Below are 144,179 nucleotides of genomic sequence, written 5' to 3' on the forward strand. Positions count from 1 at the left end.
CTGGAAGCCCCCTGTCCCCACGGGAGCCAGCGGCTCACGGAGAGTCAGTATCCCGTGGTTGTAGCACCAGGCGGCAGCCATGGCCACCGGGCTTCTCGCTGCCATCGCCGCCAGCATCCGCCCGACGGTGAGACAAGGACGTGACGGTGAGGCGGCTGGGGTGGCGCTGGGGTGGACGAGGATGGGTGGGGGGTGAGGCTTGCCGTGGGGCGGCCCACCGTGACCTCACCCACATCCCCTCCCCGCAGCCCAAGTAACCCTGCAGCAGCCTGAAAGATGGTAGGTGGAGTAGGGGGGGGATGGTGGGGCCGGGGTCTCCCCCTGAAAGCAGGGGGGGTCCCAGGGTCGGTGCTCTCTCTCCCCACAGCAGCTGCACATCGTGGCCTTCCTGACGCTGCCTGACCTGCCGAGACTGGGCCAGGCCTGCCGCTCCCTCCCCGAGGTGTGCGACAGCGAGGCCGCCTGGTGCCACCTCGGCACCCCTCTCCCCCCCGCCGCCGCCAGCGCCCGGCCCTGCGAGAGGGCCGCCATCCTCAACTGCGAGTCCCTGCCGTTGCCGACAGGGGTGGCGGCGCTTTGTCCCCCAGCCTCGTTTTGATTGAGAGTCCAAGGCTTTGATTCTGGAGTTGAAAGCCTTCCTTTTAGGCCCCAAAGCCTCATTTTTAGGGTACAAACCCTCATTTATGTGTTCCAACCCTCCCTTTTAAGGTTCAAAGACTCATTTTAAGGGCCCGGAACGTCATTTTTAAGGCCCAAAGTCTGCTTTTGAAGGTCCAAAGCTTCAGTTTTAGAGGCCAGAGCCTTATCCGTAGGGTCCAAGGCCTCGGTTTTAGCTTCCAAAGCCTGGATTTCAGGAACCGAAGCCTCGGTTTTAGGACTCGGCACGCAACGCGGGTGGCCCAAAGCCTCGTTTTGAGCCACCAAAGACCCATTTTTAGGGCACAGAGCCTTGGTGTTTGGTACCGAAACATCACTTGAGGGCACAAAACCTAATTTCAGAGTTCAAAGCCTCAATTTCATTGCCAAAGGGTTGTTTTTAAAGCTCAAAGCCCCATTTTTAAGGCTCAAACCCTCCTTTTGAGGATCCAAACTCTCATTATTAGGGTCTAAACCCCTTTTTTACAGCTGTAAGCCTGCATTGGAGTGTCCAGAGCCCTCTTTTAGGGACCAAAGCTTCATTTCTTGGGCCATAGAGGAACCAAGATGTTGCCCTTTTTTGCTGGTTCAAAAGCCTCATTTGTAGCACCTTGCTGTGAGAGACTGAAAGAGTTAATGTCTCCAATATTGTGGTGGGGCACGTTCTGCTTAAAGACAAACCCTGCTCAGCAAGTAAAGAAGGTGAAAAGCCCATCAGCTCAGTCATGAGCAACAGGAGGGGGAGGGTGTGCTGGAGGGTGCGAAGCTTCCTGTTCTGATAAACTGTTCTGATACAAAGATCAAACAATGGCAGTGTCTTCAGGGAAGGAGAAGTTACTCCACAAAGGACCCCCAAGCCCAAAGGCTCACAAACTGCTCATTAACCTGACGAGTTTGGGTGCCCACCCGAAGGACGGGCAAAGATGATAAAAAGACACAAACTGAAGCCCCGGGTGCGCAAGCCCACTGGGACTGGACCCCTCGGCTGACTGGACACCTCTGCTGACTGAACCAATGCTGGACCCAGGACCGGTGAAATCTTTCTCTCTTCCTTTTTCTCTCTCTTTCTTCTTCTCTCTTTCCTTTTCCTTTTCCACAATCCCTACACCTCATCTGTTTCAAGATACAAACCATTGACCAAGTCTGAGACTAAGAGTGGATCCAGCCACCCCTAGACCCTTCTCTGAGGAGGAGTCTGGAAAGCAAGGGGGTCGGCTCTGAACCTCGTGACTCAACGGGAGGGATCTCCTTATTCCCTGACTTGATGTATATGGTTACACGGTTTACAGAAGTAGTCTTATGCCAATTCTTGTTGTGAGAAACCCTGCTGCCTACTACCACACCTCCTCAGTTCAGTTTGCTTCTGTCATGAATAAAATCTTTAACTGATCATGTGTCGTTTCACCTTAATTTAGCCCAAGGGAATTTTGAATTAAACATGACTCCCTGGTCTGTCCAGTCTGGGTCGTGACACTTGCCCATCCTTTTTGGTGCCCAATGCCTTATGTTTAGGGCTGAAATCCTCATTTCTAGGGTTCCAACCTGTCTTTTATTACCCATAGCCTTTTTTTAGGGCCCACAGTTTCATTTTGAGGGTCTAAACCCTCATTTTTCAGGCAGAAAGCCTCTTTTTAGGCTCCAAAGCTACATTTATAGTGTCCAAAGCCTCATTTTTCCTTTCCAAAGGCTTATTTTTGTGTTCCAAAGCCTCATTTTTGGCTCCAAAGCCTCATTTTTATGGTCCAAACTGTTACGGATTTAGGCACACCAGCCACGGTAAGAGAGTTCAACCCTAGGATACTGCTGAGAATGCAAAGTCCAAGGGAAGGTTTCTAATTACTCTTCTATTAGTTCTCAGGTTAAAGGTCAAGCTGGGTGCCATTGGAGAGAGACCCCTACCCCAAATCATGCCTCTCAATTATACCCTGTTGTGGTTTAAACCCAGACAGCAACTAAGCACCACGCAGCCGCTCACTCACTTTCAGCTTTCCTTTTAGCCCTTTCATAAACTCTCCAGCAACAGAAAGCTGTTAAGCTCATAGTAATGCAGATGACTGCAGGGTATGTTAATGATTAATTAAATTCACTGGAAAGGTTTGAAAAATAATGCAAATAACTCCAAAGCATGCAACATATTTATTCCAAGATATTGCACCCCTTGTTTTTAGTCTCATAGCTCCTTTATCTGGAAGGGTGTTCTGTTTCTGTTATTATTCCTCATCTGTATTGTAATAGGAGGCCACTGGACTCATCTGAGATCAGGACCATGGTGATAGGAGTTGGGTAAATAGGGAAATTTAGGGTAATGGAAAAACATAACTCTTGTCAATTCAGCAGCTTGACTTGTTAACAAGTTAATTAACAATTAATTAAAGCTCCTAAATCTTGCAAATTTTGAACAGAAATAATACAGGTATGTTCTTTATCTTAACTAAATCCAACATGTGAAGTTCACTCTACAGTTAACTTCAGTGGTTTTGGTTCTAGGCATGATGCTTATCTGATGTTACAATATATTTTCCTTTTCAAGTGCAGTATGAAGATAATTTACCAAATCTTGTGACAAGTTACTCCAGAGATCCTCTAAATCTGAAGTTAAAATCACAGCATTTAAACATAGGTAAGCCCTTGACAACATGCACATTCATTGTGTTAAAGAAATTAGGAATCAGTACATGAGCAGTAGGGAGCAGGAATAAGAGCGTAGAACCCCTCTACTGCCATGTAGCTGGCTTAAGTGGCCTCAGTGGAAGATTAAAGTCAATGTTTTTCACTAAGTTTCAATATCAGAGACAGTCTGCTTCCTAGCTCTAAGTAACAGACTCAGATCATAGAAAATATACTAGTTCACTCATGTAAAGACAGTTTTAAGGATACCTAATACAAACAGAATTATTAGCTCAAAAATCTGCTTACCAGTGTAGATTTGCTGATAAGACTGCAATTTCAGCCTTCTAATGGTGGTTTATTCCCAGGCAACTGAATTAAGACCAGTGTCTGCTGTCCTCATTGTAGATACAATAGTACATATCGGCATTCCTACTGTGGTGGATAGTCCATAATGGGATGTCTGCCCTTTAGTGTAGTTTCTATAGCTTCACCTCTTGTAAGGATAGCTTATCTGAAAATAATTAACTACATATTAGTTGAAGTACACATACATACATACCATGTAGCATAAAACACTACTTTCTTTGTATATTCACAGCAAGGCCATGGACAGGATATTTTTTTGCTTACAATCTTTACCATATATATCTGGATGCTCCTTTTTTGGAATCCTATCTGATTAACAATAAAAATAGCTTTTCAAATCCTAGAGTCTAGACATTTTGTCCTATAGCTTGTAAATACTGTTTGCTTAATATTTTCAGATCCTGGACTTGAACCACTGAAAGGAAATCTGGTAGAAGATTTTTTACATACAGACCTTGCGAAAGCAAATGGGATCCACAGATGCTACTACCAAAGAATCCCTGGCCACCTAAATTATCCCTGGCCACCACCGTTAGTCAGATTAAAAGACAACTTCCCAATTTTTCTGCATCAAAATATTTTAAAACTATTATTATTGTTGTTGTTGTTGTTATTTCCGAATTACATTGATTTCAGGGTGGTTTGAATCACGCAATAGCTGAATTTGAGGGGACAGCTGGCATGTCCTAAGGGAAGTGTCACTGTATGGGAGATCTAGGGACATGGGCCACTGACTTTAGCTTTTCAAGAATATAATTCTGTTTCCAGCTCTTGTTGACTTTGGTGGAGTCTGGAAAGATAATCTCCTAGGGAACACGTTCTTATTTCAGCCTTTAGAGGAAAATTATACAGCACTGCACATGGCAATTCATTTGTAGGAATTAAGATGTCCATATTAGACTGTTCAAAGACACAGACTATTTCAGAATATGCAGGTACTGGGTGGATGCTTTGATGGTTTCTATATATATGCCAAACACTTAAATGTAGAGATCTCCAAAAAGAGAATGTCTCTATTTTCATTATAAAACAGCTCCCATTAATATTACTGAAGATTAACAAACAGTGGGTTGAGGGGAAAATAAATTGTTTAGGGAACTAGTGTAGGTGATGACAGATTCCGAGTTGTGAACATAACTCTGCTGAATGGCAACAAGTCAATATGCACATCTGTAAAACACATGAATTGGCTGAACACAAATGTCTCTAGGCATTTCAACATGATGTGCTGTGATTCAAGTCTGAAACATGTCTGAGAATGAGTTCTTTGATGAACCTGTCAAAGATCATTCTTATGACAGCTCCTCCTGTTTCATTTTGTAGCTCTGATGTACCTCTACTTCTCTGCTCTCGGAGGCACAGACAGCGGCATGGTGCTCACACTGTGTTCTTGGATCATGTGGATGAAAATCTGTGCCAACTGCAGCAGGGAGAGGCAGGCAGAGATGAGAGTGTTTGTTCTGCTAGAGTAGGGGCACTGGATCTAGTCTCATCAGAGAGCAAACATGATTTTGCTCTCCTGTGGTCTTAGATGAGAAAGGATTGATGGCTGCTGGCAGAAGCCATAATTCCATTGGTTTGGGAGGGTCAGGAGGACACTGACACCCAATTAAACTGAATAGACCCAAGCCTTTCTTTGAGTCCAGAGCAAAAAGTGCAGATAGCTTGGCTGGCCTTCCCTCATGCTGGCTTGCACTAGGGAAAGGTTACTAGCAATGAAAATGTGCTGGTCACGACACTGACCTTTGCTGGAATAGCTTGTGCTTCTTGGAAAAATACACTTGTCTGAGCAGAGTCCTCTGCTGCTCTAGCCAGGATGCTCTGTATTTCTGCTTGTTAAATCTCTTGAATGAGATTACTCTTGGGGAGTAAACCCCACTCAAAGCAGGACCGTGTTGGGTAGCTTTCTAAGGCAGGTGGAAAGTAGAACTGCTTTTTAATGTGTTAGGAGACAATTTTTTAGCTTCCAACGCATCTGTCCTTCAATGTTCCCAGGCTACTGACACTTTACAGTGCCCTCCAACACAGTCCCCCTGCCTGGCTGCCAGAGTCCCAGGAGGAAGAGAAAAATATCCACAAAATACACCATTTTTTGTTTCCATCTTGTCTAGACAAACTTCTCATGGGGGAAAAATCTTGATCATCTCACTGATGAAACCAATTTGCTGTAAAAGTGCATTTTCTCCCATCATGTTTGATACTAGCCCAATGTTACCTTATAGGGTGACGACTGTATTTAAATGACCATGTCTTTCTTTTCACAGGAACCCCAGCCTAAACAGCATGGTGCTAGGAGGAAGCAGTGTGATAGGGACTCCACACCATTATCCACGCTAATGAACCAAACTTCTGGTCCCAAGAAATATGTTCACCTGCACATGCTATGGAAGACACTAGTGGTCCTGAGCTGTGTCTTGTGTATATCCTGTGAGGTCAAGTATGAGCTCTCTGAGAGCCCTGGCCCACTGTAACAAAGCAGGCCTATGTCCTTCGAACAGTACAAAACCTGGCCCCTTTTATCAATGATGTTCAAATATTTTAGCAAAATATCTGGGGTTTACTGTAAATACCAGCATGGAACAGAAACACACTAAATGCACTTTGTCTGGTTTATTAGTGAGTATTTGAACTCATTCCCTTAGGTCCTGATTTCTGAAATAACATAGAAGGCAGCATTATTATCTCTTTCTACTTAACAAATTCCTCGCACTGTATTGCTAAAAATTACTTCCCAAGTCTTCCAATTCATTAATTCTTCTCTCTAACCAGTCCCTTAATCATCTGGAAGTAAAAGATATGGCACAGCCCATCAGACTCCTAAGAACTATAGAGGCTGAGTGCCATCATGAGCTTCCTTTGGAAACTCCCTATCCTCTCCACCCAAGAGCTGGTGATCAGCAGACTGTGCCAAAATGAACCCTCCGACTCTTCCTCTTCCTTTGATAGGAACAGCTGCTTTGTAGAGCAAAGAGAGAGAAAGTTCAACAACGTCAGGTAGTTTCGATTCCTTTTTTAAACGGGGGGGGGGGGTAGTGTAACAAGGGAAACACTCTTTAGTCATAGTCTGCACTGCTGAGGGCTTTGGAGGCATATCCAGAGCTAGATTTGGACTCGAATCTCTAGGTTTAAAATGTAAGTAAGCTGCACAGTAAATGCACCCCAGGCAGTGATTTAGCTTAAGAAAATGGCATATTGGATTGTTTTGCCCTTTCCAAAAGACAGTGAGCTACACACCACTGTGGAAAGCTTGCGACACTAGTAAGAAACCCTTAAGCAATGATCTCATGGCTCTGTGTGCATTGTTGTGGAGTTCAGTGTTTCTCCAGGATTTCCCAGATGCAACTCTTAGTGAAAATAAAAATTGTGTAAGGTGTTAAGACTAAAAAAGGGCATATTTTTTGTTAAAGAGAGCTTCCTACCAGTCAGGGAGCAATTGCATTGCATCTCCAGACACTTGTTTGAAATTTGGGGTTCCTCAAATTTGGGTTTGGAAAGAATAAAGTCCTCAGTCTGCCTGGAAATTCCCTATTTTCTGAATGCCAGCCAAACCCAGCCCAGCGAATGGTGCTTTCTCTTTGCATGGCAAATGAAAGACTTAGGACAAATTCAATTTCAGAGATTGTTAGGATCTGGACCTCTTGTTGGTAGACATAATATAATAGCATTGTATCTATGCTAATCATGGATAATTATAAAATTTTAGCTGGGCCTCCCCATAGTAATAGGGGTGACAGTGTAATGAAGTGGGGCACAGAGCAGTCGTCCTTCAAAGGAATGCTATTGACTTGGTCTTTTTACAGATGGGAAAAAGGAGGCACAAAGCAGGTAAATTAATTGCCCCAAAAGCATGAGGGAAGAATCAGTTTCAGGCAAACTCTCTCAGGTAAACTTAATCTCTTACAGTGCATATGGAGATAATTCCAGTGTTTCTGAGGAAAAGGGGTATGAACTTGCCCTTATCCTCCACGCATGACACCTCAACTTTAAAAATGTATATGACAGAGATATATCTTCATTCTGACCAACAAGATGGGGGTAGCCCCTTGTGCTTGCTTGCAGTGGGGAGTGAGATACATGGACAAGTTACAGACACTCATTTCCTGGTTTGCGCAACTTCACTCTTTCATTAGGGGAGCCAGGAAAAAAACACAGGGCTGCTCAGCAGTGAGGAGAGTGCCAGTTGCTAGAGCCTCTGGTGTGCAAAGGCTATTAAGGAAACTACAGTACCTGCAATAAATCTGTGCATGGATAATGCACTTTACTGCCAAATCTACTAGAAGAGATACACTAAATATCAAAACTGAGAGTTGTAAACCTAAGAGTTCCTTGAAAAGCTGGCTTAGTTTGTTCACCTACTTTGATGTAATTATTACATATACTATATACATTTACCATATGCAAAGTATATAAGTAAAAAAATACCAACTGTTCCTTTAAGAACACTATGAAGAAGTATAAAGTTTTCTTTTTCTCCAACACCACATCCTTGCTAGAAAGCAGCTTAAAGAGCATTATTGCTACTGACAGGACAGATACATTGCTTTCAAATTCCCACCGGGGTGTGACACCCAGCTGTAGCTTTTGTGAAAGGCAGATGTAGTGCCGCCAGCCAGCTGTGCAGCTGTGCAGGGGCTGCTGGCCCTGATACCTCACCAAGCTTACCAGTACAATGCAGTGGCTTGGTCTGAAGAAGCTGGCAATACTGCCATACAACATGGAGATTTAGGCGCTCTCTGGAGAGTGGTTCTTGCCTTGGCTGCAATGTCAGCTTGGTGCGCTCCAGCATCCAACAGAGCCCAGCAGCAGTGCAGTGTCACCAGCCTTTTGCTGAGTCTCTACGCACCATTGCCCATTGTAATGGTTCATAGGCACACAGGGAAGAAGCACTTAGCCGAGCAGAGTTCTGTGGCAACTCTTCACACTAGCCCCAACTTAGCATCTCCTTGTCCCTCTGTTGCACACCCAAGTTCTTTCAGAGCCCAAAGAGGGCCTGAGATTCCCCCTCAGAGATATGTGCCATTCAGGCTGATCTCCATCTCCCCTGACATGCTTCACAAAGCTCTTAAACCTCAGAGAAAGTGGAGAGTAGTTTTTGTATCAAGTACTGGCTAAAGTGGTGTTCTCATGCCTCAGCAGTTGGAGATACATGCAAAATCTCTTTATCCTTTTTACTTTTGCATTCCCATTGTGGGGGTGCAAATGCACTGTAAATCTTGCTGACAGCTATGTCAGCCATTTAGGCACACAGTCAACTGTGGTGTGGGCACCCCTTAGCCCTGCGTATGAGAAATGACCAGTATCCTTTACCAAAAATGTTGCTGATCTAAAATCTGTTCTGGTCAGTCAGTATTTTTCCATTGACTTCGGTGTACTTTGGAACAGGCTTATAGAGGTGAATTCTTTTGTTTTAGACAACACTATTGGATTGTTCCTTTAGAATTGCTTTATAAAAACCTCTACAGCTTATATAAATACAGAGAGTGAATTTGGATGCTTTCTGAAATACTAAAAGGAAGAAGCAGACTTACAGGTTAACTGTTAATACCGTAAGCTCATAAATGATCAGAAGAAGCAAGTGTTACACAAAAGCATGTTCAGATCTGCCACCCACCCATACTGACTCTATAAAGACAAATCAGGAGATTTTGTAAGTTATTAATACTAATATTTTTTGTGTGTATAGAACTTACCCTACACATCTTTATTATAAAACAAACAGAAAGATTTCAAGGTCTCTGTTCAGGACATCATCTGTCCCCCCACCCCCCCATATACTTAAAATTCAATGTTATCTCTAAAGCTGTTGTACTTTGGGATAGATTTAGCCATGTGTCCTGTGATTTCTTGAACTGAGATCCTACTCATGTGAATGAGTACCATGCAGATTAAAATCAGTGTTTGAATTATACACAGGACTCCTAATTCTAATCTAAGCTCTGTCAACATTTCTATAACTTTGTTTATATTTTATTTGCCATGAATTTATGGCCAAGTTCAACTAAAGACACTTCTCCATATTCTCCCTCCATCACAAACACGTACACTTGAAAAATTAAGCACACACATATGGAGTACTCAGGTGGTCAGCAAATTTTAGGTACTGTAAATGGTTCCAGGATCACGCTGGTCGTGCTGAAAGTGTTAATATCCTTGTCACACTAAGCCTTTGAAATACCAAATTTTATGCCTTTCCTGTGGAACAAAATCTTAAAAAGGCATGAAACAACCTGACTAACAATAGACAAACAATCTAAAGTTTAAAGAATTATTACTAATTTATTAAGATCTTTCTGAGACCTGATTTACAAAAACTGGTAAACATAGCAGATTTGTTTGCAATAAAAAAATTTCGTATTGACCACAATTAAAATTAACACACTGGAAAAAATGTAAAGAATAATTTTCTGCCAGATACTCCTCTGCTCCATTAAACATTTCTTTGAGCATTGCATTACATCTTATGTTGCAGTGATAGCAGTAGGGTAATTTTATTACCTTAGTAACATAATTACAGTTAGCTAACACTATACAGATGTGCTGTTTAGTTCATATAAGGAAGAAAAATATTAATTTGTTTTAAATAAGGGACTGTTTTTAAAAAGGCACAAACTGCATCCAAAAAGACAGATAGGAGAGCTGTGCAATACTAAATAAAGGAGTGAAGCCTAAATGAAAATGTTCTGGGATGCCTCTCTTCATTTAGATAAGACTAATACCCTCTTTTACTTTGCCACCAACCGCTGTAACAGCTCGAGAAGTGCTGGGAATGGTCTGGCTGAATTTTGCATGCACTGTAGCGAAGGGCAACAAGCAGAGAGGGGACCGGAGAGAAGGGGGTAGGGAGCCATGAGGAGAGGGCCTCGGAGAACGCAGCGGGATGCACGCAGCCAGAAGGGCTGCTGTCGCTGCAGGATGCCTGCCCATAGTTCTTTTAATAAAGAGCCAGTTTAATTTTAGTACCATGGGATTTCCTCAAGTTACAAACCAACAGGCAGCGTGTGAAACACACAAGGTCTGTTCTGTAACTGTTTAAAACATAAAGCTTTATAAACAGTGTGCTACTTTTCCTCCACAGACGCCTTTTCTTAGTTGGAAAAATAAAACAAGGAAGCGCCTGTCATGTATGTTGTACCAAAATTATCCTTAGCACAATAAACTTATCCGTAATAGCATGTTCCTCAGCTGACTCTTTACCTATCATCTTTTACTTTGTAAAGAGAAACAGTTTATTTTCACTTGCTTCCTACACAGTTGAAGAAGATAGTAACTAAGCAGTGGTGATATTCCTTGAATGTTCACCTCAAGAGATGGACAGGAAAACAGCAATCACCTGGCAGCCAGTGGAAAGTCAAAACACGAAGCCATAAACAGATGCGCTCCCGTACGTGTTTTCCTGAGAGGATAATTGTTCTTGTTGATGGTTATGTACCTTTGAAAGTAAATAACAAATTTTTACTTGTGAAAATAACTAGAAACAGAGAAAGTCCAAGGGCACCAAAGGGTTTTTTCTTTTCCCAACAGAGGAAATTTTCTGGCCTTGTGGAAAGGGCAAGGAAGGAAAAGGAATATAATGGCCTGGTGTATTTTAAAATAATGTACCAATATGCACCCTTCCCTCTGATTATGTTTCTAAAAGCTGGCTGGCATGCCCCATGTGAAACATGACCCCAAGCACACAGGGGCTGTGCAATCACATAATGTTGGCTACCTTGCACTGAGTAAGGAAAAAATTTGTCTTGAGTCCAGGAAGAGTTGGGCAAAACCTTAAGTGACTTCCAGATCTGGAATTTCAAGCACACAGTCCATGTACATAGTGCTGTGTTACTGTGTCGCTGTGTCATTGAAGAAAAAAAGCACGAAATTTATCAAATTTATTCACTGACTTTATTGATCTGGGTTTTTTTTGTCTGGTTTTTGTTTGGTTGTTTTTTTCTAGCACTACACACTTGATCACAGTTCTACAACATCGTATGTCCCGTAAGAGTGGGCATCCCCCAGTCTTTTGTGGTGCTGTTCAGGATTTTATTTTTAAAAGTAGAAATTTGAGAAATGTACTCCCAGAAGTGATATATATATAAAGCAAGGAAAGGGGAATGGTTGGGATAGAGATAACATTTATGTTTGGCTTCTGGACAGATCTAGTCAAGAAAGCTCAGGAGCAGAGCATGGAAACCTGGGACAGGAGAGTGCCAGAGACCTCAGAGCATTGCACCAGGATGGTGGGATGGGATTTACCTTAGCAGGATAAACTGCAGACCAAGGGAAAAGAGGTACCTAAACTACTGATCTGGAGGAGGAGCTAAAGGGTGCTTCGTAGCTGTTCAACTGTTTTATTCTGGAAGGAGTGAATGCTGTAGTTCTGTTTGGGAGCACAAGTATATAACAGTATTATTGACATGAAGGAAATGAGGGGATGATAAATATTGGAGATGTTAGCTCTTTTTTTTTTACAGTTGGAGGATTAATTTATTCTGGGAACTAAACCTAATGCTAGCTAGGATTGTAAATAATCTGTACATTTCTCTGTCTCACATCAGTTATGCATTTTACCTCACACTTTATTTTACCTGGTATCTGCCCATTGTCAGTGGACAATCAAATTGTAAGATGAGTCAGGAGAACAGGGTCTGCAAAGATAATACACTTGTGTCCCTGAGGACATGCCTTCTCTAGAGTAATAGGCTCCTTAAAACAAGACATTAAGAAAATGTTTTGATTCCCATAAGATTAATTTTTGCCTTGGAGTCTAGGGCTCAGAGAGTTGCATGATTTGCTAATTTGACTTGAGTTGATATGAAATGTGTGTTCTTTAGACTTTCTCATGAAAAAGACTTGTTCCTGATGAGTGGCAAAAAACCCTAACAAAATATCACTCTGTGTCTTTCTTTGTCACTTAGATTTATGAAATCAACTTTGAAATAAATGTTATGTTGACAGTACAACTGTTAATGTCAAGGCATCTCCATGCTTTCTATGCATAGTACTAATCAGAAAACAGAGAGATTGGGTCCTTTTCCAGTAAGTATGTCTCAGACTCTTGAAACAGGAATCAGTCCCAAGCTTTGATTTAAAATAGATCTTACTGTAGATCTCTTGAGTAACATCAAAACCCCATCTTGAACATGTGTTACCAAAAGATAACTATTTTAGAAGCTGCCTCCAGCAGGTTTGCAGATCTCAGCAGCTTTTTAGAGAATTAGTATACTTTCAATATTTCAGAGAAAAGGAAGAATGTAATTTTAAAAATCTGATGACTCTGATGTAGAAACAAATTTATGGGTGCCTTTGCTCTCCTTCAGATAGCTTTGCTTTTAGTTCTGCTAAACTCACTGGGCAGATCCCCAAAAATGTCAGTGATCTTAGAAACTACTCACCTAATTTGGGAAGGCTGATGAAGGAAACTTTCCTACCCTCTTCAAACCGAAGCAATGCTGAGAGTATTAATTTTAAAACACTGTGACAGGACTCTTGTTAGTGATCTTAGTGTTTTGTGCTGGTATAATTGAAATTGGCTAATACATAAAAACTGACACACAGTGACAAAATTAATAATTCTCAAATGTGTTATTCTCAGAGTTTGAAACCACCTTAGCCTTTCATTAGTTGAAGTATAACAATACACTTGTGCTTTAAGAAAACAAGTGGGAGGCATAAATACTCTGCTATATGAGCTTGATAAGAACTGGATGTTTTGAACAATCTAGAAAATGTTTATTTTCCCAGGTTGGTGTACCAAATTCAAGAAACCTTCAAAGAGACTTTTCTTCAGAGAGTCATAAACCAGAAAGTCTTCCCCTTCTTTCCCACATTTCCCTCCGCTTCTTTTCTGTTTCAGATATTTGAGAGATTTAAGTAAGTGTCCAGGGTCAGTGAATTAAAAACTGAAAAAATTGTTAGAAGGTGTTTCAAATTTTATGTGAAGGTCAATGAATGTTTCGAAAAAAATAGTTTCAATACAGGGTTTCCAAATCCAGAGTAAGTTCATATGTGAGATTTGATGAAAAGTGTAATTTTAAGTACTCAGCTCAATACTTGCAGATATCTATTAATGAGGAGCTACTCTGTATTTAAAAAGCAGCCATACCACTACAGTGATCCGTGTTACTCTGAAAATGTAAAGAAGCTTAAATCCTATTTTTATTCATAGCTAAATTAATTTTACAACTTTTTTTCCTGGAATAGAGAATCTGGCCTACTCCATGGATATCTACGATTAAAAGCAGCTACAATGAATAAGTTTATTCCTCCTCTGAGAATTCAGAGGCACTACTTGCTAAACGGGGGTCGGAGATGCACACACTTTGCTTTTCACACACACTGCCTTTAAATGTGTAAAGGCATTGACATATTATCTTCATTCAAGAGAAAAAGCTATCTCAGAATAACTTTATTTCAAAATACACCTGCAGTTAGAATCTTGGCAAAAATATCCTTTCCTTACGATCTTAGTTTAATGCTTCACAGAGATTGTTCCTTTTTATATCAAATTTAGTAACCCTCTCGGATGAATTTGTATCAAGGTATTAATGAAGGAAACATTTACCATTTGAAGAATGCAATGAAATAAATTAAACTGAAATCCTACCTCAGTTTAGATAACTACCAGCAGTTTTGCTTTTTACCACTTTTCTACAGATCTGATTGCTCCCCCTTTCCCCTTTGTGAGTAGATGTCTAGAAGAGCCACTGGTTTAGGGAGAAGGATGTTTTCCCCAGGTGCTCTCCACTCCCCTGCTTGCCATATCCAATACTTAAGCACTCCTTCCACAGATTTAAGGATATCTTGTTGGAGACTTGATCTATGAGCTTAACAGATGTTGCATATTTAATTAATGGGTCCAGAAGATGATTGTGCTTTCTTCAAATTGTTGCTGATTTCTTGTGTTTGGGCAAACCTCTTTTCCTCAGTTTTACTTAGATGCTTTTAATTTTAATTATTGCACTGATGATAAATGGGAATGTGGCAGTTTTCTTGTCCCTCTTGTCCAAATATTCAAAAATAACTTAAACCATCATCAAAACCTCTATGCTGCAACATACAAATAAGAAACTTCAATTATCACTTCTTGATACTCAAAAGATGTCTGAAATTACAGTCACACAAAAATTACACTATTTTGAAATTGAAAATGGATAAACACCACTCTTTGACAATTACAGAATGTCAGTCCATGCAGACAAATTCTGTAACTACCTCATACATAGCCCTTTTAGGCTATATATTTGAACTTTACACAAGAAAGAAAGAAAGAAATCAGGGTTAATTCCCTACTGCCTTCCATCCTCTGTAATGTAAAGTGATGTCACTTCATCTTTTGTAATGGAAAAAAAGTCACCAATCTGACACCTTGCCACTTCCACTTATGCAAAATAAATGGATGAGCTGGAGCAATCAGCTGATACTGGCTTGTGCCTTAGGACAAGGTATAACCTTTAGTGCACCATGTGAATGACATGAATGGAACCAACCATTTTTCATGGGGTGCCTTGTTTCACAAAACAGTGTGCAGTTGAATCCCAACAATACTGTGGAAGTTGATAAAAGAGAGTGAAAGAGGTTTTGCAACAATAATCAAAGCTATCAACTGATATAAAGTAGCCTTGTTTTAATTAAAACTTGCTGAGTGATAATTTTGGCCAATACCTCTGAATCTTCCTTAATAAAGAATGGCCTTTCCATTTTTCTATTCCCAACCAAGATACGCTGATTCATTGAAAACCTGAACTTGAAGTCTTTGCAAAGAGCTGGAAATTTTCCCCATCAAACTCGACACCACTATATCTAAATATAAGGAAGCAAACTTAAGGATCAGTGGGATGATTTTGGTGAAACTTACTAGGCCACATATCCATGCAGAACAGCATGATCTACTCATGTGGTAGACCAAATGAGCGGGAAATGTGGACAGGCTGATAAATCATAGATAGCCAAGGTGGGTAAAATGATGAGTCTGAGAATGTTTTTCTGAATCTTGACTACTCCCATGACCATGCAATGAAATGCCATGTCATATAAACATAAAGGAGGCCTTCTGTCTCTTGAAAGATAGGGGATATCTGAAGGAGTGCTTCAATTCCCTCTCTCTGACTCCTTGAGATATAATACATCGTGCCTTGGGATGAACATATAATCAGAATTTCTTGATTAAACATTTATGCTGGTAATTGAATATTTCAGGGGAAGAACATAAGAGGGACATGCAGGGAGCTATAACATACTTAATAATTAACACTTCACTTCTCACTAGCCCAGTGTCAAAAATATTTTCCTAGATTCTCTGACTGAAGCCCACATTCGGATTGCTTCCTCTGCATGCCCTACTTAGGCAGCACCTTGCTGAAGAATGAATTTTGAGAGTCCTCAGCTGCTGGGCATGCGGTGTCCTTACCTGCACAGCTGACGGTGGTGGGTGCCACTGAAGAATTACTCGTTGCCTGTGCAGAGAGCACAGACACTGCCATAGAGAGTGAGTGAGTGCTCACGCCAGCAGAGCAGGGCGTAGATAGGGGCCAGCCAGTTGCGAAGTGGAGCACATAGCATAGCTGTGATCCTACCCTTTCTATGCCTTAGATACCTGCCTCAAAGCTACACACTAAGGCCCTTTATTTGCTCTGGACTTGGAGGATTAAAACCAGACTCCTCTCTTGACTATAAAGGAGGACTTACTACTTTTATGTCAGGGGACTGGCTGAGATTCTGCATACCTTTCCTCTGGCAGCCTCATGACCCAAACTTTGCCAGTAAGGAGGAAAGCTAGGTTTCAGTCTTTCTTCAGCATGTTCTGTCTTTGCTGAAGCCTCTCCTGTTGAAGGTGGGCTACCGAACAGGATGGTTTGAGGGATGACAAGAGAATGGAGAGAATTAGCAAGTGGTAACATAATTCTGTAGCCTGGTTTTCATAGCTTGGCTTTTAAAGCTGTATGGTCTGATTCTCCTTCTGCTCATACAGTATCAGTGATTTTATTTTTTTTTTAGAAGTATATTGGAAATAAGAATTTAGCTCAGATCTGTGAACTGACTTACTGTATTTGCGGTAAATCTGAAGTAACTATTGATTCATAATTCAGCAACAGAACAGATGAGAACAGGGGTTGACTTCTGCAACTGTTTAGACAAGAGTGTGCTTTTGACACACATAATCTGTGTACAGCAAACTTTTTAATGTGAAACTGGAGGAGAAACTAAACATCTGTAATCTCATTGTTGAGGTAGGGTCACAGAGTTCAGGAGAGTATTTGGTATATGTGGCAAAGAAGAAATAAACATTGTAGAAGGAAACACTCATGACATTTGAAAATATTCTCTCCTCACATTCCCTTTTCGTTCCTTCCATTGTTAGTTCCTGGAACTGTATGCAATTCAATGCCAGGTATCAGCCTTGTAGAAAGACTTAAACCTTAAACAATCCATACTGAAAGTTATTCCTATTGGGAAAAATGCTGAGGCTCAGTTTCTGGAAGCCCTTTTGGGTTCCTTATATATATATCACCTGGAAACACCACCTTGTTTTGTTTCAATCCTTGTCTCTGATGGGGACAAAAATCAGAACTCAGTACATTGCATTCTGGTTTTTCATATGTGTATGCACACTCGCACCCTGCATATATGCAGTATAAGACAACAATACTTTAAGGGAAAAAGATCCCTTAATCAATATAACGAAAGACTTTGGAAGTAAATTAGCCAAATTAAATGGCAAAGTTTTTCATAAGTCCTCGAATTCTCTGTGTCATACCAAAGCTTTAAACTCAATACATTTGAATCTCTGCTGCTTTAAGCCTAGGAGAGGAGCAGGAACACCTTCTGACACTCCTGTGTGACCTATCAGGACTTGGAAAAAAAGCAGGCATTTAAAGGTGGCCATACCTCAAACAGTGCAGTCAAGCAGGTAGAAATCTACATCTTTACTCCATGACTGTGTTCCTGGTCTGCAACAGCACCCAATTGCTATATCCAACCTCCTCCTGAGGAAAGGGTGTGAGGCAAAATTATTTCCCTTTGTTACTCCAAAGCTAAAACGGGACTAGGCCTTTGCCATCCTTCTGAGAAAGCCATAGTTTATCGGCAAAGAATGACCTTTAGGAAATCAGAACGTAATTCTTTGAAATGTTAAGGTAGTCTGAAATTCCATTACAGTGCAATTTCTAATGAGTATAGTAATTACAATTTGATCTAGGACTTCTGAGTCACAAAACCAATGTTGTTTTGTAGTCCTCTCCACTTCAATTACTACATCAAACAACATGCAAAAGCATATTAAAAGTAATTTTAAATATTGTTTCTGAATGTACAAATCCTAGGATACTTCTCATTTTTTTCTCCAAAATTTCACTTTTGAATACCTGCATGTTAGAAAGCTTTTGATTATTTAAAATGTTATGAAAATCTGTGTAATGTTAACAATGCCAGTGCTTATTTTTGCTACAAAAAATAGATGGAAGTGGATCAAGACAAAAGACAGTACAACATTCATAAGTAGTGAGATTGCAAAAGCAAGATTTTGCAAACAGACAAAAATTCATGTGGAAGAGTACAAACAAATATCCTGGCACTTATAATAAAAACTTCAGCCCAAGGTTTTCTTTGCTAGCAGCCAGTAAATGATTACATAGTACGTAATCCTAGTAAGACAAATTTGGGCATGAGGAAACTCTGCCATCAGTACTAACATCCTTTGTGTCTGAGTAGTGCCACAGACTCTGAGACAAAACAATTAAACTGTTCTTGTGTCTTTAACCTTTGTCCATTTGTGTGTGATACTGGGCACGGTCAATGCTGAACAAATAGCATTAGTGTGCATCGCATGACAGCAAGGAGGATTACAGCTGAGAGTAGTATTTGGTCTGTCAACTGAAAATATAAAGCTAGAATAAGGAGATAGAAATTTGACCAAGTGGCCTGTGCAATCTGTGCACAAACAATCTTAGCTTGGCAAGACAGGCAGAACAGGTAGAAGCCATGAGGCTGCGTAATACCAGGCTGGTTTGACCTCATTTATGGGCAAAACCCAGCACACTTCCAAAGTGAGTGCAACTTGCCAACTTCAGAAGAAATAGTAAATTCATACAGTTATAGAGTATGTACTAAGTTCTACCCACACTGACTAAAGCTAATGCACAAGAATGCAAAAAGGCATGCAATGAGAAGAAAAACTGGTTGGTGTAATTAAGTAACTGAAAGTGAAAAGAAGAACAACTGGCATAGATGGAAAGGTAAATCCGAGAAACCACTTATGAATATTTTGAAACATCTGATACCACATTGAAACTGGAACTGCTGGAATTTTTTTGGCTGTTCTTCCTAAAGTTTTTTTTTCTTCTTCACATGGTGAACAGTCTGGAGAAAAGTATTTCATCTGGGAGGCATAGTGCTTTATCAAGCAGGCTCAGCCTCACCGAGTCCTCAGCCCTGGCAGAATGAGGGGTAAAATGCTTGACCGTGAACTGGTAAGGGTGAGCTGTAACATGTTCAGCTGGACTTTAGACAAAGCAGAGCACCCACAGGTTCCTTTTTTAAACAGTGGGGATAGTGCTTAGGGTGCCTGTACGCCTCTGTCTGGCAAGCTGATGACAGGATGTTCACCAAAATGGGGGGTGGTAGTAGCTACATATTGTGTAGCAGCATCTTTCCCTCAATAGCTAAACTGTACACCAGACAGTATAAAAAGAAGGCAGGTAAGATAGTTAAAAGGATTTGTTAGATGTGCTTTTTTAAACTTTTTGCCAGGGAAGATGCTCTCCAGCTGCTCTGTTGCATTTAGCAGCGTCTCTCCCTCCTTACTGAGGTAGCCCCGATCCACCCGCAGGCGGATACTTGCACTCTGCTTGTATTAACTTGCTAAACCAAACTAGTGGGGAAATCACCAGCCTCGGTTGATCGAGGTGGATAAGATAATGGACCTAAACACAACCCTCTCTGAAATGACAGCTTGAGCTGTACCTATCTGTGTCCTATCCAGATTAATCTATCTCCTAGCAGTATCAGATGAAAGCAGTGATTTGCTATAATTTGCATGTTGTAATGACTGCCAGGATAACTGAAGTACCAACCATTTGTAAAGGACAAGTAGGAAGTGGGTTTAACCCTTTGGGGTTGTTGTTGCATGGTGTTGGAAAAACACCAGCACAATGCTTTCCATTTTCTGAGAAAGGGAAATTTATAAAAATTCTGGACTTCATCTGGAATCTTAAAAACAAAACAAAACAAAACAACCCAAGATTTTCCCCCCTACAACAAGATTCCTGGCCATATTGGACAAAAAAGTGAAATTACTCGACAGAGAATGAGACCTGTGCTCTGCCATTCCATTCGGGGGGGGGGGGGGGGGGGGGAAGAGCCCAGCAGCAAGTGCAAGCTATAAAAACTCTTCGTATTCTGATACCAGCAGCTTACAAAAACAAGGCAGATGTGATAACTGTATAAGCAAAATGCACAACATGGTAACACCCATCGCTACTGGGTTAGGCCGGTTGTGCTTTGCTTTCCTGACTTTTTAATTTTTTCTTCCCATTTCAGAATCGAGAAAAATTGTCCGTTCGCAGCAAGGGAGGCTGATTTTTTTACAACACCTCTGCGGCGGCTTTGGGGCGGGGCACAGAAAGAAAAGGTATGCCGGCTGAGTTTTGTAGGCCCTGTTCAAAACTAACAAATAAACAGCAACTCAACCAGCCCGCCCCGGGGCCGCCCGCCGCAGCCGGCGAGGGGAGGCGCGGCTCACCCCGCCGCCCCGCGGGCGCCCGCCCGCCGCTCCCCTCACCGCGGTCCGCACCCCGGCGGCCGCCGGGCGGGGCTGGCCCCGCTCCGCCCGGGGGGCCGGGCCGAGCCCTATAAAGGCGGCGCGGCGGGGGGCGGCCGCCGCCGCCTCTTCGCTCGCCCCTGCTCGCTATGGCTCTCGGCCGGACGCCGCCGGCCTTCGCCGAGGCCGGGCAGCGGAGCGGGCTGCAGGTGTGGCGGGTCGAGCGGCTGGAGCTGGTGCCGGTGCCCCCCAGCCGCCACGGCGACTTCTTCGTGGGGGACGCCTACCTGGTGCTGCGCACCGTCCGCCGCGGCGCCGCCGCCGCCTACCGCCTCCACTACTGGCTCGGTAGGCGGCGGGGCGGCGGCGGCGGCGGCGGGGGTCTTGGGGCCGGGGGGCAGCGCCAGGCGGCGGGGCGCGCCCTGGCTTTTCGCTGAAGGCTCTTGCGGCTTCGCCGGGCTCCGGGGGGTCGGGAGGTGGAACTCTCGCCCTCCCTCTTCAGGAGGCCTGCGGGCGTGAAGCTTCCAAGTTGAGGCGCTTAATAACAGAAGTAGGGCGGCAGCCAAGGGTCTGGGCGATGCCAAGCCTCAGGGCTTCTGATGCGGCCGTGCTCAGGGGCTCTGGGGGTGAGAAAGCGGGGTTGTGGCGGAAAGGTGGACGCTTGCTTGCTTTGTGAGGTTGCTTTGGAGAGGCGGCGAAGGGTGGAGGTCAAGTCTTGGCTGCATCCAACCAGGATTCGCAAGCGAACTCCTCCATTCAGATGAAGAGTGTTCTTGCCTTTGTTTCCACTAGGACCAAAATTTTCACCTCGTTGTTGCACTGCTTTGTGTCCCGGTGGTGCCTTTTTCAGCTAGACTAATTGCGCTTTCTGATGATATGGAGATTGGAGGCAAAGTCTCCAGGTTTTCTGTAAAACGTCCTGGCTTCGGTTATCAGTCTGACAGCCTAGTAAAGCCCCTCCCGAAGCAACTGGGAACACTGGAATTGGGCTGTTGTCTTTTGCCTTCAACCTTGACTAACAGCGTGTTTACAGCAAAACAGAAGTCGGACATAGGATGCGTTTTAGGTGACTTCCTCATCTTCTGGAGGTTTCTTGAGACTTCCTTGTCTGGTCACCAAGTCATCCGACCACTGTGGTTGCTGTGTAGCTGCCTGAGATCTATTACTTTGTTCTTGTTTCACCATCACAAGGTTTGTGTTTGTAGGCAATCATCTCAGTGAATGCACATAAAGACAGGTCAATGTGTATTAACACTAATGTGTTTGAGTTGCTGTGATTCTCATTGTACTTTTGGATTCGTTGAAAAAGAATAGCAGATAAAGCTGGGATTGTTTCTGCATAAATGTTTGAAGCTTGTTAGTTTTGCATGTGCTATGAGTTATCCAGCTGGCATGCAGGATAGTGTCTGTCTCTGATGAGAGTATAATCATAGATGGCAGTGTAAATGAATTTCTGGCAGATGTTCTTGTGTCAGCAGCACTGCTAGTTAATAGCAGGGTTTGGCTGGTTAGACCTTTGTTAATGAAGTTAGAACTACTTATGTAGTAGTTAAGGTATAGTAGACACTTCCCAGGGAAAGAGGGAAGGACTCTTTGCAACTGGAAGTGAAATCAGAAAGTCAGGCTTTGGGATGGAAAGAACTCTAGTGAAATTAGATTGGTGGAAACCCTACAGGCTTTGGGCTTAGATACTTATAAGGGCCTTGCCACTTGGTGACATGGTCCTACTCCTGCATGTCATCTGTGGTATGTGTTATTGCATGGGCCTCATGTGGTGGCTTTGAGTCTGAATGGATTCTGACTTCACCATAAGACACCAAATTCAGAATAAAAGTAGAGCTTTTGAATTTTAATAAATATAATATAATATTAATATTAATTTTTTAAAATGTTAATATTGTATAGTGGCAAACTTCCTGCTAATACCTTGCTTGGCCATACCCAAGGGGTTAGAAGGAGGTCTAGAGCATGGGAGGATGGTCTTGTGACCTTGATGTGCTGACAGTCTTGTGCTGTGACTGGTAATCTAGGGTTAAAGTGACCAAGCAGTTGTTCTATTGGCCTGAAGCTTCCTATGTGAAAGCCACTGTTTTACCAAATACCTCACATATGCTGAAGTGCTGTCCAGGTTGGATAATTTCTGAAGAAGCAACTCAGGTGCTGCAATGATGTTGGCATGGCCAGGCAATTAATGTGGATCTGTGTTGTGGTAGCTGTATCCATTTTAAACTTTGCTTGGAGATCCTGGCTTGGTTGTCTGCACTGGCACTTCAGGGATGTCTTAGTAGCTAAACTGCTAATCCTAAGGGAGCTGTCTCAACTTGAAACTATCACTAGTGGAAACAGCTTCTACTATGCCAATATAAGGCTACTTGTAGGAGTAAGACTGGCTATGCCCCACTTACTATGTTTAATAAAATCATGCATGGTGTTTTTCAACTATTTTTTAACCCTTGTCCCCAGAGAGTAAGTGATAAAACATATCCATGTGAACCAGGATCTATTCTGGTAAAAAATTTTGTCCTTTTTCCTATATACTCTGGCTTATTTATAGCTGTTTGTGCCTCGGACTGTAAGGTAAACTTTGTTTTCATACAAGCTTGAATAACCTACACTTGGATTGATGCTTATTTGTTTCTTTTAAACAGGGTTTCACTGAGTATTTTATTGCATAGCAGCTGTGAGACCAAGCCTGGTAGTGGTTCTTATCTCTAACACTGTTATAAAACCAGTTTTCTTTGACCCTGAACCCTGTTGTGTAATTGCAAGCAATAAATCTGAAGGATCTACTCCTAATAGACATGAATAACTCCAAGAAAAAAAAAAAACAAACCAAAACAAACCCCAAAATCAACGAACCAAAATTTTACTTCCAACTTTAAGGTGGTACCCAGGTCTGAGAAAGAAGAACTTGCTGTGTGGCAATATGCTATCACTGAGGGATAGGGCTCACCCCCCGAGGTTTTTGTGTTATGTCCTGCTTTCAGTAATTATTTTTTTTAACTTGTTTGGGCAGACCTCATGCTCTTTTCTTCCCTATGCCTCCATTATTCTTTGGATCCTTTCCCTATTTCATCCTTGCTGCTTTCTGGAGGCTTCCATTGCACCTGTGTCCCCACAAAAGCTGTGGTGGTGGCAGTGGTGACACTGCTTCTGGAAGAAGCCCAGTTGTTGGTGGGCAGAGGGGAGCTGTCTTGTGGCATTTGCACAGCTGGGCCATGAATGGGGCACTCATTTTCCCTAAGAGAGGAGCTAGGTTGGTGATCCCCTTAGGCATCCCTGTCCTCCCTCTCCCATGCTTTATTCTTTCCTGATACCTTACCGGCATGCTTCTGGTGACACCAATGACTCGCTACACCGTGAGGTGATGCCAACACCTCACTACACACTTCCCCTTCTCCCATAGCCTGAGAGGTATCTCTGTCCACACTGCCTGGGGCTTTACACTATTCTTCCACTCAGTCACCTAGAAGCAAGGAAATGGTTAATGTAAGTGAGAAGCTGTTCTTGAGAACTGTTGCTTGTATACCAGCATCTTCCTCTTATTTAGAAAGAAAAAATAAAAACTAAATGGAAAACCTCATTTTTCCTTACTCTTCAAAAGTTCTTGAGAAGCCTATTTTTTGAGACTTCATCCTACTTGCACTCTTCTTGAAACAATCAGCTACTGAAAATGTTCATCAGAAATGTATGGGCCCATGTTAAAAGTTTTATTTTAATATACTGCCTGCTTTGCAGTGTGATTAGGCCATCAACACACTAGGTTAAGAGGCCATTTTGTCACAGTCTTGGGAAGAGGCTAATCTCTGAAAGGTACAAAATGAAGTGTGAGCTCATGAAGCAAATATCTGAGCCCCAAAGCTGCTTTTCTTTCTCCCAGCTGTACCAGAGAATCTAATAAAAGATGCTAAGCAAAATACCCTTGCTTGCATTGTAGTGTCAAGAGGACTGGTTTTGAATTATTTTAACGTTATGGCTTGGCAAGTTGTTCTTAGTGTAAATACATGGTTTTTCAGTCCTCTGACGTGACCTTCCTTTGTCTTTGCACTTCAACTCAAGGTCCAAAAATCATTACGGCAGACACTTGCCGTGCGAAACTCACTGAATTAAAATATCTTGTTCAAAGAGGCTGAGTGAAGACAAACTTGGCTATTTTTAACTTTTTTTTTTGCTTTTGAAGACAGTTCTGCAAATAGTTAAATGGTCTGGATTGTCATACATTTGGTGGTGAACAAGGTTATGATGTAGTGCTTTATTGTGATTTATACATGAGCTGTACAGCCTGCTGAAGGCAGTGTCCATTTGTCACAAACAATTTCTCCAACAGAATTCAAAGTTATATTGGTGCTTTATAGATATAATATTTCATCTTATTTCAGGGAAAGAATGTACCCAGGATGAAAGCACAGCTGCAGCTATCTTTGCTGTTCAAATGGATGACTATTTAGGAGGAAAGCCCGTGCAAAGTAGAGAAATTCAAGGAAATGAGTCTACTGAGTTTGTGGGCTACTTCAAAGGAGGAATTAAATACAAGGTAAAGAACCAGCTATCAAAATGTATTATAAAAATATATATAAATTTTCCCCCAAGTAAAATAAAATATTTTGCTTTATAAATGGAAGGTTTAAGAGTTGTTTTGTAATGCTTAGTGGTTTTAGACCTGAACTACCTTTCTTAAACTATAGGAGTCCCAGTACTTGTACAGAAAACAGCATCTTGTTTACCAGTGCCTCTTCTGATGTGTGCAAACCTTTCCCAATTATTTTTCTCCCCTAAAATCAAGCTATCCTGAAATTTCAAAATTGTGTGTCTAAGGGAGCTTCACAGTAGGGACTCTCTGTGTTTGGGATGTAGTAAGTGTCACAGAAACTATTTCTATGCTGTAGACTGAATAATTTTGTTCAAATGCAGAACACAATGTGCTTAAGTGATTAAAAACATGAACAGAGTGGAAAAGACCAAAACCTCACTTTAGTCTAAAAATGGTGCTTTTGCAGTCCTACTGCAGTTTTTTTTTTTAAGGTAGATGAAAAACTCCCAAATACTTTTCATGAAAATTTTATATTTTAAAAAGCTATAGTCTCAGCCTCCTTCTTGTGTCACTTCCAGAAGCCACATCTTTGGAAGAAATTTTTTTTTGCAACATCTCTGTGTTTTTAAGAATAAAGTAATGCATCTCCTGAGAATCTCCCCATAGTAGGAGCTCTGGGAGCCATTGCTCAGTCAGCATTTTTTCCCATTATGGAGATTTGTAACTTTTCATGGTCTACGCAACCAGTTTGAAGCTTCTAACTCTGCTTGTGTAAGAGAGCTTGGCAGTGACCTGCCCATTCTTTTGTTTTTTTCTTTATAATTTCAAGAGCCAGTTTCTATACCAGCCCAAGCTCTGGGTCTTCTGGAGGAGTGAAGAATACTGCCTCACAGACGCAGACAGCCACGTCAGTTTACAGGAATAAGTTATGCTTAAACTTACACTCTATGGATTGCAAATCAACAGTTTGGTCTCACTTACCCCAGTTTGGTGCTCCTTGCTAGGTTACCTCCTAAGTTGCAAATATTCCTTTCAGAAAATTACAGAGCTGCTGTGGAATTACCTTTCCCTCTGCACATAACCAGGCACTAAAACCATCCAGACATCTGAGATTTAAGGAAGTTGGGAAAACTTATGCAGGAGCTGCATGTTCTGCTTTTCCTCAGTCCTTATTTGACAACCTACTGACTTTTGTCTTAACAGTGTGGTTCAGTATTAACTCATCTTCTGGATGATGCAGGAGAGTGCTGTAAATCCTGTTCTTGTGCTTTCCCTTTCCCCATTCATCTGAAATCCTTTTGAAGCAGGGTGACATTTGCTCCCTCAGATAAAGGTTCACACCTGAGAGTTCAGCAGCAGCGTTTCCCATGTTTGTCTGCTCTGTGGTCAGCACTGTTAAACAGTATATTATTTTGGCTTGCCTCTTACTGCATAAACTATTTTTCCCCCCTGCTAGCTCCTCATCTATAGCAAAAAGGTGAGTCTGCAGAAATCAAGCTGAAATAAACCTTGCTGCTTTGTTTTGTTTTATTCAGGCAGGTGGTGTTGCCTCTGGATTTAATCATGTTGTTACTAATGATCTGAGTGCCCAGAGGCTTCTGCATATCAAGGGCCGGAGAGTTGTAAGAGCCACAGAAGTCCCCCTGGCTTGGGCCAGCTTCAACAAAGGAGATTGTTTCATTATTGACCTTGGAACTGTAAGTCTTTCCTAGAGCAAAACACACTGAAAAGTAAGAGATGCCGTATCACTTCTAAGGTCTGAATCATCCCCTAAAATGCACAACTAATTTTGTCACTCACCCAAACTGACAGAAAGAATGATTTAGAAAATCAGTTTTAGTGTCCCAACACTTTGAAGGTTCAAAACTGCACTAAATGTTTTCTGAAGTATTCACAGATTATCCTTCAGGAAACAGTTCTCTTTTCTACTCAAGGCATTGGAATTTTTTACTGCTGATGTTTGAACCTTAAGCTGTTCACAGTAAGTCCTGTCTGACACTGTCTACCAGCTGAATGGGATCAGTGCGAGGGTTCAGAGCAGAACATAGATGGGAGCTTTCTCTTAAGAGCATTTCTTCATATTCATAAAACTTTGATCATGACAATTCATCCTGAAGAAGTAGCTGCAAAAGCAGTTGTCATAATAAGCTTGTCATGCAATGTGTTATAAAACTACTTGAGTATTTTGAGAGATCACTTGAGAAGCAATCCCGTACTTCAAGGCTTTCTGATGAAAGCAAGTAGAGAGACAGAGCAGAATCATATGGACAGATAAGATAATTTTGCTTGCTTCAGATGACTTAAAGTATAGTACTGTTACCTTAGTATCAAAAAGTCTTAAAATGAATTCTAAGGATTTATGTAGTAGTCCACACTAGTTAGATGCTACTTATAAGTTTGAAATTATTACCATGCCTGATATGCTGACACATGTAAAATTAAGAGTGCATGAAAGAAAATAGTTTATCTGCAAGACAGCATCTGCAGTTGATCTTAACTGTAGTGCTTCACAAGGAAGTGGTCAGCTATTTCAGCAAGATTTCAGAAAATATTTCCCTGACCTATTAAAAAAAGAGCTCTTCTGAACTCATGTTATGGGTTTGGCTGTTTCTTCTGAAAAGCATCCTTTGGTGTGATAATTGAAGATATTGGTATCAAGTAGATATATTGATTATGTCTGTTAGAATTTTATCATGTTTAGCAGCCTTCAGGTAGAATGACTAGAGTTTTCTTAACATCCCATTCCTCCTATGGCACTGTGGTCTAATCAGCTGAAACAGCCAAGTGGTCAGTATCCAAACAGCACTCTCTCAATGTCACTTTGTATTAAAGATGCATAGAAGACTCAAATCATCTATTCCCTTTCAGGCTTAACCCATGAGAGATGGGAAAGTTGAAACTGAACATAGATAGAAAATGCTGCTTTTGCAGTCAGGCTGTCACAGGACTTGAGTTTTCTGGTTTGGAGATAACCTCTCATGGACACCTTGTGGAACTGGATGTATTCCATGAATTTGACTTGTCCTGACCCTTATTGTGCCACAGTTACCCAGTTCACCTAAAGTAATTACTGGGGTCACACTGCAGACATGGCAGTGACACTGATGAAATGCACTATGGTTATGTAGTGATGTTACATGTATAGCTTGGGCTTCATCCCTTTTGATGAGATTTTTGGAGAGAACACTGTCACTAGGCAATTTAAATGTAATATAGCTTTAGAGTCTTGATTTCTAATACTGAATGTACATTGTAAGCCTTTTTCTTCTTTTAATGTAATATCACTTTGGTTTCTGATTTCCTGTTTGACAAGACAGAGGTCAAGTAGCAATACTACCCTGTGCCTTTTTAGGAAGAATGATTAGATGTGAACATGTAGATCTCTTCTTTACCACGCTATGGGAAATGTCAGTCAAATCACATGACTTAGAACAGTTCTTGATCTTGCCGTGTCAGTGGTATATGAGGGATGGGTTTTCTTGAATGAATTAACAAATTAAGGAAAAAAGTGTTTCAGCATCCAGAAATTTGTAGTTATTTCATCATAGGTTATTGTGTAAACCAGACCTTTCTAGTGGGAGATGAAAAGGCAATGTGTGACATATTTCAAGATGAAGATATGTAAGTCTAGTGAAGTGCCTATAGAGAAATAGGTGTGGTAGAAAAATACACTGTCACAGTGGAAATCTTGAGCAAGCTTTAAGAACTGTATTTCAAGCTGAAATAACTGTATTTCACATTGAAATTTTCCATGACTAGAGGTCCATTGTAAATGGGTGAATCTTTACAGGAGCCCTTAATTGAATTTAGGGGTCCTTTAAAAAAAAAAAAAATTTTGGCTCAAGTAGATTCATTTACTGAATAATTGAAATAAAATGAATCTTAAATAGGGTTGCTGTTGAGTCTTGGGCTTTATTGCAGCACACTACTGAATCATTTTCTGAGAATAATGGGTAGTAATTGCATAAAATAATGAGCTTATGGTCAGTGCTTTTAATATCAAATTATTGTAGTGTGTCAAATAAGATGAGTTTCCAAGGCTTACTTTCCTCAGTCTCTTAGCTAACTAGAAGGATGGTCTCTGTGGCACTACAAAACTGCTTGTGCAGTCCATTTCCTGTTAGCTTTTATGAAGCCACTTACCTAATATAATGAAAAATCATCTCAGTTTTCCCATTGAGCTCAATTACTGCAGTATTTTAAACCTATGGTTTAAGCAGATAAGGGAAAATTAAGAAAGGTAGTAATGATCAGGAATAAAGCCATTATTGATCACTAAGGTTTCCCTTCTGGTGATAATGCCTTAAGTAGAAAGTCTTTGTGTGCATTTCCAGCTAGCTTCACATATTTACTGCTCAGGCTCTGATGGTTACCTCATACTTAGATATGTTACTAAGCCACATTTACAGCACTTCAAATATCCTGCCCAGGTCTTACCTTGCCTCCTTTGAACTCTTTAGGCTGGAGCAGAAAATGGCTGCAGAAGGCAGAGAAAACACTGTCTTTGATATGAGGGGAGTCATTAGCTGTGGGTAATGCATAAAGACCTTTTTATTCAGCCTTCTGTAAGACCGTGACATGAGCGTTGTGACCACCACACTGATGTTCCAGTGCAATGTGTGATCCAGGAGGGAGTCTGGGGTGCCACACCCCGATAATTTTTTTTTTCTACAAGGGATATTCATTCCACCTCCATGATGAACCTGGGAATCTCCCTGTAAGGGAGCCTTTGGGACAGGGCAGGCAAGACAAGTGCAGGGCTGTTGCTGGGAGGGCTTTGTACAGGCCTGGAGTAAAGCGCACTTTACTTATCAGGTGCTGCTTAGCATGTCCTGTCCTGGCATAGCTGTACTTAATTCCTCCCAGAAGCCACAGTCTTCTGCCACACTTCCCATCCTGTCCTTTTGGCTGGAGGGTGCTGAGCTCTTCCTGGTGTCCCACCTGTGAGGCACCAGGACAGGTTTGGCAGTTCTTGGTGGCCATAAACTGTATGGCCTTGCTCTGTGTTTTCCCCTTTACCTCCAGATGCAGCTCTCCCTGCATCACCCCGTCCTCCAGCCGCCTCCCCTTAGCCACGTCCCTCTTTCTTCCTCCATCACCAAGACAGATTCTCAAAACGGCAAGAAGCATGAGAGGGCATGGAAAATGACCATGGAAGGGAAGGAAAAAGATTAATCATTGTGCCATTCAGTGAATAACACACAAAATTTCCCAGGCTATTTTAGTATTATCCAGATGCATGTGTTAATATAGCTTATATATGTATATTTCTGATAAGATGTGCTAAAGACTTTCATCTCTTTTGTTGATTTTCTTAGTGATTGGCTTGAAGTTGGAAGGAAACTTAGCAGTATTGTGAAATTCACCCTATGTACATTGGTGTACACTGGTGATGTACAAAATGTGGATGTTGAGATCTGTTGGTAATTTGGGTAATGGAGCAGAAGTAATGGGAGTAGCAATGCAATAAAACAACACGAAGTGATCAGCTGATTTTATTGAAAGCTGCTCAACTCAGTTTGGGAAGCTCTGCTGTATGAAGGCTGTCTAAAGTTGTAACCTTAGTGACCAGCAAAAATATTCTCTATGCATTTCATTTGTTCAGATAGAGCTTTGTAAAATGTAAGACTTGATTCTTTCTGGCTGACTTCCCTCATGGTGGGAGGCAGCAGCAGTGCTATGAGCCAAGTGACTGTAGAAGGTAGGAAGAAGGCGCTGTACCACTCAGCCTCCTGGAAGAAATTAGGAGATAGTTGTTAAAATAAGGTGAGTGTGTGGGGATGTGTGATAAGTACCAAGCAGTTCTGAGCTTGGGCCTGATTGAGGGTGGAAAGTTTTGTCAGTACAATCAAAGTTCTGCTAACAAAATGTTACCCTTCTTCCCAAAGGAAGAATGCAGACAGTGAGGTGATACCTATATTAAGTGAAGAACTGAAGGTAAACTGCATCGAGTTGTCCATTCTTCCCATTCCTGTAGTGGTGCTTAACTGATTTATAAACAGCCAAGAGGTTGCTGATTTGAAATTTAAGAGCCTGCAGCGTGCTTAAAAACAACTTGTGCCATCCAGCAATCAATGTATGTACTTCTCAAGGGCTCCATGAATCCCAACTGAAAATTATGATGTTAGAACTCAAAAGCATAAGACTGAATAAAGCTGTTGTGATCATGTATCTGTCAGTATGCTCCTACTTGAACTCCTGACATAATAGGTATGTCAAAATGAAAAAGATTGCTGTCTTGCACAAAGACAGTAGAAAAAATACATCAAGCAAAAAGGCTGGCTTTTTTGACAACTGCTTTTCATAAAAACTGTTAACTTGCTATAGACTAATTTTCTTTTTGTAAACATAATTTAACTTCTGTTTTTTAAAAGAACAAGAGGACAGATACTTTATGATTATGACTGCAGGGTATGATTCAGCATCATGTTGCAATCTTAAGCGCACTTGTAGTTTTGCTTGCTTCTGTAATCTGCCTTCTTGCCTGCACTATCTCTTCTAGGTGGCTTTGCTTCTCTTCCTTTAGAGAAACCAGTTCACAATCAGCATATTAATCGCTTTAATAAAGTCACTGTTTGGGTGTAAACAGGAGCAGAAGACCAGATTCTTGCATGCTGGAGTTCATCACTGTAAGTTTCTCTTTCTAGTTGCTTTCCCTGGCACTAACAACTGACTAGTCATGTCCTTTTTCCATGTTTTTCATTCACATGTTTCTCCTACAACTAACCTCTTCCCCAGTTTCCCCTAGCTGAGAGTTAAACTATCACTTGTGCTGTAGCAGGGAGTTGTCAAACAAGTAGCAGAGCTTGAACTAAACTGCTTTTGTTCTTTATTAATTTCATGGACTTATTAACAGCTTACACTGTGCGTAGATATAACCACATTTTTATCTTAGTAAGCAAGCATCTCATTTTTCTGTAAATCTGTGAACCAATTAGTTTTATACCTCCAGTACTGTAAACTCCAGCATTCTGGAAATTGTTATAGTCCCAAAGTCATCAGATGGAGAAAAATAAGTATTAAGCACTTTTTTTCCCCACTTCAGTTAGAATATTCAGGTTATGTAGTTTTCCTTCATACCCTATGGACTGGAAAGCTTCCCCTTGCCCCCACTTGTATGCAGAAAAGTGACTGAAATAGAGACCATCATTAAAGCTTTAGGTGAACAGGACATACACATATGCACAAAGATTCAGTTAGGTTAGTTTTCTTCCTGATGTTGGAGGAAATCCAGATGTTTTGCTGCTTGAACTGCTGTTATTTAGAATGAATATCCTCCTGGTACTCACCGTTTAATGTATTGTGGTATAGCAACAGCTGTTCCTAGAATATACTAGCAAAACAGGTGTGAGAGGAAAAATGAATGTCATAAGTGTATGACTGTGGTACATCTGACTTTTATTCTGGCCGTTTGTTCCAGTTGAATCAAATGGGAGAGTCCAAGACTGGTTACAAAGACACTATTGTAATTACACCAGGACCAGGCTCATGGTGGCCTCAACAGCATTCTGGCTGAATGAATTCAGAGTTTGTTTTGGATTATCAAAACTCCACAACTTTCAATGGTTCACTATATTACAGTTCTAACAAATGTAAAAGGCAGATTTGATGAATATGTGAAATGATTTTTTTTTTTTGCTTTTCACTGCATGTATCAAGAGTTCAACAGTCAAGACAGGAAAAAACACTGAATAATTTAAGGAGAGAAATGTCTCCAGAGGCCTATATTAACCTGGTTCAGTGCAAATGTTCTTATATATATTGTCAGTTCCTAAAAAACCTGAATGTCAGCAAACTGGCAAAGTGCTGTATCCTAGTCACTTTTATTCCGTTTTACTGTTCAATTAGTTTCCTCATCATTTGGACTTTCTCTTGATTTAGCACTCTTTTTACTAAAAAAAAAACAAAACAACCAAACAAAAAAACAAAAAACCTCCACACTCCTGCTTTAGGATGCTCTAGTTATTTTCCAAAAACTTGGTGTTTGAATTACAAACACCAAGGTAATGTGCATTTGTTTTACAAATAATTTTACTAAAAACTGAAGGCACTGGAAGCATTTCTGATGTTTGCAGTTCATATAAAAACTCTTTTCCAAGTTTGTGTACTAGCATTTTTCCTTTAAATCTGTTAACTTTAATTTAAGAGACTAGACTTTAACAAAGAACAGTTTCAGCCAAAATAAACTCTTGCCTTGTCAGAACAGCTGTTTATTAATCACCGTGAAGAGAATGGAGTCTCAGCTGAGTGCATGCCAGTTATTTTGGTAGTAGCACGATAAGATATGTATAAAAGCTTTGCCAGCATTCATGCCTGTTCAGTCTGCCTCTAGCTTTGCTAGTTCTTTTTCTACTTCCCTCAAGAAGTGGTATCTTCGGTTCACTCCCATGTGAGCATTAGGAGTGCAGGGTCCTTTGGGCACTCCTACATCACAGCTCCTCTCCTCCTGGCCCACCATTCTTTACAAGCCTTGTCAGCCTTTCTTCTGCTACCCACTGTGAAACTACTACAGTGGCTTTCTGTGATGTGGTTATTTGCCCAGCCTCCGATCTGCTTCTGTCTAATGAACAGAAGCAGCTAAGCCCAAGAGAGGAATTAAGGCAAACCGTTCTTTTCTTGGTTTTAGCCCTCTTGTATGAGTCATGGGGATAAAGAGAACATAGTATGGTGTTTCACATGAATGAGCAGATTTAGCTGAAGGCCTTTTTTTTTGCGCTAAGCCCCTCTGCTTCATAGCTGTGCCTCTATGCCTCATGTCGTGGCTTAGAGGAACAGGAGACGACATCCTGACTGACGTGTATTAAGTCAGCCTAAGTTACATCATGTTGACATGACAGGATCCCCATTATAGATTTAGCTGACTTTCAACTAAGGGTGGTAATTTTTTTTTAATTGAGGTGCATTCTGGGAGCATGCTCTGATGTAGAGGCGGGCAAAGGTGGACAGGTTTAGGGTGCATCAGGGCCTGCCAACAAAGAATGGAGGCCTACCAGCTTGTGATACTTGGCTTAAATTCTTTCCTTAATGAAAGAATAAATTTTTATTTTAATATTTTAAGATTAGTGAGACAAACATTTCACTGTTGTTTCCTACCAAAATTGAAATTTTGCAACAAATTTGCTTCAAATTAGAGTTTGGAAACCTGTTTAATTTGTTTAGCTTTTTAATGTTTCTTCATGTAAGAGAATGCAAATTAACAATTACAGTATCAGCCTGGCAATTACTAGGTATTTCAACAAAGATATGGGTTTAAAACACTCGTATGTTCAGGACATGTTTGTAATTAGAACAAAACTGAGTTCTTCACAGATGTAAGCTTCTTGGCTTTTGCTTTTGTTGTCCTGGCTAAGATTCACAGAAGAGACACCAGGATGCAGAGTATGTTTTCATTTGCCTCCAAACTGAGGAGGCTACCAGGTGAATACAGAGGTGGCTATGTGTTAGAAGGGAAAATTTGTTTTTATGTCACTTTGGAAATAAGCACATTTTTTGTTTGTTTGCTTTTTCTTCTCTTGCTCTACAAGCCATTTGGGGCTGGAGCAGGAAGGAAGAAGGTGTACTTTCACAATCCCCCTCCATACAGGGAAAAGTGCCAAGGTACTTTTACTCAGAGTTACATGTGAGCCATGCATAATCATTCTGTTGCATACTTCTGTATAGAAGCTAAATGTTGGGTCATTTTTAATGTGCTGTAGAAATCTCATGAGACTTGCTTAAGGTCACTCTGCAGGCCAGAAGCTATCAGGAATAAAAGCAGTGAACCCTGCTACTCTATAACTAGGAGACCAAACGGTGTACCCAAAATGTGCAGATGAGGAGAGACCTTGCTGTGACTGCAGTGTGCATAGCATAGACCTGGTTTGTCTTCCTGACCTCCCTCAGGAGCTCAAGGGTGGCTATTGTGATTATTCATGATAACATTTTCTCACCCTCAGCTGCTAATTGTCCCACTGTGATTTGACAAATATATTGATAGCAACAACCATTAATATCAGGTAGCAGAATAGCTCTCTTCCATAGCATCTCTCAAACTCTGTTAAAGAGATTTAAAAAAAAAATACTGCTAGTACAAACTTCTGAAAATAAACTAGGCTTGGCACAGGAATTACTGATGAATGAAGTTCTTTTTTTTTTTTGAGGGGAGTGAACACTTGAAGTCTATTTTCATTTTAATGGAAACATTTGTCAGCCTGCCAATTCAAAATAAGGTTAGCAAAACAAGCCTAAAAATAGTGAAGGTGTAGTACAGCTAAGAAATTGTGAAAGCACTGGGTGAGCTAAAGCTAAATACCATATTATGGCCCTAATTGAGCACTTTATATAAATATATATATACACACACATATATATGTCTAAAAATAAATACATGAATGATAAAACACAAGCCAAAAGCTCAGGGGTCTGTTGGACATGGTTAGATAGCTAACTGACTATATTTCAGATAAATCTACATCTAAATATGAGCCTTGTCAAGAAATGGCTTTAACTTTTAAAAATCTCTCCTTCTGGCTGTTGTGGTTTAACCCCAGCAGACAACTAAGCACCATGCAGCTGCTCACTCACTGTACCGTCCCTCCTGCCCCTGCAGTGGGATGGGGAGGAGAATCAGAAAAAAAACCCAAAAAACTTGTGGGTTGAGCTAAGAACAGTTAAATAACTAAAATATAATAATTGTACCTAAAAGGAATATAACAAAAAAAAGAGAGAAATAAAACCCAAGACACGTGACGCACAATGCAATTGTTCGCCACCCACTGACCAATGCCCAGGCAGTCCCCGACTAGCGATTAGCCCTGGCCAGACTTCCCTGCAGTTTATATACTGGTCATGACGTAACATGGTATGGAATATCCCTTTGGCCAGTTTGGGTCAGCTGCCCTGGCTTCTTGTGCCCCTCCAGCCTTCTTGCTGGCTGGGCATGAGAAGCTGAAAAATCCTTGACGTTGCATAAGTGCTACTTAGCAACAACCAAAACCATTATTGTGTTGTCAACATTCTCATCCTAAATCCAAAATACAGCACTATACCAGCTACTAGAAAGAAAATTAACTCTATCCCAGCGGAAATCAGGACACTGGCTTTAAATTGTTAAAAACCCAATCTGCCTGGAGATTGAAATGTGCAAGTTACATCTTCTACCATGAGGCCTCAAATTTAGATACATTTAAGAAATAATTGAGAAGATGATTTTACTTCAGAAGAGAAAATTAACTAAATCTAAGCTCCTAAAAGCTTGTAGCACTGAATGCTTAAGATATTTGTTTCATGTTCATAGTAAATATAGTAAAATACTATATACCTTGGGACACTTTCATGGCTTGTGGCTGTTCACTTCCTTCTATTAGATTATACAGTACATGAAGTTTAGCTTTCAGGGTTTTAATGAAGAATGTGGTCTTTATTCTTTAGTGCTGAAAAGAATCAGTCTTGTTTCTCTAGCTTTCAAAATCAAATTTTTTTTTTTAAATAACCAGGGAAGATGGAGCTTATAGGAGTGGTATGGCTCAAGCACGTGAACTCCAGATCAAGGATGTTTTCAGATACTTCTTGTTGATTCAAGTTTTTTCATGTAGCAGGAGAAAACCTTACCACACAAGGTTTCTCAAGGTTACAGCTAACATTTCATATTTATTTATTTTAGTTTAGGACAAATGTATTCAGACTACATTATTTTGTGGGAATGTTCCTGTAGTTTAGGAATGTGGACTCCATAAGGAAAATAATGAAATCTGCAAATCAAAAAATCTGAAATCCCTTACTGTGTATTTTTAAAGGTCTTTCCCCTTCCTCAGGCTGATTTGAAGCCTAGAGCTAGTGGATTGTAGGAGAGCTCAGTTAAGTCACTTGCTGACTGAAGGAAAAATGGGGAATATGCTGTGAATGCGGGGTAGCTAGGGTGCACTGTACATCTTAGGAGATGCTAAGAAAAGAAAATGTGAATTCACTGTCTGAGAAGCAGAGCTCTTTGTAATTTGCAGTGACAGTTTAAGTCTCACAATATCCTTTGTGGTCAGTACCGTAAATACTACTCATTTTGTAGATGAGAATACTTGTTTGAGGTTGCATGGTCAGTTACCAAAAGACCAAGAGAAGGCTGACACGTATAGCTGAAACTGAACTTTTAACCTTTCTGAACAAGTAATCTCCATGAATTGCAGCATACACACTGAGATAAGGCAATAGCTGCCTAACCTCTTCAGCTAATTCTCTGTATATGTCCTCTTCCTTACTGCTTCTATAGACTGCAGGAAATAAAGACTTCTTATTTATTGCTGCTATATCTCCACTGACTCCTGTTTTCTCACGTAATTTCAAATAAGCTTAGTTAGTAGGAGGTAGGCCAAGATGAGAATGGGTAAGTTGGAGTGGTGAAATTCGCAGAAACTAAAGGAGTCTGTGTTTTGGGAAGTCTCCCAAAATCTGGGAGAAGGTGGCTGAAGCAGTGCATGGCTATAATAACTATATTTAAAAAAAAACTTTTGACTTTCTGTATACTCAAGGCAGTCTTCATTAATTCTTTAGAAAATTTTGTTGCCCCAAGATTGCACAGATACTTTCTTTTCCTGTGGAAATGTCGAAAGTCAGATTTAAGATAAGATTCAGACCTGAAGCCAAGTATGTCTCCAGATTCTGGATAGTTAGTAAGCGGACAGTATTTAAACTGGAACTTGAAAGCAGATTTTTTTTTTTCTTGTCTTAATACTACAGTCAAGTTGGTAAAGGCAAGCTGAAAACCTCACGGTTTTCATTGCATAACATCTGCAGGTTGAAAGGGATCCAGTTCTGGGAATCTGTGTAATCCTGACGTAAGCTTAAAACTTCGTCTTTGAAGGATGCTTCCGGAGGGAAGGGAAGGGAACTTGGCTGTGAGATCTCTGAGTTTGGGAGGGTTTTTTGTGTCCAAGCTGGTGAAGAGTAAACATAAGAAGTTACTAGTGCTGTTTTGCATGCAGATGGCATCAGTGTTAGCTGTCTTCTAGAAGCTTGCATCTGCTAGTACAGAGAAGCTGTACTTAATCTCTCACTTGTCTCAAGCCACCATTTTAAGTACTATTAAATAACAATAGTGGTCGGCAGAAAGAGCTTAAGAAGCTTTTTTTTTGAATGAAACGCGTTTTCATCCGAAATCTAAATTTTATACAGTTGTATATACATCGTAAAACTAAGACCCCAGTAGTTTACCCAGTGAGGGTTCTGATTAAATCCTTGTTATTTGCGTTGTAGATGAACACAAACTAGTTCAACCTCTTTTAAAGTTGAAAATGAATGTGTACCTTTATTGCTGTACTGTTTGGGCTATTGAATAGAATCATGTGAAGAAGAATCAAATTACTTTCTTCCAGAGGAAAGGCGGGGAGGGAGCAACCAGCTAAGCTGATTAATTTCCTTTGACTAGCTCCTTCTAGCTCAGCCTCTAGTGGCTCTGCAGCTTATGTTCTGCCTCTTAGTAATTTTCATCAGGACTGAAATCTAAATTCTTTATTCTGAAATGCTTTGCATTCAGGATGAATAATAGGACTTGCCAAAACTGGGGGTCCTTGGTCTGTGGTGTGACTGGATCGGTGACCTGTCTTAGGCTAGTTCTGGTGGTGCTCCTTCCTGAGAGGTGCCTTGGGAATGTGCTCCGTTCTGGTTGAATTGCGCTTTACCTGTAATGTGCAGGGCACACCCATTCACTACCTGTTCAGCCAGATGAGAGGAAGGCCTTGAAGGCCCGTAAGATGATATCTGGGAGTGGGCTGCTGCCACCAGAGCACTTGCTCATCAACATGAAGAGCTGCTGCTGTGGTGTCTAAGAAGCTCCTTGTAAAGATGGCAACCACGGTGGGGTGGATTGCCCACGGGGCAGCAACGTAATCCTAGCTGTTGCGCTTCCTGAATGGAGGCATCTTTTATAGATGTGTCTCTTGTCTTTATTTTAGTCAGTTCCTGAGGCAGGAAGGGGGACCAGGTATAAGTCCACCTTCTGCTGGGGAGAAACTTGGTGGTTTAAGTGACCGGAAAAACTATGTATTCCTGATCTGTGAATCTTTAGAAGTCGTTTATAAAGACATTTGTGATAACTACAGTTGGAAGGGCTTGCATTAATCTGAGGTTAATAAACTTTTGGGAGCATTGGATCAGCTGTACACTGAGGAAAAATCTTCCAGTGAAGACTTTTTATTGAAAACACCTATGTCATCTGTTTGCATGTCAGCTGGTTTTGTGGTTTGATGCAGCAGGGTACATGACAAATATCATTGTACAGCAGAAAGTCACCAAAATAAAAACTGGATTAAAAGATCTAACTTTACCTTTGAGTAGCAGATACAGTCAGGGTTTTCCTTGAAATTTTGAAATTACTTTATTTCTTGCCACAGATGAGAACCAGCACTGCTAAAATAGCATAGAAGAGGACCTGCCAGATATAAAATAAAAACAATTTGCAGTAGCAAATTTAGGAGTTTCAGGTTCTTTAGATAGCTGAAGATGTATCTGTATTTGGGATAAAACTCAGTCAAACCAAAACTCTCGACTATTCTGAGGCTGAGCGATCTCCTAATATGTGGATGCTAAATTACATTACATAAATACCTTGCATATTACAAATATCTAGGTCACTTAGGAAATCTCTTCTGGAAAGTATTTCTGAAAGATGTAGCTTCACTGATGTTCTGGTGGTTTAGATCCAGTAAGATAATTATTAATAAAATATTAATTTCATAATTTTGTTCAGTGTTGAATCTTATTGCTAATGTGTTTGCTTTTAATTATTTTAGGAAATCTATCAGTGGTGTGGCTCATCATGCAATAAATATGAGCGTCTGAAGGCTACTCAGGTTGCTGTTGGCATTCGGGACAATGAACGAAATGGAAGGTCTAAATTAATTACTGTGGAAGAAGGGAGTGAACCAGACCAGCTCATAAAGGTACTGTAATATGCATACCAGTTACTGACATAGCTGTGAATAAAACACATTTACACCTCAGGAACTAAATAGGATTGGGCTCAAACTTTATCTTCTTCAAGGACTGCAGGAACTCAGATTTAGGTAGGCCAGTTTATACTTCTTTTTCCTCCTTATCCAAGCGGTATTAAGTTTCTTGGGAAGTAAAGTATGAGATAATCAGTCATCTGAGAATGCTTTTTAAAGAACTTAATGTTTCCTTTTTTTAATTAGCTGTAGGGTAACTGAATTAACTGCAGAGCTTGTACCTGAACTGCACCATCTGCTGCTCTGTATGAGGAAAGAGCAGCATCAGGGTGGGACAGCACCAAACAAGAGGAAGTACATAGAATTACTGTGTCTAGTGTGTCAATAAATGTAGCAAATTGCATGGAGATGCATGGGGCCAAGAACATTGCTTTACATCACCACTTCTACTACAAACTCTTATGCACCTAGCCTCTAATAACCCCAGTGAGCCCCTTCCTAATATGTTTAGAAAGTTCAACCACTTTTTCAAAAAACAGAATTCAGATTCCAGAACTGAGGTGATCAAAGTAAAGTGCAAAAAAAAAAAATTCCCGATTTATGGAGTTTTAAGATCTTGAAAAAATTATTGAACACTGAGTTGTTGGAGGCCACAAACTAATAAAAGCATTGTCACTTGGCATTTGCATGCTAAATTAAGCTTTTTCCATCCATCCTCTAAAAAGAAGGAAGAGGGAAGCAGGGTTATACAGCAGTGCTTCAATAAAATTGAAAACGTACAGTTAGAATATTAACTTGTACTTCAGATTAACTTCAGGAAGCAATGCTAATGGTGCATGCAGGTATGCCATTATTTTTGGTGGTGCTTATATTCGGTTTTGTCACATGGACTGTGACTAGTTACTGCCTAAGCAGCAAAACATGCCAGGTACTGAGCCACCAGCCCTTGGCCATGCTAGCTGTGCTGATGGTTTTGGATGATCTGTCCATCTTCTTGCAATGACTTTTTGCCTGTCTGTGTGAGTACAGATGTGGCTGTGCTCAGAAGTAGGGGAGGTGACACCCAGTCTACCAGAGATTTTTGAAGGAAAAAAAAAAAAAACAATACTCCATCTGGCTTTTTACTTCCTTGTACAGACTTCTCACACCAGCTCTGATGTGGCATGTATTTTACACCTATAACTTTTATGAAGAGAGCACAGGTTGACAATTAGAGCCCAAAGTCCTGCTGCTTATTTGAATCATGGTATTGGGTTGCAGCCCGCTGCAGGCCACGGCTGAGTGGCACTGTGGGAACCTGCTGGCATGGTCCCCTGGCTGCCTCCTACTGCCCAGCCCGGGGTTACCGCTCGAGGCTCTGCGCAGGGTTTCTGATAAGCTCACGTGTGAGTTGGGAGCACTGATCAGAACAGCTGCGCTTTGCACCTCTTGTCCAACTAAGGTGCAGATGCAAAGGCAGACTTCTGTGCCGCCACAGCACGGATGTGGGCCCGCTGCAGGGATGGCCGTCAGGAGGCTGGCTGCCTCCTCCCCCTGACAGGCTATGCGCGGCAGGGATGTGCTGGCCTTGCCCCTGCATCTGTTCGCCAGACTTTTTCAGCTACTGTTGTTTTGTAGCAACCTTGACACATGATTAAGAGCAGGAAAAATGCCCAGGTTGCATTTTGATCCTGTAGTGCATTGTTATTGTATCAGGGAATGAATCTTCATTTGCTCAGCAGTGTATGAAGAAGTTTGTGCTTTTCCTTTTGGATTGTGAATATAGAGGGAAGAAAAATGGTAGTTAATACAAGTACGTTCATGGCTTTTATCACCACCACTGTAATGAGCGTGATTTGAACGAGTTTGTTGGCAGCCAGGGCTTAGCTTCTAGCCTGTATCGTGCTGGGTAGCTTTGCTTTTGGAAGTGCTGCTCACATAGCGGGGTTTGCAGCTTGGCTGTCCCAGTCCAAGCTCTGAAATGTCCTGCTAATAAGCCAGGAGGGTAGTTAGCCTCACAAATATATAAAACCTACTAATCCCTATTCCTGCTCAACTTACATGCAGTTCCTGGTGTTCTTCATTTTGACTTCTCCTTGGTCCCACAAAATTGTCTCTAACTTGCTGTAGCACTTGCCCGGGTTCACTGCTCTGAAACTACTATTGTGCTTATTTCTTCCCTCTGCATCAGGAAGGATGGATTTTTGCCATCTCCAGCTTGCTTAGAAAAAGGTTAGTTTCTTTTCTAGGGAAAAGAATTATGTACTTGAAATACTCATTTTGTCACTGAAATCAGAATGAGATTTTCTAAAATTATCTCCTCTGATAAATGTTAGGAATGATTCCCCCTCCCGTGAGCTAGAAATCTGCTTTCCCTATCAGTAGCTAAACTTGCCTGTGCAGCTCTGCTAGAAAAGCGTTCACCAGGCAGGGGCTGACATACCCGCCACGAGTACCAATGTGAAGAGCCAATAGTGACCTTATCCCTGCTCTGTAAGCACAGAGTCGTGACTCCCAGCCAGTACAGCAAGACTGCTGTGCCTACGCCCTACCACAGAGCCAAGACACAGGCTGATTCAACAAACCCTGACAGACTTCTGTCCTGCTGTGGGATTAGCAGAGGCAGCAGCATCCGTGCTAGGCTGGTGTTCCCCAGCCAGCCCACTTTCCCGTTGGGAGCTGGCGAGCTGTGGGTGAGGTGAACTAGTCTGACAGGGGCAGTTGTCTGCTCCCGACTACCATTTTTAGCAAGGACCTGGGAACAGGTTGGCACTGCTTGAACAATTTGCCCATGGGAGAGAGCTGTCTGGAGCACGCTGTAGGGCTGGATGAATTGCTGTGGCAGGCCAGCATGATGCAGCTTGCTTGCCCTGGGAAAGGATAGCGGGTAGAAGCTGGGTACGTGAGTAGTTTTGACAGTAGCAAGCTCTTTTTTCATCTGCTGTAGTGACCAAGGGCCACTTGCAAACACACAGCGGCTGTCCTGTGTTGTCACTCAGGAAACCCAGTGTGTCTGGAAAGCTCAGGCCTGTGGTGAGTGCACAGGTCATCTCCTAAGGTACTTTAGGAATCACTAGAACTCTTCGACTGCAAAGACGAGACAGAAACTTTCTGTGCAAGCACATCAAAAGTATTTAACCTACCTGGTGTCACCTCCGTGTTTGCAGTTTAGGTGAGGTACTGACTGGCAGGTTTAGATAAGCAGTGCTGTATAGGGTTGCTGCCTTAGAAAATTTAAAAATAAACTGACCACCTTGGACAAATTGCGGCTCAGTAACTGTTAACTGGTCCACCAGATGCTAACTGTGCTCTGATTTTCACAGGTAAACAGCTGAATAGAGTTACTCATTCTGCTGAATCTTAGGCCCAAATGTTCATATTGTGTTACAGGAAGTTGTTCTTCTGCACGGGGCCAATCCAAAAATAGGTCTTAGCAATGCTTGAGTCAGTTTGGTCATTCTGAGTGACCACGTTAGGGTTAGAGCTAACAATGCTTCTTTTTTTTTTTCTTTAACCAAAAGGAACACTAATACGTGGTTTCAGAGCTAATGTAGGGCCAAAATCTGCTAGGGTCAGTTGTTAGCCTGGTCAGAAACCCCCTTGGGCCGACTGCACTGACACTGATTCTTGTCCTCGCTGCTTGCAGTGGTAAGCAGAGATCTCATAGCATCACGTTTGTATACCCAAGAGATCACAGAGATCACAGAGGTCTGAGAGTGCAGCCATAGTAACAGGTAGCTGTGCTCAGGACAGACAATTTTCTAACTGTAGTTGGAATCTCAGCTCTAATTCTGAAGAGAGGACAAAACTGGGGAAGCTAAATTTTAAAAATAGTTTCCCATCATCTCATTATTTAACATTATGGGAAATGGTAAGTGGGATGAGTGAATGACTGAGGTACCCTGTTTCCTTTCTCCAGTGAAGTTATTTTCCACTGTTTGGCTAGTGAATGTGTAAACTGTGCTTCTGTTTTCAGAGTATTGGCAAGTTGGAGAAACAAGGAATCAGAAATGTCTGTATTTGTGAAGTTTTCTAGTCAGTCAGCCAGCTGAAGCTGCTTGCAGTAATGCAGAAAACACAGAAATTCAGGGAAAGATAAAAAGCATCCAGTCCTCCATGCATAGCGCACTAACCTTGATCTGGTATCATACCTCTAGAGATGAAGTAGGAGAGGAAGAGAAAGTCTTAGTATATTTGTTTTATTATATTTGTGTAATTTGAAATATTAGACACCCTAAAAGATTTTTAGATTAACAGTACTGTTCTGACGACATAGACTCATCTCCTTGTGATACATTTTAAGTATCTCAGGCAGCTGTGACAGTCTGTTTGCAGGGTGTAAGAGCCAATGAAGAAGTAGGATAGACTGAGTTTTAACTAAACTAAGTATTGAGCCTGCATCTGTCCCTTCTGTTTAATCATGAAGTGTTCAGCTAACACTTTTAAGGATGGTTCTGTTTTCTCTGCAGTCAAAACTGATTCTTAGAACTGCTTTATTGTTCCCCTACAAATTATTCCCTTGAAACTGCAGCTCTTGGTAGCATGTGATGGCTGCAGTTTTTACTGCTGAGGCTTTTGGCTTTTGCTTCATTTTTGTGAAGGTGTTTGATGTTCATGGCTGAATCAATGAAACCTGAGAGACTTGACTGCTGAGGTCTAAACCCACAAGAAAATGAAGGATCGTGTTAGTACGTATCTTTGAAATCGCTCTTCTGCCTTTAAACAAAAAATGCCATGACTTTCGTTTACTCAGCATTTGCAGTTGTCATGTACCTGGTTTTATTAAGAGTTCTAGTGGCCTTAGAAGAGATGAGTGCAAACTCACTTCTCATAAAATTCTTGTGTAAATATTCAGCGAGTTTAAATCTTAAGCAACAGAGGGAACCTCTTCCTCCTTTCTGATAACACAGCCTTTCTCCTCCCTCCTTTTTCTTTAAAGCTCCTAAGCAATGCTTAATCCTGAGAATTCCTGAATGCCATTGTGTTCAGTGATGATTGTTTTTGCCTACGGTGTGAATAAAAACTATGCACAGATGTATGGGAATTGTTTGATAATATTACAGCCAGTCACACCTTTCTGCATCTGTAACTGCAAAGGGACTGGTAGCATGACACAGTGCTAACTCAGTCATGTGGATAAAATCCCAAGAGCACAGAAAACAGGAAGATCCCATTGCAAATGCAAGTTACAGAGGCTGCTTCTCTAGAGACCCAAATAATGCAGGCATCACCACAACGTCAACCTCCAGTAAACCTTAAATTAGCTGGATAGGTGTCTGTGCATGTGGACAGAAGAGCAGGACCACCACCTCCCTCCTTGTTAAATTCAAGCCCCTAAAAATTATTTGCTACAAAACAAAGATAATTTCCAAGGGCAGCACAGAACACAGAGAGGTTGCTGGGAAAAACTAAGGCTTGCTGTGACTTGTAACTGGCATAAGTGGGTTTGACAGTGCAAGGGCATGCTTCTCTGAAGGAGCTAAACAGGTTCCTGCAGTCTGGTCCTGTCACAGGGATCATTGGATAAGGCTCAAAGAGCAGCATATGCCCCACCAGTTTGGTACCTGCTGCTTTCCCAGAGCCAGCAAGGGTAGGATCTGCCATCACGACTCTGTAAAAGCAAAAATTGCTATTGCTGCTGTCATAACATTTGCATTTCTTCTTGTTCCCTTGCTTTTGGTTGTATTATGAGGTCAAGTCATACTAAGGAGAGGTTGTTTTGGTTTGCATACAGAGGAGTGGAGGAACAGTGGGAGTGAGGGTGATGCAGGAGGAAGAGGAGGAGGAGGGGTAACTTCTTTTGTGGAATACAACTCCAGGTATTTGTTAGGGATTAAACAATTGTTTAATCGTGTAGCTTGTACACTGTTTTACTCAGATGCTATGAGTTCATAAGCAATGAATTGCATGTAACTATTATGGTCCCGCCTGACCTGTTCACTACCAAGAAAATGCCCGATATGAAAAATACTTTAATGAAGTCATATTGGGCCAAATTATCCATGGCTTTGGGAATATGTAAGCCAAAGTAGTATCTTTTATTATCTAAATTGAGACAGTTGGACAAAATGGACAAGCTTCCAGGGAATTTTGTGAAATAAATACTAGAAATGAATTTCAGTCCTAGGGCGGATGCAGTATTGAACAGTCACGTACAAAGGGAAATGAATGCATTGAGAGGTGTGTGGACAATGGAAATTGTACCAGTCCCCATTGCAAAGACTCAGCTACAAAGTCAGACACAAACAGAGAAGTTAATGACATTTTCATGAGAATGCAAAGACTTAAGAAAACTAATGGGCAGAAAATAGCAGAACTACTAGCTACAGTTACTGCCTGTAGTTGCATTGGCTACTCAAATGAACATACAACTTTCTCAAGCTGTTTTGAAACTATGGGAGAACTTACCTGTCAGGAAGACAAATACGCTTCTTTACTAGAATGGTTTTGGGTATGTGCAGGTGTCACCAAGAACACAATCTGGGTCTTGCTGTTTGGAACAGTAAGAGTTTGTAGGATAAAAACTTGAAATAGTCCACGGGGAAAAATACTACACATGCTTGTGTGCCTTTCATGGCAACATCTGTCCAATCTGAGGAGTGGCAGTTTATTAATCATTACACTGTTTAATTAAGATTTATGATGGGCTATGCATGTGGATACAAAGTACAAACCCCTTGCCCTGCAGGGAGCCAGTTACAAGCTGTCAAAACCAGGCATCCTGGTTTTTTTTCTGATTACTGAGTGTCTCTCCTTCATTAAGGACAGTCCTTTTTCTCAGTGCAAATTTCCATTTAAAGGACTCAATTATGCAACCTGTACTCAGACAAAACACGCATGGCCTGGATTTCAGTACAGTTTAGCTGCTTTGCACCAGCTGAGCATTTGGCCCAGTGTTTTTCCCAAGCCCAGGTAGAAAATCAGCAGGGGTTTTGCCCGAGGACAGCAGAGGCTGGTAAGGAGGACTCTTCAGCAATGTTGTGATAATGTTCTTCAAGCTGCAGTTTTCAATTTTGGCTGCCTGAAGCCAGGTACTTAAATGACAGGGAACTGAATAGGAGCTGCAGGTGGCAAGTACATCTAAAAGTCAGGCTTTTAATTAAGTCTCTAAATAGAAATTTCAGTGCCAGTGTTAGAAATTTTACTTCAGAAAATGTTCAAGCATATTGTACTGCATGGCATGAAGTAAATCATTTATGAAGAGCTCTAACAATAGATGGTTGAAAACCTTATTTCTTATGGTAGGAAAGATGCTTCTATACTAGGTATTTTAGTGAATTTCTAAAATCATAATGAATTTCTGAAAGTGCTTGCAATTAAATTATAACATGTCTCATTTGTATTCTTGTGGGTGAGAAAACCACTCATCTTTGTTATGTTTTCTTCTTCAGCAGCTGTAGCGCTTGCAGGGTTACCACATTAGTCAATTATAATCTTATAATTACATGTTAGAATATTAATGGGGTTTGTAATGGCTTTTTTCCTTTCTGTGCTAGACTATCAAGAAATCTACTGATGAAAAACCACATAATTTTCAGTTATTATATGAGCATAATTAAGAAGACAAGGCCAAAGAAAAGAGTTGATAGCAGTTATCTCCACGTGGAGTTGTTAGCAGTTATTTCCGTGTACGTTCTAGCAATAGGGGGATTTTATGGAGTAGAACTGAAAGGGCAGAGTTTCCTTGCTGTATAAAAAGCTCAAGAGAGATGCTGTCCCTGGAATACAGCATCTCCCCAAGACAAATGCATCTTGAAAGGATTTTTTTCTTTTTCTTTTTTTTTTTTTTCTGCAGGTCTGCCTCATCCCAGCCCGTGCGCAGAGCAACTCTCAAGGGTTCTCTGCTCAAGGTTGCCTTTGAATTTTCTTAAGTGAAAATTCTGCAGTGCAGGAAGGGCTCAGGGAGGAAAAATTTGTAGGTTTTTTTTTTTCCAGGGGAGCCTGCATGTGCACAGATTGCTGCTCTCTGTCCAGGCCATATAACACTGGAGTAGAAGTCCTATCACATCTGGGCAAGGGTGAAGAGTAGCTGTATAGAAGAAAGTGTTCCATGTGTCATGGGATCAGTTCACTATTTCCACCACCACCGAGTGTGTAATGCTGAAGAAATAATATAATTATTGTATTTACTGCAAAGCAGGTTATTAGGGCCAGGTCTTTTGCGGATATAACTGCCTATGGCTTTGATGCTACCTGGCTTTGCCTGTAAAAATAAGAGGTAGATAAGTTTACATAAGATGGATTTAAATATTAATCAGTGGCGCAAATTCTAATTTTTAAGAGCTGTAAATCATAGCCCCTTTGAACATATTGTCTCCTTTAAACAAATTTTGAGGAGGTGTAGGAACTTAAAACCAGAAATCAATTATGGAGGGCACGTAAACTAGCAGGAGGAAATTATTTTCAAAGAGCTAAGCAGGATATATCTCCTATACAAAGAGATGAAAGAAACATTCTTGCTCTTTCTCTTTTTCTGTGCTAATAAAAATTTATTTCAACCTTCATCAGGAGGCATTAGAGAAAGTCTATCAAAAATACTCTCGGGTTTGCTTTCTTAAACATTAGGGTCCAAATCTGTGCTCTGTCTTGGATGACAGAGTTTGGGTATTATACCAGAGAGGATCCCCTGGCATCCTGATCTGTTGGGCTGTATGGGACTGGAAATGCTGAGCTTGTGAATACAGCCGGTGGTGCACTGAGAAAAACCTTTCATTGCCCTGAGTACCTCTTTCCACTTTCCCATCTCACGGACTAAGTGCTAAAACACCTTGCTGCAGCTCCCTCTGCTTGCCCTAATGCTGCTATGTTATCATGGCTGCCTGATGCTCCTTCCAGCTGCTATGCATCCCCTGGGAACACTGGTTTTTTCTAGTAGTGTCACTGGCTGCTGATCACCTGCTGCTGACTCCAGCTCATTCCCTGCTGCTTCAAGCTTCAGAGAGTATTTCACAAAATGAGTGGTTTAGGTTTGAAGCGACCTTAAAGATCACCTAGTTCCAATGCCCTTGCCATGGGCAGGGACACCTTCCACTAGACCAGGTTGCTCAAAGCCCCGTCCAACCTGGTCTTGAACACTTCCAGGGATGGGGCATCCACAACGTCTCTGGGCAACCTGTTCCTGTGCCTCACCACCCTCACAGTAAAGAATTTCTTCCTAGTATCTGATCTAAATCTACCCTCTTTCAGTTTAAAGCTATTAACCCTCATCCTATCATTACATGCCCTTGTAAAAAGTCCCTCTCCAGCTTTCTTGTAGGCCCCCTTTGGGTACTGGAAGGCTGCTATAAGGTGTCCCCGGAGCCTTCTCTTCTCCAGGCTGAACAATCCTACCTCTCTCAGCCTGTCTTTATAGGAGAACTGCTCCAGCTCTCTGACCATATTCATGGCCCTCCTCTGGACTTGCTCCAACAGGTCCATGTCCTTATGTTGGGGACCCCAGAGCTGGATGCAGTACTCCAGGTAGGGTCTTACCAGAGCAGAGGGGGAGAATCCCCTCCCTCAACCTGCTGGCCACACATCTTTTGGTGCAGCCCAGGATATGGATGGATTTCTGGGCTGCAAGCGCACATTGCCGGGTCATGTTGAGCTTCTCGTCAACCAGTACCCCCAAGTCCTTCTCCTCAGGGCTGTTCTCGATCCATTCTCCTCCCAGCCTGTATTTGTGCTTGGGATTGCCCTGACCCATAGAACCTGCCATACTCCTCTTTTTACCCCAATAGTGATACAGTCCAGCCTGCCACAGCCTCAGGACCAGCTTGCATGGTGGCACTGCAAATGCCCTGCTGCAATAGTGGAGGACTTAAGGAATGAAAAACTGGGAGTTGTGTGGATTTTAGCAGATAAATATTCTTTGTGTCTGAGGCTCTATGTTGGCATTAGTTACTGATTTATTTCTGTTATTTTCCAACACTTAAGCGTGTACTGTTATGCAGCACATAAGTTTTTTATCCACAAGGCTTTCAAACCAAGATCTGCAAAGCTACAAAGACTTCAGTGTATGCTTAACTTTATGTCTCAGTAAAGCAGAAAAACCAGGCATCTCAAGCACATGTGCAAGTGTCTGCAGGATTTGGGTCTCATTTCAAATACTTCTGCTGGTACCAGAGGAGGATGTAACAAAGGAGTAAGATTAAAAAATTGAGGTAGAAAGGATTAGTATAAATGCAAAAAAGATGTAGGGGTAATTACTTACTGTATTTTTAATTATGCTGCAGGTAGGCAGGTCACTGAACAGCTCAATTCTCAGTGTTCAGCTGCAGTAATGGTTAGAAAAAGACTGCTGTGTTTGCATAGTTACTGCCATTCACCCTCCCCATTTCTTTCGTGTGGGATCACTGTTCATCTTGCACGCACCTTAAAAGCCAGACATTTGAAGATAACATAGGCTGGGGATTTCCTCAATTCAGTTCATGCACACCCAGTCTCAGTGTAAATAGCTAGCTTAGATATTGCCAGCTGTGCAGTCCCAGCAGGACAGAAGGTAGCTTATTTTACCTTGGAGGCAAGCTGTTGAAAACCATCAAATTTGTACTCTCAAGACTGATCTAGATACTTTTTCTGTGAACATGTTATCCATGGCCTGTTTCACAGAGCGGAAAATTAATGTTAGAATATGGTTATCATACCAGTAAAGGCTTTATATTCAAATTTTTCCAGACACATAGACAAAGTTGCAAATATCGTATGAAAAGCTGCCAAAGCCTAATGCCCTATTTTTAGGAAATTAAGCATAGAGCTATGAATAAAATTATGATTTGCATTTGAAATTCCTGAGACAACAGAAACTGGCTAAAAACGTAGGCCATAGTTTATGCATCAAAAGTTGCCATGAGCAACTGATGTGTTTTGCTATTCTATAGCAATCTGAATGCATACAGATCAGGTTTAGACCTTAATACCAGAAATTCCTTTTGAGAAATTACATGGTAAACGTCAAAAAATTAACAGCATGCCAGAAGTATTTGTTAACATAAAGCATCCTTTTGTCCACTTCTCAGTACATTATGGCTGTTTCCATCTTATTTGCAGTCTCTGTTCAGGCAGGTGGGAGGTCTTCTGCTCAAGGTGAGCGTGTAATGACATCTGTTGTTGCTGGAATTGCTAGTGAGAGGCAATTTTGGGCAGAAATCCTGCTAGCTACCTAGGAGCAGTTGAGTGAAAGGATTTTTTTTTCCTGATGAGATTGTAATTTTTGCAAGACTATGAATGTTTGGTCAGATTAATGGAAAGATCTCCAAATTACAATAACCAGTGAAAAAAGTGTATTTGGCTGTTCATAAACTGACAAATGTCAAAAGTCATTTTTGTCTGGACCGGAATATCCTCTGCAATGGTTGTGCTCTGGCAGGAGACCCAGTAAGCCAAAATGATCAGAAACGAAGCTGTGGCCAGTTACTTCAGCAGCAAAGGCCTAAAGCTGCCTTTGCCTGATGGTCCTCTGGTGTATGTCTGCACTGATGCCCAGGGTCAGCCAGCTGGTTACTAGCCTGCATCGTGTTCATCCTTTCCTCTCTCTGCTGGATTTTCTCCTTTTACTGGCTAGTGGAGTAGATATTTGAGGCAATATTTATTTCAGAGAGACATTCCTTGTAATATTCTTCTCTGCTATGAAAGTTAATAAAAATATACACCTTTATCTGCCAATGAGTTTATGCTGTGCCTATAGTTCAGACCTATTGTCCTGCACAGAGGATTTATTCTCTGTAACAGCCTACATGTGTACGTTGAGTTTGCAGGAGCAGGATATACTTGCTTATGTCAGAGTGTGCAAGGAAATAAATGATGGGCTACAACTCCTGATTGTTTTCCGAAAGTATTAAGTACTAAAATGTCAGGCCCATGAGACAGCTTTAAGCTATGTTAGTGTCTTGCTTTTCTTTCTATGGCTCTTAGCATATAAAGAAGGTAATTTGAGTGTTTTTGAGATCTGACACTTTGGATCACAACCACAACAAATAGTTCAGTTTCAGACCCAGAAACCTAACCCAAACAGTGTATAGTAAGAAGAAACACAAACACATTGCTAGTGTACACAAGTTAAACTGTACTAAACTGGTTTTCTCTCTTAATTGACCTTCACCTGACATGTTCTTCAAGTATTGTTTTCCTAGTTGGATTTTCAGCATTACTGAACTCCTTAAGCTTCTTGCTCCCATTAAATCAATATCAACTATTTGATGATGCAGAGCTGGCTTCTCCAGTTACGAAGACAATGTTTGCTAAATTTCTTCTTTTGATGAGTTTATTTTAAATTATTTACCTTGTCACATTCATACAGATTAGAAACCTTTTGTCTGTGATTTCTTTTTTAAGGGCAACAGAGTGAAATTTCATGTGTTAGTAAAAGCTTTGGCTCTGTATTTTGCACTTCTCTGAGGGGGTGCAGATATTTACAGAGAAAAGCTTGTGCACATGAGAATATTAAAGAGGATTATGGTTTTGCAGACAGGATAAGCTACATTGAGTTTATCACAAGATAAGAGTAAACATGGGCAGTTGTTGTAGAGGAACTGATGTTCTGTTGGTTTCCACTATGCTATTGTGTTAACCTAAGAGTGTCAACACAGAAGTTTAACAGAACTTAAAAAACCAAAACTTTTAAAATTAATGCAGATTGACTTTCTATTATAACCTCTCACAGACAAGATCTAAAGGTGTGGATTTAAGGAATACTTTTGCTAAAACAACACTAACTTGGCAGTCTGATGCTCTCACTGAGACATAAGCTGGCATTAGGCAATAGCCATGTAAAGCAAGGTAGGCTCTGCTGTAGCCAGCTATGGGCATGTCTTATTCTGACATAACTGTGAAGCAGATTAAGCCTTGAGTGGTTAAACAACCTCACATATACCATGAAGTTAGCATGGTCACGCTGGCGGTCACTGCAGAATAGCAGCACTACACCTGTGTGTGCCTTTGCTGAGGCCAGAATTGCTCATGGTTTTGTCCAGGACTCTGATAAACCTGCACGCAGGAAGCAAGGGTGGGGAGAAGATAAGCATCATTCTGTGGTGCAACAACAGAGAGCAAGGGGTGGTTTGACGCCTTAATCTGTCAATGGCAGATAAGGTGAAGTGATGCAAAGAGTCTCTGTGGTTTGGAAATCAGCAGCTGCAAAGAAGGATGCTAAGCCCAAAGAATGAAGAAGCTGGGGCATGGGTAAGCTTTCAGGGCCCCTAATTATTCTTTAGATTATTTGTACTGCAGTAAAGAATAATACTAATAATGATTTTAAAAGTGGTTTCAAAGCCTGTGTGTGCACCTGTGTATTTATGAGAGGTATGGTTTGAAGTTACCAATATGGTTGGATGTCCAGGGAAAAGTGTGGCTAGGCTGTTTTGCGTCCCTGAGAGAGCATTGCTATTTTCAGGTGTGTAAGGTGGATTTGTGAGTCTGAATTCTTGGCATGTTTGTGAGTCAGGGTCTTGAACCTCAGAGCAGCCCAGGAGACCAGTGGAGCAGCCTGACTGTCTGTACAGGGAGAATTAGATGAGCAAGGTCCTCTGTATACACTACCACAGGATTTGTGTGAAACTAAGAATCAGAAGACTCAATGTAATTTAAACTGTCTGTTGCTTTAAGTCATTTTATTGGGGAACCTTGCTGAAAATCTTTGGGAGCCTTTGACTGTAGTCTTGCTGGCATGATTTGTTTTCTTTTTGATGCATCACATGAGAATTATGTGTATAAAGGTGACGTGCCGTGGAGAGCTGCAACTCAGCCTGCCATATGCTTGAGTAATGATACAGCCCAATTTCAGCATAGCAGTTAGCTGGTGTTCAATACACACTTCGTTATCTTTTTGATAAAATTATCAGTTGTCATAACATCCAGGCACATGTGTGGCTGTGTGTGGACCCAGCCGTAGCATGGGAGTTTGCCTTAGAAGAAGGAAAGACAACTTTTCTGGAAGGAATTTCTTTGGGACAGAATTTAACATTTTTGTCAGCATAAATTGCTTTCTGTTTAAGCACAGAATTTTTCCTTCTGTGATCTGTCTCATCCTCCAGTCTACAAGACAAAACCGTCTGAATTTAATGCATGTTGGAAATGACAGAAGTTGTTCCTAGCAATACAAAAGTGTACTGACTATATGTATTTCATACTGTATCACTTCATATAATAAGTATATATAGTGCACGCTGCATCTCTTCACAATTTTAACCTTGTATCATCTTCTGGTTTTGATACCAACACACACAGGTTTACATACCCGTTAGTGATTCAGCTCAAGGCTTATTCGAACAGCTGTGTTGGCCGCACAGCCCTCCTCACAAGTCCTGGATTTCCTTATCTGGTGGTAGGAAAAGCTCATCTTGTCCCTTCTTAACAAGGGTCACCAAAATGCCAGCATCTACAAGCAACTATGACTTCAGGTGCAGGAGAATGGGGCATGTGCAAGAACCTTCTCCATTTATTTTTGGGCTCCTCTGAGAAACTGCAGAAGAATTACAAAAATGAGTAATATTCCTTTTCTGCTCACCTATGCTGAAGCACAGGGCTAGCTTTGGCCAGAGAAGCTACTGTGCAAGCTGCTGTTTAGTGAATTGTGAATGGGTTTCCCCAGAACCAGAATATCTCTGCCTTTTCCAGGGCAGTTCATCTCATACCTGTAACTGCATCTGCGCAAAGGAGGTTTTGACTCCTCGCTCTATGCCAGTACTGATGAACTGAGATTTCCTAAGATAAGACTTAGGGAATCTGACAATAATTCTCTATCTAGTTCAGAAAAACATTTCTAAATGCAGTTTTAAGACACCAACAGGTCAGGCCAGCAATCTAAACTGTGCTGAGGCCAATTTTAAAGCCCAATTTTTAAGTTATAGAGGCTGCTTGGTTTAATTGCTACCAGAGTGAAGTGCCTCAACTGTGCTGTGAATAGAGAGGCTGCTTCTGTCAAGATGCTTTCACAAGCACCAACAGACACTATTTAGCCTTATTTAAAAATATTCAGGGTGGCACTCTTAGCTCACACTGTTAAGAGCAGTTTGTTTTGTATCACTTTAAGTGCCTTGCAACAAAGCTGCAAAATAATTGTGGTGCCACAGGTATTCTATATGCATGGCAAGGGAAAACACTGACTTTAACTGTATGAGGAATCACAATTCTTGTGGGCTTTTTTTGTGTGTGTATTTTTTTGCTGGAAATACAATTAATTTCTCTAATTAAGCAGAGAACTAGTAAGTATGGACTTATGGAAGTTTTATTAACGGGACTCTTTTACCCTCTTAATTGTTACCGAAAGTCAAATGTTATAAAACCCTCAAACCTATTCAGTGTCTGTTCAGGTAAAGATGCATGCCTGTTATTTGGCAATTTTCTGACCCTTGCATTACAAAGACAACATTATTGTTGGTGCTCTATGGCTTGTGTGTAGGCTGCTGGTTAGTGTGAAAATCTAGGAAGGGAAACATTTTCAGAAACCTTGTGCTTATATGCCACATATGCCCTATGTTTGTAGCCATTCACAAGCATGGTGGTACTCTACTATGAACATGTAGCACTACTTGACCTATAAATTAGTAAATCTGCAGCCATGTAGCATAAATTCAGGAAATGCTGACTGACAGCTACTGAAGAGCTACAGGTAACATCTTTCGTAAACACTCAGGGCGTTACCTTCTTGTCTTCAACAAGTCACAAGTGAAATATTTTAGCTTAAACTGCAGCAATCACATTTAACAAAGCTTTTTTTTTTACTGTTTTACTGGCTTTAGCAGGTCAGGAAACTCCACAGATGGCAGATTTATATTAAATATTTAGGCTATATTGGGGGTTTTTTCAAATTCTTTGCAGCTGTATGCTTTGTCGGGCTTCCCTGTTATCAAATATTTACAGTGCTTTTGCATGTGACTCCATGTTAATGCAAATGCACTGCATCAATAGGAAGGCTGGCACTGCCCTTGTAGTTGATGTTAATATTTAGTTATTCAGACATATCAGTTACTACTACCTTCACTCTGGGACATAATTTCATAGAAATTCCATAATATTCCGTATGTAACATTTGGATCTGGTCATGTATGAATTCTTAAGGAAAGATCATTAAGAAAGGGTAACGAAGGTCTAATAATGACTACCTGACCATAGTGTATTTCCTGATGGACCTCTGTAAATTTTTTGTAGTGAAAGTTGTTATAACATTATTCATGGTGTAAAACTACTATGAAGTAAAACAAACATAGTGTTAAAATTGATATTCTGGTGGTGGAGCAAAAAAAATGTTTTTCTCACCCCATACATTTTTTTCAAGACGTTAGCTAATTTTTCCCCCTTAAAATGGGATTAAGAATCTGTAATTTTTATCATTTTTAACTCATAATCTGATATTTTATATTGTCAATTTAAATATTTTAAAAGATAATTTCAACTCATATATTTCACTTTGTCTACTTTAATTTTAGTATCGTTAAACCTTTTAAGAGTAATGTCATTCCAAAAACTGTAAGATGTGCTTGGCAACAGTTTAAATGTTACTGGGAGGAAAAGGGGAAAACGAACATATAAACACTCTCATAGAATAGGATCACATAAACCCTTCTATTCTGTATATTTGTGTGTGCATGTGTTCTTTGAAATTTTTCTTTATTTATCTTTCCTACCCTAGTCTCTGGACAACCAGCAAGTTGGCTTGCAAGAAAGACAGCATGTATATCTAAAGCTGCTGGAGATGTGACACAGTTATTTAAAATTACCCATGTTTGTGAAAAAGTGACCCATGAGTTTGGATTTAGATTGGATTATATGTAAAGATGATCCTATTTAATCGATTACTGGGACAAAACATTAAAGTGTTTAGGTATTTATACTACAGAACCTCCTCTCTCTCTGCACTGAGTTTGTTATTCTCCTGTTGTACAGGTTTTAGGGAGCAAGCCAGTGCTTCCTGAGTGTGATGATGATGATGATGAACTGGCCGATATTACAAACAGGAGAAGCGCTAAACTATATATGGTAAGTAGTTTACATTTCTTTTAGTTAGGTACACTCAACAGTATTCATGCATGTAGTACCCTCATATATGGAGTTCTGGCTTCAGTTACAGAACTGCAGTTGTGTTAGTTGATTTGCAGCCAATGGACAAGTTTCTCAAAGGATGTCAATCAAGACAGCACAGTCCTGTTTACTCAAGAAGCAAGTTAAGCATGACCTGTGAACCACTCAGTGCAGGTCAAAGAGGAATTAACTGGTCTTAAACTATATTTCCTGTCTTCTTGATTATAGCAGTGCCAGTTTTAGTAGTGATACATAGTTTCATTATTCTTAGCAGAGTTTGAGAGGTGGACAGTTTTGTTATATATAGATCCAAAGGAATTTGAATGCAAAACTCCTTTCTTTTGCAATGCCCTTTTCCTCCTTCCTCCCCTGCAATAGCTTAACACTGACTAGGACAGTGCCACTGCCAGGAAAATTACCTATAAACAAAATAGATTAAATACGTAGTCCATTTAAATCGGTAAGAGTTTTATGATTACATTCAGTGAAGTTATGATTTTTCCTCACGTCATGCTAGGCATACTGCTCTTCCCTAGAAGAGGCATGGAATTTATTCTTTGAACTAACAATGCAGTATCTTACCTATATACAAGGCTACACAACTATTTTTCTTTTTCTGAAAAAAGCCAAAGTATTTCCAGGCCTGTATTTTCTTTCTTTTTTTTTTTCCCCACAGCTCCCCTTTCTTTCATATTCTCCCACTTGAGAATAGAAGTGAGAAAGTGTTTGGAAAAGGGGGATGTTTTTAATGAAATCTAGAAAAGACTTTATCCTCCCCCCTCCCAGTAAAAAAAAAAAGATTATTTTCTCCTGAAGACTGCAAGTTTTTTCAAACTCTCATTAACATTGAGATCTGGACCTTTCTCTTCAGCACTTTGTGCTCAGGCTCATGCAATGAGGTTGCCTTGTGTGACAGAAAAGAATCTTTCACTGGCATACTATGCACTTTCTTCCCTTCCCCATAGTCACTTAACAAGAAGGGTTTGGTCAACAAGTGGCAACATGCTGACAGCACTACGTGCTACTGGCTCCATAGGTGTCTGACCTTTTAGGTGCCATCTACAGTAGCTTCAAAGTTGCTGTGAAGTGTGAGAGAGGATGAGTCACTCCCTCCGCAGCTCCTGCATCCCACAGACCACAGCAGGATGGAGCCACCTCTCGTCCCTGCCTGTTACATGATGCTTCCTCTACCTTGGGGGGGGGGGGTGGGGTTTACAAGAAGCCTATATGAGGTGATCATTGTTACAAGGACATTTTTAGTCCTTGTTGTCTATGTGCTGTGTTTAGTTCTCATTAATCATTCCATTCTTGCCAAAAAATCTGGCACATATTTATCTTTATAGCAGGGTCTTAGGAAAAAAAAGAAAAAAGTAAAAGAAGAAAAAGAAGGCCTGCATGTATGATCTGGACCATTGCTGTAAGACAATACTAGAGCAGAGCAAAGTGCTTGCAGTAAATTTTGGAATCCTAAGAACTCACAAAAAATTCTGTGGCTATCTAATTAATTCCTCTAAGTACACAGGGTCCTGCTAATGGAGCTCTGTTAGCTAAATTTAAATGTGTTGCGATATAACAGTGAGTGTCAAATTCGGGAGACGGGTCTATGGTAAGCCTTCGCAGTAGGTATAATAGTTGATTTTTATTTGTTGTATGCAGTGATAATTTCCATCTTGTGCTTCCATAATATACAATGTAAGATACAATGGTGTATTTTAAATTAATATTTAATTATGAAAGGAAATAAAGACTTCTAGAAAATTGGAAGCCACAATAATAGTAACTTCTTTTCAGTAGTAATAATTGGTCTTTTCAGCTGTGCAGGAGTGAATTTTAAATGGTTATAAAGGTCTACATGAGCTTACAGTGGTGATAGAGGTTACAAAGCAGATTCTGCAACAGGTCTTGTATGACAGTTTTCAATTAAAGAACTGTAGGTTATAAATGTAGGTATTTCATTTGTTAATATCAGTGTAGGACTATTTTATTATAAATTCAAATGCTCTTGTTCAGCATGTGCGTGTACCTTTGGCTTCAGTGCAGGTTGTTTGGTAGCAGAAGATGACACCTAGGGACTGCACCAGTTCAGCTGAGCATAAAGGGTGGCGTGAAGAAAATACGGATTTTTAACTGTGAGGTGTTCACTGAATGAGCAGTTGAAAGTGGGAGAGAAACGTATTTAAGAAGTTGTGAGACAGAGATCCAACAAACTCACTAAAATTAACACGACATCTCCCTCTACTGGATGTAAAATGAAATGAAACAAACCAAAAATCATTAGCCAACCTTACTTTCCAGCAGCACTCAAATTTCATACAGTCGTTTATATAGGAATGGTGACTGATTTTTATAGTAATTTTGGGAGCAGAAATTAGTTGGTTATAATAGCCAGAGTTGATCTAAATTTGAAATGATTGCTTTCTGTCCTGGTATCAGCTGGGATAGAGTTAATTTTCTTCCTTGTAGCTGGTACAGTGTGTTTTGGATTTAGTGTGAGAATAATGTTGGTAACACACTGATGTTTTAGTTGTTGCTAAGTAGCACTTAGGATAAGTCAAGGACTTTTCAGTTTCCCACGCTCTGCCAGCACGCAGGTGTACAAGAAGCTGGGAGGGAGCATGGCCAGGACAGCTGACCCAAACTAGCCAAAGGGATATTCCATACCATAGAATGTCATGCTCAGTATATAAACTGGGGGGAGTTGGCCAGGAGGGGCGGATCACTGCTCTGGCATCAGTCAGCGGGTGGTGAGCAATTGCATTGTGCATCGCTTGTCTCTTCTTGGGTTGTTTTTTGGGGGGGGGGGGGGGATTGAGATAAGAACGATTTAATAACTCAAGTAAAATAAAATACTAACAATAATAATAATAAAATATAATATCAATAATAAATCTAATGAAAAGGAGTATAACCAGGACACTTTCTTAGGTGTCAGATTCAAGTGGATCCATGAAGGTGTCTGTGGTAGCAGAGGAAAACCCCTTCTCCATGGCTATGCTTTTGTCTGAGGAGTGCTTCATTTTAGACAATGGTGCTGCAAGGAAGATATTTGTGTGGAAAGGTAAGAGATCATTTCTGTTGCAAATGCAGAAGCTACACAGACATATCTAAGGAGTTGACACAACACCCTTGGGACACTAGCAAGAATTTAGTACTGGCTGGACACAGTACACTGCACACAGTTCTTCTTGGTGTGGTCAATGGACAAGCATCGCTCATGTGAGTAAGGGCCTCAAGACCAAGTCCTGTCTATGGATCCTGGCTATTTTTGAGGCATCTGTAAGCTTGGGTGCTTAAATGCTTATCTAACTGCAATTACAAAGCAAGCATAAAGAATCCTACGTACAAGTTTTGTATATTGCCATCAAATCCCTATCTTCTGGGACAAAATCTGGACACTGAAGGTTTGATAATAGGTAGATATAATATTTCTATACATTACTCCACAGATGTATGAAATTGAAAGGTGAGTGTCCCAGGCATCAACTAAAAGCATAAGCTTGCAAATACTTTGATGCTTCTTTTGTTCTTGTGAATATTTCTCTGTAGTATCATCAGTGCTTGTAGGAGCATCTGCAATTGTTTTGACTGAACATTTCCCAGGAGCATACTACTACTGGGGAATTAGGTCTGGACACCTTGTAGCTGGGTTGCTGTGATGCTGCCACTGCATCCAGTGCAGCACCATTGTCCAAAATCTCCCCTTTTTTGTCTGAGGTAGTGTATTAATTATTATGTGGCATTTACATTTCTTTTTACCCTATGCAGTAGCAATTAATTAATCAATGCAGTTGTCAAATTCCTGAAGTCCGTCCAGGAAGCATTGTAAGCATTTTGCTTGAAAACTTCATTTGCAGTTAGGGAAACATCCTTTCAAAGAGAGCATTTTGGGAGCTGTGTTCAGATAGGCAGTAGGCTCAGGGATAAAATAAATAAAATACAACTTAGGCCCTTTGAATGTGGCCCTATGTGCCCCTCTGTGCATCCTCACTTTGCTACTGTTGGTAGCAATAATGTGTGGAAAAAACTTATTAATCTGTGAGTCTCACCCTTGCTCTGGGAGGCTGCAGTTATCATCTCTGCTGGAAGTCTTCAGACTGTTAAGCTGAGGATGTGAATTACTTTTCTAATAGTCTCATTCAAAATGGAATACAATGAACAGCTTATTGGAGCATCTTACTAGAGTAAGAGGGCTTTGGAATATAGTCATTGACAGCCATCTGGGCACAGACATGATACATGGTATCATCCCACAGAGACTTTCAGAGATCTCTAACACTGATCAAGGCTGAACAAGGGGCAATGGGTGGGGAAGGGTGGTGGTAAATTGCACAGCTCAGCCAGACGAAATGGGAGTTTCATTTACTCGGACTGTGGTGCTGCCTGAAGAAGTGAAGGCAGTTCTGGACAGCAGCTTTGTTTAACACTTTGCAGCCCAGCAAAGGAGGATTCAGAGAAAAGAACCAGGGTGTTCTTGTGCCTTGAACCAAGCAGTTATTATGAACAGCATTTTTTTGATAGAAACACACACACTAAGCAAAAAACAATGCCCTTTTAAAAAAAAAATTTTAACTGTTTCCAAAGCCACTGAGGTACTGTTTTGTCCATTCAATTTTGTGTGACTCTTCTTGCTTGCTCATGTTATGTCCAGCATTTGTGTTTGTTCAAGATTGAGGCAAGAGCAATGTCAAAGAGAACTTGGCTGAAGGACATCTTGTTTTTGCAGGATCTGTGAGCTCATTGCCCTTTCCTATGTGTTGTTATCTTTATGTTTTAACCAGGCAAAGATGCTAACCCACAAGAGAGGAAGGCTGCCATGAAGAATGCTGAACAATTCATACAGCAGATGAATTACCCTGCCAACACACAGGTGTGATCTATTTATGAGATGATACCAGGAGAGCATGAGCTCTGTTAAAGACTTTGTTTTTAAAACAGCAAAAAATATTTTTAAGGGCTTATAAGACAATAAGGGCAATATTTCACTAACAGATAATTCAGAAAAGTTTCTGTTTGAGTAAATGTGTCAGTTTTGTTTTCCTTCCATTTCATGTGTCTTGCTTCATTTCAGATTCAAGTCCTTCCCGAAGGAGGTGAAACACCAATTTTCAAACAATTTTTCAAAGACTGGAAGGATAAAGATCAAAGTGATGGCTTTGGCAAAGTATATGTCACAGAGAGAGTGGCTAAAATTGAGCAGATTGAATTTGATGCTACCAAGTTACACGAGTCTCCACAAATGGCTGCCCAGCATAACATGGTAGATGATGGTTCAGGAAAAGTAGAGGTAATTTTTGTGTTGTATTAAATTGTATCCCACCTACCTACCTAATGTATTCTGTTACTTATAATAGGATAAGCTGCTACTCTATGTTTTGCCGTTTAAACTGTTGTGTAGAGTAACACTACATTAGTGGCAGTGTTACCTCTACCATCAGAAAAGGTACTTTGAAGTAGAAAGTGGATCTCTTTGTCAGCTGTATGCTGGGTCACGGTTTTTTTGGTGCTTATGAAAGATGTTGTACCAGTCATCAATACATACCAAACAGCAGAAATACTTCCCGTTCTACACAATACCTTTTAAAGATATACTTAACCCTTAGCCTAAAGAAGAACCTCTAGCTCACATCAGCTTGAAATCTGGAATGGGAAGGCTTGCCCTTGGCATCAGAAATTCATTCCACGTCTTTATGTATGTATCCAATCTGCTTTCTAGAGGAACCTTCTTTGTCCCTGTGTGTCTCTCAGGTGGCCTGGATTTGGAGAGAAAAAGATGACTGTACATTCTTTCTAGATCTATCCATATCCCACTGCAGGAATATCTTTGGTCTGCACAGGGCTGGTTTGGCATTGTACCAACACAGCATGTTGTGATTCTGGAAGAAAAAGAAGGGATAAATCAATACCTACAGTCTTGTTGGTATATTTTCTAGTTTTATAACCCCATATTTGGGATGCTCCATAGGCTTGAGCCAAAGCAGCTTAGGTCTGAAGCATTTTTTGCTGTGTAATTTTAGCAGTATGTTTTTGAAGAGCAGTTGTTAACTGAACTGGGCTGTAGTCAATCAAATAGGAAGAAATCTGCCTAACAGTGTTATCTGACTACAGTGTGCCTCTCCCAGATGAAATGATAGTTCTATGATGGATCACAATTTTGTGCCATTCATGTCGTATTATAACCTTAAGATGTTAAGAAAGTAAGTTCAACATAGCATTATGAGGTGACCATGTGGCATTAAAGCATCAAGACAAAAGTGTACTACAATGGCTTGTTGATGGTCATTATTCATTCATTTGGTGGGCACAGGGTATATCTATCTACTTCATGAAGAATCCTTCCTGGTTTCATTCCATAACACTTGGGAACAGAAACAAAGGTGACTCAAGGGATGACACAGTAAATTGCTTCTTGAAGTGTCTCAGGATGACGTTCAGCATTCTTCAGTGATTTCTCTGTTTCCTCAGATCTGGCGTGTGGAAAACAGCGGTAGAGTTCCTGTGGGACCCGAGACATACGGACAGTTCTACGGTGGTGACTGCTACATTATCCTCTACACTTACCCTAAAGGGCAGATCATCTACACATGGTATATTTGGTTGGCTTTGCACAGACCTCCAGCATGTGGATATTATTTTATGCTGACTTTATGTCCTTTTGAGTCTAACCATGTGTAAATGCAAGATTGTTTACTGTGCATTCATCATGCAGTATAAGCTCTGGATCATTTTGAAACTGGCCTTAACCATTGTCTTTCTCCTTGTCTTCCTCAGGCAAGGAGCCCATACTACAAAAGATGAACTGACTGCATCTGCATTTCTGACGGTTCAGCTGGATCGCTTATTGAACGGTCAGGCCGTGCAGGTTAGTGTCTTTTGGATAGAATTCAGTAGAGCATGCAATATACGCAAATTTCAATGAGAATTGAAAGGAGGATGTAGTATTTGAAGACTGGGAATATCAACTGCTCATGCTTTGTATTGAGCCAAGCACAATGGGCTTCTTTTAAAGTCACTGGTGATTTTCCATTTGAATCATCCTTTCTGAACGTAGATGTGCAAAAGAACACAGATATAACACAACCTAAACCTGCCTTTTCTTTCCTTCGACTTTCACTTTAAAAATTAGGTTTTAGTCCTGCCTAGCCTTATGGACTCTGTACATGGTCAGTGGAGACTGAATGATAAGATCCTCCCAGAGCAACTCACTCTGAAGCAGGTGTCTGACAGGGCGATAGCCCTGCATGAGCTCCCCTGTCTCCTTTTGATTGTGGAGGAAGCTGTGATCTTTAGCCCAGACAAGACACCTGACCTTTAGAGGGCCAAAACCAGGAGACATGAATGCCACATGACAGCCAGAACGGGAGAGCCTGCCAGGACTGTGCGACAGGGTCTGGCTTGTCCCTGCCTTAGTGAGGAACATAACTTGGGTTTTTGCATGCCATAGTGCTTGCAGCTCCATGAAAGCAGGATACATGTCCTCACTTGCAGAAATGGGGTGTGCAAGGCAAGGCACAGGACATTGGCAGCTAAAAGGTGTGAGGAGATAAGCTATTCCTAACATGACCAGGGTGTGTGCTCTGCTTTCATCTCTAGTGAGGAGTGGTGGGTAGGTGGAGAGGTGAGAGGTCTCCTCATAAAAAGGCTAGAGCTGGAGGATGACTAGGGACAGACAGGGATTTTCTGGGCAGCAGGAGATAATTCTGTGCTTCCCATTTCTTAATTTCCAAAGTAAAGGGCTTCCCCCACTCACCAAGGTACAGTTAATTTAGATGGCAGACCATACTTTTAGCTATTAATCAGTTATGATTTATGATTGAAATTATATTAAGGTAGGATTGGAACACTCGTAGGTAATTAATCCTTGAAATATTCCTAACACATGTTCTATATTTGGATAGAGTTCAGCACAATATGGTCCTGCCTCATACCTAAGGCCAATACTAACACTAAAGTAATAATAATAATAATAATAATATTACTACTAACAGCTGCAATAATGATGTGCTTAAAAAGCTGTTTTGTTAAAGCTGAAGGGAGATCCATCTCACTGCAATGGACATGATAGTTAAAAGTACTTTTAGCCTGCAATGAATTTAGGAACACATATATGTGTATATATATGTATGTGTGTATGTACACACACACATATGTATATATGCATGTGTGCATTTGTATACATGTACACGGCTACCTAGAATATATTACCTGTGCTTAACGTCTGTGTTAGCATTATTTGAAAGGTTTAAAGGTACTATTTTGTCGTCACTAGATGGCACTACAGTACAAATGACTATTAAAAAGCCGTTCCCCTATTTGTTTTGCAGGAGTGTTTCCCTCAGCAGTGGTTTGGGGGTTTTTTTGTCATTTGTAAAATCCTGCCGCAGTTTGGCACCTACAAGTATATGTGTCCTAGGGTATCCTTATCAGGCAACTGTACTAATCTATCCAGCGGTGAGATAAGCAGAAGCACCTGCTCCTGCTGCCCAGCATGACCACCACTGCCCCAGCCGCCCCAGCTGCCAGGCTGCCCAGCTGCAGCCACCCCAAGCCTCACGGGGCAGGGCTAAAGGGCTGGGGCTCTCCGCTTCTCCTCTGCTGGCTACACAGCGTACCTCATTCCCTTTTTTTCCCTTTCTTTCTGGCAGTGAAAGGTGGGGAGTTACAGCCCTCCACCTTGTCAGCTGATACTGTTATAAAGGAAGAAAAAATGGTTGTATACAAATAACTTCTATCATACATTAACCTAAAAATAGTCGTTCTTCATAGCTCGATGTTTTTTGAGATTGCAATAACATGTTTTGCATCTGTAAGGGAAGTTCATTTTTGTCATCCCTGTTATCCTCTGCAAGATAGATTTATGCTCATCTTTTTCATCCTCTTGCAGGTAAAATACACATAGAAATAATGAACAGGATGAATAACCATTCTCTTCTGCTTAAATACAGGGCACCTAAGCTTCCAAGATAATTTTTCAGGGGAATTAAGTCACTCTATAAAACTCTATGAAATGACAGTTCTTTTGAAAAAGAGTAATTTTCTTATTACAGTAGGTAGCAGCCATTTTAATCAGCTAAACATTATGTTAGAAGTTTGAATCTTGTCTTTGTGTCAGCATGATTGACAAAAAACTCACAAATGCTCTAATGTGTCTGGAACTATATTTTTAGATCTTCTCAGCTTGCCACTTCTCATTCTTGCTAACATACTTAGCATTATAGGCTAACATCCCCTATGCTAGTCAACAAAGACCAAAAATAACTACCTGTTTCCTTTTGTTTCTTTTATTGCACTTCTTTACGTATGTACAGATCCGAGTCAGCCAAGGCAAAGAGCCTGCACATTTACTGAGCTTGTTCAAAAACAAACCGCTTATTGTTTACAAGGATGGGACATCCAAGAAGGAAGGTCAGAAACCTGCTCCACCCACGCGACTCTTCCAAATCCGCAGGAACCTGGCAGACATTACCAGGATTGCGGAGGTAAGGTCACCTGCTAAGTAAACCAGCTATTCCCCATGGAAAATGCTATAGCTGCCACAAGCCTCTCCAACTAATCTTGTTGGGTAGTCACATGTGGTAGAAACACAGAACTCCAAATCACTGCTCTATGTGAGCAACCCATCTAATAAATCAAAGAGAATATGCCATAACTAGCTACAACCAATCTACATGTTTCAGAGGAAACTATAAGAAAATGCATAATGAACACTGTCAGCTGACAAAGAATAGATAAGAAATCAGCAACCTTTACGAGATAGCCCTTCCTACTGCCAAACAGTCCAAAGTTTTGTCCTTCAAGTCAGTTCCCTGTTTCAAGTTAAATTCTTCTCGAACTTCCATCTTTATAAATCTAGGGAAAAATTGAAGGAAAAAAACAGAGCTGATCAACATCTGTCTACGCATCTTATATAAGCATGCAAAATAGTGATCACATTACTTGAAAATATGAAGACTAAAACAATTTCTTTCTCGATCTAGGTTGACGTTGATGCAATGTCACTAAACTCCAATGATGTCTTTGTTCTGAAACTGCCAAACAACTCTGGCTACACCTGGGTAGGAAAAGGAGCAAACAAAGAAGAGGAACAAGGGGCTCAATACATTGCCAGTGTTCTTAAATGCCAGACTGCTATGATTAATGAAGGCCAGGAACCAGGTTGGTATGAAGCCACGTGGTTGCTAATAGGCAACTGAGAAGACACAGCACTGCATGGAAACACAGCCTGAATGGTTTTTGCAATCATACATATTTTGGAGGCAGATGCATGTGCGCTCTCTCTCTCTCTTTGAAAATCCAACCTGACATTTTACCATGGAGATCCATCCAAAACTGGCTGATACACAAGCAGCGCAATGCCCTAGAAGTCTGTAGGACTAGTCAGTAGCAGGAGCTGCAGAAGAATGCGGTCCTTTCTTTACCATGAGTGCCTAGGAGGGGAGAAGGACATAGCGCATTGCTCTCTTTAGGTCTGCAAGCGATGTCTTCATTGTTATTTTGACAAACTGCAGGAAGAGCTGTGAGAAAATGCACCCATCTTTGAGACAGCAAAGAAGATATTGTTTGGGGATTCTTGAAACAGTATCTAACAAGCTAAAACATCAAATATTAAATCCACTGCTGAATAAATTATGTATTGTGTATTTCAGAGGAATTCTGGAAAGCACTTGGAGGTAAAAAAAAATACCAGACTTCATCACAACTCTTGACAAAGGCTGAAGATCATCCTCCTCGCCTGTATGGTTGTTCTAATAAGACTGGCAGATTTATTGTGAGTATATGAGGGATACTTTCCTGTCTGTTTAATTATATAGTTTCTGGTATATTTTGCCTTGGGAGTTGGGAGACATTAAATCAATCTGGGCATCTGGCTTAGTTAGCCGTGCGTGGCAAGAGCTAGAGAGTTGACGTTTGGTGCTTTAAATCAATCCAAATGCAAAGGACAGACAGAAGAATTAACATGGCAGAAGTTTGCACGCAGAGCTTGCTCCAGCCTTGGACTAGAGGCCTGCAGGTGCAAAAAGACAAGGTGTTTGCCCAGTCAAAAGCAATTGTGTTCTTGCAGAGCGTTGCCAGACTGCTGTCATTTTGCTGAGCAAGTGCAGCTCAGTGCCTTGCCCCTTAGGTGTTTGATAGTGGTGGTGAGGAAAAGAAATGTCCCTTGCCAAAAATCCCTAGCAGCCTGAAATTTTCCATAGAGATTTAAGACATGTAATTACACCTTTAAGGTATTGGCCTGTGCTCAAGGAGGTAGGAAGACTTACTTCCTTAGCAGAACTGCCCGTAGCTGTGCACTAGGTATTAAGCCTGTGATTCAGGCTTAATTACTTACCGTATTCTGGGAGGGCAGCACTGTGTCACCATTTGGCAAGGATGCACTAATTTTTAGGTAGGGGACATAGCTAGCTACCATCTCTGCAGTCTCCTTAAGGCATAGCCCATTCATTTGGAGAGGGATAAAACAAATAGGATCCTTTAATAAGGACTTTAAAATCTTATGAGAGTAGTAAAGTGTATTCTTCTAACATGCTTCTAAAACACTCCTGTGAAATACAGTAATAGGAACGAACCTCTCTATAATAGTCTGCTGGGAGCTATGCACTTGTTTGCTTTTTGTTTTAAACTCCCTCCAAATTCTGTGAAATCCCCTCTTTCCTGTAGCATTTCTCTAGTAACAGAATCACCACTGTTAGAGCTCACCAGAAAAGGTAGGTCAGATCATTCTGACCTTCTGGCCACCATAATACAGGCTGGTCTTTTGCACCATCTACTTACCATCCCTTTAGTGCTCCTACGTGACCAAGAATAGCCGAACCCTCAACAGTCCTTCAAAAGTAGAGGACTGACCACTAGCTACATTATTACCTCTCCTTCTCATACAGAATAACATTAAACTGCTTTCCTATCTGCCTGCACATCCTTGGAAGAAGGAAACATACTGCCTTTCTTTTGTGGACTTAGTCAACCGTAATGTCCCATTATCAGGCAACTGGAAAGCTTGCTTGGATGTGTATTTCATCACTGAGCTCACCCACTGCAAACCAAAGCAGTTTCTTTTCCTTATTAATGAATGTAAGCTGCAAGAATATATCAGCTGATATCAGCTGATAGATGTAGTTTGCTTGGTACAGGGTGCTCTATGGAAATTTCCCTGTCTCCTTCTTCTGGCAGACCTTGGTCCCAACTTAACAATATTCACAATTACAATGTAAAACTCTGCCACTTCTGAGGACATCCTATCAGTTCTGACAAACTGAGAGCTGACTTTACAGGACATGCAATTATGTGATTTGTTTCCTTTCAGTGAAACACCGCTGACACATTCATCAAATCAGTTTAGGGCTTGACCCTTTGGGATCAAAAAGAATTGCATACCAGTTTCTGGACTTACCCTTTTAAAAATATCTTTGGTCTGTGTAAAATCAGAATATCTTGATAAATCATTAAAAAACAAACACAAAAAACCCCAACATAATATCCTTTTTAGATTGAGGAGGTCCCAGGAGAATTTACTCAGGACGACTTGGCTGAAGATGATGTCATGTTGCTCGATGCTTGGGAGCAGGTATGCTGTGTACTTGACCACCGCTTTTTGTGGTAACAAAGACAATTTATTTTTAACCACTTAGATCATAAGATGGGAGGAAAAATAATCCTTGTGAGAATGGAAGAGGTTTTGTTTCTTTAAATTATACCAGAGGGAGCTATATTTTTTGAGCTGTATGATGTGCTAGTGTGAACATAGACTATTGAATTTCCAAGCATAATGTGAGACCACAGCAGGCACTTCCCATCAAAACCAATGGAGGCTTCAAGAGTATAAGCCCCGGCAGTGTTCTGAAAGACTCTCAATAATGGTTTTGACCTTATCACTAAAATTTATTAATTTTAAAAAAGAAAGTTACTGCATAAAAGGTATTCAGAAGCCACCAAATCCATGTAGCAGCACCTACAAAAAGTCTTACTAGATAAGGGGACGAACACTAGACCCTTACAGAGATTTCTCCAGAAGAACTGGGTGGAGGGTGACAGAAACAATCTCCATCATTTTCCCAGGTACACTGAAAACTGAAAATGTTGAGAGCTTTTTGGATAACAGGAAAACTTGCTGCGGGTGCAGGGGGTACATATGTTTCTCACAGTATATTCTCTCTACTCTTACTCTCCCCTTGGAGGGAAAGGGGGAGGAGGTCACAGATCCCACATTTTGTCTTCTTCAGCCTTAAGGAAAAAAAGGCTGAGGTTTTTGGAAATGAGAAGGAATGTCCAAGGTCCATGTGGGAAGGAGTGATGGTGGAAGGTGGGTGGAAGAGCTGGACAGAAAAAAGTTGGGACATACTGACTTGGGTAAGAAGGAAAGAAGTCTGGGACATGTAGCTGGTTTCCAAAAGGATCCTTGACAGAAAAAAAAAAAAACGTGGGGATTACAGATCGAGGCTCTGGTTGTTGGGTTATTCAGTGGGTTATCTAGCAGTTACCCTGGGTAGCATTGATCACAGGGCCCAAGTATTGATGCGCACGCAGAGCTCAAAACGAGAGACAGCTCCTGTTCAGTGTTTTTACCTGCACGTAAAGACCAATTTCCTTGGCAAATTGTAAAAGATAGCCATCGAAAAGTTAATTAGAGTTCCTTTCATCAGAGAGCATAAAGGTCCAACTTTCCAGTATCAATAGAGCGGTGAGATTTCAGAGGATAGAACTACAGTATCTTGCAAGGGGAAAAAAAAAATCATCAGCTGTGGTTTGTGAGAGCTGTGTATCTCTGCAGTCTTTTCATAGTGTATATTCTTTCTCCTAGTGGTATCAACTGTTTTGTACTTTATCTGCTGTACACAACATCCTTATAACAACAAGGGAGCTATATCTTTCTCTCTGTTTGCAGGTTTTTGTCTGGATTGGGAAGGATGCTAATGAAACTGAGCAACAGGAATCCATTAAATCAGGTAAATCAGTTTGGCAGAAATCTGAGTGAAGTACCATCAATATTACTGAAAGAAGTGAAAAAGATGATGTAGAAGAAATCTAGTTATGTTTACAGTGTTTAAAAGTGTTACTGAGCTTATTAGGATTTAATCCTGGAGAAGATTTTCTCCTTTAAATGTGCTTTAAAACTGATTGTATCTTTCTTATCTGTAAGTTTATGAAGGGTAAAATTAATCAAGATAGCATTACTAGGCTGCAGAGCTTTCTAAAGAATATGTAGGAGAGCTCCATGAAAAGAAACTGCATTGAAAAGAGAAAGAATTTTAAAGGAGATATCTACTGAGCTGCACCCTACACTAGTGTATGTAGTCAAAGGAATGCCAACAAATCCTCAGGTCCTTACACTGCTACCCTTCACCGAGTTAAATCTGGAGGAGGAAATTCCAATTGCAGAACAAATCAAGACAACTCATGTGGAGTGCACCTCCTTGAAAAATCATGTGTTATTTCTGGTGTGATTTCACATGGCTGAGTCATTCTGACAAAGTTTGTGCTAAAAACGCTTGCAGATATTTCCCTGGAGCAGCTAGGGTTACCTAGCAGTGTTTCCAATACATACTGATGTCACATTGTGATGTCAAGGGAAACTATACTGGCTTTTACAAAGGAAAAAATGGGAATGAAGCTTGTGCATCTGCACAGCACTAGCAAATTCTTCCTCCTGTTCAAGAGCCAAAGCCCAGCTGTATGGCAACAAACTGATCAGAGCAACAGTCCCTTTGTTTTAACCTCATGGAAAATTCTTTCACTGGCAGCTGGGAGAAATCAGCAATTAACTGATCATTTCATTGCCTTTGAAATAATTTAACTGAATACTGTATTATAGTAGCCCTGGGTTCTTTCACTAGGGCTTTTAATGTATTTTTTATACCAAAGGAATGAACTAATATATTACATGTTTTATTTCCTCTCTGTTTTTAGCCAAACGCTATATTGAAACAGATCCTTCTGGCAGAGATAAGGGGACCCCCATTGTCATTGTGAAGCAGGGGCATGAACCCCCGACATTCACAGGCTGGTTCCTGGCTTGGGACTCCAACAAATGGAAGAAATGATCTATCCAGGGAGGCTCCAGCTTCAAGCCAAAGAATGATCAGAGCCCAGCTACTTTCTAGTGTTTTTAAGCATAAGCTTGTGCAACAATATGATGCATCTGTTGTTAACGCTTTCCTGAGCTTTGATATATTTCTGCGAATAACCTAGAAAGTCTTAGCACTGGAAGGGATAAATGGTAGTTGTAAACTGGTCAAATGGGGTGAGTGAGGCTCTTCATGTATTAAATATGGGAAGTGCTACCAATACTTTGTTTAATCTATTGATTCTTCAAATATAAGCTGTGGATCAGTTTATTTTAATGTGCTAAAGTGGGCCAAATTCTGCCTTCACTTAAAAATCCAAACTAATGCCACAGAAATTCCTTTAGATTAAGGTCAGCATAATATTGTGCAGAATTTGGCCTGATAAGTGACTAATTCTACATCTGTTGCAAGGGTAGGACTGGACATGATTTACTTACTAGGCAAAAATATTGCCACACTCACTCACATAAAATTTCAGGTGCTGCCTGATCCAGAGTGGAAGCTGTGTCTTGTAGGGGGCAAATAAGGGATGGGTATTTTGAGGAAGCTGTGCTTAAAATGTTTTTGTCTTGTTAGTAAATATATTTGGAGTTTCAGACTGAATGGCTGTAAGAATATGAAGTCGACAAAGGTTTTTTTGAGGGACTGCCTAGCTTATTGTAATGAATTTCTTTAGATTTATCTCTGTGAACCACCTCCAGCTCCATCAGGTCTTTTTAACAAAAGCTCTTAAACACATTCTAGTGCACTAGTGCTTTTATAAGTGGAAGCAGAAGAAATAACATCTTCAAAAATATGTACTCTGCCTTAACCAGATTGCGCTTACGCCATACTTTGTCTTGGTTGCCTTACTCAGCAGTACTCAGTTCTTTTCCAGCATGCAGACTGTTCACCTTGTCAGGTGCAGGATGTGTTTCTACTCATTTTCTATGCGGGTCTTAGTCAAATATCAAGTACCTCAGGCACAAGGAAACCCCTTGTTGCAGTAGCATTCCACATCCTGGGGATTTGGAGTGTGAGTACACACCATAGACTATGGCTTTCTCTTTTCTCTCAGACACAGTTATTTGGGCTTTTTTATTTTGGTGAATTTAAGAGTACGAAGTGGGTTTTATTTGTAATTTAGCCAGATAAGTCTATCTAAGGGCAGTGGGAAAAATTCTGCTTCAAATCTTTAGCACTGCTTTGATCACTTATCCTATAATACTTGTTTTAAACAATTTGTACAGCTGTAAATCATGTCAATGTGGCTTTTTAATGAAGGCATTTCAATGGTTTCATTATTCTTATAAGTTAGGTTGGAAAGTGAAATTTTAGACATTTTTGTATTTTTTTTAACATGATTGTGATTTTGAATCTGGGTAATGCAAAAGAGTGAATTTAGTCTGAGCTCCTAATCAGTATTAATGACAAAAGAATTGTGAAGCTAAGAGATTAATTATAGGAGTTCGTTAGCTTTAAATATCCATTTAAATCTCTGCTGATATCACTGGGCTGTATCTGAATGTGATTTCCTTTAAAATAAAATTACAAAAAACAGTATTCTGTATGCTGAGCTGACCTTCCTCTCTCTGACATATTGTTGCTCACTGCTTGCACTGATATCTGGCAAAACTTCCTAAAAACCCCAGTAGGTACTTTCCTTTTTAGATGGACAATGCAATGAGAAGTTATTTGGTTTTACTTTGGTGCTGTTTTACCCAATGGAGAGTTAACTCTTCCCAACAACTTGAAAGTTACAAACATAAGTGAAAATCAAAGAACTGAGTGATTATTAGCTTGTGATTTCATCTTTAAGAAAAATTACCATTATTGTTATCAAACTCTTTGGCTTTGTAACTTTCTGCTTGCAAAAACTGACTGTAGAAATGACTTATAAAATAGGAGGAAATAGGTGTATGTTTGTTTCTAAAGGATAGGTCTGGCTTTTTATTTGTGAGAGTAGATAAAGAGATGTCTTTCTCCTGCTGGAAGGAGCACAAAGGCCTTTTCAGTTCCTCAGCTACTGCACTTCATGCAGCCACTGAGCAGCCTGTAATTATCTGATGGTTGTCTTCAACACATACATATGATTCTTCTCATTTTTTTTTAAATAACAGTTATAGTAGCTTCTTAACCAAGGATTAGACAAGATTTGCCCTACTTGTACATAAATATCTTCCGGAACACTGAGGGCTCTGAACCGGGCCAGTCTGCCAGCATATTCTGCAGCACTGTGAAAGCCTCTTTCAGTTCCCTCACACAAGACAGAGGAGCTTTTGTGGTCTCCTGGCCTGGGAATTTGGGTTTACAATACATTGTGCTGGCATATTGATTACTGATGTTGAGAAGAGCATTGAGAGCTTATAACAGAACAGTGTTCTCAACTGGGCTTTAAGCACAACAGCTGCTAGCAACATTGTTCTTGGATTTACTTGCTAGAAAGGAAGTTTATTTTTGATACATACATGTGCAGTACACACAAAGATGTATTTCTTTCTCTCTGAAGAAGAGGGGGAGAGGGAGGACAGACAGGATGGACGATGAGTGCTTGGAAATATTAAAGTTTAAGGTGTTTTCGAGAAAATATTTAAGCACATACCTTTATGAATACACATAGCAAACCTGTCTGCCTTGTTTTCAGAATAAATAGAAAAAAATTGTGTAGACGTATATGGTACAGTCAAGTTCGGTCAAGAATAAGCTATATCTTGCATTATTATCACAGAGTAAAAGTACATTCACTGTATTTGTAATGGCAAAATTAGACACGCTGAGTTAGCAGTTTCGTTATGCTACCGAACAGCAAACATTCATATGTTCTATTGGTTGTAAATACAGCATCATTTTTCATCTTTGTTTTATAGAAAGATGTTAGGAATCCTTAGAGCCAACAGGACATCATAATACTGTACAGTATTGGTAGTTTACATAAAATAGCATAATCTTAGAATGTAACTACAGACTGTACACAGGAGAGGAGCCAGCCTCTGGAATCACTCCTCTAAATATCCATTTTGATCATAGCATATAGTGCTATATAGTATTAGATCTGCTGTAAATGATTATATTAAATGTAGCTAAATTCAGTTGAACAGTTTCATCTCTTGCCAGTTCAGGCTCACATAAGCTTCACCTGCAACAACAAGAAAATGAAGATGGTAGACAGTGGGATTGTGGTACTATCCCTCATAGGAAAACTAAGGAATCATACAGAAAATGTTTTGATTACTGGACTATAGCAGGAGGTGCTCTCAGACATCTCTATAGGCTACAGGAACGCTTCTTGTTATAAACTTTGTGATCTTCTTGTAGTCTTCATTTTTACTTCATCTAAAAAGGCAAAAAAAAAAAAGCCAAAACAAGCCCATTGTTTTCCATGGACTGAAGTTGCTCTTCAGACTCCACCTCTTTATAGGAAAGCTTGAAAAAAAAAACCTCAAACTTTGCTTTAGAATATAATTGCTTCCTCAGCATCCCACTGAAGTTGTGCCTTTATGGCTTAATTGAGCCATAAGTATATAAGACAAAAAAATTATTATCTCATAAAACCAGAGTTAGATACTACTTTAATGTGCTGACTTTCTACATCCTTGCTTTTTCTTTTTTAAAGACAATAATTTTATCTTTAGATAAAGTACACTTTTCCTTTCTTATAGCTAGGAATTTTGCTGCTAAAATCAAAGGAACTTCTGATTTCGTTGAAAACACAATCAGATCTTTAATGCATTACACATCCTTAATGTCTAGTTACGTCCTCTCTAAACTGGCCTAAAGTTACTTTGACGTCCTCTGACTATTAACACATTACCTTATGCTAAAAATCAATAAACTACATTCACTTCAATTAAAGCTTCCAAGGTGCAAGATGGAGAAGGGAGACCAATGGGAGTTGGGAGGCCCACCATGCCATAAAATTAGTTGATGACTGTTCTGGCCCTTCTCTTCCTGCATGTCATTTTCCTCTTGACATTAAAGCATATTTGCATTACAGGGGAGAAAAAAAAAAAAATCTGCCCCTACAGAACATGTAAGCGCGTAAGCTGATTTTTATTTTTCTTCTAAATAATAGCAAACTGAGTTATTCCAGGGGAGCAGATAGAAGGGGAGTCAGCCTGTACCAAGCTTCTTCCTAAATGCATCCACGCTTCCATCCTGCAAGTGCTCTCTCCTCAAAAGGATGCTATGTGTGTATCGAGATCCACAAGGTTGTACCTTTTACCACCTCATTTAATCAGTCAGCAGTGAAATGTGGGCCCCCAGGCACATGAAAGCATCAAGTGAAAACATTAGTCTTTATTTTTTGGTAGACTACAGATCAGTTTCTCAGAAAATGACCTGGAGGCCCAGAGATAGGCACATTTGCTTTAGCAGCAATAATGCTTTGATTATTCTAACAAAGCCTCTTGACCAGTGCTAGAAGAGCACAGCTCTCCCTGCTGCTCTTCAACAGATTTCACAGGGGTGACTCAGGGTGATTTCATGGCCATTGGCAACATTAACATAAGGGCTGAATGCAATCGGGTGATTTTAACGTCATTTACCTGACAGTTCACCATGCTTTTTGTTGTCTGACACCCTCCCTACAGAAGAAGCAGCTACAGCAACAATCCTGATTAAAATAGACCATTGCCAGGAGGAATCTAAGACAAATTTTCCCCCTCGGGCTTACATTTTTAGAGAGGTGGCTCAGAACGGTCACAGGTTTCCTGTAACAGGCATGGCAGCACAGCTGAGTCCCATTTAACCATCTGAGTGGGGCTGTAGGTATCTTTGTCGGTGCCAAAGATTGCTGTCCTTCCCACTGCTAACCAGCTGCTCTGCTACTGGACCTGGGTGAGAAGTTAGGTGTTGTAGCAGGGAGAAGAGACAAGAGTGGCAGTGAATGTCCTATCAGCAAGGACAACAGGCAAGAAGGCCACTCTAACAATCCCCTACTTTCTTGCTAGATAGTCCCAGTCAGCAGTAGGTATCTTGCACACCTGCGAGGGTTATTAGTGCCAAACTGCACAGACTTGCTTAGAGCAAGATTAGACAACGAGACAAGCATGATGTCTTGGAGACTTGCTGAAGCATGGGTGCAGCTCCACCAACAGAGGCATTGGGGCAGCAGGGAAAGGGCAGGAGCCAGCTCAGCTGAGAAGTAAAGCTTTTATGTTAGAACACAGTATGAGCAAAAATTACCCCCCTCCCCCCCAGCAAGCAGTACAATTCAGGGTTGCTTTGTCAGAGCACTCTGTAAGCCGTAACTACAGGTGCGTCTGCATCAGGTTCATAAGAATTCTCCAGACCAGGAGCAGCCGCTCTGGGGATAGTAAGTGTGAGGGGAAGACAAGGCTCTGCTGTGTTTACAAAGGAACAGCAAAACCCTCAGGTGCCTCTTTACTTTGACCTGGAGAGTGAGAACATTTCCTTTTAAAAGGTACGTCCGATCTCCCATGTCCTTATATTTTTCTGCTGCTGTCGTTAAAGAGACAAGGCCTCTCTGCAGTACAGCTCATTTTGTTTCTGGCAAGTGTTACTTTCTGGGTGAGTGAAAGACTGTGGCTGTGGATAATGTATTGGATCGTTCTTCTTTCATTACTGAATTATACTGGGTAACAGATACCCGCTGACATGGCTTCAATCCAGAGGCTGAGCGTGAGGGGTCCTGTCCATGGTAAAGTATCTGAACTGAGAGGACCAAAAAGTGCCTGCTGACTACAGATGGAAGGATGAAGATAACTGACAAATATATTGCTTGTTTGGAAGCTTTGGTTCTGCCTTTTAATGGTATCTCCACTCTTGAAATGTCTGCCAGCTGCTGCTATTGGTTTCACATAAAGGAGGAATTTCATAGTTCTGTAACAGTGAAAGCTTGGAGTTAGGGACTCGGTGGTGACTGCTAATGGCTATCATTTTATCTCAACTCTGAATTATCACAGGTCTGAAAAACACAGAAGGATATATATGCTTTATGTGCTAGACTGCTGGGCCTTCAATCGGTCCTCAGCAAGGAATCAAAGGTCAGTCATTTGAGGGGACTGCAGTGGTGCTCACCTAAAAAACCCTCTTATCTGAAGTTGCGCTGAAATGAAAGACCATGCAGATGTCAGTGTCCCTAAACAAAAGGGCTGGGCTCTGAAGTGAGACTTAGCAGGTAGGATCTCTAAGACTTAATAACAGGCTTTCACAGAATGACCTACGGTTTCAGAGGCTTTCCATTATTAAAATAGGAGGAAGGGATGCAACCATTTGTCCTCTTTAAAGCTTTCTGATGCTTCCTTTGAAGATTCAGATTGAGGTTGCATGTACTCATGAGCTGTATGCATCATATATCTATCATATTACTTGCCATCTGAAATCCGAAGACTTCAAAGCATGAAGGATTCCCTAAATAGTCCCCTTCTGCTTACAGTATGTCCATGGGTTTTTTTTCCTTACATGAAGAGATATTATTTGTTTTATTTTCCTTTCATATCCCAGCAGTAGAGAGGCCTTGAATGGAATAAGTAAATTGTAAAAAAATAAGATTACAGTATCCTGCTGCTGCTTCTGCTTCCTAGTGTCCTGCGCGGACTCTTCCTTCATCTTCCTTCTGTGTCCTGTCCTGGTAGAGGTGTAGAAGGCGGCATTCAAAGATGAGATGAAAACTGCAGAGCTTACCCTTGCAGAACTCAGAACTACTGGCTCTTGCAGTACTGGCTTCATTTACTGGAGTTAAGTGATGTGATTAAAATCTCAGCTAAACAATCTGTTCCTAAGTTTGTTTATTTGCCTTCCTTACTTTGTTTAAAGCCTGTGAAGTAGTGTGGTGTGCCCATGGCAGCCAGAACAGAGTAAACCTATATTCTGATAAAAAGCTGTGATGTCAACATAAGGCTTAAAAATGTATGTATTTAAAAATTAATATTATTGTGGGTTTTTACATAACTAGAATTTACAACTCTAGTGGCAACAGCTGTTAGGTGCCAGATTCTCTGAAAGATTTCTACTCTTTCTCAATATTATGCAACTGGAATGTATAGTGTGGTTTGTTTGAATCATATTCTCTGTGAGATGAAAGCAAAAATGATTTTGCAGAGACAGCTTTTATAAGGTCTTCAAAGTGAGTTTATTATTGTTTCCATGCAAGAATTGAAACCTAGGAGTGTGAAAGAAAGCTTTCTGCCTAGCGCGCTCGTGATCAGCTTTTGAATCAATTTTCAAATGACTTAGCTTTTAAACTTTAGCAAACAGTAAGCCAAATCTTGCATTCGGTGAACTAATTTTGAGATTTACTGTTAACTTGAAGACATGGTAAGCTGATAAGACTTAAAAATTCTAGACTATAGCTGAGTGATGAGCTGTAATTACTGCTCCCCACCCACACAATGTTTGTCTTCCCTGAAACCTTGGTTCTTTCATCCTCCTCTTTTCTCTAGTTTGTTTCTTCCTCCTTTTTTCACCAGCCATAATACATAATACAATAGCCATAATACAAGCTTGTGAGCTCCCTAGGATAAGGGTTGGTTTTCCTTTGGCTATGTTCATATAGCACACAATAATAGGCTCAGATTTCTCACTGAAACTCTTAGGTATTGTGACTGAGAAGAATAATTACCTTTTTTTGCTGAAGTTTTAGAAACTGCAACGAATACCCAGTACTACATAAGTATCAGATGCCCACTGTGTCTCCACATAAGAGACTGAAACCTTCATGCAGCAGTTCAGGCTAGGTGGTGAAACTGTCCATGACCCTGGGGGAAAGAACTCCTCTGGCTGCATCGAAACTTTGTAGTTCTCATCACCTGCAGCCAAACAACTCTGTTTAGCCTTGAGAAATATCCAATCTAGAATGCTTAGCTGTGGTTCATATTCTGCAGACTGATGTCTACTTTTAATACCAGAAAACAGAGCAAAGGAGTACTCTCTTTCTACTCCCTCCTGTAAAGCTGATTTTTAATACCCTTCTGTTCCAAACCAGAATTTCATGTATTGGTCAAAATCCAAACATGTTCAGAGGCTGGATGCAACTGGCACATGCCTGGAAAAGCGGTAGACCTGCACAGCTACCACTACATCATGGTTTGTGTATGCTACACCTTGGAGCACTGTTGGCTTGGAAGAGGGGAAAATGCAAATAAGTCTTAGCTCAAAACTCCTAGTCCCCAGTAAATCTGCAAATGAAAAGCCAGTCAGCAGTCTGTCCTTCCTTGCAAGCAATGAATTGGGCCATGTATCATTCTGTATTGGTTTTATGTGGCAAGGTTTTGGTAGCGGGGGGGGTTACAGGGGTGGCTTCTGTAAGAAGCTGCTGGAAGCTTCCCCTGTGTTCGAGAGAGAGAGCGAGCCCATACCAGTCGGCTCTGAGACGGACCTGCCGCCGGCCAAGGCCGAGCCAATCAGTGATAGTGGTAACGCCTCTGTGATAGCATTTTTAAGAAGGAAAAAAAAGTTGGGAGAGGGAGAAACAGCCGTGGGAGAGAGGAGTGAGAACATGTAAGAGAAACAAGCCTGCGGACACCAAGGTCAGTGAAGAAGGAGGGGGAGGAGATGCTCCAGGCGCCGGAGCGAAGATTCCCCTGCAGCCCGTGGTGAAGACCCTGGTGAGGCAGGCTGTCCCCCTGCAGTCCAGGGAGGTCCACGGTGGAGCAGATCTCCACCTGCAGCCCGTGGAGGACCCCACGCCGGAGCAGGTGGGTTCCCGAAGGAGGCTGTGACCCTGTGGGAACCCCGCGCTGGAGCAGGTTCCTGGCAGGACCTGCGGATCTGCGGAGAGAGGAGCCCGTGGAGCAGGTTTCCTGGCAGGACTTGTGACCCCGTGGGGGACCCGCGCTGGAGCAGTGTGCTCCTGAAGGACTGCACACCGTGGAAAGGACCCATGCTGGAGCAGTTCGTGAAGAGCTGCAGCCCGTGGGAATGGCCCACGTTGGAGAAGTTCGTGGAGGACTGACCCCGTGGGTGGGACCCCACGCTGGAGCGGGGGAAGAGCGTGATCAGCCCTCACCCTGAGGAGGTGAAGTGGCAGAAAATAACATGTGATGACCGTAAACCCCATCCCTGTCCCCCTTGTGCCGCTGGGGGGGTTTGGTGGAGAAATCCGGGAGTGAAGTTGTGCTCGGGAAGAAGGGAGGGGTGGTGGGAAGGTGTTCTGAGATTTCGTTTTATTTCTCATTACCTTACTCTGGCTGATTTGTAATAAATTGAGCTAATTTTCTCTAAGCTGAGTCTGTTTTGCCCGTGACGGTAATTAGTGAATGATCTCTCCTGTCCTTATCTCGACCCGCAAGTTTTTGTTATATTTTTCTCTCCCCTGTCCAGCTGAGGATGGGGGAGTGATAGAACGGCTCTGGTGGGCACCTGGCGTTTAGCCAGGGTCAACCCATCACACATTCTGAGTGAAAATTTATGTTTTATTTTGCTGGGCCAGATTATTTTCCCCTCTGCACTTCAGAGGCCTACTGACAAGATCTGTCCAGTGACACAGGTTTTGAGAACTTCTCACAAATGCCTCACAGCTATAGTGCTAAAATGAAGTGACTGGGAAAGACTTCTGGTAGGGAGTGAAGCAAGCACTGTGGAGGATGAGACTAGTGGACTGCACAGATGCTCAATGGACCTTAATCGTTTTCTATGGTTTACAAAACACCAAGTTAATTTGTCTGCTAAAGCATATACTGTGCTATTTATCTTCAGGAACATTGTTAATCTATTAATTACCTCATTAAAGAAATTACAACTACACTTGACCTCAGTTATCTGACTAAAATTCATAATAAATTGTTGCCTTCTTTAAAAAATAAAAATAAATCCTCCCCCTGTATCTAGGGAACTAGCAGGTCTTTCTTTTTACTCATCTAAGAAAGAAATGCTTTCAGAAAGCTAGAGAGTAGCTCTACTCCATACATTTGTTCTGCGGGTGACCAGGAGTAACGAGGAGCGCTTGCAAGCTCCTATTATTAGGAGCACTGAAAAATCACAGAACAGTGGTTGGAGAACATCAAACAAGTTGTTTGTGCCCTATTTCATTGTCTTAGTAGGGTTTTATATTAGTTGTTGCCTCTGTACACCAAGCTCAAGGAGCTGTGGCATTATCACTGTATGACCTACAACATTATACACTGAAGCAGAGACTTTAGGTTTTTCACAGCCCTCCTGGGAGTTTAGGCGTATCTCCCATAAAATTTTATTTCCATACACTGTAATCTCTGTGAAATCTGTTTCTATTGCTGCTATGCCTTTTTTAGGAGAGACAAGCAACTGAATTTCCTCGTCAAGGTGTGCACTTAACTTGATTTACACAAAGTAATTACAGATCAACAGCCTGCTTGTTTTTACAGTGGACCCTGTACATTGGATGGGCATCTTCACTCAGCTGTTGCCAAAAGGGTCCGAACACATCCTGCGCTAGCTGTGTGCGCACCATACGGGCACGTGCTCCCTGCCCCGGCCAGCTGCAGGGACAGACCGGTCCTTGCGCATTAGTGGAGCTGCAGCCCTTTGTCTTTTGTGACCGTCTTTGAAATTCTCTCATAGCAGGTTTCAGTGCGCTGTGTCATTTAAGCATTTAATTAACTGCATGCTAAGTCCCACTCTGTGAACTAAGTGCTACACGCTTCTTCCTGTCCTTGCACTTCCTGTTGGATATATGCAGTACCTGAAGGACAAGACATAGCTTTTAAATAAGTAACTGTTGCAAGCGGGTGGATTATTATGAAACAGCTGGCTTAAATGTATGTTTCATCCCACAAACACTTAGTCAGAAGTCTCAGTCAGAACTTGCATCTCTTTTTCCACTACAGTCAATCAACTGAGATACAAATTCATCAAAAAATAAGCCTTCTTAGTTCTGATATTCAAGGTATGTTTGTTTATCTGATCTTTTGTAATTCCAGCAGATCTCAGCACCCTTATAAATGTTAAATACTTATACAGCGTTTAGAAAGTTCTTCAGAAAAGCAAAAATTTAATTGTATTTTTCTCTCTTCTTCATTGTTACTCTGTGCTAGCAATATCGCAAAGCAAACAGCAGTATCTGATATACTAGTACTATTTCCATTATTATTCTGGAGTGGGGAAAATACCTTCACATATTAAATCTAGCTAAGCAGGGAAAAATAAAACAGATACTGCTCTTGTATTTGAAATTGTAGTACTTTTAATCTGCTTGCAAACTGTTTCCATTGTACTAAAGAAAAGTGATACATTTAAAAACTGTGCAACCCTCTTCAGAGGAAACATTGTGAGGAGATGGTAGCTGATACTGAAATCTCAGCTTGATAGAATTTTAAACTATTTAGAATAACTCTGGCATACAAAAAAGCTCTGAAGTGCCCATGGCTTTTCTGGGGGAAAAAATACTGGGGAAAAAATAAAGCTTTTGGAACCAGTGCTGTAACTGGCAAGATTTTCAAATACTAGCAGAGTAGCCCAGCATTCTCGGCAAAAGAGTGTGTCTCACTCAAGTCAGTAGTTCCAGGAAAAAAACAAAAAACAAAAATAGTGTCACAAACTCGGGACAGGGGGGATGGGGAACCTGTTGCTGCGGTGAACATAAGTACAGATGTCTTTGATCAGTATAAAACTATTGAAGAAAATACACAAGCCAAGGCTGTAAAGCTCATATGTAGTATCACACATTGAACACTTTTGAATTTCTCATGGTGCAGGCGTCTTACCTCACATACTAAAGCATTAAGGTAGGAGTTATTTTTTTCCATTTATTAAAGAAACATCTTTGCTCATTATTTTTTTTTTTTAGTTTCAGCTGCTTAGTGAAGTAGAGGTAAGGAGACTGGAAGCCAAGGGTACCTGCAACAATAATGCTTTTTTCTACTCTAAAACTGCCCCATAACTAGTTGTATATCTGGGTTTGGATTTTGTGACTATCAACTTTGTATCATATGAAGACAGGATTTGTGCTTAATATTTATTAATTACAGGCTGCTATTAAATGAACAATCAGTATGGTAGAGTTTTGCAATACAAGTCCTTAATACATAGATGCTGTTTGGGACAGCTGTCCTGCTGTTCCACTTGATCTCAGGAAGAAGGTGCCTTACACAACTGCACGTACAGAAAGCGGTCAGCCTGTTCCCTGTGCTCTGCAAACCTGAAGTCACCACCATTACAGCCATCCTATCAGAGAATGAAGGAACCAAAATTCACAGAACTCAGAAGCTGAAGATTGTAATTTTAACCTCCCTGAGACGACGCTTGCTCAGTATGTCTAAGAACATTTATGAGCTAGTACCATTTTTCAGCTAATGCACCTAAGCAGCATTGAAGATGCAACTCAGTGTGACTGTCAGCATCAAAGAACAAGGCTGTTTGTTTGTTAGCTTGTTACATGGCATAATGTTTATTTATGAAAATGAAAGCAGTAAAATGTGACTTCATGTGAAGGTATGTATGAAATAAGAATAGGTTTAATTAACTGGTCTAATCAGAGTGGTAACTTTTAATTGTAACACACAGCGACTCCATCTCCTACTGCTCTAAGCTTTGTTATTTATTGTGAGGAAATAAATTAGATTTTCTACCACCGACTACTTTTTAATAATCAAAGCAAAATAATTCATGCAGTATGTAAGTTATCATAAAAGAATTCAGCAGATGTAGCAAAGATGATAAAAGGCTTCTTTGTGCAAAACATTTTGTATGTCAATTTAAGAGATGGTCTTAAGAGCAAAACTTCATGTATTGCAATTTGTCAGCGATTTCATTGTTATTGCTTATTTTGAAAGGGGTTCTCAAAATCCATGGTGAAACTCCTATAGTATTTTATGTAGGAACTTGATATTCTTTTAGAACCACGCGACATGTCAAAGCAATACTGTTTTAGCTCCAAGCTTAGATCTAGGGTATGGTCGAAGAGGAGTAACTTCAATTTTTGAATGTACAACCAAGCTACATTTGGTTACTGTAATAATACTAAACATTATTATTATTACATACACATTAATACATATTACCTTAACCTAGGTCTACCATGTCATTGTAATGAGATGCAATTGATTTTCCCTTTCATGCACATTGAGAAATCTGCTCGGTTTCCACATGGAGCAGTGAGAATTGGTGGTGTGAGGTTGCTGACATAGCTCTTCCATGAAGACCGAAGTGTTGGGATCCCGTCACTATATGCCAGCTACCTGTAGCTGGCAGTGCATTGTCCTTGCAATAATTTCATTCTCCTTATGACTTCATTCCTTTGTGTTTTACAACTACTTCAGCTCCACGATGCAGCCAGTTTCTTCCTCTCCCTCCTTCTGCATTTGCTCCTGTCCTTTACTGTTGTATAGTTCTGCCTGTATCCTTCTGCATCTGCACTACATGGGATTTGGGTAATTTGTCTTATGTTTCACTTTTGATTTGCATGCTACTCACAAGCCATGGTGTTATTAAAAAATAACTGCTAAGGTGATTAGCTATTGAACTGCATAAGAAATGTCATTAGCCTGTTCTACAGAATAATGGTATTTAATGAAAACAAAAGGAATATTGTGCTGACCTCGTCAAGGAAATTCAAGGCCACTGACTTCACTTTGGAAAGAATTTCTCATCTGCTGTGTCACTAGATGTGGTTGTATAATAGTAGTCATATCTACTTGAATGGAATTTACCTTTAAAATGACCAGCACTAAGTGAAAACTCTGATTTAAAGTCTTGCTCCAGCAAACCTCTCATGAACTGCTAGCTTTTAATTTTCATGAATTGCTATTTCCATATGAAAGATGGTTTCTTGTGAAGTACATGTGCAGCCTTATAAGTGGATGTTTGATAATCCTTTGTGTTTTTGTTATCTTGGCACTGTGAGATAGCTCCTGCAGCGCATGAGTTGATGTGTATTAAAAGGTAACCTAAGTCTCTGCTGGGTAATACTATTAAAATTTCCAAGAGTCTTCTCTTTCCACTTTATGCCAATTCTTTCTTGGCAACATTTCAAACAGTTTCAGGTCCATAACCCTAATAAGGGCTACCTATTTTTCTTGAAACAGAAAGGTTTGTCCCAGGCTACGTTTTCTGTGTGGAAAACATATGTAGACTATACGTATGAAACATGTAGAAAATAATATATTACCATTTACCCTAGTAAACTGGTATCAAAGAAAGGAGAGAAGGTTTTTAGCCCAGAGAAGCTGAAGTTGCAGTTGTTTTCATGAGCTAAGGCATGCTGAGCCAGAAGGAACTCAGAGCTGTAAACAAGTTAGATAGGAAGTGAGAAAAGCATCAGTATGTGAAATGACCCCAACACCTTCTGATTTTGCATTACAACGTCTGCACATGGCTCAAGCCTTTTTCCATTGTTTCCTCATACATATATCTTGCAGTTATTTTCACTTGTCATCTAACAGCCCACTCCCCCCATCTAGCTACATACTTGAAAGTAAGTATACTTCTTGGTGTACACCTCCTTCATTCAAGACTTCTACAGGATAATCAAAGCCTTGCTTCACCCTTACTTTCAATTATCAGAGGTTGAATGTGTCAGCCTTCTTACACTCCCACTAATTTAGATACCATTACCCCTTCATAACACCTGGAACAGCCTGCATGGTTGACTTCTAAAGTAGCGTGAAGTACATGGGAGGAGTTGATCAACTTGGATTGTTATTTAATAGCTGTTTTGCAGAAATGCCTACAGGCATTAATTAAGATCAAGGTGCTAAACACCAAGAAGACTTACAATGAAAAATAGTTCCTGCCCCAGAGAGTTCATAATTCACTTTATAGCAAGTTACAACTGGTAGATGGGATAAATTAACTGTAGGCAGGGAAAGAGTAGAACAATTTACTTCTCCAAGCATTTTCTGGACAGTGTGGATCATTTTCATGTATATATTTACAAATACAGGTATGCTCATTTTGCTGAAGATGTTCATTTCTCTCTGACCTTAAAATGATCTCCCTCATGTCATATAACTCTTCTTCCAAAGAAACGCATGATCTATGAGATTCCTTCTCCACCTAGTGTGTTGGATGTGCTATACTCATCACCAGCTCTGTATCCCTCCCATTTCAAGGGCACCAAAATCTGTTATTATGTATTGACTGCTTTTCAGCAGAGGAAGAGATAAAGCCAATCTTTCCACATTTTAAAATTAAAATGCCTCCAATAAAAGTAGGAGCTGGCCCATATCCCTCCTTGTGGAATTAATTGTAAAACATGTTATTATAAAGCTGTGTTAAAGTGTGAACAGATCTTGGTAACAATCAGACATTAAAGTTCAGAAGACTGTAATATCTAATAGGCTTATTTTTCCATTAAAAATAGGGAATACATAATTTTGTAGGTGGAGATAAAGGTCAATTTGATTTATTTCAGCTTGTCAAGTTTTATGAATAAATCTATTATCTCTATTCCTTAACAAGGTATTTCTATCTGGCTTCCACCAATTTTAAATTACTGAAAACCTTCCATGATATAATTAAGGCCCACTTTTACTATCACTATAAATGCTTTTCTATTACCTTGTATGGTGTGCCGTTCTTTATGCTATGCAAAAGTAGTATAAAATATTGCCAAGTCAGAAACCTTACTAGTTGGCCTTAGGGGTAGTAACTTACCCCTACATTTCCACAGATGTAAAATCACTTTCCTATACAAACAGGCCATTTCCTCCGGAGTCATCAGGATGTACATAACTAACAAAGATAAAAGCAGTGAAACATTAATCTCAGATGTAAGCAAATTAGAATTTTGCTATTTTTAGTAGGACTATAATGGGTATCTTAACACTTTAATAACATGAAACCTTGCCTCCAGCACACTGTGGAATTTTTGCTGCTACACACTGTCCTTTTACTACTGAATTAATCTCTTTTATACATCATAATTCTTTATTGTATTAAATTATAAAGTACAATGCTTTCAAAGGAAAAAAAAAATGTGACTGCCAGAATATTCTTAAAAATTCATCCCTTTTCAGCAGTCCCACCAAGAAATTTTTAAGTGCTCTAGAAAAAAAGCAAGATTAATATTGAAAATGCCATTTTTCTTTTACTGGAGCCCAGCTGGTCAAAGACTTGGATGATTGTGGTACAAAATAGAGAACACATACACTTGAACAGTAGACTTCAGTAGCACAATAGCTTTAGTTAAACGTATGCTTTGATCAGAAAGGTTGGTTTATTTAATTTGTATCTAATGAAGGGTTCTAGATGAAGACTTTTCTAGTATGCTCTGCTCTGCAGTCAGCATTTCTGGTCCCTTTGGGTGCTACTGGTATTTTACACTGAGCTGGTGTACATCCAACACAGGCAAAAGTAACCATCTATGTTGCCACAGCTGCATAAAAACTAGAGTGGCAAACACAGTAAGTGAAAACAGCCATGGGAAGGAATAAAATGATAGAGAGACAGCAAGAATATCTGAGACTAAATACTCCTTCAGACCTCTTCTAAAACCTGTATGCTCTGGAAACAGTAACATATGAAAATGTCTTTTATTAGACAATAGTAATTAGTTCTGACTTTGAAAGACTTCACTGCTCAAATCAGGCTTAGATATTAAAACATAGAATCACTTAACATATCCTTGTGCTGTGGGAAACCTTCCTTGTAACTAAGCTCAGTGACATTTACGTTCATTCAGCCCTGAGCGCTGCTATCTCTATATGCCAGGTGTCTAACAGGACCATTTCATCCACTCAGTTCTTCTCACCTCCTCCCGGACTATTTGTCTCCTGTTTCAAGGGGACAAGCGAGAGGCGAGACGAGTACGGTGAGAACACAGAGCCGGGCCGGGGACCACTCTTCTGTACGCAACAAAAGCAAGAACCCCCGCTCAACAGCACTTCCCTCTCACTTCACCCATACCGGTGCCTGCAGACGTCCCAGGCGGTGGGCGCAAGGCAGCCAACGGCCTTTTCCGCAGCCGCTGAGGCACGGCTGTGGCCTAGAGCCTGGGATACTTGCTGCGTCACTCCAAGAGATCGGGAGCCGTAAGGCAATTTATCGAGGCTCTGACGGCAGCACCGCCCGCACTGCAGCCCCCCGGCCTCCCTGGGCAGCGCTCCTCACCCCGGCCCGGCCTCCCCACAACCGCGCCGGGGGGCCGCCATTGGGAAAACCGCCCCGCCACGGCCGCACCTTCCTCCTCCGCGCCGCCGACCGGCGGGAACGCGGCCCGCCAACTGCCGCTTTGAAGCCCGTTGCTAGGCGACGGGAGGGCACGCGGCGCCCACGGGAACGGCCGGTGGTAAGGGAGGGATGACGCAACAGCCGGGCGAGCGGAGCGGCCTCAGCGGCGTCCCCTTGCCGTCCCGGGAAGGCGACGCCCGCGTCGCGCCGCGCCGAGCCGGGCCGGGAGGCTTTCCCGGGGGGCTTTCAGCGGGCAAGGGCGGCCGGAGAAGGGCGTTGCCGCGGGCCGCGCACCGCCGGTGGTGGCGCAGGTGCGCTGTGAGGCGACGCCGAGCCGTCTCCCAGGCCGCTGGGGGTGGGGCTAGAGTGACAGCACGCGCATCCAATGTGCGCACGCGCCTCCGGCGGAGAGGCGGGGCGCTGAGGCCGCCGGGGCGCTGAGGCCGCCGCAGGGGGCGAGAGGCCGCTGGCACCGCCCGCCCGCTGGAGCGGAGGGCGCGCCGGCGGCGGCTTTCCCCGAGAGGGCCGTGTAAGGCGGTGACTCCGCTCCACGGGGGGCGGAGGGAGGAGCGGGGGGCCGCTCAGGCAGGGTGTGGGCAGAGAGCTGCGCTCCCCACCGCCGCAGAGGCCGCAGCCCCCTTCCCCAGCCGCAGCGTTCGGCTGAGGACGGTAAATACGGGGTTCTCGATGAGTGGCCGGTGCCGCTGGCCAGTAGGCGAGGCGGAGCGCGCCCTCCTCCCCGCCCCCGCTGCGCGGCGGAGCCAATGGGGGGCGCGGGGCGGAGGCGCGCGGGGCTAGGCGCGGGCTGGGAGGCGCCTCGCCGCCAGAGGCGGGGGAGTCGCGGCGGTAGCGGCGCTGCGTGCGGCGGGCGCTGCGTGCGGGCATGGGGTCGCGGGCTGCTCTCGCCTCCCCGCGCTGAGGGACGTGCCCGCCGGCGGGGCCGAGCGGTAGGCGAGGGGCGGCGGTTGGCGGGCTGGCGGTGCCGCCGTGGCGGCGGCGGCGGCGAGGGGCGCAGGTGCCCGGCGAGCTGCAGTGTCGGTAGCGGCCGCCGCCGCGTCGCGGGGCGGCAGAGCCCGCCGGGCCGGGCGGGGGACGTGTGGCGTTCCGCGTCGCGCTGCCTGCGGCCGCCTCCGCAGTCGGGGCGGCGGCGCTGGCCGGCGCGTTGCGGCCGCGAAACGCCGGCCGAGGCGGAGGGGGGGTCAGCCGTGGGCTAAGGCCGCTTGTGTCGTTGGCAGGATCCGAGCCTAGCGCGGCGGCGAGCGTAGCCGTGGGAGCCGGCGTCTGCTCGTGGCAGCCCGCTGTCACCTTCTCTTCTGGCAATGGGGAATGGACTCTCGGACCAGACGCCGATCCTCTCCAGTCTGCCTTCTTTCCAGAGTTTTCACATTGTCATCTTGGGACTGGATTCCGCTGGAAAGACGACCGTGCTCTACAGACTGCAGTTCAATGAGTTTGTCAACACCGTCCCCACTAAAGGATTTAATACGGAGAAAATCAAAGTGACGCTGGGCAACTCGAAAACGGTCACTTTCCACTTCTGGGATGTAGGTGGCCAGGAGAAGCTGAGGCCGCTGTGGAAGTCGTACACAAGGTGCACCGATGGCATTGTGTTTGTGGTGGACTCTGTCGATGTTGAGAGAATGGAGGAGGCCAAAACAGAACTTCATAAGATTACTAGGATATCGGAAAATCAAGGAGTGCCTGTCCTTATCATTGCTAACAAGCAGGACTTGAGGAACTCTCTCTCCCTTTCTGAAATTGAGAAAATGTTAGCGATGAGTGAGCTGAGTTCTTCAACTCCCTGGCATTTGCAGCCTACCTGTGCAATCATTGGAGATGGACTCAAAGAGGGACTGGAGAAACTACATGATATGATAATTAAGCGAAGGAAAATGCTGAGGCAGCAGAAAAAGAAGAGATGAGTTCTATTTTGACCTTTCTATTTTAGAGTAGTTACGTGGTCAAAATTTGACACAAGACGGCTTCCAAACCTAGGCCTGCTGGTTTGGATGCCGTTAAGCTTAGTTACGTTAAACAATCAGTTGCACAACCTTGCCATGTGGAAGGCTGTGCAGTTATGGAACTTTTTTTTTTTAATTAGTCTCTTCTGAGTTTTATGGCTCTGCATTATTTCAGAAGCCCTAATAGATGATGTAATACTATCAGGAAATGGATGGGTGGGTATATGTGACATGGATGTCTAAATAGCCAAATAAAATGAGGGTTTTCTGCTTAGTGTTGTATTCATATGTTTGAGGGTGCCCTCTGCAAGCAATTTGCATTGAAGGTGTTCTGTGTTTCCGAACTTTAATGCTCGTAAGTGGAGTGTTTAGGTGAACATTATACAGCTTTAAAAACATGTATGAAGCTAGTAACCCATTATTTCGAGAGGCTGTTTTTTACCTTGTTTGGGGATTTCTATGAAAGCTTGGCTACATGTGTAGTTTTTTTAATTTGGCACTTTCTGAAACTGAATCGTTCAGTTCAAATACTTGAAATCTAAGTGCTGTGGATTCTTCAACTGATAAAAGAAAGACTTTTTGATGAGTAAGAAATGTAAACAACACACTGGAGCATGAAAAAGTGGTTTCCCAACATATAGCATGTTTTTGGTATGTAAGGTTTTTTTATTTTTTAGAAGTAGCCATTCATCATTATACAGTGCTAATCAGGTTTAAACTGTTACTCAAAATTAGTAATTTATTTCTGAATTATGAGTATTATGTCCTCCTATCAAGTTACAAGTAAATTAATTGCAGTAAAGGAGCTACAGAGAACAACTCTGGCTGTTGTGGTTCTATCCACTGCAGCATTCTTCACTCCACTGGTGACTTTTCTGGCAATAAAACAAAATTATAATGAAGTAAAGATGGAGTTAAAATTAGCAGAGCACATCTTGTATCTCCCCAAAATACCCCATTTTATTAAAGTGGTGTTGCTATGTCACTTTCAATGTATGCTTTTTTCATTGTGACTCTTAAAGTATTTTGTGGTTAGGAATGTAATAATGCTTTATACACAAACATTTGACACTACCGGGGGTGGGGGGAGTGGGGGGGCGGGGAGTGGGGGAAGGAGATTTTCAAGAATGGCCTGTGTTCTGCTTTAATTATGCTTTAAGCTGTTCTTGTTTACAGAGAGTGCAAACAGTGTTAACTGGGCTGGATAGTGCTTGACGGAAAAGGGAGGGTAGTTTTTCTTACTGGTACAGAGCTTCAAGTGACTCTTTAGATACTTGGCTAGCAATTAAAAGGGCTAAAACAGAGCCTGGATTTTTAAGACTAACTTTAGTGGTGCTGTAAAAATTCATCAGAATGTTAGATTCTCTTTAAACTTTTGTTGGAGATACCAGATTTAAAAAAAAAAAAAAGGCAAAATCTATTTCCTCCTTTTACTCAGCCAGCAAAGTAATACATTTTTCTTACCTGCTGCCATGTATCAGGAGGATGACAGCTACAAACCTGAATGTCAATCAATGTAACTTAGATATGTTTAAAAAAAAAAAAAAAATCAAACTTTTTAACCAGCAGCTGTTTGTCCAGGAGGTAACCAAAAATGCACTTTAGTGTCTTCAATAACTGAAAGTGACAGCTGTTTGGTTTTTTTTTTTTTTTTTTTTTAAAATGACATCTTGGTCCTTTTTGAATAAACTGAAGTAGCTTCCAGTGGAGCTTTTGTATGTTGGTTATATATGTACCTGCACTGGTGACATTGTAAGTCACTTACTCAAGTAATGTCTATATTTATAGAAATGTGGATGACTTCTTAAACCTCAATAAACAATTCAAAACAAGCCTGCAGAGAGAAGGTGTCTGACTTCTTCTACTGCAGTGGTACATTCTCATCAACCTCTGTGCGCGTATTGATTCTAATAACAGTAGAACTATTTCTGTTGAAAACCAAAGTCTTATAAATGTGGTGAGGCTCATAAATGTCACGGTGTTATAAATTGTGGGTATCTCATTAAAAACTTTAAATCAATGACATGTCTGTATATTCACAGAAGAAATATTAACTGCAGTGACTCTGAAGTGATGGATCTTGCATAATTTGAAAAATCTTTTATATAGCTGAACCTATTTTGTGTTACGTGCAGTGTTTGATAGGTGATGTTGGGCATTTATCACATGTATTCACAGGTGGTACTTAATTTAGTATCTTCAGGCTTATATATCTGAAGCTGTCTGAGGGATTCACGTGTACTTAAGCCTTGGGTGAATTCCCTCGGATTTTACAGCAGCGAGTAGAATGTGGCAAGAGATATGGAAGCTTCTAATCGGTTTCAGGACCCGAACATAGACAAGAAAAACTTTATTTAGCCTGCAAATCAGAATTGCTAAGTTTGAACAAGAATATCAAAACCTATCTCTCAAAAACCTCGTCTCTTCATTTCTGTTTATGTAACTGATGGCACATCAAAATGTAGATTACTAACATCAGTCTTGAGAAAAAGCTGTATTAGTGATGCTGAGCCCTATGAATTTGGGGTGTAATTGGTATAATCTGGTTAACATTTTCCTTCCTATCAGGTGCATAGTACTACTTGGCTGAGGAAGGTGAGGTGACAGGCTGGCTCTTTGTACCCAGTAAACAAACTGTACAATACTGGATAATTATTGTTTCATTTTGAGTATTCATTAGGCTTCTATTGGGAATAGTTGAAAAGGTATCCTGCTTGAAAAAGTCAACTGTATTTTGTTCCGCATATTAAATGTGCAAGTGTTTATCTGGTGACAGTCTCCCTAAACTCTTCTATGTATAAAAACTTCAGGGAATGATTTTAAATACAAAGACATGACTGATCTGTACTCTAGCACTCTGAAGGAAGAAGTGAGAGAAGGTGGAGGGTAGTGTTTCTAAAATGTCATGATTGTTATCATGTGATATTTAATACTGACTTGGAAGTAGAAAACTTTGGAGGATGAGTTTTACATTCAAGCTATACCTTTATCTGTACTAGAACTGTTTTGCTGGAATATTACAGTAACTGTTCTGAGTAAAATACACAAATGTAGCTGTACCTCTGAAACTGTGTTTTGTATTACTATGGCAAAGTCTTCAACTATGAACAAAATGGTGATTGCAGAAGAGCATTTGGTATCTTAGCTGACTGAGTTTCTGCTGGCATATTTCTGTCAGCCTGGGATCACTCTCTTCCATATGATGAATTGACAGTTCTGGCCTAAGTACTGGTATGTGTAAGAAAATCTTCAGAGGAGCTGAATAAGCAGGTGTAATTTTGTTACGATGCTGGAGTTACACAACTTAAATTTTAAAATAACTTTTGCTGAAATGGGCTACAAATGGCACTGTTCTTCAAGGCACTAGGTAAGTTAAATATCTTAAACTGCTTCGACTTTAAGGAGGTATGGAATTGCATTTAAATTGGTGCGGTACTGTTAAAAATGAAAAAGCCACAAGGTCTTGTAACCTTATCATTGTTGTCTTAGCTTACAAAAATTGGTATGGCATTGCCTCAGCTGTTTATGCACGTGCAATTGTTTAAAGTTAACCAGCCTTCAGGATCTGGTCTCTGTTTTCTAGCTGCGTAGCTGTGTATTGTATTAGCTTATGACAGTTTCAGCTAGAAAAGGTACTGTAGGATGGTGAGACTCCTTCAGGTTCTTGACATCACTTTTAAGTTGTGTTGTACTGAATGTGCATTTACAGTTAAAAAAAAAAATAGATAATGGTTTTCAGAGCCAGGTGACAGATAAAACCTTTCTCTCTTCATGTTTTACTGGGACATGATCGGTCCTTTGTGTGGAAAGCAGTACCCACAGCCAGTCCACGGTTCCCAGCCTGACTTAGGTGCTGCTGTACCACCTTACACAGCACTTCGGTCCTGCAGGAGTTTATTACGTGTGACACGGTGGGAGCTGAAAGCAGGCTGGTCAGGTAGGGGGCTAGCTAAGCCCTTCTGGACCCCAGCAGGTCAGCCTGAAGGCAGCTCTGCCTTCTTGGGGGGGTTACCTGCACCTTGGATCGTTTGTTTACAAATAGCAGGGTGTTAACTAGTGTCTGGCTGAAGCTTTTTGGTGAGAGGTGAGTGTCATTCTTGGTATTGGAGGAGGATTTAGATACTGCATTGATGCTACAAAGAATGACTTGGTAAGGCAGAGTGTGGAAAACATAGGCAATCTGCATATGCTATCTATAGGGCACCGACCCTAACGTGCAATCTTTATTCAGGTGTGTGGATTGCGATGCATGAAGGCTAGCAAATGTGTGCTCATAATGCTGTCTTCCTTTAACTTCTTCTGAGAGAGAAATCTAGGCATGAATGGGTGCTTTTTTGGATCAGTGTTTTCACTTTACTGGTGGGTGACTCATCTTTTGAGAGAGTCACAGTTTACAGCCCCCCTCCGACAGCCAATAGCTTTGTGTCCCTGAGCCAAAACAACTCTTGTTACTGCTGGAAGGGACGTGTAGGGAGCTGTGAATGGGCATCGTCTCCTGTTTGTTTAGTCTGGAGGATGAGAAAAGCATTAATTTTTTTTATTTTTTTTTTTAATCCTGAGTGACATAGGTATGTGAAGGCCTGCCCCTCTTGCATTGCTCTGCAGACTGTGATTATTTTTCGCAGTACGAGACTGCAAAGCTGTGTGGATAAACTCCCGCGTGTGTTTTTTTTAAACTGAAGGGAAATACACAGCCTGACTTTGCAGCAGGGTGATGCCTGGGGTTGTCCTGTGGGCTCCCACAGCCATCCTACCTACCTGAGAACAGAATGAAGGGCTGATACGTAGCTGGTAACCTTACCCTTCTTTAGAGCATTAGTCAGTCTTAAACCAGCTGTAAAGAAGCAAAAATGCAGTTTCGGAGACCTAGCTGAAAAAAATCCCAAGCGGCAAATTAAAGACTTGAGTTTCCTCCCTGCCAGTGTCCTGGTTTATTGGTGCTGGCTGTGAGTGATCTGAGGCACCTGTGTGGTGGCTGGGGGATGCTGCCTGCAGTCTGCCTGCTTGCCGCAGGGGCTGGTGAATGGCACAGTCACTGAGTATTCACATACTGATGTTATTCAAAGGCAAACGCAAAATCTAAGGAGAAAGAGTAGGCAGGGAGGTCAGACAGTGCTTCCAGACTAAGTACCTGCTCACACGCAGCTCAGGAAGGTAAAAGAGAAGTAATCCCTGAGCTGTGAAGATTATGCTTTCTTAGTTCCAGCTATATTTACACAGCTGCTCCACCAGAATTAAGAGCTAAAGATGACAGAATAGTTAGAAAGGAGAAGGTTGAGTACAGTTGTTGGCTGTGGGGTGTGTGGAGGGAGAGAGGATTTGAAACTGTTGGGGTTTCCTAGCTTTTTAAGACACATTGAGCCCTAAGGGAAATAGATATGCTTTTAGGCTGCTTAATTGGTTTAAAATCTTTATTGTTTTATGCACTGTAGTTTTCCTATTACTGAAATGAAACAATACCTCATTTAAGAAAGCCACCTAATCATGGCATTAATCTCGGAGTCCACTGACAAAGGAGAAGGTTAGCAGGGGTGTTGAGCCTTGTTAAATGTGCTGAGGGCTCCTGGCTGGCTCACAAGCTGTTGTATTTCAAGGTCTTTTCTAAAAATAGCAGAATGGTAGAATTTAGGTCAGGCGAGGTAAAGGTGTGAAGCCTGATACCTCAGACACTACACACAGACCAGAGATACCACCAACCCTATAACTGCTTATCTTCTGTTACCACTTTATGAACGATAGATAAGAATAATTTCCTTTGGAGCATCCTTTTCATCCCTTTCCTGTTTCAATGTTGTTTGCCCTGAAAGCTTTAACAGGTTTTGATATTGGAACATCATTGAGTTGAGTGTTGTAAGGATGAGTTTGTGAGTGAAGAGGGTCAGGAAAGAGTATTCACCTTTGCTGCAGTGACTTGGTTAGCTAAAATCAGTCTTTTTGTAAAGCTGGTTTAACATGGACAAAGATGACCTAAAAGAGGGAAATTTTCTAAAAATATCTTGTTGTTTCAAACATTAGCTGAACTCTGCTGGTCTTATAATTACTGGATGCTGTTGTAGGCATGGGCTGCTGCTATTTTTTTGACACCAGTTGCGTGATGATCTCTAAGATGCCTTCAACCATTTGCAGACCATGAGTGTAAGGTCTCCGCAATAATACTGAATTTATATCTCCATGATGCATGTTTCTAGCTGCCTGTTTGAGGTGTTTCTGTAGGTCAATTTAGTTTCTCAAAGAAACTTGATTCTTTGTGAAACAGATTAATGTATCAATGGCTCTGCAAACAAAGTTTATTCCTATTTGGTTCCTGTTATAAGTGATACAGTAAAATGGCAATCTATGGATTATTAGTAGCACTATTTCCCTTGAAGTCCAGCTATTGAGTTTCTATTTGAATCAGAGATATATATTCCATTTTTCTTGATTATACTGTACTTTTGTATAGGAGCTGAATTGTGCTAACCTTAGAAATACTAGCCTCCCTGATTTTAATTAGCTTAGCGAATTGACTTGTACATTTAAAGTCACTGTAATTCAGCTGTAATCGGTCATGTTATGCTGGAGACAAATGGGATTCGCGGACTGAGCGCACACTGATGCTTTTTGACAGATCTCCTATTGCCACATCAATACACATCCCTCACTGTGTGCTATGGTAGCACTGGTACCAGGAAACTGTATTTCTGTATGGTTCAGCAACTGTATCTCTGCCACTCTGTCATTTAACTTGCTTATATACAATGTTTGCTTATGTCCTGCTATTGCTGTAATCATGATAGAGGACTGTTTAAAAAAAATCCGTACAAAGACTCAGCTGTATGTTGCAACTATAAAACAAATACATCACACTAAGTAATTTAAAGTACTGGAGTTAATGCTGAAAGCTGGAAGTTTAAGACTGAAGATTGGTACATCCAGCCCAGCCACTGAGTGCAGGTCATTTTACCCCTGAAATCTCTTCATCTATGCATAAAGCAAGAATCTCATAGTTGCTCTTACATTTAAATTCATGCTTAAAAGTGCTGTGAGATACTGAGATACTACAGAAATAGTGTAATGGAACTGTAACAGTAATTTGGATTTTTTGATTGAGATATGATGTGTTTATGTCCAATAGCTGGGCATCAGGAAATCATACCATTTCAAAAGTAATGCATTTAAGAATTTAAAAATACGAGTTCAATATACTGTGTTATCTCTGACTGCATGAGCTTCAGCTTCACGGAAAACAAAAATATTACCATAGTTGAAAATAATAATGTATTTCATATTCATCAGTGAATAAATATTCATAAACTGGATCAGTTTATGATTACCTGCTTTTTTGTTTGCATTTGACCATGGCTATTAAGCAAAAGTAGTCAAAACTATTCAGTTTTATGTTTGAATTAAATTGGGATGAATATATGGTCTTCCAAATTAGGCATATGAAAGTTTTCAAGTAAAGGTGATTTGCAAAGGTCTTGAGTTAAAATAACACATTATCTTAAAATAAGCTTTTATTTGGAATTGTAACAAAAATGTCTGGAAATTCCTTTGAAAAGATAGCTTTATTTTATATAGTACGGTGAGAGAAGTATGTTAGAGTGATTTCAGACCTCTGGATTCAGAGGGTCTCCTGTTCTTGCTGCCTTTCTTGGCTGTAATGAATCAGTCTGCACAGGATGTGGCTGCTAACAGATGATAATGCAAAGTGAAGGGCTGGGCCATGAAAAGCCCCAGGGTGGCTCAGCGTGGTGCTGAGTTCTCACGAAGAGCTGATTGCTTTCCAAAAATAAGAACAGGAACTAGGGCAGATAATCCATGTAAAATGTATTTGCTACCCTTACACATTCACAACAATTTATTATTTTCAGCATTATGGAGCTTTACATGTTGATTACATACATAATCCATTTAGGCACACACACCTACCTACACACGCTTCTGTGGTATTCTTGCAAACCCTGTTTGCGAGAATTTCTCTGGGATCCTGTTTTGTGGGTGTAACTTCAGAATATATAAATGGACTCATGTTTTCCCATCATTTAAACCAAAATGTGACTGCAAACTTGACAGCACTAGAAATACGAGTCTTTGAAATAATTTCCTCTGTTTTACATCTTTTTGTTTTATTAGGATAAGGTAATCTGGGCTGTTCACACTGTATACGAACCATGCTGTTGTGGTGGCATTACCACTGCTCAGAGTTCAGGTTGTGTCAGCACTTCTTTTAGAAATATAAATCCTTATGTGAGAAGCTTAATAACCTAGTAAGCCTTGAAATTTCACACTTGTCTGAAACTTGGCACCGAGTATTAATTTTGCCTTTTACCACATTAAATAAAAATATATATTAGAGGGGAATGTAAATAAAAAATAAGCTTATTGTGTTTTGCTGCCTTTTCTATCTCAAAGTTAATTTTGCTTATTGAAATGAAATGGTGTGAACTCACAGTTCCAAATGGAAACCTTTGAAATTTTTTTCTTAAATTAAAAGTTGCAATTGTTAGTGTTTGCACGTCAGGCCTACACCCATCACACAAACTTCCAGAGCTCACTCAAAGTGAGTAAAATTCTCTCATCGATGTCATCAGAGCTGTTCCTATGGAGTAACAGTTGTAGGATTGGACATATACAGGCAACAGAAACATGGACATGTCTTTCCTTAGTTTCTTTAATATATAATTTCAAGTCCTGTCATTTACTAAATACGTTTTCTTAGCAGTGGTGATCTGTAAAAGTAAATCAAATGCAGGGTTTTCTGTGTCTTGTGGAAAAGCCCGTGCTTGTAAAATTTTGAGGCTGTTTTATAAACCATCAGAAAAATAAACATTGGAGAAGGCTCTAATCTCAGAAGTGTGGAAGCTTTTGATGTGTGCTCACCCCATCTAGATAACCCTGAGATTATCCTGAGGGTTCATATGGGCATAGCTTGCCTGGGCATAGTATCTTCTTGGATAGGAGAGCATTTTTTCTTAAAGGTAGAACCAATACAGGGATCCAGTATTAATGATGGCTTTAGTCTGACTTAAGTAATTTCTGGATTTTTCCTTATGGATTCACTTAGGCTTCTGCACAGGGGGTGTAGAATTGGGCTGTTTGAATCTGCAATATTTTTTCCTCCCTTTGCATTCATTTTAGCTGCATGTACATGCCTGCACAAAGCAGCTCTTGTACTTTCTTACCAGGGAGCATTGATCTGCTCAGAAGACTAGATGTGCTCTTCGCTCTTACTTTGACCAGCCAATTTTATAGCAAGCACAAACCCTATGTAGTCAAACAAAAAAAGCACTACTTTTCCCTCTATCCTTCCTAATAGTGACTTCCACTTTCAGGGGGATGGCCATAATTAACTATTTTCTGTTGGAGAATCCTTACTCGCTTCAAGCACTTTGGATCATGTTTAGAGCACCCTTCCACTCAACCTGATTTCTTTTTCATATATACCTCCCTAAGGAAATTTTACCATGTCTACAATTCCCTCCCAGAAGCAGTGCTGTGGGTTTTCAGTATGATACAAGCACAACAGTCAGAATTCATTTTGCCTAATATTAGACCTCTAAAAATTAGGCATTCTTGTCTGATTTAGGCATCTCTAGACCTTTTCACAGTTTGTAGAAAGAAATGTGTTTTTCTAAGGTATGATTCATCTTAGTTCAGGAGTGGTATCTAAGGCAGGTCAGATAAATTGCCCTGTGGTGTGGCTTGTTTCTCTCTGCTCTACAGAAAGCATAAGCTGATTAACTCAAATACAGACACCTGCCTTTTACACCAACTGTCTATACTTATATCCTAAATGATAGCCCCAAATCTGTGCCAACTACTCCACTGGAAAATGCAGGTGTCTGCCATTTGAAATTGGTGTCAATCTACAGCAGCTGAGAGGTTCTTGCAGTACTTTTCCTTAGCAAAGCCACCCTAGTACTTCTGGGTGCTGGTCAATGACCATACTGCCCATAGAAGGAAAATACAGACTGGTATATTAAATAATATATATTAAGAAAAAGTGAAGTGAAAGCTTTTATCTACAGTGAACACTACATGTCACAGCCCAGATATTCTCACTAGAGAAATCAGTAAATCAAATTACTTCCTCTTACAGTGTTTTATGGCTCAGTGAAACTACTTGTGTATGCAAAGGTAACTTTTTCATTGAAGTCAGTGGGAGTGAGATAAGGCTGTAGAATTGTGCAACAAAACTGCCATCTATAAAAGCTTTTAGATATTAAACTTTATGTTTCTTTTTTGAAAATGTAAGTAAATCCCCACCTACTCATTAATACTGTAATTGAGTCTAGCAACACCTGTGCCTGCTTCTGCATGTGTGGGGAGTTGCAATCACACTTGTGTGACTACAGAAAGGCTACCAGCAATCAGGCTGAAATTGCTAGAGGATGAGAGGGATTTGTTAAAAGAAAGTTTGCTAGCTGATATTTAGGGGTGATCTGAGTGGAGAAACAAGAAGTGAGTAAGGAGTCCTGTAAGTGGAGGAAATTATGAGCTGCTCTGGTGTCTCCGGTCTGCTGTCTAACAAGGTATGAGTAACTGATAGCCTTTCTGATAAGAAAACCCGAACTTAGGAGGGGGTATGAAAAGGGGTCTCCCCTGTCCCTGTGTTATGACAATTGTAATAATTTAATACTTTCTCAAGTATATGTTATGGTCAAACTTGTTGATTAAAGGGTTCAAAAGGCACTACAGCCAATGCTTTGAAATGACATATAACTTACTTCTTCAGGAAACCAAGCTGAAATGCTTGGAGGTGTAGTAGAGGAGGGAAGAGACCTAGAAAGTAGAGATCTTAGGATATGGTGCTATGAGCTTTGGTCTTTAGTGAGTGACTAAACTGCGCATACTGTGCGTTTCTGTAGTCTGGGGGAAAAGTGTGAGACTTTGTTTTGTTGAGGTACTTGCTTGACCTTAAAAAAAGAAAGCTGTGTTGCAGACTTAATGGGAGATCTGCATCCCTTAAATCACCATATCATCATGTGAAGGTACAGTAAAGGTGTACCTCCTGAAGGCTTGTTATCTCTGATACTATAGCCCAGGTGCTATGATGTCCTATCAGTTATCTCTAGTGAGAAAATAACTGTACATAGACTCCAAAGCAGATACTATCTGCTTCTGTAAACATCCTGTTCGCTCTGTGTATTGTGTGGATTAAACCGGGGTTGTGAAGGCATCTAAGCTGGAACGGACACTGCTGCTGAAAAGCTGCATTGTGCCTGTTAGCTTGCTCACTCTCTTCCGCTGCAGATGTGCGTAGAAAGCATTTACCTATTGCTTCTTGGGCCTCTGGCAGTGAATTAATAATGCATAACATAGTTCAACCACTTACTAGTGCTGGCTGCTGGGATTCAGAGGCTCTTCAGTCCTGAAGAAGAGGAGAGTGGTGCAGGAGTATATTCCTGCAGAGGACTAGACCAACAAGGCTACACTTGGATGTTTTGGATAGAGTGGTTAGGAGTTTCCCTGTTCCTGGGATGGGAATCCAGCAAGTGTTCATCTCATTTTTAATATGTGTAGTAATGTTTGTTTGGGCTATTGATTTTTTTTTTTGAGCCTGCTGTGACTATTATTACAAATCGAAATGTAGAGACAGATGTGTGGACAAAGACTTAAAAAAAACAACAAAAAAACCCTCAAAAATGCACTCTGCAAGAAGTTATGATAATATTTGGAAGCTGTTGTAAAAAAAAAGTAATTGAACATGGTTGTAAACACAAGTTGGTAGGCAATGTTAAATTTAATAATTATAATTATTAATCAGCAGCAGTGTCCGTTCCAGCTTAGATGTCTTCACAACCCTGGTTTAATCCACACAATACACAGAGTTAACAGGATGTTTAATTATTATAATTATTTGGTCCTGCCTTGTAATAAATGAACTTCAGTAAACAAGTGACTCCAGGTTTTGTTTAGTAATAGTAATACTTTATAGGGTGGTGTGTGTGTAGTTTTTGGTGGGGTTTTTTTTGGTGGTTTGGTGGGTTTTTTTTGTGAGGAGTGAACTACAGTGGTAGTCCTATCAAGCTGTTCAGTTCAGTGGCCTTCAGCAGTAAAGCTCCATGGCTGCCCTCTGGAACAGGGCTGGTGAGCTAGGCAGCAAAGATGGGAGAGCTCCTTTTATTCAGCATGCTGAGTCAGTGTAGTTGTTTAGGTTACTTTGTTGCAAACCTAGGGTTTGTGTGCTAGCAGCCAAGAACCCTCCTTTTGACAAGCTCTAGAGTCCCTTGAGCTCTAGAAGTCTGCCTTACCCAGCTCACTGCTGGGAATCCCCCGAGTAGTGTGTGTTCTAAGCAATAAAAAGCTCTTACAGTGCCAACAGCAGCTCAGTGCGAATGAGGATCCAGTTTGTGTATTCCCCCTTACACCTTGGACTCCTGTACCCTGCAGCAATGGTGTTGGACTCTTAACACGTTTCCATCTGTGTCTGGTACTGTGATTCTGTAAAGCTCTCTTTAAATCCTGATGTGGATCAAATAATGCTGTACCCAAGCAGACTGCTGAATTTTCTCCCTCTTTCTTGCCTTTAAAAGAGGTCAAAGTGAACACCAAGGGTATTGTAGTAACCTTGCTGCTCTTCCATAAGGAATGTAAAAACAGGATAGGATCTCTTGAGAAATATTTTGATAGGGAGACTCATGACTAATTTGTGGTTGCTGTGTTTGAAGACCCATTTGCTGTGTTTCTTTGGTCAGTTGTCAGTAGTGTCTAGAGCTAGAAACTCAGTGTTGGTGTCTCTGGGCCTACAGGGCAATGCCACCCCCATTGCCCTCCTCTGCCTGACCAGCCAGAGGCTTCATCTGACCTCTGCGGGCTCTGAAATGTGCTGCGCTGCTCATAAAATCTCTCCTGGGGGAAGCAGTTAAGGTCACTCTGACATAGGGTATTGCATAATAAGAGTTGAACCGAATTATATTTGTGTGTCTGAAGGACTGGGGGTGGAGTGGTTATCGCTGCCAGTGGTAGGTGCCAATGCTTACCTTCAGTTTGTGCTGGTTTGGTGAAATGATCTATCTTTTGCTGAAGCTGGCATGCAAAAAGCAATGAATGTCTCTTACATTTCCAGTTTGGATACTTTCACTGGTGACTCTCGGGCTGCTAGGTGTTTGGAGAGGCTCTTGGTTACATATGGGTATGTGCTCCGCTCCAGGGAAAAGGAGCACAAAGCGGGGGGAGTGGGCACCCTCAGGAAGCCTCTGCCTCTTGGTGACTGGACTGGAAGTGCTGCCCTGTCCCAGGGTATATCCCAGTAACACCAGTGTCACCAGGCTCTCCTGCCTGCCTTTTCCTCAGCAAGGCCTCAGGTCTCCTGGCAGTCCTGGGCCAACATACCGAGTGTGCAGCCTTGGTATGCTGCTGCTTGAGGAGGTGGCCCTGTGGTTCGAAGTCCTCTGCTTCTGTAGGGCAGTTATGCCTTGGGGAGGGGTGGGAGAGCCCAGCCTGTGTACTCACTCCTCAGCAGTCTTATCTTGAGAGCCTGACGAATGTGAGGGGCTACAACAGGGTGGGGATGAGGTGGATGTCTTATGTAATGCTTCAGCTCAGCCTTGGTAGGTAGGACTGGAGACCAGCTCCATGCAGATCTTGCTCTGGGGATGTTTGCAAACAAGAATAAATTGTTCTCACTTTGGAAACTGCTCAGATGGAGACATCAGGCAGGGCCCAGCGGTTTGTGTTTTTTTTTGTTTTTATTTTCCCTACTGATAATCGATAGGGAGCAAAACACTTCCTTCAGTGGAAATGCAGAGATGGGCCTGTTGTCTGAAAAGAGGATGCGTCACCTGGTGTGCAATGAGCCAATAGTCACATGCTCAGGAGAGACAATTATTTCATATTTGTGCAAAGGTGGGTGCTAGGTGGTAATTCCATGAAGCTAGCACACCCTGCAGTTAAAAAAGCAAGCAGTTTATACAGTTTTAGATTCATCTACTTAGTTTCCAAAGTCCTTCCCCCAAATCATTACTGGTAGTCACTTATCTGCCACCATTTCTATTGGGCTAAGGTTTTCTCTGCTTCAAGTTAATAGCACAGTGTTCTTTTTTTCTACAGTGCGTGCTCAAGGAGTGTGTGGGAGTAAGTCTTTTAGGTCTTGAATTGGGTTGGTGGTTGTGATCTCCCACTGCCGCCTTTACTTTTCTCCTAGCTCATGCTTCTTGGGCAATCATCCAGCCTTTGGTGCCTTCTGGAGCAGGATGTTTCCTTTTTACCAGTCTTTAGTTCCTTCTTCGAGGGTATAGTGGCTTGCAAAGCCTGTATTTTATGAAGTAACTGGGCCTACATAGTGAAACTACTGAGTAATGGTCCTCCTTAAAGGACAATGCATCGTGTTTAACCCTGAAATGAGTGGTATCCCCTCAGGCTGCAACTCAAACGTATGACTAGAGGCCAAGCCTGATCCTTGCCCTGAACAGTGGGTCCCATTGCAACTTGTGGTTCTGAAACCCTTCCAGGGTGCAGCCCCATGGGTGGCTGCTGCCTCCCCTTCTGCAAACCTTGGACACTCTAGCTGGTGTGATGTTGCCTCAGGATTCTCTGGAAGAGAGGAGGAGATGGGTCTGCTGTTCCCCACCACCTGTCCAAGGCATGTGGAAGGGTCTGGTCCAGGCAGTATATACCCAACACCTTCTTCTAGTGCTTTAACAAAATACAGTGCTATTTCTGTGGCTTGTAGTATGTGCCTGGTCTTGTTATGGCAAGCTCCTTCAGTTTCTCCTCTTAGAAACTTTTCTGTGGCTTCCAAGCATTGACAGCTTCTAAATTTCTTCACTGTGATGAAGTGAAAGGAGTATAATCCAGTGGAGTTCTGCTTCTCCCAGGGGTATGTTGTCTGGATAAAAGCTTTAATGTAGCCAATGCCTGCAGTCTTTCAAAAATGTTATTTCCAGTATTAGCATTTCCTTATCAGGTTTTTTTAACGATCCTTAAAAGTAATTTGGGGTTTTCATTCAACCTTTGGATTATGGTCTACCCATCTCTGTATTAAGCTCTCTTCCAATATTAAGGCTGGATATTTCTTTTTTTTGAAGTGGGATCTCTGACTCGTATATACTTACAGGATGAGGCAAAAGAGTCTAAAAAATTAAAAAAACCCTGTAAACAGCTAGATTATTTGGCTGTATCTTTATGGTATGAAGTATTCGGTAAAAATGTTGCCTTGCATCCTGTAGTTGTGCTGGCACAGTTGCCACCTGTGCAGCTGTGTTATAGCCCTTACAGTAAGCTGATCTGGCTTTAGTAAAATCTCTGGGTTATCTTCCAGTTTATCAGTTCAGACTGCAGCTGGCTGGACTTGTATGTCAGCACAACTGGAGGGGGCCATGCAGAGATTCAAAAGATGGGGCTGAGTTGTGGCAATATCTTAAACTAGTGCTGTTGCTGCTGAAGAATTCTGGATTGTGAATTAGGGCCTTGATGTTTGCTAAGTAATAACTACATGCACAAAACACAATTCAATAAAAAGGTACTTTTTTTGTTTTGAAAAGCTGCAAAAAAAAATTACAGACTCAAAAGGATTCCTAGATAGGTGTCATTTGTTTCACTGGCTACCATCACCAAAATAAAGAGCTGAAATTGCTTTAAGCAGAATTAAGAGGTGAACCTCAGTTCTTAACAGTGTCTGCCTTAATCTACAAAGGCTTCTTATGGTTGCTGGTTTGATATTTTCTAGCACACATTTGCTTCTGTTATATCACTGAACAGTGTACTGATGGCATTTTTTCCAGTCTCAATGCAACAATTCTAAGTTTCTGAGAATTTTCTAGGTATGCAATTGCTATACTTATTTATGGTGATTCACTCTGATTCATTGATCAATGAATCTGTTTCTGCAGAACAGGGAAAATTTTTTGTCTATAATGTTATAAGCTTGCTTTAAGCTTCAAAACAACTATCTGAAAAGCAAAAAGTGAAATCAGAGGGTGAAAACTCTTATTACATTTGATAATTTCTGGGGTACCAGGAAGTACATGAGGTCAATTACAAGATTTGATGACTGTCAAAGAGTTGGAAAATGTTTTTTGTGGTGTTTTTGCTTGTTTTGGGGTTGGGGTTTTTTTGTGCGTGTTTGGGTTTTTTTGCTGTTGTTTTGTTTTGGTTTTTTTCCTCTAACTTGCAAAGACGGAAGGAGGAGAACTTGATCCTCCTCTGAAGGCTGGCAAATAAAGCCTGGAGACCTCATGGTGGCTCAGGACAAGGAACTGTCTGTTCCTGACATACTACAATACCTCAGCCTGCTTGACTATTTCTTGATGTGGTGCATAAGGCAGGGAGGCAGGCCTTCATTTTAATGGTACCTATGCTTTTTCCTTGACCTATTCTTGTTCCTCCCACCAATGCTGTAGGGGGGAAAAAAAAAAAGATACCTTAGAAACGTTATGCTTGCTTAAGTAATTCCTAGGTACCTTATCATTAACCTTTGTTTCTTCAATTAATGTGGGGTTGTTCAACATATGCACTACCTGACTTGAGTATTAAGCAATATTGCATCTGAAATTCGGATGTGAAATTCTTTGTCTTCAAATTTCTTATTCAACTTCTGAAGTGATATTGTCTGCTGACAGCTTCGCAAATAATCTTGGTCAACTCTGTTGACTAGAGAATTTTAGACATGTATGAAAGCTTGTGATGATAATGAAGCAAATATCACTCTTCCAGTTTCATTACACTTTTGAATTGAATGTTTGAAGTGAGACATTATTTGGTTGGCTCAGACTATGTTTATTTCCCTTCAGGAGGAGGTGAGCTGTAGCTTCTTTTGAGATGGATATAAATAACTCTTTAAAAGATGCAGTAGTGGCAGAGTTAGCTACTGTCAGTCTGTCAAATTCTTAGATGAGTAATTAGATTACCTAATAACACTGGGGAGAAGGATGCGATTGATCTCCCCTGGCACAACCACCTTGCCATTCCCTTACTTCCCTTGCTGGCTGGGCAGCCCATGAAGCAAGGGGCAGGAGCAGCCACTTCCCGGGCTGGGAAATACTTGTGTACTAGAAGGCTGCTGCACCTGGGCTTCTGGACAGGCCAAATAGCTGCCTGTAAGTTGCCACTTACTGCAAGGTGCCTTGAACAGTTTGGGTGCCCTCCCTATGGTGTGAGGAGGTGCTCTGGCAGAGAGCATCTGGCTGTCTTGCTGGTCACCTTTGACCCATGGGAATTTATGACTCACTGCTGAGGCATCCTCAGCTCTGGTGACTATGTAAACTGGAACTTATGCAGAGGAGCTCCCTCTTTCATGGTAAACCATCGTCTCGCTTCCTGTGTGTGGATTTATTAGGGTTTAAAGGGGTGTGTGTGTATGCTTAAGGAAGTTTCAGCCTCTTCACTCCCTTCTAAATTAACACCTTGTTGCAACAGCACCAGGAGCTTGGGCTGTCCCCGTTGGCTGGGGAACCTACAGCATCCTCCCTGGCAGTGCTACTTGCCAGGGGAACTGCCTGCAGCCCACAGCATCCCTCTTTCCCCTGCCCAGCCAGACTCTGACTTGGGGGTCATCCCCTTGCCTCCTGTGTTGCTGCTTGCATCGGGCCAGAAACCTGGGCTTTTATGTGGAAAATAGTAATAATGTATTAATTGTTTAATAAATACAATCACAACTCATATTTGGTGCCTCGTAGCCTTTTGTCCAGTCTTGCTTTTCATATATTTATTTAGACAAAAATAGATAGATTATGATGATCTGCTGCATTATCCAAAGTGAAAACAGTCTTAATTGAGGGATGTGACTGACCTTTAAATCTGGCCAACTTCATTGTGATTTCTGTGTCTCATTGGGTAGTGAAATGACAAAAGATCTTGAAATGACTGAAAACAAGCCTGCTGAGGCTTAAAATACAACAATAATAAAAACTGGTATGATTCCCTCTGTCCTAATTGCCTGTCTTGTGATGTACACGCAGGACATATATCTTACAGTTCCGTTGAGCTATGTTCCATTTAGTCTGCTATTGTATTAGGTAATTGTTTTTTCTGTCATACTTTATAGATCTGGAATTTATCCACAATAAAATTGATTAATAGATGCCATAATCTTGTTACAAGTAGCATCTCTTAAGCACATCAATAGAAGGCTTCATCATGTTTATGGACATCACTATAAAGAATTGAACTTATGATGGTATAACACCATCTGTTAATTGTTTGGTAACTCTTTATACTAAGGAGATGTTCATTTATACTTTGTGAAGCATGATCATTTCTCCAAAGCACTCAACTTCCTAAACCAGAATTTATTAATCATAAGACATATATAAATGGAATTTCTAGGAACATTCTAGCTGCCAACAATTATATTTGGGTTTATCATGATTAGGTACTCTCTTGGTGCATACTCAGACCACACTTGGACATTAAAAAGATGCAGTACCAACTTTAGAGTTTACAGACTACCTTACTAGACATGAAATTAGTGGGAGGGCATTGAGGAAAACCAGAGATAGCTGGAGGAAAGAACAAAGGCTACACTTGTGTGGCTGTGTGGCTTACGTCACTTCATTAAGTAAACAGGGTGGTTCTGCTAAGCCTTCCGACTTTGTAGTCGTAAGGATACGTGCCTCTTGTACCATGCCAAACCATCCCACTGATAGAGAAGTTAACTTGTTCTCCATCTACCTGTCATCTTGCCAAAAAACAATGTGTAGATTGTGATGTGGGGATAAGATCAAATGTAAGGTATCAGTACTGCCTTTGGGAATATTTCCCTCTCTCCTTCTCGTGGGATACTTGTCTGCTTGCTGTCCCCAGCTGTTAGTCTTACCATTGCACTGTTAGTATTTCATACACACATTCTTTTTGTAATCTTTTCTGCAGCAATCATTCTTCGGTGGGTGGTAGGAGGTATTAAAAAGGCAGATCCAACTAGGATGTAGTTGTATCTCTGTATCTGTTGTTTCCCCTCTTAAATGTTGGGCTTTGTGCTTCCATCTTTGAAACTTTACCTGGCAAAGCATTGATGCAAGATGACACCTTGGCAACGTTGTTACATACTGGTGTTGTAGACTTGATCACAACAGAATAAATGCTTGTGCTGGTATAATTATGCTGGTGAGGTAAATGAATTTAAAGCGTTATACCACAACAAATGCTTTTGCTCATAACGTGAAGTTGCAGATAAGGAAGGACCTTCCAGTTTTACTAGTCTATCTTGGGTATGTCTGTGATCTTAGTGGGTATTTCTCATCCTACCTAATCTGAATCTGATCATATAAACTAATGGTGATAAAAAGTTATAAAAGATTAATTTCAAAGGAAAGATTGTCACTTCTGCTTCAAACAAAATGCTTATCTGGAAGTCTCTTTCCTTCTATGGTTTGTGAAGGTGTATGGGACCGATGCTGGTGCATCTGTTAGCACAGCTATAGCCACTTGCATGTATGGAGAAGTCTCTGTCACTGCCTAAGAAGTTAGCGCTTTCCTTTCCAACACCCTTACCCTGTCATCTGCCATGGTGACTACAAAGATTTGCTTCCTTGAGCTGTTACTGTCTTGACATTACTGCTCCACTGTGACTGCTTGCATCCCTGGCTGTGTACCATGGACTTGGGGCTTGTCACTAAGCCTCATTTGTTGACCAAATCTATTACCATCCTCTGGAATGCTCTTGGGGTGGCTCTGGCACACCTGGGAGGAAAGGGTGGCCACCTGCCCCCATACCATATACTTTATGGCACATGCCAGGGCATGGTGGAAGCAAAGTCCTTTCAGCAGTATCACAGGACTGGGTCAGGCAGTTGTAATAGCCCTACTCTTCTCTACAAAGGAAGCCTTCTCTACGAAAGCCAAGCACTACTTGTTTTAAAGGCAAGTGGGGCCAGTAAGGAGACTGAATGAAACTAGGTAGCACAGCTGGATTTTAGGAAAATGGTGGGCTTTGCCCTCTTCCTTGGTCAGTGCACTTAAAATAGTTCATTTTGGTTACTGTTTCCTTCAGATGGACAGGAAAAGTATATACTCTCTTTGCTGCTGAACTTAAATTGACTTCTGAGGCAATCTGTCTTTTCTGTACATCTTGAAGTGAAATAGGCTCTGGACTGTTCCTAGTAGGAGCCTTGGACTCCTACTTGCTCTGCCTGATGCAAATGACTATTAATGGTGTCCAGCACTGTGTGCACAGTCAGTTTTAGTTTGAGGAAATGATTTGGCAGCAGTTTAGCTGGCTAAACCTGACAGCTGGATTACATGACTCAGCATTCCTTGCTTAATGAAAATCAAAGTGAGTTACTGAAATATCAGTCACACTGCTTGATGCCACCTTGGCTGATGTGACCACTTCTTTTTGGATGTGATCTAAGAACTTTGCTTCAGCACTTGCCTGACAGTCAGCTGCCTCTTGTTTTTTTCTTAGCTCTGATGAGGTACAAGTATGTACTACTATTACTACAGTAACACTGTAGTTGAGTGTTGTAGTAAGAATGTGTTTATTCTTAAAAACTCTATTTATCTTTCTGTGATATTTGTCTCAATTTAGCTAAGACCCTTTAAAAGTGAAACTCTACGTTTATTGCACTGGAAGATGCTTTCTTGCAAAAAATTTGGAAATATATTATGAACAAATTATGTGTGTTTGTAGAAGGGGGTGTCATTTGAAGAATGGTTTTTAAAAATGAGCTAGGTGTCTGTAATATCTATACACAGCAAGAAATAAAACCTATTAAACTGATTGTCATCTTGCTCTGGTTGGGAAAACAAAATGAACTAAACTGAAGAAGCCAAAACTGAAGTTCTGAGTCTGATTCAATGTATGCAGCCAAAAATAAAACGTGTCTTTTACTTAATTGCATATGCTTGGAGTTGAACTTGAAATGGAGAGGAGGGGAAGTGGATAGAAAAGGATGGGAGACTTTCCACTGATTTCAGTGGGTATTGACTCAGATGCTTGTTCCGTTCCCTTCTAGCAGAAAGACTCTCTCATGTAAGCTAAGGAGGACCAGATCCTATCTCCTTCCTTTCCATCAGTACGGAGTGTCTGGGGCCTGCTACAGCATGAGCAGAAATAAGCAATCCCACTGAAGCCTGTGGGCTATCTCCTTGTTAAGTAAATGCTGCCTATCACAGATGGAGCTTTAGGCTATTAACCAAAATTGTTGAGCACTGGGAATACTAATGAGCAACCACACTGATGGAGACAGTTAAACAGAAGGACTCTCAGGTTAGTGAAGGCTAAAGCTAACTTTGCTTGGATGGGATTTTTTACTCTGAAATCTTTTGTCCTTGTTTGGCCACTGACTGAATTGCTTATTTTTTCCAAGCTAGCTTGTTTACCTTTTTTGGAGAGAGGAGTTCAGTTGTACAGTGTGGGGAATATTATTTTATTGCAAATTCGTGTTATATTGCTGGTGACTTTGTTCTTAGAATTGGGACAGCAGTTGGATTACTCTTTCTATACAATAAATTAGGGTGACTGAAGCACTGAAGAAAGTATGTTAGAACTCGTAGTGGGTGCAGTGCTCTCCCATTTAGTAGATCTAACTGGTCTGATTTGTATGAACATTGTGCTTAAGGCCTACTCATGTACCTGCACATCATTGTGCAAAGAGCTATGCAAACATGGACCAAAATGTCAATTCTCAGCCTTATAATTTAAATGAAATGAATAGGAAGGGGAGGAATACAGGATGGTGGAAAGTGGGAGGAACCTGAGAGAGTAGTGACCAGGTGCTGGTGAGCTATGTGGCCTCATGTAAGACCAGTATCCTTCAGAACTGGGATGCAACTATAGCATATTGGTAGTGAGATAAAACATGGTGACAACTCTGGCTTCTGAGGTTTCCTAGTGCTGTCATCTAAATTAGACCCAGTCCAATAAGAATACTGTGCTTTGAATATTACAGTGATTTTATTTTATTTTTTTTAAACCATAAACTTAAAATGCCTTAGAAAACCATGCTGAAGCCTCTCTATTCATAGATTTTGTCGCTTGGAGACTGGAATGGTGTCGTGGTTTAACCCCAGCCAGCAACTAAGCACTACACAGCCACTCACTTGCTTCCCCCCCACCCAGTGGGATGGGGGAGAGAATCGGGCGGGGAAGTAGAACTTGTGGGTTAAGATAAGAACAGTTTAAGACAACAGAAAGGAAGAACTTAATAATGATAATAACAATAATAAAATGACAATAATAAAAGAATTGGAATATAGAAAACAAGTGATGCACAATGTAATTGCTCACCACTTGCTGAGCGATGGTCTGTTAGTTCCCGAGCAGCGATCCGCTCCCCAGGCCAGGTCCCTGCAGTTTATATACTGGAAGTGACATCACATGGTATGGAATACCCCTTTGGCCAGTTTGGGTCAGCTGCCCTGGCTGTGCCCCTTCCAGACTTGTGCCCCTCCAGCCTTCTCGCTGGCTGGGCATGAGAAGCTGAAAAATCCTTGACTTTAGTCTAAACATTACTTAGCAACAACTGAAAACATCAGTGTGTTATCAACATTCTTGTCATACTAAATCTAAAACATAACACTATACCAGCTACTAGAAAGAAAATTAACTCTATCCCAGCCAAATTCAGGACAAATGGGTAAGACAGTTCCAGAAGATGTACTGGAAGGAAGTAGGGGATTATTCTCACTTCTATTAGTTGAATGCTAATGCTGCTGACTTTGGAAAGAGGTGTTAGTAGGCTGTGAGAATTCATGCAGGTGCAATGGCTCTGCTCTCTCCCCTGGGAAATGATTTATCAGCAGCTTAAAGCAATAACTAGCTAAAGCAGCCACCTGCCTTATGCTACAGCAGTAGGTAATAATGTTACTGTGTGAAGATTACTATAAGTGAAAAGAGGCCATGGTCTCTTTCTGTCCTAAGCAGGAAAGAACTGTTCTGAAAGCAGAAAGTCTCTTCCCTGCTCCTTGAAACTTTAAGTGAAGGATTTGTTTGACTGACTGGCTTGCACATAAATCGTTCTGAGACCATCTTGAGGTGATCTCATTGAAATGACAGGGTAGGAGGGCTCTTGCCTCTCCTGCTATTACTGTTTGTTTAGGTGTGTAGGTATTTACTGCAAGGCTAGCTCAACAGAGCAACTAGAGCCTGACCACTCAGACATCTGTAATGCAGGAAAGCTAAAAGTTCAAGCCGTTCTGCAGTTTGCATAGTTTATTCTTTTAAACTTGGCAGTTTGTAATCTCTTCTGCCTGTTTGTGGATTCTGCTCAGAATCTCTGAGATACTGGAATTTTCCATCATAAAAATAAATGGAAAGTAGGGGGAAGTGAGTGCCTCTGAAAATCCTACTTCAAGTTATTTCTTCCCTCCTTTTAGGTGAAAGAAACTTCATGTGAGTTTGTATTTGAGTATCATCTTGTTCCCTGGACAAGAGCAGCCTGGGTCTTGGCATTCAAAATCATTGAATCAAACTCTTGCAGGATGCCTGGTCCAACTCCTTGCTCAAAGCAGGGCCAACTCTGAAGTTGGGTACAGTTGCTCAGAGCTTTGCCCAGTCAAGCTGTGAATATCTCAAAAGACTGAGATGCTACAACCTCCACGGGCAGCCTAGTCTAGTCTATGGTCATCCTTATTTTGATCCCTCTCCTTCAAGGGAGCCAAGGGCTTTTGATGGCTGACCCTTTCAGCCTAATGGTCCAGACAGTTCTCCACTTCCCTTATACGCCACCCATCCAGCCCATACCTCTATAACTTGGCTGATCTAGATACCGAGGGAGACTGCTGAAAGCTTTGCTAGAATCAAGGTAAATTATATCCACTGGTCTTCCTTTGTTCAAGGTCACCCTTCTCTTCATAGAAGGAGATCAGGTCAGTTAAGCACTGTTTCCTTTGGCTAACTCCCTGCTGCCAGTTCTCCATGACCTTCTCATCCTTACTGTGCTTAGAAATGGCGTTGAAGACTTGCTCCACAGTCTTTCCAGGGACTGTGGTTAAGTCTGTGGTTTCCCAAGATCATCCTTCTTGAAGAAGAATGCGACTTTTTTGCCTTTCTGTAGTTATTGGGGCCCTCCTGAAATTGCCATGACCTTTTAAAGGTGGTTGAGAGTGGTGTCTCAATGGTGCTGGCCAGCAGTCTTATTGGCCTCATTTGTCACGTGAGCCCATAGGACCAGACAGATACTCAGTCTACTCTCCCAGACTCTTCCATTAGGCAGAGGAACCAAGAAGACCTGAGAGCAAACCTTATTAGTAAAGGCCTTTTCTGCTTCTGTTACCATCTAGTCCCCCAGCCCATTCAGCAACAGAACCATGTTTTCTTTAAAATGGCTGTTGCTGACTCTGTACCAGGAGAAGCCCTTGTTGTTTCCTCTTGCATGTTTTACTAATTTTGGCTCCAGGGGAGCTTCAGCCTCCCTAGGACCATCCCTATATACCCAGGCAATGTTCCTGTTTCCCTTCATCCTTCTACCTTCTGCATGCTTCTGTGAGATCTCATCAACTCATTCAGGGCTGTCATATAATTTGTTTAGTTTTTTTAACTAACAAAGTAAAATACCTGCCTTGGGATTTTGCTTAGGTAAGGCAATATTTTTAAGACTTAAAAAAAAAAAAAGTACCCTACTAGCATATATGAATACCCACGGTTGAAGTAGCATGCAGAGCTTGAGACTGATCTTGTGCGGGCTGATAAAGTACTTGCAGATATGAAAAGGGACTGCTAAAGGTGATCTTAGTTTTGATGAGAACTTATGAATATTCACTCACTTCTTTCTCAGTTTGAGTAGCTTCTTCCTATTGCAGCCTGTTGTGTATTGAATTGTTAGGGACATATTCTACACCCACTCTTCAGGTGTTGCCAACTCTCACAAGCACTCATTCTGATTAAAGGAATTGCCTAGCTATATTACCTGAATTCTTTTGGCCTTATTCATATTAGCCTGAGGCGGGGGGGGGGGGGGAGTAAAAGCATGTAAACTTTAAGTGCCCCAAGTCAAAAGCCACAGCACAGGCAGCTCATACTGGTGTGGTACAGGACAGCATCAGGGTAGGTGTTACAGCGAAGCTTCTGATGACTAGTTACGAGTCCAGTCACCTACTGCACTGCTGATGCTTCCCCCAGCACTCATAAGAGTTTTAACCTGTGCACTCCTTAACCCACTAACTTAATTCTGGTCTCTGTACAGATTCCTTAAATGCTTCTGGGCACAGAATCTCCTGTGAGTAGAACATGACAGAAATGTAAAATTTCTCTGAGCTAGAATGAACATCAAACTAAGCTGCGTGTTACTTGACAGATAGCTCTGTTGGAGTTGAATGGCTGAATGAGAGTTTGGAGTTGTAATGTGGCTTTTAATGTCTGGACATGTTTCACTGGCACTGACGATTTTTGCTTTATTTAGCTTGGGAAAACAGACTACTCTGTGACGTCCATTTTATAAAGCTATTACTAAAACTGATTTTTTTCAGCTGCTGCTGCCTTCAAGGCTGCTAGAAATCCACAGGATGAAGCCAGAAAGAACATAATCTGTTGAACTGTGATGCTGAAGCAGATTTGCAAACATCAAAAGTGAAGAAAATATTCTGCTTATAAAACATAAATCACTACAATCTCTGAAATGACTTACTATAATAAAATGGCAATGAATTTTTCATGAAGTACAGCAATAGCACCAGATGGCTACTGGGCCTGTGGGAAAATCTTCCCATTTCACATTAATTCTGAAAAACAGTGAACTCTAAATGGCATGCAGTAGTAAACAGGTCACCCACAATCTAGTGACTGATGTTAGTTTGGACCTAAAATAAATGTATAGATTCAGACGTTCTAAGCTGACATATTTTCCTGGACTTCTATCTGAGGTCTGGCTCCATGAATTCTTGTCTACACAGGTCTCTCTGCAGTGTGTAGGTGGGTGGTATTTGGTTTAAATTGCTTTATGCTCACACAGTTGTCTTCTGTCCTTTTTTTATCTTGTCACATCCTGCTATAATTAACCTGCCTTCAAAGTGATATTACTCCAGTGTGGAATGGATGAGACCACTGTAAATGTTCATGTGAACTTTACCCATGTCATATGAGCTAGAGTGGTAGTCTCTGCAGTATGTGGCTTTTCTTGTCATTAGGAAGTCATGTTAGTTTAGCTTTGTACTTTCCACTGTTGAAGCAACACTTTTATTACTGTTGGCATGCACCCAGCTGTATTTGTCTGTTACTTCAATTTATGACAAGTTCAAGCAAGGAGTGTATTATGCGTAGCATCCTCTGTGTTGCTTTTAGTCATGGGTGGTGACCTAGAGTAAGAGTACGAATTTCTGTTGATGCAATACATAAGGAAGGAGTAATTCAAGGCTCAACCCTGTGACCTGTCAAAATCAAAGAGGAATGCTTGGTTAAAGATTCCTCAAACAGAAAAGTCATTTCCCAGAGCTTTTTTTCTTTGCAAACCTAGATCACATTTTGGCCTTAGATGCCTCCAACCTTGGTTTTTTTGCTTATTCTTTTTTCTACCTTTTTATTTTCATAGTGGCATCTAAGGTAGTTTAACAAAACTAAAACATGGTCTTATCTATCATTGTACTTCTGACCAGTGTACTTCTGAATGGTGGGAAATAGATTTGAATAAGGAGCTGGGGTTGTGTGTATGTACAACGACTCTGCCTTAAGCCATTGCAGATTAAGATTTAATGCACACTGATCCATCTGAGTCCATATGAGGGTAAAGATTTTTTTTTTCCCCTTAGTCATGTGATTTTACTTTACTTATATTATTACGTACCCTCTACAATTTACAACCCCAGTGGAAAAGCTTGGTGGGTTCCAAAGCATTTCTGTAGAGAATTTAAATACCTGCATGTACTTTGCCCTCATCAGTCTGCAAATAGGAATTCTGTGCAAACATATGGGTGTATATGCTCTTCAGGGTGAAGTTCAGAGTCCTTATTTGGCTTTGGAGTGGCTGATGTGTCCACATGGCACAGTACAAGCCATGTTAGCTTCAGTGACAAGCAGCATAGCTACATTAGCCTGATTCTATTCCTCAACTAACTTGCCTTGTCTCCCTGCAAATCTAACCAGACTGACCCCAGTGAAGTTGGCTGACATAGCTCTCTAACTAGAGGTGCTCTAGATAATCTGGGTGTATATTCCTGAATAAGTATTTTAAGAACTACGCACACCCATGAGTACACACATATCAAGGCCAGGTATAGTTTATGCTCCTGTTTTTAACGGGACAACATCTTGGAAAATAGTAAGTGCATGTGTATGTGAGTGTGTGTATATATGTGTGTGTATTTATTCCTCCCCTCCTATTTAGCTCTCTTCTCCATCTTGGTGGAACCCCTCTGAATTATATGGTCTGGTATAAGATAGATTGAAGGAATTTAGTCTAAACATTAATTTATAATTTTGGGGCTAATCTAAAGCGTTATTATGTTAGTCAGATGACACTGTACTCTGCTGGAGTAGGAAATCAGCATGTGTGGCTTGGTGGGTGGAAGTGGAGGGGGTGAGAGGGCACCTGATCTCTGAGACTGGATCTGTAGCTTGTGCCTAGGGTTGGGCTGGGAGGCAGGAGGCTTGCACAGCCCCATGGATTTAGCTAATCCCCTGTGGGGCACGCAGGCGCTGCGCTAGGGAGCAGATGCTGTCTTGCAACACCAGCAGTTCTGGGGGGATTATTGAACTGTGTTTCATTATGGGCTGTTTCTGGCTACAGACTTCTTGTTTGTTTGGGGTGAGGTGTTGGTGGGGTTTTTTATGCCTTTTCTAGAGTATTGTACTGCAGTACTATGGCAAACATTTCTCATAGGCCCTCAAACATGCTGCATGCTGCAGAGCTAGTCAGGTTGAATCTCAAAGCTGATACTATGGCAAGAAGTGCTGGAGTTGCAGTGAGAGTACTGCGTGTCCCCTTCCTTTCAGGAAGGTGGCATAATTCACGTGGTGACGTGTGCTGTTAGCTGAGCTGTAACTCCTTGTTGCTGACTTCACGAGTAAGTCTTACCTGAAAACAACCGACTTGTAGCTCCTGGGTTTTCCTTTGTTTAAATTAAACCACCTCAAATATGACCCTGAAACAAAATGAACAGGAAGATTTAGGAGTGGACTTGACAAAGCCTATTCCAAATTAAAAAACCCAAACAAACGAACACGAAAAACCTAACAAAAAAAACAGGGAGGAGAATTGAAACTGTGCCAAGCAGTTGTGGATGGGTGAAAACAAGAGAATGGCTTGGAGGAGGGGAAGCTGGGCATCGGGCAGGAGCCGACTTCCGAAGTAGGTAACCTTACTGTAGTGCAAATATGTGCAATGTGCAGCTCCAACCCAGCTCTGCAAGATTCTTGTATAAATACAAGGTTCAGAGTACTAATGTATGTGGTGTGCCCCAGCAAAACTAAGCAAATAATAATAATAAAAAAAACCCTGTCAGTGTTACAGTCACTGTGACTGTCTACATATTTATGCTGATGATTGCGTATACAAGCCCTATTTCAGACGTGTTTAAGTCTGTGTTGTAACTGTCTTGAAATGTGCACTTACAATTTTATTGTTGTATTTAACTGTATAAAAATTAGTAACAATACAACTGTTCTATGCCAAAGTCATACCACCTTAAACAAAACAAATCATTATCTTCCTCTGTCTACGTTTTCTGGGTATAAACACAGGACTGCTTTTGCTGGCCAGAGAACCTTTCTGGCTATTTATAGCATTACAAAAATCTTTCCAGGTTCTCTAGGTACTTATTAACAAGTCTTTCTTTTTGATATAGGGAAAAAAAAAATCACAAATATCTAGAATGAGACAGATAGGGAAAGGCTAGAGGCTCCTGAGAGATGCAGCGTTTCTATTGTCCTTTCTGCTTTTCAACAATCAGTCCGAAGTCACACTGCTGATCTACAAGATACTCATGAAGGATCCTCTTGTCTTGTTAAAATACTCACTGAAAAGCTTGTGATTCAGAGAAGAGGAAGGCAAACAGCTCTAGGGCTCTACCTGTTCCCTGATATCTTGTTTTACTGATGAATGCTGATTAGCTGGACTTCAGAAGTGGTGTTTTGCTGAGGAAAACAAATGCAGGCAGAAGGAAATGTGTGGTTATGTTGCCCTCGTTTCATGATGCTTTTTTTTTTTTTCCATTCCCTGCAAAGTCATGCCTCTGATATATTATGCAAGCAGACACAAAAATGCTGTACTTCAGTGGAGAGAAAGCATAGCTGAACATCTGAATATCTGTCTAAAAGTGAAATGAGACTTTCTGGAATAACATAGGAGAAGGTGGAAACATTTTGACCTCATATTCCTGAACTCTGGCAGCTGCTCAAAACATACTGCAGAAATGAGCCCATGGTGTGGGTGGCCAGAGCTCTTCAAAAGCAATTTTCTAATGATGGGTATACATGCATATGCAAATACACATACATATGTATTTGGTTTTTGTGTGTGTGTGTGATGTGGCTGCCCCCCCCCCCCGAGCTGCTGAAAGCACCGAGGCAGAGCAGTTCCCAGTGCCAGCACTGGGCTGCTGTGGCCCTGCTCAGGTCCCTGCTGGGGGAGCGAAGATGTGTGGGTCCGCTTCTCTGGAATTGTACAAGATGAGCGTCAGCATGAGGTCAAAGAAGAGAGTCAAGTGCACTGATGCTTACAGTGTTTTTTCCTTCGAAGTGACTTTTTTTTCTATCTCCTCCCTGATCTTGTCTAAACTCCCCCCCCCCCCCCCCCCTTCCTCTCGTACTGGCAGAGCCCATTTCCTCTTTTGCTACGACAGCATCGAGGAGGAGAGCGTGGCTTTGGTGGGGTTTGGAAATCTAAGAGCGCGTTTCCTTTCCCACTGCTTTCCGCTGAGTCAGAGCAGCAGAGGGGTGTTCCTGACAGCTGCCTTCATGGCTGGGCTCTTACGGCATGCCCGGACCGCACCCACCTCCCACATAAACAGAACACTCTGCCTGCTTGTGAATTCTGTTCTTTGGCCGGTTTGAGGCATTTTTCAAAGCCATGCTATTGTCACTTTTCCTTTGATGTGCAAAGCTGAGCAGGAGTATGAGCTGCCTCTTGCTGCAGCCAAGAGCTTGGGAGATAACAATGTTATCAGAGCATGAGATGAATATCCATGTAATGTTAATATTCAGATAGCGCTGACTTTCAAGAGGTAATGGAAGACTTTCAGCCAGGCACTTTTGTTTGTAACACGTAGGCTGGGCTAACCCACTGAAAAAAAGGGGTGCATAAGAAATTTCTGACCTTTATTTAGGGTAGTTGTTAAAAAAAAACAAACACCCCCCCCCCCAAAAAAAAAACCCAAACCTAGCTGTACTCTTATATGTAATTAGGCAGGTAAAAGAAGAGGAGGTTCCACATCAGACAGACTTGTATCTCTGCCCACAACTAAGTAAAGCACATGCAAGCAGCAGGGATTTAGCTAGTGCTCTTCTGAGAAGGTTTCTTCCTTGTGAACAGAGAAGCTGAGGAAACTGTGATGGACTAAAAAAGCCTTGGTAAACAGCAATACTGCTGTTTTTATTACAGAGTGAGATAGGGTATTTGTAAGCTTTTTTTTCACCAACAGGATTGGTGTGGGGTGTGTGGGCACAACCTCAGGTGGGAATAGGACTAGCTCACGAAGTTTTTAAGATAAAACTACACAGCCTCGCACTCCTTGGGTGGATGCAGCCCTTGAGAAGGATGCGCTTTAAGCCAATGGGAGATAGGTGGAAAAATCAGATGATGCGCTCAGAGCTCGCTCTTGGTACCAAGAATGTGAAGCTTTACAGCTGCATGCCACCTCTGCTCCTGGAAACCACCCATGACTCTGGAGGGTGTCTTTAGACAGATGATTTTTTTTTTTTTTTTTTTTTTCTTTTGGTACCTAGCTAAGGTGAGCCTGATACACTGAAGGCTGCCTTCAGTGTAGTCTCCTTTATAGTCTACTAATGTTACTTTTCAGTTCTGTGTACAATTTAAGAGCTAGGGAAACATTTTCTTCTAGATGTAGAATAGGTATGTTGCCTAGATTTTTCACTAGAACAGTAAGGGACAACTTAGGTTAACTGTGGGGCTAACCAAAACAACAAACTTGCATCCAAGTTCCGCATTAGATGATATATAAAGCTACTGGTGCCTTTGTAGTTCCCATATCCTTTGCTTCGTAGAGCAAGGGAGTGAACTGGGGAACCAAACTACACTTCTCTGTGCAGATGCTAGCTAATGCAGAGATGCCCGAGTCTCTCACAAGTTGTCTGTGATCCTGAAAAATCTAATCTAGACCTGCAGGATATTATTGTGTTAAGTGCACACAATAGCCTTGGTTAGATTTCTGAGAGGAAAAGGAGGTGTTAGTACTATACAGTCAGTCTGTAACAACCATTATCATTAATAATATATTAAAAAGAAGGTTTATAGCCCTAAGGCTATCATCTTAATGATGCATAATCTCAGAAATGTCAAGGTGACTCAGTGTGATGTGATGGACCATGGCATCTCTGAACTGCTCTGAAATGTGCCATTCTGAATAGCACACATCCTGAAATGCACACGGTGCTCAGACACAAAGGCTTTGTCACCCTCTGAATCAGAAACACTCTCCTTGCCAAGGATACAGAGTAGCATTGCCTCCTAAGAATGTGGGCTTGTTTTTACAGTCTGTAGCTGATTTGTAGTATGAAAGATTCTGTAGGTAAATAATAATCTAATTCCCCTGCTATTGGGATAGAAATACTTTTTGCTCATGTTCACAGTGGGGGAAGCTAAGTATGGCTCAAAAATATTGTGGATCCAGTAGGGATACATTTGTCACATTGCTGCAGTTTAGCTGAAAGTTCTTGCAATTAACAACATCTTTTTGTTTGCATGTGTTAGTTTGTGCTGTCTCACCATACTTGTCTCTTAGATAACATTATTCTTTTTATGAGTGCAGCCTCTTTTCACACAGCGGGTTAACCAACACCGTATTCTTGTTTGTAAATTGCATTAGGGCAGCTTTAAGCTCTTCCCTGGGGTCAGTGCAAATCGAAGTTGAGCACTGATGCCAAAACCTTATGCACAGCTACTCTGACCAGATTTTATTGTATATTTTAGCGATAAAGTCCAGTGCAATAACAAAAATACGTTGATGATGTGAAGGGAGGTGTAGGAAGAGTTTAATCTGAATTCTTCAGACTATCAGAATGACATCAAATAAAAGGCAGTTCATCTGAATGTCATCTTTCATTGGAGTAGGTAGTTGCAAATTCTTAGGAAATAGCATTCCTAGTAGGGAGCGGGTGGTGTAGCCACTCCTCCTACCCCGTGACCTGATGTTTTAATTTTATCTTTAGACAGTGCCTTTCAACCATAGATTTTTATTATGTTTAGTAGACTTTTTTTTTATAATGAGCTGGGCTTCCTGACTAGCAGAACATCTACCTTCCTTGATAATTACCCAATAGTTTCTCTAAGAAAGCTCTTCTCTTAGAGTATGTTATATTTACTCAATAAACTTGCTCTGCACTTAGCATTCTGAGTGGGTTTTCCCATTTTAGCACCAGTTGGTTTTCTAAATTAAAATAGCTTTGCTGGTATGACAGTGCAGGTGCAAATTCATTGGGTCTTGGACAAAATTGAGATGGAGCCTTGCCACTTCCAATTTTTTATGCTAGAGGACTGACACCTAAGTTATTCTTGGGCTCTTGTGTAGTCTAGGCTGTGCACTGAGAAATTTGTCTCTGTCCATTGCATGTTATACCACAAAGTGACTTTGGGTAGTGCCAGTGCAAGTAAGAGTTCTGTGGCAAATACTGGGCTTTAGTCGAGTTAGTAGCCAAAATCTCGTTAATTTCTATAGAGTCAGGCTTGTAAATGTCAGGGCTTTTTTTGTCCAATCTCTGACAGGGGGGCAAATATGAGCACATATCTGCCTATACATTTTGCTTTAAAACCAGGTGACCATGTTAGCTGAGGTGGTGCTATGCCTGAGGCTACAAAGTCATGGTGAAAGACTTTCTCTGCTTAGTTGGGCTTGGTGCTGTCCTAACATGCTCACGCAGACATTTCTTTTTTTCCAGCATGGCAATGAACTCAAAAAACTTTCATCTGCTTGGCAGAAGCCCACAGTATGCAGTGCAAACAGATCCCTGTCTGACATCCAAGTGAGTTACACCAAGTGTGCATTCCTCAGTCCTTCTTTGTAAAATGAGGATAATTCCTTCTTCCTTTTGTAAGATGCTTTGGAGGAAAGGTGTTTAATTGATGTAAAGTGTTACTGTTAAGAATGTAGCTCTTTGTTTCCAGCTGCTCATGCTGCTGACATACAACCCAATTCTTTTTCTCTCAGGCATTACTCCAGTGAGAGAGAACGAGTTTTGACTGGTCTTCATGCAGTGATATCCCTGAGTTCATGGCATTGCTGCTGTTTTACCACCCTCATGATTGACCTTGATTGTACTAATGCTTTTCCTAATCCTGACAAGAAAAGTAACTTTTCCTTCTGTCCAGCAACTCTAAACATGTTTGATTAACTTCCAGTAAAACTGAGGCTTTGTCTTTAGTTAGGAAGTTTTCTTAGCAAGGAGGAGAGCTGTTTGTATCTGAAACATTGTCAGGTTTCTCTGCCTGACGGCTTTGTCTCATTGAGACACTGCCCACTTAGGTGGGGGATGGCATCTTGTTCTAGAGGCCATCAGTAGTCTCACCTTGACTTCAGCTGTAACCAAAGAGCCTCTTTTTTCTTTTTTTTTCTCCAGTAAAGCTTTCAGTCAAAAAAAAAAAAAATTCTCGAGGGACATCAGAGACTGCAAATGCAATAAGTAAAATCCTATCAGACAGTATGTTTAGAGGGTATGTACTGCAGTTCTGTCGGGTTTAATTAGCTGGTTTTAGTCTGTGGCACAGATAGCTCCAAGACTCTTTATTTCCTATGCATTCCTTTATCATAAAGGCATTGATGATAAAGTCAGAGGTCTTGGGAGTGGTAAGGAGTGAGGGATGTTACCTTCTGAAAAAAAAGAAAAACCCCCAAAACCCCAAACAAAAACACTTTGTAAACAGTCCTTTCTAGTTCTTTTTTCCTTTCTCCCCAGCCCTGTGGCTGCATCGTGCTGTTGTGAGAGACCTGTTAGGATTGCAAAGTAGCAGTTCACTCTTGGCAGGTCCTAGAAAAGATGAGAGAGGAGTTGTTGTCTAGTATCTGCCAGCAGCTCCAGGAAGAAATGGAATTTGGGTCTCCCTGAAGGTGTCTGAGTTAAGAGAAATGCAGCCTTCAGGTGCTTATTATGTATAATTGTATAACCAAGGGTTAATTAGGAAAGCCCCTGTGGTATTTCAAATGTTTGAGGGATGTCTTAAAGCTGAGCATACCAGGCTTTGGGATGGAGACTGGAGTTTTAACAAGTAGTCCTGCGGGGCTTTTGCAACCCTATGTGACTCTCGCTTTCACTGGCTTGGCTTGCTATTTTATAAGCTATGACGCAGATCTTAAAGCAAGAATAAGGAAATATTAATGCCTGATAAGCACTGCAGCAATTTGCAAATTCGCCAGGTAATTGAATTTAAAATAGATTAGCATATTCATGGTCCAAATGCTAGCACGTATACTAGCACATACACAATCTTGTATAAATAGTCATGATATTAGCTAATTTGTTACATATTTGGCATAGGCTGTATATTGTTTACTCACCAATGCCAAACTGCAGGCTAGCTCTAACAGCATAGGATGTGTTTAAAAAAAAAAAAAAAGGCCGAGGCCATGAAAGTCAGAGGTAAAAATTTTAGGTACCAATAATTCACCATGAGGAGTCTCTATGTAACTATGCTGTATCCTCTGCATCTGGTACACATCAATTTTTTGAGCTATGGCTTGATAAACTTAGAAATCCTGATTACATCCTTGAAAAAAGCTGTGAAAGAATAGAATCTATATAAAAAGAAACAGTCCATTTTGTAGGAATATACTTCAGCCAGCTGTGGAACTACTAGGGAAAGAAACTGCAAGGCTCTGTTGCAGAAAAGTTGTTTGTTGTGTTTTGTTTTGTTTTTTCTTTTCAGATAATCTTGCCAGAAAGTCCTCAGTTCATTTGCCTAATAACATAGGATAATTCAAACAGCACCAGGCACTTTAGTGATTCCTGCCTTGCCTCTAGCTGCTGTTCCAGGAGGGTACAGGTCCCATAATGTCTGATTAAATATGCAGCCTTAGGCAGGTGTCTTAGAGACCCCAAAGAACTGAGTCCAGAGACTTCCAACAAAAAACTAAAGCATCTGGGAACCAATTTCCTGCATTAATACAGTAGTGTGGAAAATTATAAACTGTTTTCAGTTTCTTAAAATGCAAGTTTCTCTAACCTCTTATCTGCTTGAGCAGCTAAAAATTCTCTTTGCTAATAGTATAATGGCTCCAAAGTTGGGAAATGCTTTATTTGTTGGGGTTTTGTTTGTTTGTTTGTGTTTGGGTTTTTTTTTTTTTTTTCAATGTCAGATACTCTTCAGCATCTCCAATCATAAATTTCTAACTGTCTAGGAACTGATATTAAAAAACAATACTCCCCCCCCCCCCCAATGACTTAGTTTGATCTCATAATTTGTTTCTAAAGTTCTAATCAGTAACAAAATCAGTTAATTTTGTTTGAATTGATTCTGGTTTGAGATGTGTGTTAATAAAAATCTACATCAAGTTGCAGCACTGGCTCCCTTCCAGAATTATATTATGCAAGATTGCAGCAGTTAGCTGTGCTCTGGAAAGCCTGTCTGAGTGCACAGAGTTGGAAGCATGGGGCTGTGGTTTTTTCTGCATCGCACTGCTGTAGAGATCATAGCAGGACTCCAGTATCATGGAACTGCAAATCTGGGCAGATGTTCTTTAATAAATGGTTTGATGTGTAGTGTTTATGACAAGAAAACTCGTTTAAACTTGTGTTCAAAGTCAGTTGAACTTAAATCATACAATTAAACCCTCACTGTATGCTGGTTAGTCTCCTTACTGTCTTCACAGTAGGAACTATTTCTAAAATTACTGATGTGAGCGATGGACTTTCCCCAACTTTAAGAGGGGCTGGACCAGATATTTACCATTATTTTATGATTTTTTTTTTAAAAGAGCTTTAGCCTGACAGTGTTAGTGCAGAGTCAGGATTATCTTCAGAACTGCATCAATTATGATCAACTCAGGATCTTACTGTTATCTCTTAATGTTCGATAAAATAAGGATACACCCAGCTTGCCACAATAGCAAAATGCATCTGCGGGAGGTGTGGGCACAAAAAATGAAGTATAAATCCCTGTTTTGGTTATTTGGTCACAAATATACTCTGCTCTTGAACCTGGCCCTGCCAGCTATTAATATGCAGGGGAGTTGTGCAGATACTCAAACCTATCCCTGCCAGAGGCAGATGGGGAGGATGAAGGTGGGGAGGAAAGACTCTGGAGTTTGAACTTAGCAAAACCTTGTGTCTTTGGAAAGTGAAATTGTGGAGGTTTACTCTACAGATTAGCAGCTGTCAGTTTTTCATCAAAAACAAAATCAAGGGCCAGCTATTTACAGTCAGTTGTCTATGAGCCAGATTTAGTTTGAGAAGCATGATTCCTAGTTAGTGTAACTGCTTTCCTGCAGCTGTTACGATGTTATAGATAGGTTACTTATCCTCACAAATTTGAAACTACAGCCAATTATACTATCATAAATTCAACATGAGCTTTTTGTTGCTTGGCACACTGTACACAGTGCAGTATACAAAAGTGTGATATCCATTTTTTATTTTTTTTTTTAAAGATGCATTCCAAAGAATGAAACAGTAAGTGGGTAAGAAGGGTAGGTCAAACTCTGTATCTGTCAGTTGTGACAACGTATTCTTCTCTAGCAATGGGCTATAGGTGTCCAGTGGTGGAAAATCTGCCCAAAAGGGAGGTTAGGGTGTTGCAAAAGAAGTTTTCTATAGAATCCCCGAAAATGGTGGTCTACCTCTGTAAAGCAGACAGTGAGTATTTATGAGGAAAGCGAAGCATGCTTTCCTCCCAAAGATTCTGCTGTATGGCCCAGTGGTGCAAGTTGAGGGTGATGATCAGGCAAAGCATTTCCATTAATGTTGCCATTAAACCTTTTTGTTAATTGCTTGCAAGCAGGGAGGGGGCTCCAGACATTACCATCAGTGCAGAAGTACTTGGTCAGATCTCATGTCTACTGGCTTGGAGCAGCACTCATCAACCTTGGTGAGAGCTCATGGTCCCCTGGATGCCTTCAGAAATTGTTGGCTGCTGTGAAGTGCTGTTGAATAATGATCAGGTATTTTCTTTTTTCTTCCTATTTTCTCTCTTCCTTCTTCTCAAGTTGCCTTCTCTGAAAGCTGTGACCCTCAGCCTTTCCACTCCACACACCCTCTGTTGTTGTCTGTGTTTGATCCCTGCTCCCAAGGTGTGTGTCTGTTTTGGGTGAGGACGTATTCTTAGGATATATCTGCTTGCTTTCCTCCAATGTATTTTCAAGATGGACGGTAGCCGATGGCAGATAACTAGGGGAAAACATAAAGACTACGGTAATACTCCCTGCAGCTCTGGAAGAAAAATCATTGCTCTTAATGTAAACGTCTGCTCATGGGTTCCTTTTTCGCTTTCCCTGTTGCACAATTTGCTTTCCTAAGGGTGCTGCCTCCCACTCGATACAGGTGTGAAGCAGGTGTTCCTTATGACTGAAGATGGTCTATTTGGGGTAAGCATGTGTCAGCCAAAGTCCCCACCTGCTTGCAGAGTGTTCTTCAATGTCAAATTCAAAGGATGGTTTGAAGGTCAAAGGAGGTTTTGTGGGTTTTTCTGGTTACATGTCTGCCTCATTGGTATAGCAACTAGAAAAGTAAAATTAGGGGAAGTACAGATAGCTGCATTCTTGGCAGTTGATATAATTTGAATGTTGACTACCTTTGAGTGTTTATATATGTGTAGAGGGAGGTGGTTTCATGAAAAATGCAAGAATGAGTCTATGAGAGTAAACATGTAGAGATTGTCCTTGAGACCCAGCTGTCTTAATATTAGATAACTTGTGCTGGTTTTGGCTGGGGTAGAGTTAATTTTCTTCATAGTAACTAGTATGGGGCTATGTTTTGGATTTGTGCTGGAAACAGTGTTGATAACACAGGGATGTTTTAGTTACTGCTGAGCAGTGCTTACACAGAGTCAAGGACTTTTCTGCTGCTCACCCCACTCCTCCAGTGAGGAGGCTGGGGGGGCACAAGAAGTTGGGAGGGGACACAGCTGGGACAGCTGACCCCAACTGACCAAAGGCATATTCCAAAATGTATGATATCATGCTCAGCAATAAATCTAGGGGGAAGGTTGGCCAGGGGGCCGCTGCTCAGCAACTGGCTCAGCATCAGTCAGTTGGTAGTGGGCAATTGTTTTCATTTGCAACACTTGCCTTTCTTGGGTTTTATTTCTCTCTCTCTGTTATTTTCTTTTTCATTACAATTTATTATTATTATTTTATTTCAATTATTAAACCGTTCTTATCTCAACCCACAAGTTTTCTTGCTTTTACCCTTCGAATTCTCTTCCCCCATCCTGGTGGGGGGGTGAGAGAGTGAGCAGCTGTGTGGTGCTTAGTTGCCGGCTGGGGTTAAACCATGATATCGCTGTACCTGGTGATTTCACATTCTCTTATACTGGAAACCTTTTATTCAACAAGTCTGGATTTTCCTAAAAAATGGTTGAGGGGTGTGTGGGTTTGGGGGGGGGGGGGCTTGGTTGTTTTTTTGGGGGGGCGAGGGGAGGGGAGCATGTGCGTTTCCCTTAAACATTTTTTTTTTTTTTTTGTGAATGTCAATGATAGTGCTTGTAGCCTCTGAAAGATCAATTTTGGGGGATATTTTAATGAGCAAAATGAGCAAACACACCAATTCAGTGGGTATATAAAATTGTATTGTAGCAACCTTTTTATCCTTCATTCTAAGTCTGTCTCAAACTGACTGCAACACAGAAACATAGAAATCCTTCTATTTCCAAATTCATTGTTTCCTATTTTTTGTGGGATCTTAGTATGCATGATTTCACATATGCATACGTGCTACCAAATGTATGAATACATAGTACATTTTGGTTAATTTTTTATGGAAAGTCAAAGTCTCTGAAGAGAATTTATTAATAGAGCTGAATGGAATTAGAAGCTGAAACATTGCAGTGCTACAATGAGGATAATTTTAATACTGAGGGCAGCTCCAAAATGATTTGCATAGCTTCAGTAGTTTTCCGCTACCTGGAAACCTCAAGAGGCTGAATAATATTCTTACCTACTTGCAATTTATAAGGGCTATGGGTATCTCTAATCCAAAGCTTTCTTTTCATAGAGCTATGTTTTCTATTTTTGAGTTTGACTTCCTGCAATATTTGTGGAGGTAAGTAGGGCTTTTTCTGCAGTGTCTTGGGGCGTGCCTGAAAAATGTTTTCTTTTGATAATTTTTTTTTTTCTCAGAGCAGCCCTCACCACAGAAACTTGTTTTTCTACTTAATACTGATAGGAAGCTGTTTATTTTTTAAAAAGTTACAAACAAGTAATTTTTTTTTTTTTTTCATAGCTACATCAAGATTGTGGTTTGCTAACTTGCCCGAGTAGGACCATAGGGTCAGGGTGACAGTACTGAGGGCCTGGAGGTCTGCGTGCTCCCTTCGTGTGGCCCCTGCTGATAGTGTCACTCCAGCAGGGTTTTACTGAAAGTCTTTCCCTGTGTTTCAGGCAAACATCCTACTGATGAATTGGTGGTGGTGAGAAGTGCTGGCGTGACTGTGGATGGCACTTTTTGGACAGTGCGGTCGGTTGTGTGAGCTTCCTGATATGGCCCCAGTATCTCATCCCTTTTCTGTCTACCCTGTGCTGGAGCTGCCCGAAGGCATGCTACCTCTTGTAGCAATGATCCCTACAGTAAGGAGAGAGCTCGCTTGCCTAATCCTGTCCATTTCTTACACAGGGAAAGAGAGAGGGAGTGGAAAGGGATATACAGATGAAAATCCTAGCTGCAGACCTGAGCAGGCCTGTGCTGCAGCACTTCATTTCCACTTCTGTCTTGCATCATTCCCACCTGGTCCTTAAAAATGCTCCTGTCGGTGGCCTGGCCCCAGACAACACTAACCATTGCCTCCAAAAGCCCTGTTGGTGTTACTGGTTTTGATCTGCTTCTGGCTGCGTGGAGCCTGGGCTGCAAGCCTCAAAGTATGGGGCTTGCTCTTTGAGATAACTCCCTGAGCAGCTTTCCAGAAAAAAAGATCATGTATTCTCAAAGGTATTTTCTCTGACTTTATAGAAAAGGCCTTGGTCTGCTGCCGCTTCACCAGGAATGAGCTGAAAGCCTTTGATATTTGAAAGCTGAGCTATTATGATCAGATACATAAATCACATGGGTAGCTGGTCAAAAGTGTTCAGTATTAGATAATATTGCTAAAAAATGCTTCACTTGCTCTCATTGTCCTTTTCAGCAGGGCTGTTCATGTAGTCTGTGACTTCAGTTTTGGATTAGGTAGCTATAAGAAATCCTATACGTATTAGGTTTACTCCATCAAAATTTGCTTCTCATGAATGATCTTCAATGTTTGCTTTTAATTTACTCTGAATGTCCACATTGGCAAACTTACTCTGCCAAGTATTTATAAAATATGAATGCAAACAAACAAAGCCTGAGGTTCAAACTGAAAAGTTTTTGCAGACTTCATTGAATTGTGTTTACTTTCTATTTACCTTATATTGGTTTATTCCATTTTATTAAGGTGCTGGGGCAGTAGCTTGGAGCAATCCCCCTGCCCCCCCTTCTACTCTGCAGCTCAAGAACACAAGAGAACATAGAGGAACTGTGACAGAAGAAATTGGTTTCTTTTTCCTTGTGTCCAAAGAAACTGAGTTATGGATTTCATGAAAATGTGTGGTCTGAGCTGCCCTGTGCTTTCTCCCATTACAAGCACTGATATGAGATCCACGGACACTGTACCTGACTCTGCTTTCCACATTGCTGCCATGAGATACTTGAGTAGAAATTAATGAATTAAGACCTCAGGATCTTTGTTTTATGAAAAGAAAATCAAGGCGGGTGTAATGAGAAGTCAGTCGCAAACAAATAACCTCACTTCTTAGTCTCGAAGGCTGAATAATTCTGTATGTATTAGCAAAATAAATTACAAAGCAAATGTGCTCAGGCACTGCATCCAGAGGGACTCCATTCTGCAGCTAATTTATTACTTGTTTTCATGTTAGTTGGCCTGTCAGAAGAGCTACTTATGTTCTGCATGAGGTGTTATCATTCTTGCTAGGTGCTGTTCTCTGCTAACAGAAATAATGTTTTCCAAGTTTAAGGATGAGATACTGTAAAGCCCATAGAGATGAACAGCCTAGCATTGGGCAAATGCCATTTGCCTAGCAAACAAATACGCCTTTTCATTTTTATGTCCTTGGCTTAGGTTAAGCTTTCCCCTGATGTTTCATGAGCAGAACATTTTGGTGTTTAACATGAAGGGACAGGAACAATCAAAACACAGGATGTTAATGAAGGCCGGCTCTTGTGCTGGGCAGTGCAGTGCTGTGCAGGAGGCAGATGCTTGTACCACTGAGTCATGGGCTGTTTGGATTTTGTCCTTAAAGCTCCAGCTTCCTGAGTCGGGTGAAGGTATAATTAGTGCAAGGCTTGGCTTTTGTCTTGTTATTGTACTGTTGGAAACCTGAGAGCTTTGCACTGTTTCAGCGCACCTCCCTAACCTGAATGCTGGGCAGTAAACCTGAAATGCACTGTCAGAGGGTTGCTGGGTTTTTTCCCCACCATGTGTAGTAGCTGGGGCTTAAAGGAAAATACTGTACATTCCTCAGCTTGCTGCAAAATCACCAGAGCTTGTGTGTTGGGCGTAAACAACCCCACACAAAGCGCAGCAGGGTGTGCTGGGGACCGACTGCCTCATGCACCCAGCCTCATGGCAGCACCACGGCTGGGACAAAAACAGAACCCCACAGCCTATTGCCGTAGCCCATGCCAGAAATGCAACAGAGCTTTATTTCGGAAACAGGGTTTAAGCCTTGGCAGCTCTGTTCAAAAGGCGCTTTCTTTTATATGATCAGGAACAATATTTTGGCTATACTACTTTATTCAGGCATGTGGATCACTGCTAGAAGTAAAGTGCCAGTGCAAGGGGCCATGGAGCCGAGGTCTTGCATAAGACCTATGTATGAAATTGAGTGTAGTTTGCATCGCGACTAGGTGAAACTCTGTTGTTTAATTAAAAATGTAGTAACTGGCAGCATTTCAGACTCAGAAGACCATCCAACTGTTGTTCTGGGTTTTTGGGGGGGTCTTTAATTGTAGTCTTTGCTGGCACAGTAAAGGAATGTGGATTCTTTCTTTTATTTTTGCTGTGTAGCCTTGCAAGCCTCTTTGCATAAAGAGGGTCTGCTGATTTCAAGTGAAGCAGTGTTCACTGAAGTGGTAATCTTTTATTTGCTTCCAGAGAGGTGTGGATGTAAATAAATTAATCCTGAACTGCCAGCTTACTGTTGGCAACCCTCCGTTCCAGTTCAGGCATGCTCCTTGCAGTCAGGCCTGTGTGCCAAGGAGTTCCCGGCTAATACCTGTCAACAGAAACCCTTGCTCAGTGCTGGCACCGTGAGTTACCAGTGCCTAGACTGGCTCAGATGGAAGGAATAGTCTTTCACCTCTCTTATTAATTACAGGGCTGGGTACTGAATGATCCAGAGCCCTGTTAGGAGAGGTGGCCGCTCCCCTAAGAATGGAATGCTGTTCGCTCATCACTCTGGAAGCATCCCTCACTACCTGAGGCGCTTATGGTTAAAAATAAAAACCTCATACATACTGAGTATTGACAACAGAGATGGGCTAGAGAGAGGTGTGCAGAAATAAAGTAAGTCTTTCTCTAATGGATAATTTTTAGTTCTCCCCCCACAAGCTATAAAGTTTTTGAGAATACTTGTGTGAAGCATAAATGCTTCACCCCAAAACTTGCCTTTGTTAAAGGGGGCTTTTGATTAAGAGGTTGCATGCCTCCTTGGCAAGGAAACTGGATGTTTTGAGTGTATATTCAACATTCTTCATTCCCCTGCTGTAAATTTCTTGATAAATTAATTATTCATGACATTTGTTTTAGCACTTTTCCTATGAGGTCATTGACCTCTCCACTTTTTAAGGCTAGAACAGCTGATGCCCTTTGGGTCAGAGTAGAGCTGTCCTTGTCAGAGTAATGACTTCCCTGGTGCTTACTGAACTGAAAACCAATCACAGAGTGTATCTTCTGCCCAGCAGGGCCATGTTTACGTCAGTGTAGAAGCCTATTTTGGCACAGAAACTGTTTTACCATATAAACCTATAAAACAATTTTTTTATTATTATAGTAAGTTTACATGATTCAGCTTAGCTATGAAAAATCTCCAATGTTAATTTCTTAAAACACAAAGATTGGAAGTTAGGAATCTTGGAGGTGGGTTGGGTTTTTTTGTGGGGTTTGTTTGTTTGTTTTTTTAAAAAACCTTTCATTCTCATTGCAGAGGGGATCCTAAAAAATATTACTCTAGGTCTTCTTAAATTACTAGAAACCAAGTTAACAACAAAAACAAGTTAAATTATAAAAGTTTATAATATACATAAAGTGCATATTTAATATAAAGGTGTAGGCACAAGCAGATTGTTGTGATTTTTGGACTTGCACAGGTTTGGCATGATTTGTGCTGATGATGGGAAAGGCATGGGGTTGGGCTGAAGCTTTAGTGTGATGTGGAAGGTGAGAGATGTTTTTGGAAGGGCTGACTTCCAACATGGGCCTGGAGCTGAAATTACAAAAGAAATGCACATCAGCTGTGAGTGGCAGGGTAGGAGGTCAACGCAGAAGGAACATGGCAGGAAAAGGCAAGAAACCAACAGGTAACACTTGACTTGTTATTCAGCAAAAGTGCTGGGAACTCCACTCATAACAACAATGAAAAAAAGGAAAGCAAATGTTCTCAGTGATCCTGATATAAATAACAAGGAATGCAAAGTTTTGCTGAATAACTTTAGGTGTGTTTGAACTTAAGTCCTATTTGGAAGGTTAGCTTGAAAGGTCTGGTTTGGGTGAGAGAAAAAATGCATTTTGGGAATGGAATAGTGATTGGAAGTGCTAAGCAAGTGCTAACAGACGTCCACAGGATACCTCTCTACATAGGCCAAAGGGTGTGTGTGACATCAAAATGAAGTGTGTAAAAGAGAAAGGGACTGACTTTGATACCTTTTTCTGCTTACAAATAATGACCTCAGTATAAAGCCGGTTTATCTTCATTATGGGCCTGAACATTTTCCTCCCAAATACAGCTGGTCAGGGTATATATAAACCATTTCTGTTTCTCTTTCCTTGCTGTTTGCAGGAGAAATAGTTTCGCTGATTTTTTTTTTTCTTAAGACTATGAGTATGTGATTAACTTCATGAAAGAAAGCTAAAATGACTTCTCTTCCTTTCTTTCTTTTTTTTTTTTTTTTTCCCCCCCGGTGTGGGGGTCCCCCCCCCAGTTTAGCTCTCATCTTTATCTCCTCAGGGAACAAGCTCCAGTCCTGAGGCAGTTTCTCTTGGGCCAACCCTGCTACACGATGGAGCAAGACTGAAATTCATTAATTTTTTTCAGAGCTTGTAAGGGAAATAGACCTTACTGAAGACAAACTACTTCACGCCTTCCCAAGGTTTCTCTGCAATGTTTGTGAAAAAGAATTGAAGTTTAAAGTATGTGTGTGCACTGAAGGTCTTTTTTTGATTAATAAGTAGGACTGTCTGGTAGAGAATATGACTTCAAATCATAGCAGAAATTTCCATCCCTTCTTCAGCAACAATGTTGGAAATAGTCATGGTTTGGTGACTGCTTTAAAAGGTATCTAGATTGCAGAGACAGGAATATTGCGTTCCCTTGAAGAAAAAGGAAGAACAGAAACTTGCTTTGCTCTTCAGATAAGACAGTTTCTATTCTCTCTCCTTATACAAACTCTGGAGCTGTGGGCTGGAAGGAATCGCAGGGACCAATTAATCTGTGCCTCTCTGCTGATGTGAGGCCAAATGTACCCAGCCTGCCCTAACACATGTTCTGCTAGTGTCTGCTCTTGAAAACTTTCAGGTATGATTTTCCAGTCTCCCTAGCTAGTCTAACCTTGTGTTTCATCTTTCTCAGTGCCTTCAGAATTTTCTCTAGTATTTAAGCTGAGTGTTAGTTATTGCAAATTAAGCTAAAGTTCTTGTTTTCTTGTTCCTAGCAGCAATGAAAAATAATTGCTTGCTGTCTTCCTTGAGTTTGAAAAGTGATATTATATCTGCCTCTGGCATTATTTTTTTTTTTTCCTAATCAAATATGGCAGTTGTTTTTTTTCCACGACTTCTGTTGTTCTTTTCTAAATTTCCTGTATGAAATTTTGTTGTAGTAGAAATGGGGTCTAACATCAGAGTTTTGATGAAGTTTTATTAGAGCTGTAACCTGGAGATAGACACTATAGAGTGTAATTATAATATATTTACAGGTTCCATTCTGGATATCCCAATGCTATTTAATTTCACTCTGTCCTTTCCAGAGCCCTCTTGCATACTTGGTTTTTCTGCACCCCTCCCAAAGTTGAATTTTGCTGTAGTGTCCCTCTGGTTTAACATAAACAGCTGCTCAATCAAGAAGGCAGAGGGAGAGGCTGCAAAATGCTAAAGGGAAACTAAATTCCTTAGCAGCTTTTTGACTCCTGCATAAAGGTAAACAAACAAAAGTACACTACACTTTCCTATGGGATGCAGGAGGTGCTCAGAGGTGTGAAGACCAGTCAGACCATTGTGATCATCTAGAAAATGTCAACCTGTATTTCCTATGGCCATCTCGATTCTCCTGGTTGAGATAGGGTGGGAATGTTTTACCTAACACTAGATGTCTCTTTCTAAAGACTTCAGATGACTGATAATATGTTACCTGTGTGGATTATTTAATCAAATACTGCTGTGGAAAAAGATGTAAATGTTAGCTCTAGTTTAGGATCCCCCATCAGTCCTTGCTTTTTGTTCAGCTACTTTGCACCCCCTTCTGATCCAATGTCTTGTGCTCCTTATGGGTATTCAGCATATTGCTTTTTCCCACCACAGGTATTTATTAAATCAGCCAGAAGGCCAGGAAATCCGCCACCATATCTGTGGTTAAGGTTTATCATAAAGTTCTAACATTTGTTAATGATAGCCCTCAACAGATTCCCAGGGGTGTCTGTTGTAAGTAAAGAAAATTGACTGAAATTATGTTCTTTAAGTGGCTGTCTCCTCAAAACAGTATCTCTTGCTTGTTCATCCCTGTGTCACTGTAGCTGTGAACAGTAGTGAAAGCAGAATAATTTAAGAATTTTGGTTGCACTCCTAAGTGTTGAACTGAAGAAATTATTTCGTTTATGCTGTGTGAGTGGAACAGCCAGTTTCTCTCCCAAGGAGAATAAGCACAAGGCCCAACTGAAATTACTCATTGTTTGTTGCATTTGCATTCAGAAGGAGAGCCTGTGGTAGAGGGCCAGTGTTGCTGAATCACTGATTGTGGTTTGCTTTTCTGCAATAGTGAGAGGTGATGGGTATGAATAATGCTGCAGTCTAAATGTGTATAGTTCTTATGCTGTCTTTATTCTCATGGATATGTAGGACCTTGTCATGTCAACAGCAATTCCTCCCTCCCCCTTTCATCCCCATCAGTCATTTCTAAAGCTATTTACATGTGAATCCCTATGGGCACCCCTTGCAATACTGGGGCTGACCTGCTAAAAGTAGGTCTCCTAGGCTTTCGATCATCTTGCCACACATAACAGCTAAATAATCCTGCCTGCCTGCAAGAAAATGACCTACACACTGAAGGAAAGGGCAGATGAAGGTTCTTACACTGAGTAATTACTCAGATAGGCATGCTGGTGCAGAGCCACAGATCACAGAAAAGCTATGAAACTGCTCCCAACTTCCTGACATGCAGATACCATCCAGTAAAGTGCTCAAGGTGTTGACTGCACTTACTGTGTCAGGAAAGGGTCCATAGTGTCTACTCCCTTGGAGACTTCTCTGCCTTACCCTGCTTCCTAACATGTATCTCTGCTGACAACCACAACTGCCTAATGAAGTTAATTCTTCACATTAAGTTAGATGTGTTATTAGGTCTTGGACATTAGATAACAGCACCTGACAACTATGCTAAAGCATGGCTGCAGACACTGTGTCTGAAGGCTCAGTTGGTAGCACAGCATACTGTAGTGTGGAAGATGCAGGTTTCAGATGGGTGATATTTATTTCTGCAGAAAGTGGAATTTCACCCACAGTCATCATAACTATTCTACCACAGATAGGAATGGGAAAGCAGCATTGTGGGATTTGTAAAGTTGTTTTTGCTTAGAGGGTGGTGCTGTGAGTGCAGCTGTGGCTGGCAACTAGAATGGTTTGGCATTATGTTAGGCAAAATGGCATTCACATAAGGAGTAGGGAAAAAACCCTGTGAAAAGTAGTTGTAGGAAATACTGTTTGGAAAAACATATTCGGATTCATTAACATACAACATCATTAATACTCTGCTTGTGCTGAAGCATTTACTTGTGGTTATATAATAAATATAAGCTTATTTGGACAATATGTAGTGCTATCTCAGCAGGATGATAACTGCTAACATGGAGCAAAATAGGTAAGGATGAGCTGATAGTTTTATATACTGCCCTTCTCAAACTTTCTAGGCATTGCGTACTGCAACCCAGTAAATAACAATAAGTTAGGAGCAGCAGCAATTGTATTTTTTCACTTTCCTTTTAATTATAGGGTTAATGAGTTCTTGGAAGTTTTAGTCAGTGCAATGTGCTCCTGGTCATTTTCCAGTTGAGCAATGAAAGTCATCAAAGCTTTTTTTTCAAAGTGGTCATATAAATGTAGCCTTGGTGTTGTTTGAAATATCATGATGCGATGCTCCAGAACATTGTTGTCTGGGTGCAAATGATCATATGATGCACAGAGAAAAACAGGAAAAACAACTCATTTTACTTTTTCTAGACACATTTACTCTTTATCTTCTCATGGAGGACTTTGTACAATTACAGAACTGGTGGAGGGGGGGAAGGCAAGCTCCTAAACTTTGAGGTTTCGAAGCTTGCTATTACTACACCTTCTGATATTAAGTTTTCCCAGGTCCTGAATGTTGACCCTTTCCTTCTGACACCCTCTCTTCTGCTAGGACTTCCACATTTTTTTTTCGTGACACAATTTTGGCCAAATCTACTGAAATAATTGGGGGTGGGTTTTTTTCTTCTTGTTCTCCCATTTCACCTATCCATCTTAAAATATTTTTAGAGAGTTTTAACCTTATTAGGAAACAATTTGATTTTTCTAAAGAGTTCTTATGCTGGTTGTAGAGAACATTTTGCTTCTGTGACTTGAGAATTGTTAGATAACTTGCTTATTCATGTCAGCTTAGGTTCTGGAAGTGTTCTTATAAGAGTTTAACTGATGTCTTTGGCTTCAGCACTAAAAACCTTGTAATTTTCTTGTAAATGAATACTTTCTTCCTGAAACAATTACCTCTGTATTTTTGAGTGGCTTTTCTGTGTTTTTTTTGCCATCATCACTGGGGCATGAGGCCAGCTGTTCTACTCTTCTGAAAGTAGGACTTCTGAAAAACAAAGTAAAATAATTGGAAATGATTAAATCAGTAGTAAAGTTGCTGATTTTTTTCTCTCCTGCTAAACCAAATTACAGCACATTCATGTAAATAAATGGTAGCAGTTTGGGGGAGGGAGTTGTTTGTTTGGGTGTAGGTGGGTTTGTTTTGGGTTTTTTTTTTTAATGTTTTAAATAATCTGGACTGCGGATTTTCTGTTTTTCCTGCTTTGGGCATGGCTTGGGAGAACAGAGACTACCGATTTAAGGATACTTACTTTCACATGCAAATATTCTCATTGACTTCAAAGAAAGTAACAACCTGTGAAAGTTATAGCTCTGTTTAAGTCTTCACAGAAGCATGGTTATTGTTTGTGTTCTTTGAAACCTTGGAGGATACAAATTCCACAGCCTTCCTGGGCAAACTATTCTAAAGCCATACTATACCTGCAGGTAGATGTCAAAGCTTATGTTTTTTGCAGTGATGTTAGTTCATAATTTTTCTATTCGCATTAGAAATAGCAAACAGATTCCAGTAATGGATGCATTTCAAGACTGTTCCAATATTTCAGGTTCTCCATTCCCTTCCTTGTTTCCTGCTGCTCAGTCCCACAGTCTTTTTTTTTTTATTTTTTTTTTTTTATTATTTTTTTTTAATTAAAGAATTAGGTGCCTGCCAGGCCTCATGTACTTTATCCTACTTAGGACAGGAAAACATACTAGGTGTTAGGTTGTGTCTATTAGCATCCCTTTCACTGTGGTCAGAACAGTAAACTTCATGTCTCAAATTCAGGTGTGGGATTTGTTTGTATGTTTAGAAGCTATTTTTTAGCCAACAGGGAACAGAGAAGTGTAAAATTGTTAATTATTTCTAGAAGTAGCTGATAAAAATTAGAATGAACTAACAACGTATTCCAACAACCAAGACTCAGTCCTCGGAGTATCCTTATTGAAAATTTTCTGAGGACTTAAATCTATGAAGAAAAATAATGGCAGAGTAGGTGTATTACTTATAATTTTGCAAACAAGAAAACAGTTCCTAAATTGTACTTTTTTTGTGGTAAAAGGGGAAAAAAAAATCAGTCTAAGAGATAAAGAGTAAGTAATGAGTGGTAAAACCTGATATTCTTTAACAGTCAGCAAATCATTTTCCTTCTGGTCTTCTTTAAGGAAGACGATATTGCTCTACAAATACTGGAAATGTACCCTACTATTGTTTGTCCTATTAAATGAAGATACTGAAAAAGAATAAGTAAAAGAAGCATTTTCTGTTTCATGGATATTCTACTACTTAACATCTAATGTCAATCTATAAAACAATGCCTAGATAGTATGGAAAGACAATTGGAAAGCATGAAGGACCTTTATGGTCTTCTGCTTTGAGAATCTTCTTTTCCTAACTTTAACAAAATAAGGTAAAAATGAATGGATTCTTCTTTACTTCCTGGTGGGGAAAAAAAAAGTGTTTATAACATCAAAGACCACAGGGAAAAAAAAAAAAAATCTACCATTCTGATAATACGGTGTTTGTGGGGCAAAGAAACTAAGTTGAGTGCCAAGTCTTTTGTGGGCTGGGATTTTTCTTTGTAGATAGTACCTGGAATCTTTTCTACAGCTGTTTTTCATTTTTCAGGTTGTATGGTAGAAGTGCTGCATCTTTTTTGCAGTCTAAGACCAGATCTATGTTTTCAAATATGATATAAATATGTAAACATTTTTCATTACCTAAGTTGTCAAAACCTACCCAAGTTTCTGAATAAAATGAAACCCAGTCAGAACTTTTTAGGCTTTGCATTTCTCTGGCAAATAACCAATTTCCTTTCACTGGAATGACCTGATGTGTGCAAAGGTCCTCCTAGGACTCTGTGCTTTCTCCCAGAAGAGGTGGGTCTGACTGTTGAGAGAGACTGAAGAGACAGTGCAATACAGGATCTCCTCTGGGAGAAAGTGTGACCTTCCTTTGTGATTGAAGGAAGCGGTTCCTGTTTCTTTCATGATTTTATGTACTGTGATAAGATTGCAGAGCTTAATAATCATAGGAGATAATAATAATAATCTTAAGGTTTCTTGGGTTTTGGTTACATAGTGAAAGCTTGAGTTCTGCAGGTGCAATTTGTCTCTAGTAGAGAAGGAGTGGTGATCTTTAAAGAAACCAGCATGTGGCAACTTCATCTAGCATGGGACTAAAACAGTGAAGGGTTGACATGACTGGTCTGATATTGTTGAGTAGCAACAGGAAGCTGGTGCTTTCACTGCTCATACCTTTTGATCATGAAATAAAGGAATTTGCAATTGTGATATGAATAAAAAAAAAGTGTAAGTGATATTTCTAAAACTAGCTCATGCATCAAATGAGAAATATGGAACATGACTTCCAGAGCAGTCTCTCCAAGAGAGGGTAGATGGCAACTTGGGAAACACATAGAAGCTTGCATTGCTGCCATCCATGTTGAAACTGTCCTGCAGTTAAAGAAAATGCTCTCCTTTTGACTCAAAGCCTTTTGCCAGAACAAAAATTGAATGAATTGCAAAAATAAAAATACTAACGTAGCTTTAATTTTCACATAGACATAATCTGTTGCTATTGCTGTTTTTCTAAAGAACTTTAGTTCATTAAGTATCTCCTCCATTGACAAGATGTTGCTTTTTTTTGCCTTTCAGAAACACAATTACATCTAACACACAGTAAATCAAATGCAGAAAAATTATTAAATTATGCTAAGTGATTTGAAAGAAAATGCTAATGAGGCATTATACTTAGCATTGAAAACATCTATCCAGAGCTTTTGGATGCAGATGTTAATGTATACAGAGACTTAAACACCTAAAAACTTCTGTTGAAACCTGTTCTCAGTCTTTTGCTTGTAGAAGGCTTTATTGTTGATAAATGTATTAATTTGGTGTACTGTTAATAACCAAGCTGTGCTCTCTGAAAGTGCAATAAACCTTCTAAACATTTAAAAAAAAAAAAATTTTTTTTTTTTTCCCCTTTAAAGACTGTGTTCTTTTTGGAAAAATCTACCTCTGCCAGTAAATGTTGTCATTTATTAAGAATGATCTCACTGTTTCCCTTTTTCTCCAGAGAACTAGTTGGTGTTTGTCATCCTCTAGAAGAGTCTCTTAAGTTCTCTTTTATTTCTATTGAATTTCCTGTCCTTTAAAGTGACAATAAGTTACAGAAATCTTTAAAACATTATCTCCTTTATCAATGAAATGTCACTTATGCAGACTGTCCTTGAAAATATGTCCTAAAATAATGTGTTCTTTTTCTGTTTACCTCAGACTTTGAGCACGCTTTGATATTTTCAAACTTCTCTTCACAACCATAAAGTAATAAAGCTAGAAGTAATTATTTTTAAATCAAAGATAAATGAAGGATGAAATGTTCTTGTAGATACTCTGAAAACAAATTTTCACTCCCCAACAAACTCCAGATATCATAGGATTTGCAATAAAAAGTTAGCTAGAAGACATTTAAAGATGAATTCAAGGACTGACCACGAGTTGTCATCCAAGCTAGAGGTTACCCTAGAGCATTCCTTCAACAGATTCCTATAATAAATATATCGGAATACAGTCGATAAACCTAACTTATTTTAAGATAACAGTTCTTCTATCTATATGGTGTGTTTGTCTCTGACAATGAGAGACAGGACTTGATGACCTAGTCCTACATCTTTAAATTAGGGGTAGCAAGGTTTGTGTTTTTTGTTGGTTGTTTTTTTGTTTTGTTTTGTTGGGGTTTTTTTTGGTTTTGGGTTGTGTTTTTTTTGTATGTGTGTGTGGTGGTGTGTGTTTGGGGTGTGGTGTGGTGGTTTTGGGGATGATTTTTTTTTTTTTTTTAAATATTGCTGGCAGTAGCTTTTCAGTACCTCTTGTATGGTTCCCCTGCAGACCCCCAGTGCCTTGTGTAGGTAGGTGTATAGAGCAATAGCAGACTGTGGCCATGTCCTGAAGGACTGTTTTCTCTTGGTAATGCTTTGGAACTGTGGTGCAGATGGACACTTTTGAAAAGCAATACTTGAAAGGGAAATGCATAGAGTATATCCTATGGTTAACATATATTCTCTGTGATGAATAGTCTAAGAAGATGATAAATGTAGGCAAAAGCTTGATGCCAGGGGACCATGCTTATAGGTAGGAGTAAGGGATCAGACCTTAGAAGAAGAACAAGTAGAAGTAGGATGTGCTATTGCTGTTGAGAACTTAAAAAAAAAAAAAAAAAAGCAAGCTTTTCTTTGAGTTATTAGAACCATAGAGAAAACAGCTGCTGTTTCTCTTGAATATCAGTGTTTTGTATCTAAAGCCTGACTCCAGCTTTGCATGCCTTTTCCCAAGCATGCTGGAGGACAAGGATATTTGTTTTGAAATACAACAATAATTTTGCCCCCACTTTAAAAATTGTTTTCCTTCAACTTCAGCTACTGACTTTGTGTGCCATTTTTATCCACTTACTACAGTGTCACCTCATCAGTCTCTCAGTGCAGAAAAATCAAAGGTCAGGCTAGGTCCCTCTCTTCCTTGGTGTTCAGTCATCTAGTTGATATGGATTTATTATTAAATTGTTTTATGCAAGAAAAGTGGAAAGCAAATAAATACAGTACAATGAAATCTATTGCCTCAAAGATGTAGTGTGTGTGCATTTTACCCGCTCCCTTGTAGTGTAATGTGAAAGTATGCTTGGAAACCGCAGTGATGGGGCACAGCGAAACAAACAACTCAGGGTAATAGAAACTGCTTCTCCTATGCCAAACTAACAAAAGCAGGGGAAAGTCTGCTAAAGCAAACATCTTGGACTGTGGCAGTAGAACTTGAAAGACGGGACCTGGCGAATGACAGTCTGCAAGTCCTTGCTGAATGAATTTGTACAAAGCACTAATGAAGACAAACAGTCTATTTAGGCATTGCTGGAAAGCTCCCATTCAGC

At 41.0% G+C, this 144,179-nt stretch overlaps 2 protein-coding genes across 3 annotated transcripts; both read left to right on the top strand.

The window, feature by feature from the left end:
* The first annotated feature begins 20,494 nt into the window (after positions 1 to 20,494).
* SCIN (scinderin) lies at positions 20,495 to 73,379 on the top strand. Its single transcript, XM_075050012.1, has 16 exons — positions 20,495 to 20,695; positions 24,727 to 24,881; positions 26,414 to 26,575; positions 39,638 to 39,787; positions 56,633 to 56,725; positions 59,693 to 59,825; positions 61,546 to 61,634; positions 61,836 to 62,051; positions 63,230 to 63,351; positions 63,536 to 63,626; positions 66,073 to 66,243; positions 66,742 to 66,919; positions 67,411 to 67,532; positions 69,249 to 69,326; positions 70,644 to 70,704; positions 71,666 to 73,379. Exons 1-16 carry the CDS (start codon positions 20,497 to 20,499, stop codon positions 71,797 to 71,799), a joined length of 2,154 nt encoding a protein of 717 aa, XP_074906113.1. The 5' UTR covers positions 20,495 to 20,496; the 3' UTR covers positions 71,800 to 73,379.
* A 15,940-nt stretch (positions 73,380 to 89,319) lies between these two features.
* ARL4A (ARF like GTPase 4A) lies at positions 89,320 to 92,643 on the top strand. Of its 2 annotated transcripts, none has more exons than XM_075050034.1 (2): positions 89,320 to 89,514; positions 90,081 to 92,643. In XM_075050034.1, exon 2 carries the CDS (start codon positions 90,165 to 90,167, stop codon positions 90,765 to 90,767), a length of 603 nt encoding a protein of 200 aa, XP_074906135.1. In that variant the 5' UTR covers positions 89,320 to 89,514; positions 90,081 to 90,164; the 3' UTR covers positions 90,768 to 92,643. The 2 variants fall into 2 exon arrangements, with proteins under 2 accessions (XP_074906135.1, XP_074906127.1); XM_075050026.1 differs by lacking the exon at positions 89,320 to 89,514 and adding an exon at positions 89,644 to 89,792.
* The last annotated feature ends 51,536 nt before the right edge of the window (positions 92,644 to 144,179 follow it).

The sequence above is a fragment of the Buteo buteo genome, chromosome 2, assembly GCF_964188355.1.
Source record: "Buteo buteo chromosome 2, bButBut1.hap1.1, whole genome shotgun sequence".
Classification (NCBI taxonomy): domain Eukaryota; kingdom Metazoa; phylum Chordata; class Aves; order Accipitriformes; family Accipitridae; genus Buteo; species Buteo buteo.

Coding starts and splice junctions, on each gene's coding strand:
- ARL4A (XM_075050034.1), top strand. CDS start 90,165: ATGGGGAATGGACTCTCGGACCAGACGCCGATCCTCTCCAGTCTGCCT.
- SCIN (XM_075050012.1), top strand. CDS start 20,497: ATGGCTCTCGGCCGGACGCCGCCGGCCTTCGCCGAGGCCGGGCAGCGG. Junction 20,696..24,726: donor CCGCCTCCACTACTGGCTCG/GTAGGCGGCGGG, acceptor ATCTTATTTCAG/GGAAAGAATGTACCCAGGAT. Junction 56,726..59,692: donor GAAGCGCTAAACTATATATG/GTAAGTAGTTTA, acceptor ACACTTTCTTAG/GTGTCAGATTCAAGTGGATC.